This window comes from Ochotona curzoniae, unplaced genomic scaffold, assembly GCF_017591425.1.
Source record: "Ochotona curzoniae isolate NIBS_2020 unplaced genomic scaffold, NIBS_Ocur_1.0 contig_883, whole genome shotgun sequence".
NCBI classification, from domain to species: domain Eukaryota; kingdom Metazoa; phylum Chordata; class Mammalia; order Lagomorpha; family Ochotonidae; genus Ochotona; species Ochotona curzoniae.
Genome location: NW_024466599.1, coordinates 40,425,185 through 40,558,845, shown reverse-complemented (window position 1 = coordinate 40,558,845; position 133,661 = coordinate 40,425,185). Strand labels below are relative to the sequence as shown.

General features: G+C 47.8%; 1 protein-coding gene across 2 annotated transcripts; it reads right to left on the bottom strand.

Moving 5' to 3' along the window:
- Positions 1 to 15,181: 15,181 nt before the first annotated feature.
- Positions 15,182 to 132,625, bottom strand: SPRED2 (sprouty related EVH1 domain containing 2). Of its 2 annotated transcripts, none has more exons than XM_040993312.1 (6): positions 132,054 to 132,625; positions 48,714 to 48,891; positions 40,811 to 40,979; positions 38,343 to 38,407; positions 21,500 to 21,649; positions 15,182 to 18,377 (listed from the first exon to the last, which is right to left on the bottom strand). In XM_040993312.1, exons 1-6 carry the CDS (start codon positions 132,077 to 132,079, stop codon positions 17,712 to 17,714), a joined length of 1,254 nt encoding a protein of 417 aa, XP_040849246.1. In that variant the 5' UTR covers positions 132,080 to 132,625; the 3' UTR covers positions 15,182 to 17,711. The 2 variants fall into 2 exon arrangements, with proteins under 2 accessions (XP_040849246.1, XP_040849247.1); XM_040993313.1 differs by lacking the exon at positions 132,054 to 132,625 and adding an exon at positions 69,444 to 69,504.
- Positions 132,626 to 133,661: the final 1,036 nt, after the last annotated feature.

The window sequence follows — 133,661 nt, the reverse complement described above, 5'->3', positions numbered from 1 at the left end:
AATTGGCCCAGTGACAGGGATAAATGTGTTTGGCTCTGAGCTCAGTCACTGAGGATTTATTTAGCACCTGCAGTAATAAAAAATAACATTGCTGCAGCGTACAAGGACCCGCCCGGGCACGCGGGGACATGAGAGGAGGTGGGCCAGCAGCCGCTTGCCTGCTCTCTAGCGGCTTGCACTCTAGCAGGCAAGAGAAGGTTCTGGATGAACCTGAAGCAAGTTCTGGAAAGCACCCGAGAGGGTAAGTGCTTTGTCTGAGGTCACACAGCCAGTAGAGAACTGAGTGAGAGCCGCAGATTTGGAGACAAGTGAGTTCTCTAACATGTGTGGAAAAACGCAAATTAAAAATGCAACTAAACAGCGCAGGAGGGAAAAAAATCACCCCAAATCTCGTTTGTCAACCTTAGTCACTTTCAGGGAGGATGTGTTGCAGTGTCTCTCTGAGCCTCAGGTGTCTGCGGTGGCTTCGTGTGCTCAGGAACTGCCTGCCTTCTTTAAGACGTGTATCTGTGACTTTATTTTAAAAAGACTTCTTCTAGGGGCCAGCATGATGACTCAACAGGCTAGTCCTCTACCAGTGGTGCTGGCATCCCACCTCGTGTCCCAGCAGCTCCATTTCCGACCCAACGCCCTGCTTATAGACTGGTAAAGCAGTGGAGGATGGTTCAAACCCTTGCTCCCTTGCACCCATGTGGAAGACCTGGAAGAAATTCCTAGTTCCTGGTTTTGGATCAACTCAGCTCTGACCATTGTGGCTGTTTGGGGAATGAATCAATGGATGGAAGATCTGTCTCTTTCTCTTTCTCTCTGACTTTACTTCTTTCTGGAAATTTGTCTTTCAAATAAAAATAAGTAAATCTATAAATAAATAAATAGACTTTTTATTTATTTGAAAGGCAGATCAACCTGAATAGGGATGTCTTCCATCCACTGGTTCACCTTACAAATGACCCAGTGGCCAAGGTTGGGCCAAGCCAAAGCTAGGAACCAGGAACCTGGAACTCTATCCTGCTCTCCAACATGGGTTGCAGGGCCCAAGCAGTTAGGCCATCCTCTACTGCTTTCCCAGGTACATTATAGGAAGATGGATTGGAAGTGGAGGGGCCAGGACTCCAACCAGTGCCCCCATATGGGATGTGGGTATCACAAGAGTGGCTTAATCCACCACGCCATAATACTGACCCTTTTATTCATTTAAAATTTTATTTTATTTTCTAAAGGCAGAGATAGGAAACAAGAGATCTTCCATTTACTGGTCATACTCCAAATACTAGCAATAGTCAGAGCGGGGCCAGATCAAAGCCAGGAGCCTAGCTTAGTATTCCTTCTGGTCTCCCACATGATGGCAGGGCCCAGGTACTTGAGCTATCACCCGCCGAGTCTCAGGGTGCACATTAGCAGGAACCTGGAATCAAGAGAGAAGCCAGGACTTGAACCAGGCACTCCAATATAGGATGTGGAGTGTTGTCTTAACTGCTGCCCCAAATATACACCCTGGCATCAGCAGTTTGACTCCCCTGTGACAGGGACTTTAGGGCCCATGGCATTCACCTGGTAGCACTGAGGGGCAGGGAGAAGGGGGCATTTCCAGGTTGTTTCTCTGTCCTGGAGGCAGCAGAATGCTCTCTAAGCAGGACCTCAGGCTTTTCCCAGGTGAAAGGATGGGAAAGGTGTAGGCAAAAGAAAAGAGACAGGCTGGCAAGATAGATGTGGGAAGCCTTGAGCCAGGGGTTACTGAGGGCAGCCCCTAAGGACGAGTGTGGTGCAGGAGGCTGCAGACTGCAGTAGGAGGGGGGTTTGTGCTCCTCCTGGATTGAAGGAGAGGGTCAGTTCTTGGTTTCCTGTGGAAAGGAAGGGTTCCCCTCCAGGTTCTTTAGGTAATCAGTGGCTGGCAGCTGCCCACATCTGACTCGGCAGGAGCTTCAGCCAGCAAGAACCCACGAAAGTGATGTCTTCTAAACCGTGTTCCCAGAGACCTGAGCCCCACAAAAGTATTCCCCAGGAAATGGGAGGTCTGCAGTGACCCCTCCTGCAGTCACAGCTCACAGCTGCTTCTCTCCCGTGGTGGGAGGGAAGAGAGCCGCTCAGCTTGGGGGTTCCCAGGATGGTTTTCTCAGAGCAGCTCTTGTCATCTACAGGATGTCCCTGTTGCTCCCAGGCATGGTCATGCAGGAGGGTACAACCCAGAGCCATGGAGCTGGGTATCTTCCCTTCTTCCCTCTAGTCAATGCCAAGCCCTAGGCCTCAGAGGTGTCAGGTGCCCACATCCTGTGTATCCAAGTGTGCTCTGAAGGGCAGATGATCCAAAGTCTACTGGGACTCCAACATTCTTTTTCTGTTTTTGAAATTCAAGGCAATTGAGCTTCGTGCAATAGCCTAGTGGCTAAATTCTCACTTTGCATATGCTGGGATCCCAAACAGACACTGGTTCATAACCTGACTGCTCCACTTTGCATCTAGGTCCCTGCTTGTGGCTTGGGAAAGCAGTAGAGGATGGTCTAAAGCTTTGGGTTCCTGCACCCATGTGTGAGAGACCTGGAAGAAGCTCCTGGCTTCTGTTTTCAGATTAGCTCTGGCCGTTGTGGCCACTTGGGTATTGATCCAGCAAATGGAAGATCTTTCTGTCTCTTCTTCCCTCTGTATAGCTGTCTTTCCAATAAATATTTTTTTAAAAAAATTGTCCATTTTTATTTGAAAGACAGAATTGCGGAGAGGAAAGACAGAGAGATCTTCCATCCGCCGTTTCATTCCTCAAATGGTGGCAATAGCCAGAGCTGGGCTGAACTGAGCTGATCTGAAGCCAGGAGCCAGGAGCCAGGAACCAGAAACATCCTGCAGGTTTCCACATGGGCTCCGGGGTCCAAGGACTTGAGCCATCCTCAGCTGACCCCCATTCCCAGGCCATAAGCAGGGAGCTGGATTGCTGGATTGGAAGTAGAGTAGCCAGGACATTAAATGATGCCCATATGGGATGCTAGTGCTGCAGGCACAGGACCAGTTACTATGCTACTGCACCGGCCCCAAAAATTTTTCAAAAATCAATTTTTATATTTATTTGAAAGAAAGACAGAAATATCTTCTATCTACTGGTTCACTTTCTAAATGTTCAGACATGTAGGGATGGGCCAGGCCAGAACTCGGAAGTCAATTGGGTCTTCCACCTGGGTGGTGGAGACCCAGGCAGAGCCATTCCTTGCTGCCTCCCAAGGTACATTTTAACTGGAAGCTGGACTTGGCAGTGGAATTGGGATATGAACACAAGCATTTCAATATGGGATGTAGGTATCCCAAATGATATCTTAACTGCTATGCCAAACAGCTGTCCCAAGGGCTTTTGACCAGAGACATGGGGGAAGTGAGGGACAAGGCCAGGCAGGTGTCTCAGGGAAGGGCTTTCAGATAGTAGAAACAGCATGTGCAAAGGCCCTGGGGCTGGAGTACATTTGCGGTACTATGAGATTTGGCATAAGCGAATGGGAGAGGGGGAGAATATTAGGAGATGAGGTCAGAAAGTTAACAGGGACTAGCCTGATCTTACAGGACATTGTATGAACTTTAGGCTTTATTCAAAGTGAGAGGGGAGGAGGCCTCAGGAGGGATCGAGGAGATTTGTTACATGAGTACAAGTGGGAAATTTCTGCTTTAAAAAAATTGGACCAGCATTGTGGCATTATGAGTTGATAGGCTGCCTGCAAGACTGACATCCATACAGGTGCCGGTTCAAGTCCCAGCTTCTCCATTTCTTTCTTTTTTTTTAAAAAAAAAAAAGATTTATTTTTATTATTTTTTTATTGGAAAGGCGGATATACAGAGAGGAGAGACAGAGAGGAAGATCTTCCGTCTGATGATTCACTCCCCAAGTGAGCGCAACGGCCGATGCTATGCCGATCCGAAGCCAGGAGCCTCTTCCGGGTCTCCCACGCGGGTGCAGGGTCCCAAAGCTTTGGGCCGTCCTCGAAAGCTCCACTGAGCTTTCCAAAGACACAAAATTCTATACTCCCTGACAGCCAGAGCTGTTCCCGATAGCCTTTTTTTCCCTAAAAATCCATTTTATTTTTATTACAAAGTCAGATATACAGAGAGGAGGAGAGTTAGAAAGGAAGATATTCCATTTGATGATTCACACCACAAGTGATCGCCAACAGCCAGAGTTGAGCCAATCTGAAGCCAGGAGCCAGGAACCTCTTCTAGATCTCCCATGCGGTGCATAGTCCCAAAGCATTGGGTCGTCCTCGACTGCTTTCCCAGGCCACAAGCAGGGAGCTGGATGGGCAGTGGAGCTGCCAGGATAGAACCAGCACCCATATGGGATCCCTGCACGTTCAAGGTGAGGACTTTAGCCGCTAGGCCACGCCGCTGGGCCCCATCCCAATATCCTTCCTGTAGTTCCCAGGACTGCAGCTCTGAAGAGCTCCATGTTCCAGGCATCCAATGTTTCAACCACCCACAGGCCGTCAGAGGCTGAGTAAACAAGGAAGGCGCAGTCATCTTCCTTTGAGCCTCTTCTAACTCGTTGTTCAAGTGAACCAGACTTGAGGGTGAAGGAGATGGAGCTCTGTTGTGGTGGTGGGACCTTTGGGGCTTTTTCACTGGTGAGGAATAAATCAAAGTAGGGGACACAACCCCATGTTCAAGATTGCTTTTGAAAGTAACCTGAAACTCCAGATGCTGAGACTCAGCCTGGGGCAGGTGCCGACTGGCGTCTCCTGCCCTCACCTCACCTGTCAGCTAGGGAGGAGGACCCGGGTCAGCACGTCAGGAACAGGAATGCACAGCAACCTGAGCCGAGGAGGCATGCCCTTCTCAGTGTGTAACACTGTCTGGGAGGCGAGCACAACGTCAGCGGGTGGTGCACTGCACTGACGATGCCCAGGCCCTGCCTGGCTGCAAAGGGCACAGTTGGGGACATAATGGCACTGAGAGCCTTTCCCCCGAAGGTTGCTCAGGGGAGCTCTTCCCCCCCGCCCCAGAAGCTCGGAAAGGAGAGGCTGTTCACCCAGCCCTGGAGGTGAGTTCGGGAAGCCATATGGAGAAGCAGACTTCTTCGGGAGGCTTTGGGGACTGTGAATAGCAGACTGCGCAAGCCCAGGAAGAGGCTCCAATGAGCAAGACACTCTTAAGTGATTAAACATTAAGGCCCAAACCAACGCTCACTCTTGAAGCAACGGCCTAAATGATTCCGCTGGCTAGCTGGGTTCTGTGGTCAAATGGACACTTAGCCTTGGGATTTTCCAAAAGCAGCATAATGGGTGCCAAGAACATTTAGTGGGTACCCAGCTCCTCTATGTCATTGCATTCCATTTTCAGAATGAACCAGTAGGGTGGCCAATGTCACTGTCTCTATTTCAGAGATGAAGATCACAAGATCACACAGGGAATGGCAAAGCATGGCTTGAAATCTAGGACTGCCATTCTAAGCCAATGTTTGCCTTGTCTTTTTTTTTTTTTTTTTCCTTATTTGAGAGAGTGGGAGAGAGAGACTCCATAACTGAACTTCTATCTATTGATTCACTTCCTATATTCTTGCAATGGCCAATGGAACCAAGCTGAAGCTAGGGACATTCAACTCATTCCAGACCTACCCTGTGTGTGGCAAGGCAAGCACTTGAGCTATCACCTTCAACCTTCCACAATAACATGGAGTTAAAATCAGCAGCTAAGCTGGGACCCAAACCTGGGTACTCAGATAGGGGAGGCAGGTGGTCCAAACAGCATCTTACCTGCTAAGCCAAATTCCCTCCCCACCCCAAAAAAACTTTCTTTACTTCTCTGAAACAAAACCTAGAGAGAGGACCTGCCATGGTAGCCTAGTGGCTAGGGTCCCTGCCTTGCATGCTCCAGGATCCCAGATGGGTACAAGTTCAAGTCGTGGCTGCTCCATTTCCCTTCCAGATCTCTGTTTATGGCCCGGGAAAGTGGTCTAGGATGGTGCAAAGACTTGGAACCCTGCACCCACGTGGGAGACCCAGAAGAAGCTCCTGGCTCCTGGCTTTGGATTGGCTCAACTCCAGCTGTTACGGCAGACTGGGAAGTGAACCATTGGATGGAAGACCTTCCTCTCTGTCTCTTCTCCTTTCTGTATATCTGACTTCCCAATTTAAAAAAATCTTGAAAAAAAAAAAAACCTAGACAGAAAATGTAGCACATTCACCTATGGCAAAAGGAAGCACAAAAATGTTTACAGTGAAAATTAACTGTCTTACCAGATGGACTGCATTCCAGAGGCAATCATAATTACTGGTTGCTCGTGTTGTCGTTTAGCTATGTGGAATGCATCTTCAGACATACACATGCTTGTGTGGCAATGCAGAATTCATAACATTGGTATAGAATGTTATCCACATTTCCTGCACTTTTCTTTCTTAGCATTTCTTGGAAGGCTTCAGCAAAGCTTCATAGAGAGAGCTTGCCTGATTTTTAAGTGGTCACATAGTGGGTTATAAGATGGCTAGATAGGAGCCTAACCAGTCCATTCTAGGACTTTCTAGCTTTTTGTCATCAGAAACAAGGCTGCAGTGAGCATCCTTGCGCTTCTGATAACAAGAACCACATGCATCTGAGATTGCCACTTGGCCTGTACTAGCCTGAGGGCATCAGGGATAGTGCCAAAGAGACCCTGTGGACCCCACTCTTGGGATATCCCGTACATAGGACTGGACAGGTACTACAATAACAGACCTCAGCATCCTGGTGATGGAGGTATAAGAAAAAACGGGTAGCAAAGGTTCTTCTCTTCAGCTGCCATCTTGTCACAACACCCTTAGGAGTTGGGCAGGTGCAGGAGGCATGGACTGAAGTCCAGAGAGACGAAGTAGCTTGCTCATGGTCATGTAGATTGTAGAGGTAGGATCTTCTGTCTCCTTGTGCTCAGCTCCTTCCACTGCCTGAGCCAGGGGCAGCGCCTTGGCAGAGGTTTGCCTTAGCTGTAGTTGAGAAGGGGGCTGAAGAGGACCCTGAGGCCACTTTGGGGTTAGGGAGTGAATGCAGAACTGGGGGCAGAGAGTGCAGGAACCCCATAAGGAAGAAGCTAGTTTCTATGTCCACTCATGAGACGGACTGAAAAAAAAATATTTCTATTTATCTCGTGAGTGGCGTTTTATTGCCACTATTTTTTTTTTTTTACAAAAAATATTTTTAGTTTTTGTTTGAAAGACAAGAGACACAGATGGAGACATATCTTCTACCTGCAGGTTCACTCCCCAAATATGTGTCATTGCCAGGGCTGAGCTATAATTAAAGCCAAAGGCAGAAGCCTGGAATTCAACATGGGTCTCCCACAGGGATGACAGAGACTCGAGCCCTTGAGCTATTGTTTGTGCACATTAGCTGGAAACTGGACTAGAGAGCAGAGCTGTGACTTGACTGTGGGATGCAGGTTTCCCAAGCAGTGTGTTAACCTCCACACTAAACACCCATGCTGAGGCCGCCACCATCCATGTCTCAGCCAGGAGGGTCTCCATTGGCAACAAACCCAGACTTGCGCTGTCTTCGAGCCAGTACTGATTTGACATCTGCTCCCTCCCTCCAGGCCTCACGGCGTTCCCACTCACCCCATCCTGGCAAACCCACCTCCTTCCTCCCACCCTCACCCTCACCCAGCCTCATGACACTTCCACTCACCCCTTCCCAGCCTCATGGCATCATTCTTGGTTGCCTGTCCTCCCCATAGTGACTCAGCATGCTTTCATTTGGTGGTTTTGAGCTCGATGGGTGGCCACCATGATTGCTCACTGGGGGAGCAGGGCTGGGATGGGGTGGACAGAGAAGTCACAGACTGAGCCTTCTCTGTCCCTAGTGGCCCACTGTCCAGTTAGTCACTGGCCACACCTAACAGTGTAAGAGTGAAGCTGCACGGGGCACCCTGAGCCCTATGTTCATGAGCTACATGACTTAGGTCACAGTCTGTGTGCATTTTGTAGGGACTGATATTAACTTCTCAGTGCTACCCAACTGCTAATTCCTCTACACAGGAACATTTATTTTTCTTACCATCTTATAAAATACAACATTCTTGAAACTGCCTCTTAAGGTGGAAACCAGAACTTAACAGCAGAATTAATTGTTTCTGTTTTATGGATTCAGAACTGTCGTTTGCTAAGCTGGGGAGTCTAGCACAGTTTTGAAAAAGCGAAATTTTGGATTTCAGAGATCTAAAGTGCCACTTTGGAACCACAGGCTCTCATCTCAACAATGAAATGGCAATATCCTGTGAGTAAGGGAGTCAGGAAGGAATGGGGCTGGGGGACTGGGAGGAGAATCACAGGCAGGCCAGCCAGCAGGCTGGAGAAATCACAGCCAGACTTCCCCTGTGCCCCAACTGTGACCACGGTGCCTGGCTCAGGCTATTTCTTGTGGCCCTGGCACTCCTAGGGAACACGTCTGCTCTGAGAGGCCACCATACCCACCGTAAGGCTTTTCCTTAGGCCAAGCTGCGGCCTGGAGGTCAGCCTGACCCCGGGGACTCCCAGCTTTGGGAGGAAGCCCTGTCACCTCTGCCAGGGTATGTGTCAGGCAAAAAGCAGCACACGATGTTTTGGTAACTTGTATAAGGCTGAATCCTAGAAAGACGGCATGTTCTTAGCCATGGGATATCCAGCTTTGGAGATGCTTGCCCCACACCTGGGAGTCCAGGACACCTGCCGGTACATGCCAGGAGACAGCATGCACTAAGGTAGGCTCTCTGTCCATACATATTTCTAGGTTCAAGTCAGCACTGCTCACTCCCTTCTCCACACCCTGATTCCCCCTGCACCCATGGAGTAGCTGACCTAGTTTTGGGAATTAAAAAGCATCTTCACCAGACAGCTGTCAGATGGAGCAGCAAAGGCCACAGCATCCCAGTGAGGCCCAGACATGGGCCTCCTGCTGAGGAAGGGGCAAGGATTTCGGGTCTCCTGCCTCTTATTGCAGCACTCAGTGCAAGCTCCCAAAATATCAGAGGTGGAGCGCTGTCATCAGGCGGGAGGATGAATCATGCCAACACGCAGTTTCTCGGGTCCCAAAATACTGCACACATACTTACACGGAGTGTCATTTTACATGTGCAAGGTATTTTTTTAAAATTCTCTTTTTTTTCCCCCCTAAACCAAAAACACCAGCTGTGAAACCCACTGCTTCCTTCCCCACCGAGTCTGCAGTGGCAGGAGGCGGTGGCGGCAGCAGACAGCGAGGCCCCCGCCGTTCTGAGTCAGGCCTCCCTCTCTGTGGCTTGCTGCCTGCAAAACACACCGGAAAGCCGGTGAGTGGCACTAGGGACCTGTAAGCACGCAGGGAGGCCTACAATATTTGCAGAGATACACACTTTGTTCGCAGAATGAAAAGTCACTATGTCAATATCTGTGTCCGGCTGGGCTGAGCCATTTTCAAAGGGGCTTCTCTGCTGGTTGCAACAAACCAGGGAGGAAGCCGCAGAACTCATTCCAAAACATCACACGGCAGCCACACGACGTTCTCAGCCCCAGAGGGTCGGCTCAAAGGGACCACAGGCCCCAGGGGGACCCCTGTTTCTACCTTCTTGCTTCACCATTGGGGGTGGCATTGTGATGGCCTCTATAGTTAGCTTGCAGGGCTGGGCAGACAGCATCGATTTTCTCTCTTTTGGCAGGGAAAGGGCTTTTTGGAAGACATTCAAAAGGCAACCATAGTTACTGATGGAGCACAGCAAACACGAGCCAGAGGCACTTATTCCCCAGGCTTGACAAAAGGAGAAACATTGTGGGACAGGTTTTGCACCAAAGCCACAAATAGGAATTCCAGAGCTTGCCGGATGAAAGCAGTGGCAGAGGGGACTCACCTGGCCTGCCCTCTCCCCGACTCCCACCCCCACTGTGGCAGCCACCCAGGCTCCTGGGAAGTCTCCCCCTAATATGGAACCTGGCAACAGCCCGCCAGTGAGGCGCAGCTACAAAACCAAATCCATTGGAATTCTCGCTGCCCATAGCGAGCATGGGGATGCATTGAGAACATCCTGGGAGTTTGCACCACTCACATTGCCCTCTCTGAGCCGGAACAGGGCAGAGAGGAAAGGAAGGAAATAACTTTAGTGTTAATTAGACTCTCATATCGGTGAGAGTCTTCCAGCTTCCACGTCCTTCCATAACAACAAAGACCACACTTCACAGCACACAACACAGTGAGGGGGAAGGGGTGGGACGAGGGGGGAGCAGTATGGAGAATAGCTATTCCAGGAAGGGATGGAAACTCCACCAAAAACTCCAGCTTTAGCTGCGATCCCAAGAGCTGAGCACAAGATCCAATTGTAGGCCGTGTCAGCAAGCCCCAGACAGTGCTACCCAGGGGTTCCCTAGGTGTGGCAGGTTTATGTCACAAGGGGAGGCTCCCAGGACACATGTGGAGGTGAGTGACATTGCCTTGACCTTGTCTCTGAGACTGAGCCAGGATAGAGGCTCTCCATGCAATGGAAAAATTCTCACAAGTGGCCAATGAAAAGAGCCTCAAGACTGGGGACAGCAGGTCTCTGCGCTCGGTCGGCTGTTCTATAAGAAGCGGCTGCTCATCTTTGATAACTGCTGTTCGGTGTCTACTGAAAGATGTAAAGCAGGGTCTCCATGCAGCCTGGCCTCAGAAGGAACTAGAAGGGAGGCACAAGAGTCTGAAATAAGACAGGAGATACAGAGGGAGCTGTCTAAAATAAGAAGGTAATACAAAGTAACCAAAAGCAGAAGAGCCCCAGCCCCAGCTGCACTTGAAGGGAGTAGGAGCAGACTTGACCACAAAGCAGCCTGCCGGCCAGCAGGAAAAAACTACACACTTTTTGTTCTCAGGTTCCTTTATACTCCTAAAAATTACTACTGAAGTTCCTCAGGGGCTTCAGTGTGAGTTACAGCTACTGTTATGGCGATGTTGGAAATAAAAACTGAGAAACTTTTAAAAAATGTTTATTAAAAAAAAATCACTTAGGGTCCTGTGTGATGGTCTAGTGACTAAAGTCCTCACCTTGCATGAGCCAGGATCCCATATGGGAACTGGTTTGTATCCTGGCTGCTCCACTTCCCATCCCTGCTTGTGGTTTGGGAAGGCAGTGGGGGACAGACCAAAGCCTTGGGGCCCTGCACCTGTATGGGAGACCCAGAAGAAGCTTCTGCCTCCTGGTTCCAGATTGGTGCAGCTCCAGCTGTTGTGGCCACTTTGGGAGTGAACCAGCAGATGGAAGATCTTCCTCTCTGTCTCTCCTTTTTTCTGTAAATCTGCCTTTCTAATAAAAACAAATAAATATTTCTTAAAAATCATTGAAAATAGGGCCTGGCGCGGTGGCGCAAGTGGTTAAAGGTCCTCGCCTTGCACGCCCAGGATCCCATATGGGCGCCGGTTCTAATCCCAGCAGCCCCGCTTCCCTTCCAGCTCCCTGCCTGTGGCCTGGGAAGGCGGTCGAGGACGGCCCAGGGCTTTGGAACCCTGCACCCGCGTGGGAGACCCGGAGGAGGCTCCTGGCTTCGGATCGGCATAGTATCGGCCCGTTGCGCTCACTTGGGGAGTGAATCATTGGACGGAAGATCTTCCTCTCTGTCTCTCCTCTCTGTATATCCGCCTTTCCAATGAAAAAATAATAAAAATAAATCTTAAAAAAAAAATCATTGAAAATACCATTGGCGTGCTTGTGTAAATAACATTTTGATTTTCAATGACTTATTTATATATGTATTTGAAAGAGTGCTGGAGATAGAAGGGGAGAAAGAGAAAATGAGAGTGAATCTTCTGTTACTGGCTTACTCCCTAAATGCTCTCACCGGCTGAGGCTGGCCTAGGCTGCAGCCAGCAGTCCAGAGCGCCATCCGGGTCTCCCACACGGGTAGCAGGCGACCAAGCACTAAGTCATCTTCTACCACCTTTCCAGGCACATTAACAGGGGGAGTGGGATGCCAGCAGTGCAGGCAGTGGCTCAGCTTCAACACCACATTACTAAACCTGTAAAAAACATTTCCAATGGTAAAAAACAAAAAGCTAGTCTCCAAATAAAAACACTTTAGTGAGAAGAGAGTCACTGGCTTATATTTTACAGATCCCTTTTTTTAAAAAAAGATTTGTTTTGTTTCTTTGTTAAAGATTATTTTTATTGCAAATTCAGAGTTACAGATAGGAGAGAAAGATCTTCTGTATGCTGGTTCACTCCCCAAGTGGCCACAATGGCTGGATCTGAGTCGGTTCAAAGCCAGGCGCTTCTTCCAGGTCTCCCACACGGGTGCAGGGTCCCAAGGATTTGGGTCATCCCCTACTGCTTTCACAGGCCACAAGCAGGAAGCTGGAAGGGAAGTGGAACAGCCAGGACATGAACTGGTGCCCAAATGGGATTCTGGTGAATGCAAGATGAGGACTTTAGCCACTAGGCTGTCATAACAGGCCCATATTTTACAAGTATCTTTAACTAATATGAGGCAGCTGGGTTCTCATATCTGCTTGTGAATTCAATCTGTTGTGATACTTAGTTTTGGTTGATGCAGACGAAGAAACTTTGACTTCCTACATGTTGTTGAAATAGAAATAAGTTCCTTAATTAAAATGAAAAGATCTGGGGTACATTTATTTATTTGAAAGGCAGAGAAACTGAGAAAGGCACCTTTCACCTGCTGGCTAACTTCCCAAATGCCTGCCACACATGGGCCAGATGGAAGCTAGCAGTCAGAAACTCAATCTGGGTCTCCCAGTGATATTCAGGGGCCCAAATATTTGAGTCGTCACTGCTGCCCTCCCCGCCGTGCCTGCTGCCCACAGTAAAGGCTGATGGGAAGCTGACTTGGGAGTATAGCTGGGTACTCTGACATCGGATATGGTGACTTAAATGCCAGGCCAAATGTTTGCTCCGAAAGCCTCATGAGACCCTTGTGGATAGTCTGATACTTGACAAAACTCACAAGTGAGCTTCTTAGTTTCAAGGTGAAATTTGAAACCACATCACTATATCACATTGCAATTTATTGGCCTTGCAGTTTTAAAAATTTTATTAATTTTTGCTGGAAAGGCAGATCTACAAAGAGGAGAGACAGAGAGAAAGACATTCCATCCACTGATCCACTTCCCAAGTGGCCACAGTGCTTGGAGCTGAGTTGATCTGAAGCCTGGAGCCAGGAGCTTCCACTAGCCCTCCCACGTGGATGCAGTGTCCCAGATGCTTGGCCATCCTCGACTGCCTTCCCAGGCCACAGGCAGAGGGCTGGATGGAAAGCAGAGCAGCCGGGACATGAACTAGCACCCATATGTGAGTCTGATGCATGTAAGGTAGGGACTTCAGCCACTAGATTACTACACTGGGCCCACATTTTAACAGCCTCCACTGATCATGTGGGAAATACTGGCCCAACAAATTACATAGATTTAAAAGTTGATTTATTTCATTTCCGTTATATAATATATTTTTTAAAAGATTTATTTATTTTTTGTTTGAAAGTCAGATATATAGAGAGGAGGAGAGACAGAGGAAAACTTTTGTCCGATGATTCACTCCCGGAATGACAGCAATGGCCAGAACTGACATGATCCAAAGCTAAGAGCCAGGAGTATCTTCCAGGTATCCCATCTGGGTGCAGGGTCCCAAGGCTTTGGGCCATCCTCTACTGCTTTCCCAGGCCACAGGCAGGGAGCTGGATGGACATGAACCGGCACCCATATGGGATCCCGGTGCATGCTAGGAGAGGACTTTAGGCACTAGGCTACCACGTCGGACTCTGGTATTTGCTTTCAAGAGTGTACATACCTAACACTGACTAGAGGAGCAGTTGAGTGAGTAGTTCTGTCTTGACTGGTGCCAAGGCTCTGGCAGCATTTTACCCTTCAATGCTTCTGCACCATATCAATGCAGATGTCTACACAATAAAACGAGCAAACAGGAACAGGATAAAGAAGGTGTGGCAATAGTGGTCTCACCTGTGTTCCCCTAGTCCTCGACCCTTCCTACCCCAATCTACTGTGTAAGCATCATTAAGAATAAAATTAAAAAGAGAAAGAAAAGTCTGTTTACAGCCTGTAGATATCCGCACTCGCAAAGCGGCTGTGATGCACTTCAACCTCCTGGGCCTAGGATCCAGTTTGTAGTACTTCCTCAGATCCCCAGAATAAAAGAGGCACGGAGCAAGGGAGTAGTGTTCCCGGGGCGCCTCCTGCCATGCTGTACTGTTCACCGCATGCCGGGGTGCTGTATCACCCACTACTTCTCCAGGGAAACAGAGAGGTGCTGTCACCCGTCCCATGGCTCCAGGCCAGCAATGGCAGAAAGACCCTTTCTCTGAACTTCGTCACGTACAGTGGTAATGACCCTCACCCCGCCAGAGGGTTAGAGATGACAGGTGTAGCAGACCCGGTTCCCCACCTAGTGCACAGGCCTCTGGAGACAGCAGGCTAGTCCTAAGGCAGCCTGGTGGGTAGGAGGCTGAGAGAACAGTATGGACCAGAAGGGCTCCACTGCTCCAGCCTATCGCCACCATGGAGTGAGCCGGGCAGGGCACCGAGGCGAGGCCCCCGCTTGGTCCCCATTTTCTCGGGTCCTCGGGCTGCCAGAGGGAGGTACACACCCTCTTTAATCTTCACTTTCTCGACAGGGTCCTGGGAAGCCCTCTCCATGGTCGCTCTGACTGGTCATACTTGCCAGGGGCTTGGCAAAGCCACCACCTTCCAGCAGAGTGAAAGGCAGACACTGTGTGCTCCATGTCTCTCCAGGGCCTGCTTCCTGAGCTTCTGAGCACCTGCATCAGGCCGTTTGGAAAGAAAAGCGAGCCCAGGGGAGCAGAGCAGGACCATGCTCTTTCCAGCTGTGTTTGGTGAGAAATCATCTCCCACACTCGACATGCACACACTTGTACACGCCATGGCACCCAGTGGGAACCTGTGAAGTACAACGTGGAGGATGCCCAGCTATTCCTTCGGAGGCAGCTGGGTGGGTAAGCCAGGCCTGGGGAGAGGGGGTGTTCCCCAGAGGGCGGCGGCCAGAGGCAACATTCCTTTCACTTGAGGCAGCTGAGCCCAAGATCTCCGGATCCCCCTCCCCTGGGACTATGACATAACCAGGGGCGGGAGGCGCTCCACAAAAACAGACTGGTGTCCAGGCATCCCATCTGCAGAGGAAAGCCCTACCCTTCCCATCCATGTACAACCTGTTGGGTAGGCCCGAGCTCCAGGGTGGCCCAAATCTCCACAAGTCGCTGGCCCGAGACACTCCCAAGACAGTGATGTGATAGGATGTGTTTATATTTACATGGTACATTTTTAAAGCAACGGCTACATTGGTCATACATATTAGAAACCATAAAAAAAAGTTAAGAACTAAAATGTACATCATACACTTGTATATATATTTTTTACACAGAGGTAAAAAGGCTTATTATAAAAAAATCAATACAACAGGGTTTTTAACATACAAGGAAAGAATGGATCATGTCCCAGGCACTTTTAATCTGTTAATGTGAGCAAACAGCTTGAGTAGGGAATGGGGAGATGGTTGAGGGAAGCTTCCGAACAGAAAACCTTTTGGTTAATGTTTTGTTACCACCAATACAAAAATAAAATCTGAGTAATTTTCTCCAATGATTGACACTGGGGTGGCAAAGCTGACCGGAAAAGCACTACACACTGTTAAAACAGCTGCAGGGTGGCGCTTGGAGAGACGTATTTACATTAATGTCCCCATGGCCGTCTTTTGTCTTTGTGCCCTTAACCGCTGCCTTCACGAACCAAAAAGGATTTGCAGAGCTGACATTTGCGGGTGGGAAGGGGTGGTGGGAAGGATCACAACAGAGGTGACAAAGGTCGCTCCCACAGGGGTGTTCTGATTGAAATAAATAGGGGGCCCTTGAACGGAAGTCTAAGGACACACATTAGTGTTGTGCTTTGTAGAGAGGAGACCTTATAGAGACCCCGAGGGAGACCTCAGGTGGGAAGATGGCGTCTCCACAGCGTCCAGGGAAGGCTGCCCAGAGGACTTCACACTCCTTGCTCAGATGCAGACGGACGGCAGACCGGCAAGTCCCACCAGTCACTCCAATGCATGGCAACACTGCCAGCTAACACATAAGCACATTGGGCATGTAAGCCAAAGAGACGGGATGGGCTATGAGCCCAGGTGGGCTGAACGCCTTCCCAGGAGGGTTAAGCATGGCTAGCACTTTCCTTGAAGACGGATGTCCTGTGTGCAATAGAAAACGGAGAGGGGAAGCGAGGAGAGAGGGACAGGACAGGGGCATGCCTTGGGCTGGCAATGACCACAGAATGGCTGTGGCAGGAAGAACAGCCAGCAGTGACAGGCCTGCTGTCCCCCGTGGTCTCCACGAGGTTCTGATTGTACTATGCTAGGTATGGGTAACCACTTTTCACTTTTCCTTGTTCTTCAATAAGAAGATTTGGCTTTTCCTTGCAATATATTAGAAAAATACTCTTTCCCAGCTAATGAGCAGCCTCCTACGTGGCAAGGTCTCAGGTGGATCCGGTTGGTGGACCTAACCACCTGAGCACGCAAAGTGGCAAGTCTGGGTTTGGAGTTGCAGCAGAAAGACACTTAGGTATCAAAGGGTTTTTACATATGGCCTTGTTTTTTCCCAAGTAAAAACGTAGAACTTGGTGACACAAACTCGAGTCCAAAACGAAAATGAGCACGTAAACCCACAAACCAAAATGGGACCCACCACTCTTTAGATTGATCACGCCTAAAATCCAAGCCCCCATCCTGTTAATATAAAATAACCAATGGAGGAGGAAAAGAAGCTCCTACACTTTTATTCACTGAGACCGTCATGCGGCTCAACCGGAACTTTCTTCCAGGGCACTCGTTTGTGTTGGAATAGACTATTTGGCTCGTGAAACAACGAGCAAGATTTATTACTGTAATATTTACTCTTACTTTAATATTGCTAATTAAAGAAGTGGTGGTGACGCAACTATTAAACAAAAGTCCAGCTTTGGGGTTAGTAACCAGGGAGACTCATTGAAACCTGAAACTGCCCTTCTAGTCCTGGTCCAAGAAGATGCAATGCAATGCAGTTTAAGGAATTGTCCTGATTCTTACGAGTTAATCTGAAGTTAAGGCTCAATTCTCATTTTATGGGTGAATGTTTTGCATCAATGAACAATTTCGATAGATTTTTTTTTTTTTGCAGGGTGGGGGGAGGGGGTACACAGGGACAACAGAAAGTGAGGGACGTAAGAGAGAAACTGCAGCGTCGGGAAATTTGGCTTTAAAGAGTTGAAAGCGCTGTGTGGTAGTACACGTTTGTAAACCAGCTCACCTCCTATCCTTATTCACTGACTGCAGGTTACAATACTTCCGGAAGGGTCGCATCATTCAGACATTCGTTTTCCGCAGGAACCTGCTGCCGAGCTGAGAGGAAGATGCAGGTCTGAAAAACCCACCCCGACTCGGCGGTTCCCACCTCAGATGCCTCTTGAACTGGAAGAGGTAGGGAAGACAGGAGATGGAGACGTGGATAATAAGACAACTGGATTACAGAATGTTAAGAATACACCAGAGTCTGGGCCCAAGGTTCCTTTCCTTAGACGACTGTGTGATGGGTGTGTGTGTGTGGGTGGGTGGGTGGCGTCCGGAGCCGCGAGCCCCCCGGGCAGGTTCCCGGGGCTGGAATGGCGCCTCACGGTCCCGGCGGAGAACAAGAGCGCATCGAGAGACAGAGACAGTGACGACGACGATGCCAACGACAGGTTCCCTTGTGGTTGGGTGCGGTGGTGGTGGAGGAGGACGGGAGGGCAGCGCTGGGTCACGCAGCCGCTTTGTGCTTGCCCCCGCAGCACCTGCACAGCACGCCGCAGTGGTAGCAGGCCCGAAGGGGCAGGTAACAGCACATACAGGGGGCCAGGAAAGACAAGGCAATAAGAGCCATCCACCGGAGGCAAAACTTCTCGTCGCTGGTGTCGCACGAGCAGGGGTCTGTGTAGTCCCCCTCGGGGTCCGACATACAGTGATAGAGCATGCTGTCTGCGCACCACATACAGCTCACGCGGCGGATGCAAGTTCTCACGGAGTCGGGTGCGTCCTGACAGTGGCCCCTCCGGTTCTCCTCATGGTTGAACATGTCCCTGCAGTACACGCACCGTGAGCGTTCGCCGTCCTCCTTCCGCCGCCGGGACTTGCCCCGGGAGGGCTGCGTCTTGATCACGCTGCCCCCTCGTCCTTTGGGGTCATCGCCCAGGCCAAAGTCTGAGGAGTCCACGTAAGGGTAGTTGTAGTCGTGCTTTGGGACCTCGCCCTTGGCGAAGCGCACGTAGGAGTCCATGTCCTCCGAGGGGTCCGGGTACTTGGCCCTGACCGGTGCATGCCGGTAGTCTTCGTAGCCCGTCATCCAGATCTTCTCTCGGGGGTTGATGCGCACGATTTCCTCGTCGTCGTCCGGGAAGCTCACCTGGCGGTAGGGCCTCGGCATCGGCTGCGCCCGGGGAAGAAGGAGATCACATTTTACAGGAGTGGCCAACATTAACTGTCTCCCTTCCCAGTCCAAACGCACCTTTCACCGCCACTGAGCAGCTTGTTAGCTTTTTTGTTTTTTTTTTTTTTAAAGGAAACAAACAAACCTCAACAACAAAAAAAGCTTTTATTTATTGGAAAGGTAAACAGACAAATTTCTCATCAGCTGGTTTACTCCCTAAAAGCTGGTCACCCACGGGGTGGGCCAGGTTGAAACCAGGAATTCAGAACTCAGTCTGGTTGTCTCAGTAGAGTGGCAGGCACACCAGCAAGCCCAGTGCTTGAGTCATCTGCTGTCTCCCAGCTGGAGCAGTGAGCAGAATCAAGCACTCTGTGGGTACCTTTCCCTCTTTACCAAATGCTTGGATGCCCCTGCCCCTTCCAGACTCTGCCCAAAGAAACTGACCCATGCTGTAATGACTACACATCCTGTGGGCTTGTCAAAAACATATTTCAAGGTTTGAGTCTGTACCCCATTTACCAGGTTTGGATGTTCATGTAATAGGTTGAGACCAGCATCTCCACCACTCTCAGCAAGCATGCACAGCACCAGGGTCTGGTTAACAGCCAGAACAGGACCTGCCTCCCCAGAATGTTCTCCACTCCTCCAGGTACCTCCCGCTCCCCCAGAGTGCCAGCCATTCCCAACAGTAATACCAGTCACACTTGTCTGTTTTTCTAAGAGGCAGTGAAGGGGGTGGGAGAGGAAAGGGGAGAGGGGGAGAGAGGGATGGAGGGAGAGGAGAGAGAGAGAGAGAGAGGACACACAGAGCAAGCTGGCCCATTCCCCAGATGCCTCCAAGGGTGGGACGGGATGCGCTGGGGTTGCCTCCATGTCTCTATGTGGGTGATGTGGAGGCAATGACTTGAGCCATCCATCACCTGCTGCTGCCTCAGTGTTTGAAGGCACAAGAAGCTGGAGTCAGAAGCCAGAGCTGGAAACTCAACTGCTGAAGTCTGATGCCGGACTGGGGTGCCTGAACCACAAGGTCAAATGCCTGCCAGCTAGCCTGTTTCTGTATGCTATGTGCTCCTTCATGAGACTGGCTTTCTTTGCGTGCCATAAAGGGTAAGTGCTGCTTCATGAAAGTTCTGTGTGTATAGTTTGAGGACACTAGGTCACAATATTAAGGCGTCCTTCTCACTGCTGGTCATGTTCAATAGAACAGTAGAGGGCCGTTCAAGAAAAAAAGAGGGCTTAGTGGCTGGTAACACGGCTCAACAGGCTAATTCTCCACCTTCAAGCACTGGCATCCCCTATGGGTGCCGGTTCATGTCTTGGCTACTCCGTTTCTGATTCAGCTCTCTGCCTGTGGCCTAGGAAAGCAGTGGAGGATGGCCCAAATCCTTGGCATTCTGTATCCATGTGGGAACCAGTAGGAGGCTCCTGGCTCCTGATTGGCTCAACTCTGGCTGATGCAGTTACTAGGGAGTGAACTAGTAGACGGAAGGTCTTTCTTGCTGTCTCTCCTCTCTGTAAATCTATCTTTCAAATAAAATAGATAAAATCTTTTTTAACAAAATGTTCAGTCTGCAATCTGCTGGAGAGATCAGGAGCAAAGATGTGTGAAGGGGAGTAAAGATAAACTCTCCTATCTCCCCTGATCCCTGGGTTGTCATCTCACGCAACAGGAGCAGCCAGTCCCCGAACCACACCTCCTAGCCCTCCAATCCAAGTGGCCTCCTCGCCTGGTCGGATGAATGAGCCTTCTCTGCAGCTGATCAACTGTACCTCATCCAGGGCAGGAGGCACTGAGTAAATATTTACTGGAGAGATATGTGCAACCTTGCTTGCCCAGCGATCCCAGTGGTGGTAGGAAAGCGGTTTTGCTGTCTTGCAAGTCCTTCACAGGTAAGGTCTGTGAGGGGACTAGGAACATGGTTCTGCAGGAACCCGCTGTGGTCAGAAGCAGACTGACCACAGGGGACTGATGAGCAAGTCGCTGAGACCCAGTGGCCCTGGCTACTGAGCTGCATGGGCTCGTGCGAGAATGAAGAGAAGCCAACTGTGCAAGAGTCAGCTCAGAGCTCTAACGGTGTATAGGGAGCACTTGACACCTGCTACCATGGTGGGCATTAGAAGGTTGCCAGAGAACTCACACATGGTGAGAGATTTATCCACCGCCAGCCCATGGGCTCCTGCAGGACAGGGGCCACACTTCTTGCATTATACCCAAATTCTTGTCAGAATCTTCCTATCAGATGTTCCCAGCCTTTGGAACAATCATAGTCCTAGAGAAGTTCCAAACAAAGTGTGGGAGCTGATAATAGACTTTGCTAGTTTTTTTTTTTTTTAACGCTGCCAAGTAAGGAAAGCCAAAAAGTCCATCTCCAATGGTTACTACCATAATGCTATTTTAGAAAGAGAACATTTTGAAGCTAAAATATTAGCACACATAACAAAATACCTTTTAAAACAGAGTCCAAGAAATCTAGCTTTATGTCCAAAACAAACTCAACCCCTCCCCGCTGCCACCATGTCCCTTTGTTCTCATTTCAACAGCAGTCTAGTGACCACACCACCCCACACGGGCACCAGTCCATGTCCTGCAGTTTGGAAACCTGCTCTGCAAAGCAGAGTAAATATTCAGTAAATATTTGTTGAATTACCGAATTCCAAGCTTCCGTTGTATCCCTCTGAGCGAGACAAGGCCTGCAGCCTGTGATGCCAGCAGGTTGGAGTCAAATGCATGGTATTCTTTAGTATGGATCGTGGTGCTGTGATACCACACAAAGCCAGGAGGTCCCTGGGACACACAGGTGCAGTGCCCAGAGTAGTGGGGCACAGACTTGGGTTTCCAACTTGTTTCATCAGGTCCTATTCCATCTCCCCTAAGTCTCTGTTTCCTCACCTACCAGCTGGTGATGCTAGCCACCTGCCCATGTGGAGCCAATTTGTGAGGATCAAACCAGACAGCGGATTTGGCAGGCAGAAAATTCTGGGTAAGGTTGAGGCTACTGCCTTCAGAGTAAGACTGACAAACACAAAGGTATAAAACAAGAGACCTGGGCTCGAGGTGTGTGGCTCCACTCCAGAGACGGGGCCATGTGCCCTGAGCATGACAGGAGTGAGATGCTGCTCACCTGGTCGAGGTGATAATGGTCCGGGGGATACACGTCGTGGAGATGGCCCAGGGTGTAAATCCTCTGGTGTTCGCAGGATGTGGGGGAGGAGATTGTCCGTGTAGGTTGTTCCCTCTTCTGAGAGGAGTTCGAAGAACTGTCCGTAGCTGTCTGTGCAGAGCGGGGAGAGTTTGAGTGTTAATTAAAAAGCAGCAGCCACAACAAAGCCCCCTCGCCCCAACCCTGACACACATTATGCGAATGTTGTGGACTCCCTGGCTGTGGCATCTCAGACTTGTCGAGGCCTCGAGTTTCTGCTGGTCGTGGCAGGAGGGCCTCTGCAGGGCTGGCCTGTCCAAGCACAGCGTGGCCACCAGCCTCCAGCAAGCTGTGTTCAACAAGGGGGATTCCAGGGAGAGTTCCATGGCAAGGAGGGGAGATATGCATCACCAAAAGGAAAATCCAGATATTTAAGTGCATGGCTGCGGAAGTCTTTGAGCAGAGATAAAGATACCTCAGGGCCATAGTACTAGCTTTCCAGGAAGAAGTGTCATCATCTTTCAGGTGAGAGGTGAGTAAGCGTTTGTGGTCACATTAGACCAGCAGCAAGATGGGCAATTGCATGGCACAAAGGTCACCTCCAAGGAAGGGTGGAGCCTCTACTGCCCGTTCTCTTTTTCAGCAGTGAGGGCTGTTTTAATGGGCAGAGCACATGCAAATCCCATGGGCACAGGTGGTCTCCCGCACCGGATGTACCATCTTAGTGCCCCCTGAACCCAGTAAAGCAGGCCACCTTAAAAGTTTTTCTTAAATGTCAATACCAGGGCCCCACAAACAGATGGAAAGGATTGTCATCTTCATGGCTAGGTCTCCCAATTATGGCAAATCCATGGTCATCCCCACTGAACTGCTGTTTCATGTGCCCCCCGCCTCATTTGTGTCTCCATGTTTTACTTTTTTTGGGGGGGGGGAGGGTCATAGTTTCTTCTGGGAGTCAGGCCAAGTTGAAACAAATACACTTATAAAAATTCTGTTTTTACTCTGCTCCCCACTTCTGAAGTAATAATAATAGACTACAGGGATACAGAAGAAAGACAAGACCCTCTGATTTCCATTAGGCAGTACAGTCACTGCTGGTTTTTAAAACTTAGTGGAGCATGCAAACTCCCTCTGGAGACCCAACCCTCCCGGCTTTTCCTTTATTTTCATTATTCCATGCCTGATGCAGGATTTATGTTTGTTTCAGATCCGCCCAATCCACTCAACTAATTCTGACACTGACATAAGGTCTTCACCTGAAGCAGTAGAGAAAGGTCAGCAAAGCTGTTGTCTCCACCCTAAAGTCAAGAGCTAAGGCCTCCGGATGCTCTGGGCTGCCCCAGACCTATGAGCCACGTCTCCCTGGTTTGTCATCTGTGTGCATCTTCTGCTCCCTTGGGATTCCTTCTCTGTGCTAGCAGGCCACCTGAATGCCCGTCCTGCTCATGCCTTACCCTGGCTCACTCAGCCCTTTCCTTGGGAGCCCACCACCCGCCTGACACCATCACTCATACCAGCAGTCATTCTTGTGACTGCTTGGAGGTTGGGGGGGGGGGTCAGTTTCTCCCACACCAACGTGTCCAGTAGTACAGGTCTGTCTAATGTTGGGGTCCTGTCCTAAGAAGCCCACTCTCCTGCAGGTGTAAGCCAGGGCAGGGCTCACCAGTGAAACAGGGTCTCCTGTCACTTTTCTACCCTTTGCTTGGTTCACAAATCAAACAAAGAGCTGCTACTTGTCCCTGGGATCCAAGGAACTGAGAGACCAAGCTGATAACCTGGGCTTGTACTTCCTCTCAAACCAACTGCAAAGCCAAGAACTCCCCACAGCATCCAACTCTGTGAGTGCTCATAGCATTCTGGGATCCTGAGACAGTGCGACCCCTCAGTTCAGCTCTACCAGTCCATGTCACACAGAGACTCCACGCTGTGTGGGCTGCTGTGGTCACTGCTTGAGCTTGGACTGAGATGCAGGTCCTGGCTACAAAGCCGTGTGACATGCTGCCTCTCGAACTTGGGTGATCTCACTTCCTGTCCCAAAGTAACACAATCGTAACTTCTAGTAAGAAGGCACACCCTGCTTTATATGAATGGGGGAGGGTGATAAGAGGATGATGTCTTTACAACATCATCAGGAGGTTGCTAAAGACCTCAATAAATACCTTTTAAATGAGTAGATAAGGGCACTTCAACTGATTCCATTTCAAGGGTTAAATTCTTTTCTAACAACCATGTTACAGCTGACTGTTAGGCTGGGTGCCTGACCTGGTGAGCACTGTCATGGGCTCCCAGCAACCCGGTGAACTCAGCGGCAATGACCCCTGTCAGTCTTCATAGCACCCTAACTTCTGTGACCAAAGTCTGGGTTAACAACGTGTAGGAAGTCAATCCGGTATATGAAACACTCCCTGTTTCCCCATGTTCATCAGCTGAAGCACTGCCCTCTGATGCAGCCATCCTGCTTCTATAGCCTGCAACAGCCTCCTCTGCATGACCCAGGGCAGAGGACCCCAGACATTTGTCTGCAGGGGGGTGCCTGAGAGAAACCTGGCAGCACCTCCCAATCTAACGATAGGTTTGGACAGAGGCTGACTGCGAGACATCTGTCCACAGTGCGTCCCAGTCCAGGCCCCAGCCTGCCAAGTGCCGCTGTCCCGTGTTTGTCTGACTGATGGAAAACAGGTGCCATCACATGTAGAGGCTGGTTTCAGAGCTACACTGTCACCCAAATCCGGCAAAGCAACAAAGGAAAGGAGTGGACTATCAGGGCATCTCCAAGAAAGGCAAGAGGGGAACAAAGAATCCTCTCACCTCTCAGCTGGTTCTCCCTAACTCAGCTGTGGTTTCCATGGAGAGCAGAAGAAAGCAGTCTGCAGAGGCCTGCACACACACATGTGAGCAACCAGGTCTCCTCAGCACCTCTCTGTTGTCTGTGTGTGCAAACTGGTAAAAACGCCCACCTCACCCATCTGACAGCATCAACCTTCAACCACAAGACTCAGCAGTCAGTGTGTTCTCTGGCTCTGTGGTGGGCATCTCGAAACTGTTAGACTTTCAAACTTAATAACAAAAGGAGGGGGGCACTGTGGCACAGTGTGTAAAGCCACTATCTGCAACTCTGGCATACTATATTGGTGCTAGTTCAAGTCCTGGCTGCTGCACTTCTGGTTCAGCTCCCTGCTAAAGAACTTGGGGAAGCAGTGAAAGAGGTCCCCCTGCACTCATGTGGAAGAAGCTCCTGACTCTTGGATTCAGACTAGTCCAGCTCTGGCTGTTGCAGCCATGTGGGGAGTGAGCCAGAGGATGGAAGATGGATCCTTCTGTAAATCTGCCTTCCAAATAAATCAACTTAAACAACACACACAGCCTGTCTAGAGCAGAGGCCTTCTGCAACTTCACTATGCTTAGGACTCCACGTGAGCTCCTGTGAGAGGCAGCTTCAGCCACAGGCCTCATTACCCTAGGAACACGGCCTGAGCAAGCTTTTCTTTACTGTCACCCGGTGTGGGCAGTGAGGTTGTTACTGTCGACTTATAAGTGATGGTCTGCATAGTTCTTGCCACCTACAAAGGCACCTCCACAACCACAGTTTGGCTCTGATTCCATGTTAATGCCCATTATCAAACAGACTTGCAGCTAAAAGTGGAATATGAAGCACTAAACAGTAATGCCTTGGAGGGTAACACTACAAAGAACAGCGTCTTGGCTGAGGCAGATGAGACGTGAGCCCGCCTCTGCTAATTGTTAGGTGTGTGACTTTGGTCAAGTCAATCGCTAATGTGTTTTTACATCTCTAAGATGGAAATAAAAATCTTCCTCAGGAACACTAAAAAAAAAAAAAAAGTAAAATGACTTTGCCCCCCCCGCCCTTTTTTTTGAAAAAGGATTTACTTATTTGAAAGGCATAATGACAGCAAGAAACACAGAGAGCAAGATCTTTTATCCACTGGTTCACAGCCACCACAGCCAGGGCTGGGCCAAGCTGAAGCAGGAGCCCAGAACTCCACTCAGGTCTCTGCTGTGAGTGGCAGGCCTCAAGCAACACATTGGCAGAAGCTGGACTGCAAGTGTGAAGCAGAAGCTTGGACAGGGACATGGGTGTCCCACATGCTGGCTTAACCTGCTGGGGCCACAGTACCTTCCCTCCCATATACATTTCTAAACTGTGACTGTTGATATCTGGGAAAGTTACTGATTCTGTATGTTGATGCTGTATGACTGCATCAACTTCAAATAACTGGTCCAGTGATTCTTTAGATTTTTCTGAGTAAATTATTTCACCCACAAAGATAGCTTGGTCTCCTTTCCAACAGCAATTATTCATTAATTAGGAGACAGAGACAGAGAACTCCCACGTATAGCCTGCAAGGGCTGGGGATGGGCCTGGGCTGAAATGAGGAACCAGAAGTCACATCCAATCCTTCCACACAGGTGGCAGAAACCCAATCACATGAGCCATCACCGCTGGGTCTACATAACACTCACCCTGCTCCGTACCCACAGCTGGCCCTTCCTGTCACATCATGGAGAAGAGCCAGTGCCTTGTTTGTGGAGCCTGGCTTCTCATGACTCTATTACAGCCAACGCTTCCAGATGACCAGTGTGATGATAAAGTTCCACCAGTTGCCTGCTACCCCAGATTGCTAAGGGGTCTGAAAACAAGGTGACAGTTCTTCACCTTAATTAATATATAGATTACACACTTAGCTTTTCCAATAAGCCATCTTTGCATGCCTGGGATATACTCTGCTGGTCTCTTGTTTATTTTTCTTACTAATTTTTAATGTTAATTAACTTCTTACTTAGAAACTTGTCATCTAGATTCCTGAGTGAGTTAGGTCTCTATTTTTCTCTACTTGAGTTACCCTTGCCCTGTTTTGTGTCAGGGTTATGCAAGTCTTGTAAACGAAGTCAGGCAGCTTCCTACTTTTTTTCTATACTTTGGAATAACATTTATAACATGGAAATTACATGTCTTAACAACTCAAGGTGGACTGCATTTTAAGGGGCTTCTCTGAATACATTTCAACTTGTCTATAACAACTCACCTATCTTGAATGACAGGCTAACAAGCCTGCTGCAACCTGGCTTGGAGAAGTCTAACAGGGCAGGGAGCTAAGACTTTGGTAAGAAAGACACAGAAACGGGAGGGGAAGGGCCAGAGGAAGGACCAGGCTCAGAGCTACCAGTGAATATCCGAGAAATATCTTCAGAAAAAAATAAGTTTCCAGTGGCAGCGGCTGGATGCTGCAGCCATACGGGCATGTTGCGCTTGGTGAGTACTCAGATATTTCCTAAAACTCCCTAGGATTTATTTGAAAAGCATAAAGGGGGAAGGGGGAGAGAAATGCTTTCCACCTGCTGGTTCACTTTTCCTCCAGCCAGGGCTGGTCCAGGGTGAAGCTGGGAGCCAGGAACTCTTGAGTTTTGTGATGTGGGTGGCAGGAACCCCTGACCTGCTGCCTTTCCAGGGTGTGTGTTAGTAGGGAGCTGGGATCAGGAGTAGGCCCAGGACTAGGCACTCTGCAATGGAGGTGAGTGTCCTAACCACAGCACCAAATGTCCATCCCGATTCTCCAGAATTTAACAGCACACAAGAGGAAAACCAAGCACTTATGCTGCTATCTACCAACTCCCAGGATGCATTAGTACAGAGTTGGACTGGAAGTGGAGGAGTGAGGACTCAAAGTGACACTTGGATATATGATGGAAGTGTCCCAAGTGGCAGCTTTACTTACGTACTACAAGCCCCCTTGTGTGTGTGTGTGTGTGTGTGTGTGTGTGTGTGTGTGTTTGATCAATCTGCTTCCACTTGGGCTGAGCATGCCTCTCTAAGGTTGTTGGTTCAGCTTATCTGGATGAGCTGCCAAGCCTTTTGGTCAATCCTTTCTTCTTCTCCAGGCAGGAAACGGAGGGGCATTTTGTCAATCGGTTTTTGGGAACAGGTTGCTCTGACATACCTGTCCTACAGGCCTACATTGGCCCCAGCTATCTTCCTCCAGGACTCATCCTCTCTAAGATCAACAGGGCAACTGCATGTGAAATCTGCTCATGAGGAACATTTTCTCATGGAGAAAACAAGGAGGGGTTTGTAAAGGTTCATATTTATACCTTTTGAAGTTAGGTGACATTTGGCTAGAGAAGGTAAGGACTCTAATAATAAAAACTTGGGGCTCGTTTTCAGTGGAAGGACCGAGGGATTGGGAGCAGAAAGACAGGGATTCAGATAACTCTGAGCAGGTATTCCGCAGGGATTAGTAAAACAGAGGAACAGTCATTTACTGTTCACAATGTAAAAAGAGGAAATGACCTACTCGGACGTGTAAATATAGACAAACCCAAGTGGAGGGCAAGGGCCTTCGGCTTACCGGAATTGAGAGCTTCTCAAAGCTTTTATTCAGAACCATAGACATCTAACTGCTGTAATTTAGCCATTGTAGGCATTACAGGCTGAATCAAAAGATCCTCTTCTTACCATGTAATGTGAGCTTGATAATTATGGTCATTCAGAAGATAAAGGAACCCCCTCCATCTTCTGAGACTTTCTCCGTCAGCCCATCCACTGTTGGGTCTCAGCCAACAGCTGTTGTGGGATGCATCGCTCCCTTGTGTCTTAATGCTATGCATCTGCTTCCCTAGCTAAACTTTGCACAAGTAGTTAACATCTTCAAACCATTTTTTACTTCCTCCTCTGCCACATGCAGGCTATCCCTATCTCTTGGTTCCAGAGGAAAAGGCCACAACCAACATTTTCATCAGCTGGTCTTCCAAAGTGAGCCTGGGCTTTGAGGCAGCACAGGGAACATTTACCTAATGGAAGTCGAGCTGCAGAGAGAAGCAGGTGCATTAGCCACAAAGTCCCTGGTTTAGGTGGCTCTTCTGTAATTGATGGAATCCATGTATTGAACATGTAAAATTTCCTGCAATTTACTGCTTCCGTAAAAGGCAGCAAGCAAGTTTGGGGCACTAGTTCCCTTCATCTCTCTCGAGTCATGGTGCCCCCCTCAGCTGGAAAAGCTTCAGGATGTACTGACAGAGTGTTTGTGAGGCCCGAATGCAGTGATGTGTGAAAGTGCCATGATGCTTGGCACATCTGTATTCCGTATCAGAGAGCATGAGTTCCAGTCTCAGCTCCATTCCTGGTTCCAGCTTCCTGTTAACATACAGCCTGGGAGGTGATGGAGATGACTCAAGCAGTTGGCTCTCTGCCATCCACTCTGGGGCATCCAGAATGCATGCCCAGCTCTTGGTTGTGGCCTGCTCCAGCCCTGGCCATGGTGGGCATTTGGGGGAATGGAGCATGCTTTCTCTGTATCTCTCAGGTGAATAAAAAAATTGGAAGTGTGGTGCTAAATGTCAAGGACAAAGATGGCTCCCCCACTTCAGTCTCCTTCCTCTTGTATAACCAGTGAACACAGACTCACAGCAAACATGTTCACAACAAACTAATACCATAACAGAATCAAGTTTAGCATCCAGGTCTTTCCTCAGATTCCACTCTTCAGAGCACTTCTTCCTTTTCCAGGTTCATGCCACCCTTGGATCTTAGGAGACAGCGCTGATGGCTAATAACGGGGTTCCTAGTCCCACCACTCAGGTGGGGAGATTCAGATTGAATTTCTGGCTCTCAGCTTCGAATCTGGCTCAGCCCCAAGCCATCTGAGGCATCCAAGGAGTGAGGCAAAACAAGAAAGAGCTGTTTTCTGTCTCTAAAATAAGTAGATAGGTCTTTCTTGTTGCGTCTCCCTCTCAGATATTTTGCCTTTCAGATAAATTAACAAACAAACAAACATCACTGAATGAACCCTATGCACTGCACATTCAGTAGATTTGCCTTCTGCTTTAATGTCTGTTGGAGTAAGCTGGGGGGTGGGGCGGGGCAACCCTTCAGGGAAAAGAAAGTGCTGGATTATTTTGAATTCTTCCAGTTCTGTAAATGAATCCTTGACAGTTCAACAAATTCGCTGTTTCCACTGAACCAAAACTGAAACTAAGCACAACTTGTAAATACGCAAAAGTCCATCTAGGGAAAAAACAAACGGCTCCTCAGCGCTCTGGATCCAACCACCGGCTCCGGCTGTTTTAGAAACACCTGGAGTGGCTGGGAGCGGTCTGGGAAGCCACTAGGGACAACTGCTCTGAATAGCCAGAGTCATAAAGCTCAGCATGGGATAAACAGGATGTTACGGGTTCAAGCACAGGGCACGAGGAAAGATCAAGCTTTCTAGTCTGGGCAAAACGCAACTGGCTAAGTCTATGTTACTGCTAAAGAAGAGGGCATGTTTGCTGAGTGGAGAAGGAAGCGATGATGAAATGCCAACAGAATCCCAAAACCAGCCCTTGCCAACTGGGTTATGAGAAACTATTAAGTCCCACACAGAATCATGCAAGTGACTCTTCTTGATTCTATAAAGATGGCATACAGCTGGTACCATTCTAAACAAACCGGAGAGAACTGAATACATACAATGGATGCCTGATGACTTAATTACAAATCCTGGTTGAGAAGGGCTGCTCAAGTCCACATACAAAATGCTCTGCTCAGAGAAAAGCCTAGAAGGATAGGAAAATCCTCAAAGCTTTGTCTGTGATAGCATCAGGGCTTTTGGTGTTCTCCAAGGTACAATATAGTGCTGCTATAGGCACCGGGTCTATCAGAAGACGTTTCCATGGGCACCGGACACACATGCATCCTCTTTCCTCGTCTCTTTCCTACAGAATCATATCATGTAACGCTTAGATTTGGAGGTTGTCTGAACAAGAGTAGTTGAGATATCATGAAAGTGATTATTCAATCAAGAAGTTCAGCAGTGGTGAACTGGCAAAGCCGGCAGATGGTGCTGGCTGCTCCCCGACCAGGAACTAGCCAGTGACCTTAGGCAAGACCGACTCTCGGGAGCTGCTTCAGTGACTGCAAAATAAGGCAAATTCTGATCACCCTTGCCAGAAGGAAGGAGGCTACATAAGATGAACTCACAATTCCACCCAATTCCAAGACCTATCATTCTAAAGACTTGGCAAGGCTAATTCCCCCACTTCCTGGCAAGCCAAGCATTGCAGCCAGCTCCTGCCAGCCACCCCAGCCTACTGTGATGCTGTTTTTCTTGTGCATTGTCTGTTTCCTAATGAAAGCCAGAGAAAATAGTGACGGCCACTGAATGGCCCCTAGAGCCTTAGCTCACAGTCTCTGTGCAGTTTGGATGGCTAAGGTGTCCTTCAGCTCCTCCTTCCTTCTTAGCTTACTTTTTCTTTTTTTAAAATGAAAACAATGCAAGTATAAGGGTGCTTCAAGTACTTTGTGGAAAGACTGAAATAAAAGATAAGTTTACGGGTAGGTGTTGCGGTGCAGTGTGTTAAGCCACTGTCTGGGATACCTGCATTCCAAATCAGTGTCTGGTTCAAGTTCCCATTCCTCCACTTTCAATCCAGTTTCCTGCTATTGTGCTTGGGAAGGTTCCAGTGCATGGGTTCCTGCCACTGACGTCAGGGGCCCGGATGGGATTATGGGTTCCAACTTTGGCCTGGCCCAGCCTCAACTATTGCGGACACTTGAAGAATAAATCAGTGGAGAGAAGATCTCTCTCTCCTCTGTGTCACTTTGTTTTTCGAATACATTTGTTAAAATATGAAACATTTTTTTTCACAGAATGATTTTTCTATGAACTTGTTTTTGAATACCCCTCATGTGCTTGCAGTTCAAAGTTTTTTTTGGAACAAAACAAGCTTATCTTTTAATTTACCTCATGTAGTGCTTAAGAAAATCAAAGAGCAGGGCCAGCACCGTGGTGTAACCAGCCAAGTCCTCTGCTGTAGCACCAGCATTCCATATAGGCACCAGTTTGTGTCCTGGCTGTTCCATTTCCCATCCAGCTCCCTGCTTACGGCCTGGGAAGACAGTGCAGCATGGCTCAAGTACTTGGGACCCTGGACTTGCGTGGGAGACTTGGAGGAATCCCCTGGCTCCTAGCCCAGCTCTGGCCATTGTGGCCATTTGGGGAGTGAACCAGCAGATGGAAAATGTCTCTCTCTGTAAATCTGTCTTTCCAATTAAAAAAAAAAAATCTTAAAGAAAGAAAGAAAAAAAATCCAATTTTAGTTCTGAGGCTAATTTCTCCTGATCCTTGTCTCCATTTTAAAATGCATTTCAAAATGCTTTTCAGATTGAGATATTATTTAGAGAGTTACTATTACTTGGCTGCTTCACACCCTCCCAAGAATCTTCCTACGAGGCAAATATTTTTCTAATCCCTGGTCTACAAGCAAGGGCCCAGGCTCTGTGGGCCAGGACAGCTGAAGCAACGGCCACACTTGACCATGGAGTGTGGATTAGCTGCTCAAGAGGTCTGCGTGCACCGCAGCTGCAGTCCCCCAGGACTGCAGTGAGATCAGCCTTGTCTAGCTGCGAAGATGCTAATAGCATTGCAAAATGACTGTGGAATTCCGTAGCAGTCACTATGCCGACAGGCTGCGATGGACCAATCCTTCCAGCAGGAATTTAGAAAATTGCCCATCAAGCATCCCTAAACTGTGGAGCCACTCTGGTTCTCGACAGCTCGCCTGTCTTCTCCACTCCCATGCACTCCACAGCGACACTGCCTCGCCTTGCTGACTCTAACCCTCACCCGCCTTCCCAGCCTCAGAATCCTCTACCACGGAGATGTGGGAGGAAGTCAGTCTTATGTCAGGGAGCAAACCAGCTCAGTTTACCCATGGAACTGCACTGCTCTTAGCAACTGCTGAAAGGACAACAGAGGAGCAGACTTAGTCCCTCAAGAATTCTCCGCTCATGGAGTGGTTGCCTAGTGGCTGAAGTCCTTGCCTTGCACACACGGGGATCCCATCTTAGTGTCGGTTTGTGTCCTGACTGCTCCACTTTCCTTCCAGCTCCCTGCTTGTGGCCTGGGAAAGCAGCTAAGGATGGTCCAAAGCCTTGAGACCCTGCACCCACGTGGGAGACCCGGAAGAAACTCCTGGCTTTGGATCGGCTCAGCTCTGGCAGTTGCAGTTACTTGGGGAGTGAACCAGCAGATGAAGATCTTCCTCTGTGTCTCTCCTCCTCTCTGTGTATCTGACTTTCCAATAAAAATAAATAAATCTTAAACAAAATTCTCTGCTCAGAAGTGAAGGAGAACAATGAGAACAGCCAGAAAGACCGTGATGACCCCTTGGCAATGCCCCCAGACTCCCCTGCTATGAAATGCTGATGCCTTCAGAACTACCCAGCTCTAGATTTCTTGAGAACAAGAAAGGCAGTGAGTAAACTAGGAAAGTGCAGGCACACTGCCTACTATACCCAGGCCACAGATTACCTACTGACTGCGTACCTACCAAGCAAGCCTGCCCCCAGTTTCTTGAGTCTACAATGACAAGTTGCCTGTTTGTAACCCAGTTACAACTTCATGCAGTCAGCAAGTAAGACATGAGAACAAACAACAAAAAAAAGGGTAGGTGTTCAGGTGGCCACTGAGAAATAAAAACGGCTCTAGGATTTTGTTTATTATTTTTCTAAAGATTCATTTGCAGGACTTACAGACAGAAAGGGAAAAATACCAAGGAGAGGAGAACGCTCTTTCACTCGCTTCTCAGATAGCTGCCAGGAAACAGGGCTGAGCCAGACAGGAGCCAGGAGCCAGGAGCCTCTGACAGGTCTCTCATATGGACAGGAGGCGTCCAGACACTTGGGCCATCTTGTGTTGCTTTCCCAGGCCATTAGCAGGGAGCTGGATGAGAAGTGCAGCAGCTGGGATATGAATTGGTGGAGCCCGCATGGGATGCCGGTGCTACACGTTGCAGCCTTCCCTGCTGTGCTACAGAATCGGCCCTAGGATCTTTATTTTGTTAATCATTTGAGAGAGAATGAATGAGAAAAAGAATGTGCTAGTTCCCATCTGCTGATTCATTCTCCAAATGCCCACAAAGGCTGGTACTGAAGCCAGGAGCCAGGAGCTCAATTTGGCTTTTCTGTGCGTGGGGAAGGGGCCCACGTGTGGCAACCATTACTCCTGCCTCCTGGGATCTGCCTTAGCTGCATGCCAGGGCCAGCGCTGAGTTCTGAACTAGGCGCCCTGATATAGAACGTAAGCATCTGAACTACTTTAGGCTAAAGGAGAAAGAGAACAACTTTAAATGGGGAAGGGAGGAAACATAAGAGGAACAAACAGAGCTAAAATCAGAAAGCTGGAGCAGCTTCTGACCCAGGAGCTTCTGGCAGTGGCCTGGGCTGGGTCTGGGAAGTGGGAAGGAAGGCTGCGGAGTGGCACCTGGCATAGGATAGGTATCCAGGTGGAACACTGCCAGGAATGCCACAGGGTGGCGGCACCATTGTCGTCATCATGATCATCTCTTGTCCGAGTACTCGGGAATGACCCCATGGGTGAGTGATTCAAGTGTGAGTACTCCGGGGCGTTGGGCGTGCCCCTTCCTCCTGACTTAATTCCCCAGTGAGTACATTATCTTGTGCATCCAGTTACTGACCACAACATCCTGTCATCCTCTTAGCCCCAAGGAACCTGCTCAAACAGGGAGCAACCTGCAGGACAAACTGAACACATGCGCTCCTGGCCACACTGGCTACAACCACAAAGCTTTCACTTAGCCACGCCAAGCTCCTTAGGGATAGAATTCTGGCTCACCGAGAGTTGTCACAAGGGCCTGCTGCTACTCACACCTCTTCTATGCTAAGTGAGCTTTCGGTTCTCAACATCTGTCCTACCAACGTGGCAGAAGCTTTCAGACACCACAGGATGGGAGAAGTCATAGCTGCCACAAGTTACCGCAGTCACTTCCTCAGCACTTGACGTCTCCCCCTCGCTTTTCCACAGGGTCCGTGGGCTACGCATCTCCTGCTTGATGGCCTGATGACCAGGCTGTTCTTGGGGAAGGGAAGTGCTATTGTTTGTACACAAAGGGAGCACAGGACGGCAACGGATTGTGCACGGCAGTGCCTTGGAGGAATGCAATTCATTTTGTGCAGCGTTTCTTCCAGGAAGTCTCAGACCATCTGGAAGCCGAGGGCTGTTTCTACACCTTCTCCCGGGCAGCCAGAGGAGCCTGTAGATGCCCTGTTGGCTGTGAAGACAGAACCGGGGGGGATTCAGCCTCGGTCAGCCCCCTGTCTCAGCCCTTTCCCGGGTCCTGTAAATCATTCCTGGCAGGTAGCTGGGAAGCAGCTGCAGGGGGCAGCACAGGAAGCCACCTTTTGACCTGCCTGCTGTTTGTCTCCCAAAACGTGACAGAAGAACAGATGTAAGCAACATGCCAACTGCCGAGAGGCTCTGCTCTGAGCCCGCGCCTGTGCGTGGGGAGCCTGTTCCGAGCCCCAGCACAACAGCCGCTCCAAGGAAAGACAAATGAGCAGATGAGCTCCTCAAACTCTTGTACCCTGCTCTGCCTACAGGATGGGAGGTGCAGAGTGCAGGCGGTTTATCCCTCCCAACACCTTTACATCTGCCCTCACTCCAGGGGCTCCCCATTCTTCAGCTGCCCTAGGGTCTGCTCAAGCCTCCCCTCTTGGGGAGGCCCAAACTGACTTCATATTCCTTCCCTATCCCGCGTGGTGCAGAGCGCTTAGCCGGGTCTGGCCTGCTCCTGAAGCCTCTAGTGCATCAAAGCTCATCTCTGCAAATCACTTAGCGCATCCTCAAGGGCTCAAGCCATGTCTCTGCACGACTGCTCAAGGTAAGCAGTGGATGACAACTAGTCTTTTCAAACAGGAAATAGAAACTAGCTCATAAAATACACCATGAAGAGAACTATGGAACTACGACAGAACAGTATGAAATTTCTATTAATTTTATATATGAAATTTATTTAATCTCACTCAAAGGCAGAGTTAGAGAGGGAGAGAAAGCAAGCGAGATCTTGCTCCATCCCAGTCTCCTGTGTGGGTGCAGACACCAAAGGATCTGGATTGGAAGTGGAGCAGCCAAGACTTGAACTACTGTCCATGTGGGATGCTGGCACCACAGGGGGAGGCTTAACTTGCTGGTCCATTATTAATTTTCTTAGGGAAGGTTAACAGTATTATGGCAGCATAGAAAGCCTTATTATTTTTTTAAGAAAAGTTTTATTGGGCCTGGCGGCGTGGCCTAGCGGCTAAAGTCCTCACCTTGAACGTGCAGGGATCCCATATGGGCGCCAGTTCTAATCCCGGCAGCGCCACTTCCCATCCAGCTCCCTGCTTGTGGCCTGGGAAAGCAGTCAAGGACGGCCCAAAGCTTTGGGACCCTGCACCCCTGTGGGATACCCGGAAGAAGTTCCTGGATCCTGGCTTCGGATCAGCATCGCATCGGCAGTTGAGCTCACTTGGGGAGTAGATCATCAGACGGAAGATCTTCCTCTCTGTCTCTCCTCCTCTCTGTATATCTGACTTTCCAACAAATAAATACATCTTAAAAAAAAAAAAAAGCAAAAGTTTTATTAAGTTTTATTTTCTATAGAGTGGGAGGTATTCAAACATCCCACCGATCCATCCCCAAGCTGATTATAACCAATGGAGCCGCACAGATACGTCATCACTACCCACGGGCTCCCGACCCCTCAGAGCTCATGCACGAAAGTACAATGACGTGCACTCATCACTTCAGTACTGCTGAGCAGTTCCACTGCTCCCAGATCCCTCTGTGAGCGCCTCCTTTTTAGGATATATGCATAAAGTATTACAGGAGATGAACTTACAGACAGTTGAGAAAGAGTATGTGTGTATATGCAGACTTCCGAGTGTGTAAGTAACCACATGTGCAGAAGTGAAGCAAAGTGCAAAATGTGACTGTTGCATTTGTTAGGTATCCAGGCAGTCACTGAATTTTCCTGTGTGTGGAAAGTTTTTTGATAAAAAATAAAACAGAGTGGCTGGTGATGTGTGGCCATTTCTTAGTGCTCCACTTCTGATCCATCTCCCTGCTGACGAGCCTGGAAAAGCACATGGTGGTCCTAGTGCTTGGGCACCTGCACCCAAACAAAAGTCCTATCTCCTGGTTTTGTTCTGGCCCAGCACTGGCCATAATAAAGGGAACCAGCAAATGGAAGACTTCTGCCTCTTTCCCCACTACCATGTGACTCTGCCTTTCAAATTAAATTTAAAAAGTATTTTAAAGAAATGGAAAAGGGCCCAGCGCGGTGGCGCAAGTGGTTAAGCTCCTCGCCTTGCACGCCCGGGATCCCATATGGGCGCCGGTTCTATCCCAGCAGCCCCGCTTCCCTTCCAGCTCCCTGCCTGTGGCCCGGGAAGGCAGTCGAGGACGGCCCAAAGCTTTGGGACCCTGCACCCGCGTGGGAGACCCGGAAGAGGCTCCTGGCTTCAGATCGGCATAGCATCGGCCGTTGCACTCACTTGGGGAGTGAATCATCAGACGGAAGATCTTCCTCTCTGTCTCTCCTCTCTGTATATTTGCCTTTCCAATAAAAAAAATAATAATAAAAATAAATCTTAAAAAAAAAAAAAGAAATGGAAAAAAGATCTCAGAACACAGAGCGTTTTTGGTTTCGGGTATCTTGATTTGCGAGTGTCTTGGGTCATAGAGCACAATGGCTCTGACTGTGAATCACAGCCCTGCTCTGGAAAATGCTGCCTGGCGACACTTGCTGCTGTGAGCACACAGCAGGCAGGCAATGAGCTATTTGTTAATTAACTTCTAGAAGCACAGGATTTAAATGGAGAAGCAAACCGAGAAATCATTTTGTCGCCCGTTCCATCCCATTAACTTAGCCTGTGTCAAAACATCTAAGCCCTCTCCGGGCCCAGCACACTTGGGCCTAACCTCAACTGGGCTTCAGGCCTTTCTTATCAGATGTTAAATTACTCACCAGGGAGGGCACACCTCAGGCTTTCCCCATTCCAATGCCAGGATGTGTGTTAACAGGAGAATCCAAGAAGGGTGACCAACTGTCCCGGTGGTTCTGGGATTGAGATGTTTCTCAGGATTAGGGACTGTGGTGTTAAAACTGGGACAGTCCCCAGCAAACGGGGCAGCTGGCCACCCTAAATTTAACAGTGGATTATTGATTTATTTATTTGAGAGGTTGAGAGAGACAGAGAGAATGCCTATCCAATGTTGCACTGTCCAAATCTCTACAGCAGCCAGGGGTCCAGAGCTGGCAGCCAGGGAGCCAACTACACTGAGTCATCATTGCCTCCTTGCAGACTCTGTGTTAGTAGGGCCTGGATTCTAAGCATAGCCAAGCTGCAAACCCAGGGAGGCCCGTGGCGCAGGTGGGTGTCCCGACAGCTGGCCGCAGTACACGCCCCAACAGAAGATTCTGACAGAACGTTTGACGGGTCCAGGACATCGTCGTGCTGCGTGGTGGACATCACCACTGCAATGTGACAAAGACGAGCAAACACAGCACAGCAAAAACAAAGGGCCAGTGTTGTGGGACAGCCAGTTAACTGCCACCTGCAACGCTGGCATCCCATTTGAGTGCCAGTTTGAGTCCTGGCTGTTCCGCTTCTCACCTAGCTCCTGCTTATGTGCCTGGGAAGGCAGTGAAAGATGGCCCAAGGACTTGGGCCTATGCACCCAGGGGGTGACCTTGATGAAGTTCCTGGCTTCTGCCTCGCCCAGCCCAGCCCAGCCCAGCCCAGCTCTCACCACTGTAGCTATTTAGGGAGTGAGTCAGTAAATGGACGATACCTGTTTCTGTCTCTAACTCTTTCAAATAAATGTTTATAACATAAGAAAAGAAAAACTGTGACAAGACAAAGACCTAACTGATGACAAACAGCAGCAGCAGCAGCAAGTGCCAGGTACAAACTCTCCTGCTCTTCAACGCAGCCTGTCTTTGGTTACTTATGAATCCATCTGGAAAGAAAAGCACAAAAGCAACTTACTGTAAAAACATCATCGTCACCAAGCTCGGCTTCGTTATGGATGGTGGAAGATGAAGTCGTGGAGCCTAAGAAGACAAAGATGCAATAAAAAGTGTTTCCAAAGGGGTTAAGTCAAATCCCGTTATTTAAAAATGTGTTTTAATAAAACCACATTCCATTCCTCTCCCATGTGCATCACCAGCAGAAAGAAGTGATTTGGGAAGGCAGTGCTGTTAGCTTAACTTTCTTGAATGGCACTTGCCAGGGTGCTCCTTAAACTGCCTCAGCCTGCTGCTGTGTTCTCTGTCAGTGCCACCAGCTATGACACTGGCCAGCGGGGAAGAGGCACACAGGAGACACCACAGGGAAGGAGAAGCGTGAGCTGGTGCCCTCCTTCGAGGGGCATGTATCATGCCCCGCCTCCACAGAGAAAGCACCGAGCTGGGAAGGCCCACGTTAGAGCTGCCAATGTGTCCCTGTGTGACTGGATTCCCTCCCAGCTGGAGGCTTCCCAGGGGCCAGCATCGAGTTCTGAGGAATTAGCTGTGCAATCAACCCCATTCTGAATTTGGATGCCATGCTCTAAACGCTAGAGTGCAGGAGTGACTTTGTACAAGGATAATTATGAAAGGGACATTCTCTCGCATCACCAGAGCATCAGTAAACTTTCCTTGTTGGAAAATCCAGCAAACTTCATCCTGGAATGAACTGCAAATCGCTTGCTTTCCTCCCTATGAGCATGCCCTAATGTGTCAATCACCCTAACTCTTCAAAACAAAGCCATATTTAAGCTTACATGAGTGAAGGAGATGTGAAAAGTAAAATACATTCCCTCTTCTTTCTCTTTCTTGTGGCCAGGTGTTTTCAAATGTACATTTTGGGCTCCTGCACCACCTGGGGGACCAGGAGGAAGCTCCTGGCTCCCAGCTTCAGACAGGCTCAGCTCCAGCCACTGCAGCCATTTCAGGGGTGAGTCAGTGGACGAAAGATGTCTCTTTGTTCTTTCCCTCTCTCTTTCTGTGCTCTGGCCTTCAAGTTGAATGCATGAGTCTTTAATAATCCCACAAGTCTCTCTGCAAGCCTATTAATGTGCAGGGTTTCCTCTACTTTCTCAATTATTCTAGTCAATCAATGTTCAAGCAAGCTTGAGAAAGAAGTTAGACAACTGTTTACAGAGGAAATCATCAAAAGTAGGACCATCAAATTTTATGTATGACTTTGGTGATTAAGTACATGAACAGCAAATTTTTATCAGCAACACGGGAGTGATTTTATCTAAACATTGAAAAGCTATGTTTAAAAACTATATTTCAGGGTCTAATGCGATGGTTCAGTGGCTAAACTTCGCCTTGCGTGCACCAGGATCCCATATGGGCGTTAGTTCATGCCCTGGCTGCTCCATTTGCCATCTAGCTCCCTACTTATGGCCTGGAAAAACAGTCGAGGACAGCCCAAAAAGCCTTGGGACCCTGAACCCTCATGGGAGACCTAGAAAAGGCTCCAAGCTCTTGGCCTCAGATTGGCTCAGCTCCAGTTGTCGTGGCCACTTGGGGAGTGAAACAGCAGATGGAAGATCTTTCTGTGAATCTGCTTTTCTGATAAATATAAATAAATCATTAAAAAAAAAAAAACCAGAACTTGCCACTGAGGTCTTTTTGGCCATCTCATGGCTATAAATATTCACATTCCAGCTAGACTGGTCTTACTTTTGATGGCTGTTACATGACCCCCCTTTTTTTTTTAATTCCTTTAAGGCCTATTTTTCTCTCTTCTCACAAATGAAGAAAATGACTTCTTAAAATCCAAATTCTGAATTTGGTATTAACGTGTCATGATATTATCGTGTCATGACAATAATTTTTCTCCATCTGGCTCTGGCTACGCCATCTTTAACCTTTTGATCTGACAACTGAGTATGAAGTGAAGACACTGCGGGCTTGTACCTATGGACTCCAGTCACACTTCCCACGAAAACTGACCACCAGCTGGAGCTGCAGGAGTCATAGCCCCTTTCCTGGGCAGTGGCAGGCCATGTGCTGAAAAGCTGAGGGCAGCAGGCGTGCATGCGTGAGTGTGTGTGTGTGTGTGTGTGTGTGTGTGTGTGTGTGTGTGTGTGTGTTGGAACATCCTGGGCTTGCCTGAATTCCTTCTCTGCTTCTGAGCCATGGCAGACTAGACAGCTTTCTAAAAGACAAGATCTTTTAACAGCTGTCGACAGACAGAACAAAGTAAAATTGGTCAAAACTTCATTTGCGAGGGAGCCCCTAATCTTCTCTTTCTTTAAAAAAAAAAACAAGAATCTACCATAAACCCCAGCTCCATTCCCCCATTTTGCTGCTCTAATGACCTCAGATATTTTGCAAGTTTTGGCACCTACTGACCTGATCCCCAAACCCCTGCCTTCAAGTAAGCCATGAGCATAAGCTGGCAGCCAGCTGGGATGTGAAAGAATCTGGGATGCTGTCACAGCCCCAGTAAGAGTCCAGTACCTTCTATAAGGTCTTCGATTGCTTTCCTCACTCCCCTGTCAAAAGCTCGCGCATCAGCAGGGCTCTGGAAAGTGAGTCCAAATTTCCTATTATCGACTTTCCAATGATGAAACGTTGGGTTGGCTTTGGTGTAGACCAAGTCCTTTCTTACATAGCATTCCAGTACCACCTGCAGGATTGAAGCACATAGGTTGGTTACTTGTGGAGCAGCCACAAAGGTGTCTGCGTACAGGAGTCTAATGGGCCCTCACAGATAGCACCTAACAGCACCACCCCCAGCCATGTTTGCTGCCCTCTCATCTGGGAGGGAACCGTCCATCGTGGAACTTTGCCCTTGGCTCTGGGGAGCCCTACAGTGGGGCTGTCCCCCCTCGGGATCCTCCTCTTCATCTCACTCCTTCCTCCTCCTGCCCCTGACTGGGAGTACTGGGCCGAGTCCCAGGGTTTGTCTTTGCCTGTTCCTGTGTTACTGCCTTCCTAAAACCGATGGCTCTCAGTCTGTCCTCTGTGGGATCTCCAATTCAAATAACTGGAAATCTCCTGCCACTGGTTTTCTCTATCTTCCCCGTAGCTAGCCATGCGAACCCCACCATGTCCACGTCCGCTGGCTTGAAATCTTGAAGACATCTTGCCCTCCTCTGTGCTTCCTGGCCCCTACATGATTCATCACCAAGTCCATTCCATTTTTCCTTCAACATCTTTCCTGTCAACTTCATTTCATGTGCAATCACCCTGATCTGATCTGGGCAACCATTAACTTATATTGGAGTGCTAGAGCCATCTTAATTTCTAACAATCCAGTTTCAAAATAAGCTTTTTAGGCTACTGTGTTGTACCTCTAGATGAACACTCCTTTTAAACACTCTTTTGACCAGGATCTTTGATCTTCTTGAGTATGAACATGCCCTGAATTCATGATATTATTAGGGAGTAACACTCATTTCACCATCAGATACTAGTCTTGTATGGCTCAGCTGTCCTTCTTGTCACCTTTCGAACTTAGTCCCTGCTTTCCTATTATTCTCTATTCAAAGTTTCATGCCATTAGTCTCATCTCTCTAACTAGACTATGAAGATTCAGGGAGTATATACCATAACTCTCTCTGTGACTAGCACAGTGCCACTGTTGGTAAAATATCAGGGTTCATTCAATACCACAGAATAAAAGCAGAATTGTAATTGTAACAGTAGCAGCAAACTATACTGTAAATATTCATACAGCTTCATGATTTTGCTAATTACCAAAGATATCACTATGTCCCATCATTCTGTAAATAGGATAGCTATTGAGACAGTGAGTAGTAAGTATACCCTTACGTTAACTGTGATGGCAGTACCATGACACTGTAATATTCATAGAATTGAAAATCAGGGACCTTATGAGTTTAAATTATTTCAATCAAAGAGATAGACAATGAAGTAGAGACAGAAAGCTCCCATCCACTAATTCATCTCTCAAAACTGGGCTGATAATTTAATCCTGGTTTCCCTATATGATGACAGGAACCTAATTATTTTCTGCACTGGCAAGCAGCTAGAATTGGGAACTAGAGCTGGAAATCAAATCCAGGCACCTTGGGCTCAGCAGCTAAAGTCCTTGCCTTGAACATTCCAGGATCCCATATGGGTGCCAGTTCGCATCCTGGCAGCTGCACTTCCTATCCAGCTCCCTGCTTGTGGCCTGGGAAAGCAGTCGAGGACAGCCCAAAGCCTTAGGACCCTGCACCCGTGTGGGAGACCTGGAAGAGTCCTGGCTCCTGGCTTCAGATTGGCTCAACTCTGGCTGTTGCTGTCACTTGGGGAGTGGAATGAGTGGACAGAAGATCTTCCTCTTTGTCTCTCCTCCTCTCTGTATATTTGATTTTGCAATAAAAAAAAAATTTTAAAGACAAATTTCAGGCACCTTGACATGGGATGCTGCTAAACACTGCTCTGATTCTGCTAAGTTCTCATAGCTTTGCTCATACTTCAGCAAAGTTCCGCATTTAATATAATGGTTTCTTGTTGGGTCCGGCATGATGGCCTAGCGGCTAAAGTCCTCGCCTTCAACGCACCAGGATCACATATGGGTGCAGGTTCTAATCCCGGCAGCCCTGCTTTCCATCCAGCTCCCTGTTTGTGACCTGGGAAAGCAGCCTGAAGCCTTGGGACCCTGCACCTGCATGGGAAACCTGGAAGAGGCTCTGGACTCCTGCCTTTGGACTGGCTCAACTCTGGCTGTTTCGGTCACTTGGGGAGTGAATCATCGGATGGAAGATCTTCCTCTCTGTATATTTGACTTTGCAATAAAAATAAATAAACCTTAAACAAACAAACAAAAAGCAATGGTCTCTTGTTGATTTAGACTCAGTAAAGGTTAAGAATAAAGACCTACCTAAATTAGCATGACTTTAAAAAATTTTTTAATTTCTTTTGAAAGTTTATCAGACCTGGTGAGATGGCCCAGTAGCTAAATTGGCGCCTTGCATACGACAGGATCTGACATGGGTGCCGGTACATATCCTGGCTGTTCTACTTCACATCCAGCTCCCTGCTTGTGGCCTGGGAAAGCAGCTGAGGATGGTCCAAAGCCTTGGTGCCCTGCTCCTGGCTTTGGATAGGCTCAGTTCCACCAACTACAGTCACTTGAGGAGTAAACTACTGGATGGAATATCTTTCTCTCTATAGCTCTTCCTTCTCTCTATACATCTGCCTTTCCAATACAAATTAATAAATTTTAAAAGAAAATGACTCCTTTAAGTTGGAAAGGCAACTTTTAAAGAGAGGAAGGCTAGGGAAGGAAGGTCTTCCATCCATTGATTTGCCCCATAAATGGCCACTATGGTTGGGGTTGAGCCAAATGAACTCAGGAGTTTCTTCCAGGTCTCCCACATGGGTGCAGGGACCCATGGACTTGGACCATCCTCCACTGCTTTCCCAGGCCACAAGCAGGGAGCCGGATCTCCAACTGGCATTTATATGGGATGTCAGTGCCATAGGGAGGAGGATTAGCCTACTGCACCATCCCCAAGTTAGTATAAATTTAAATTAGAGAGTATCTTTAGATGGCAATTTCAAGAATATATTAAAGTAAAAAGAAGTTAAATGCTGCCTAATAAATGTTCCCTAACTTAATAAATGACGGCACTATTCAAATTGGTACATGAAATAGCACTACCAAGTAGCTAACTTCATTACACTGTATTGAAATAGGACAACAGCCCCCTCACACAATTCTATTTATGATTAAATTGTTTATTCTGGGCATTTTCCCCTAAGTATAGTGCAATGATTAAATGTTAGCCCAGCCCCATTCCAAATTGGGGAAATCCAAATATCCAAGGCTTTAACTAACAAATGTTATCTATTTTAGAATTTAATAGTCTCAATTCAAAGTCTCAAAATAAACGTTTTGTGAAAACAAAGACTATTAGTTTATTTTTAGGGTAGAACGAAAATTGGGCTTTGCTTCACATTTTCCAACTTTAAAATTATTTCAAAGGTACATTGTCTTTAAAAAGTTTTGTCACCTAAATTAAGCGAGGGGCACGAGCCTCCTCCAGGTCTCCCACTCAGGTGCAGGGTCCGGAAGCTGTCCTCTGCTGCTTTCTCAGACTACAAGCAGGGAGCTGGATGGGGAGTGGAGTAACTGGGACACAAACCAGCGCCCATATGGGACTCTAGCATGTGGAAGGCGAAGATTTAGCCTTTGAGCCACTGGGCTAGGCTCCTGGCAGAGATTTATCAATGAACAAAGTGAACGTGTCATTTCAAGGAAAACGGGTGAAGTATTGTTTGGCAACAATAAAAATAAAATTTTCAAAGGAAAATGAGAATTGTGGACAGCTTCCCCATACTTACAGACTTGCCTAATGAGATCAGAGGTGATAATTTAAAAAAATGTGACTTTTGGGGTTAATGCTGTGGGATGAACGAGCAGGTTAAGCCACTTTCTGCAATGCTGGCATTCTCTATGGGCACCAATTTGAGACTCAGTTATACCACTTCAATGCAGCTCCCTGCTAATCTGCTAATGTGCCTGGGAAAGCAGCAAAACGTGGCCCAAGCCAATGGGCCTCTGCCCCCGTGTGGGAGACCCAGAGGAAGTTCCAGGCTCCTGGTTTTGGATTGGTCTGGCTCTGCCTGTTGCAGGCACTGGGGAATGAACCAATGCATGCAAGAACTCTCTTCCTCTCTTTTTGTAACTCTGCCTTTCAAATAAATAACCTTAAGGAAAAAAAAGAAAGAAGAAGAAGAAATGTGAGTTTTTGACATTGTAGAATGAAATGTGTCAACATTTCTAAGACGTGCTTAACTTGGTAAACCATTATTTTTCAGATGACTAATACATAATGTTATAAAATCAGTCATGAGTGAAAGCTCTACTCAAAGTGAAAGATGAACCAGGAAATTTTAATGTAACAGAGTATGAAGAGTTCACGGTCTGGCTTCAGACTCAACACTTAAGAAACTACTATAGGTTCAGTTCTGTTGTAGGATCAAAGAATTATAATAATGATTTGAAAAGCTATCAATATTTCTCCCTCTTTCAATTATTTATGAGATTATACCTGGCTTTTCCTCATTAACCAGAATAACATTAAAAGCTCAAGTACATTTTCCACATCTATTAGATGTTAGAATCCAGCTGTTTGCTATGAAATAAAACATTTAAATAATTTCCAAAAGCGAGAAGCCAAAACAATTCTTCTCATAAACTATTTTGGTTTTGAAAAAGTCATATGTCTATTTCCATTAAACTGTCATTTATATTAACAGTGCTGTTTTCACTCCCCTTTAATTTCTAATGTAGTAAATATTAATACGTTTTTAAGAGTATATAAGGGGATCCTGAACAGGAAGTATTTAAGAACTGCTGCTATCCATAAATCTTTCTGAACAGAGGTGCTTCACAAAGCTCATAGAAATGGAATTAGAAGACAAGTTAATTTTGGTGCAAAAATTTTTGAGGGGAAGGCATCCCATGCCAGAGAACCTAGTTCAAGTCCCCACACCTCTGCTTCTGATGCGGCTTCCTGCTAACGCGCCTCAGGGGCAGCAGATGAGGCCTCAAGTGCTTACATCCCTGCCACCAATGTGAGAAGATTCTGATGGAGCTCCAGCCACCTAACTTTGGTCTGGCCCATCCTGAGCTGTTGCAGGTAGATGGGGAGTGAACCAGTAGATGCATGCTCCCATTTCCTCCTCTTTTTCTATCACTTTGCCTTTCAAATAAACAAATTCTCAAATAATCCAACGTTACAATGTTATTTAGTTATACATTTTTCCCATGAATTTTATAAACAACCTCTGATATAAATGAATTTCACAGGTCAGTGTTTCTGGATATGAACTGTTAAGTTAAAGGTACAGACATTTAGGGCCCGGCGCGGTGGCGCAAGTGGTTAAGGTCCTTGCCTTGCATGCCCGGGATCCCATATGGGTGCCGGTTCTAATCCCGGCAGCCCCGCTTCCCTTCAGCTCCCTGCCTGTGGCCTGGGAAAGCAGTCGAGGACAGCCCAAAGACTGGGAACCCTGCACCCGCATGGGAGACCCGGAAGAGGCTCCTGGCTTCAGATTGGCATAGCATCGACGGTTGCGCTCACTTGGGGAGTGAATCATTGGACGGAAGATCTTCCTCTCTGTCTCTCCTCTCTGTATATCCGCCTTTCCAATGAAAAAATAATAAAAATAAATCTTTTTTAAAAAAAAAGGTACAGACATTTAAACAGAAAATCCTGCCAAACTGTCCTTCAAAAAGAGTCTTATAATCTCCAAGTCCCACCCAGTGTGATGTGAGAAATCTCACTGTTCTACAGGCAGGCAGGGGCCAAATGACCCGACTGCTGGAGGTGAACCTGCTAGGTGCTGTGCTTAATCTTCCTACGGTGATTCCTCGCAGGATTTCAGGAGTAAGCTCCTAAAATCCACCAAATGTCAAAGTCAACTCAGAACCTTTTGAGTCACACATGATTTCCCAGGCTAGCTTGATAGCCCCCACGTAATCAAAAATTACCTGAATGCCTACTTGTGAGTGCAGTCCACACAAACCATGGCAGCTCACAGGCCTCACATACAATGAAAACATAACAGTCCCAACAAGGTGCCGAATCCCTAAGCTATACCAGAAAAAACACAGGCAACTCTGTGCTGTCAGAGAGGGTTCTTGAAACCCACACTGGAATACTGAGTGCTTCGACCCCTGTCACTCAGTATTTCCTAAAAATCGGTCTTTTCATTTTTTTTGGGGGGGAGGTGAGGTAGATAGAGGAAGAGTGTCTTCCCTCAACATCCTGACTCCTATGTAAGACCTCCCTACAAGCTCATTCCCTTCCATGGGCAGAAGTATTACATTTAGGAGGCCAAAGAGGACTCATCCTATTGCCAAAGGTGTGTGTATGACAGAGTGTGTGCTTATGAGCCAGAGAGAGAAAGACACAGAGAGAGAGAGAGAGAGAAACAAGTGACGAATGGAAAGATGCAGCCGGGTAGACAGAGATGTCCCTGAAGTACTAGTGAGCTCTGATCATATCAATTCAAGAATGAAAACAGGTGCAAGAAAAAAATCCCTCATCCGAGGGCTAAAGCTGACTTGTGCATGTGTGATCCTGCCACACATTTGGGTTCAGACAGTGTCAAATATTGGTTCCAGGCCCCCAAAATGAGTCACCAGGACCAAAGCATCTTTCTGAATCTTAATTTCAATTATAATTCTGAAGGTTACTATAAGTACAGCAGGAATGACATACAGTTAGTACATGGCAAATGCTAGAGAAACAGGTAGTTACTTTACTTTGTATCGGTAATGTGGCTGCAAGGTCTTTATTACAAAAATGTTATAAATGAGAATGTCTTTACTGTTTGACTATGAATGGGAATTTCATGCACAGACATTAAAATTAGCTATTTTCTCCCTCTAAATTTCCAGAAATGACTCAAGTATGAATCAGCATTTCTGCTAATTCTTATGTATCACTCACAAGTTGTACTTAGCTATTTTGTAGCTTTTTAAACTACAATGAATGATTGTGACTACAAGTGTACATGCGACACACTGTGGGTCTCAGAGGCGACACCAACATCTTCTGCCCTTTTGCAATATCTGTGAGCTCCTGTGCAATCCTGCATGTTCTGATCCATCTGGTGGCTTCTGAACGCACACTCAGTGATCTAATAAAGATGGGATAATACTCGACCACATTTGTGGCCACTAATTTCAAACAGCTTTGGACATGAACATTTTCTTTCTTGTATCACAGATTCCCTCATGACAAAGAACCGGGCAAGCCCAGCCCTTGCTGTGATTGTAGGTTATAGACGACCAGCCCTTCTACCCTTGGAGATCATGATTACATCCCAAACAATGTACTCATAAAAATGTGTAATTATTTCTAGAATGACAAACAGCACTACTTTCCATTACTTCCTTTTTCCAGAACATTTTTTTCTCATTATCTTATGAGACAACAGCTACGGGTGTCTTCCAGATAAACATTTATTAATAAATAGCCAAATGTCAGAGGACAGTTTGCCTTTGGATTTTACCATTCATGATCCAAATCTCAATGGTATGCTCCTTGAATAAACCCTACTTTGCGATTCAAAAAATGTGATTCATAATAAAGAGTACAGTTCAGCTGTGAATACCTTCAATGACGGACACTTTGGTCAATGAGAGATAACACAGTCATGGAATACTCATAAGCATTTGAGTTTTCCTGGAAAAGGAGGGCTATGTTTTGCATATTTGGCGCTAGCTCCTGGGTTCCAATTTTTTAAGTTTAAACAAGAGTTTGAAGTAAGGGAAGGAAGGTGGGGGTGGTAGGGGGGACAAAAGAAAACACAGTAGGAGAGAGCTGCAATCTAACATAGGCAAGTCAGTCATCGCTGATGCAATGCTCACGCGCGCTGTGTCTACCATTACCAGCTTGTCTTTCTGTCGTTCACCATGGATGAGAAAGCCGCTTCGTCCACTGCCTTCGGGGTGCATGACTTTACACACCCCGACGCGACTGATCCCGCCTCCTTCCTGTGGGAACCATCCCCCGCTGGAGTCATCTCTGGTCATAACCACAGCCTTGACACGCACAATATAGCTGTCACTAAAACGACAACAACAAGAAGAACGGGGCATGACAATGATCTGGTAGCTGCGCAATACGGTTCACAATGCAAGACCCCCCAGCTAGCACTTTTATGGATGTGTCCAGAGAAAACCTAGGTCAGGCAGCAACCATGGGTGGTACGCCATCTCAAATGTTTAGGGCTTCAACAAAAAAATTTACATTCAATATAAAAGTACAGTTTTTTTTTTAAAAGATAACTAGTAACAAAAATTTTTGAAGATACATAGTACGTTCTTTATACTGGAAGTATTGAAAATGAAATGAGCTGATCCCTATAACTGTGTGTCTGTAAGCTAGAAGACAAATCTTTACAGCATTATAGTTTCAAATTTTAAACTTATAGTGATGACCGAATTTTAATACTTTTTAAAGTTAATAATCTTAACATAGGAATGATTATCTCCTTGCAACTCACAAATTCATCAGGAACTTGTTTTTATAAGGTGAGAAATATTTCAACTCAATAACCTTTTATATAACTGTAGCCCTCTGTTTATGGCTTTTTTTTTCCAAGTCTAAAAACTTGAATTTTGCAATAAGTTCTTTTGTACTTGTGCCAAAAATCCTTTCTTCTCCAGAGACCAAACTTTAGCTTCTTTTCATTCTTCATCACTTTTGAGGGAAATTTATTTGGATTTTCAGCAAGACCATTAAATTCTCACTTGCTGTTTTCTTTCCTGGGATAGGATTTTTTTAACTTAACAGCTATTCACAGCTTGTACGCACCAGGCACTGTGCCAGACCCCAGGGTAACAAAGACACAGAGGAACATGGAATCCCTCTGTCCTTCAGCCCAGCGCCCAGAGCCTGCCCAGTGCAACTGGCCTGGGGTCACGGAGACAAGTCCCTCTGTGCCACATCCCTGTTCACCCTACTTGCTGCTCAACTCCCCTTGTACTGTGACCCTGAATTCAAGGTCCCATTACTTCCCCATTCTCATCTCTAGCCCTTTTATTTGCTGTTTGTTGTTGTTGTTGAGATTTATTAATTTTCTTGAAAGAGAAGGAGAGACATGCTTCTGGTTCATTTCCCAAATGGCCACAACAGCTAGAGTTGGGTTGGTCTAAAGCCAGGAGTCAGAAGCCAGAAGCTTCTTCTGGGTCTCCCACATAGGTTCAGGGAGTCCAGGGACTTCAGGCCGTCCTCCACTGCTTTCCCACACCCACATTAGCATGGAGCTGGGTGGAAGTAGAGCAGCCAGGATTCAACTCAAACTCAGTGCATATGGATACCGGTACTAGCGATGGTGCCTGTAACTGCTATGCAACAGCACCAGCCCTCCTCTATTCCTTTTATTTGTCAACTTTAAACAGAACTAGTAACAAAGAATTATTTACTTGTGAGAGAGAGAGAATATAGCAAGGCATACTGAAGCCATCCATCTGGTGGCATACTTTCCCAATACCCTCCACAGCTGGGCTGGACCAGGCACAGCTGGGAGCCTTTCTTCTGGGTCTCCCATGTGTATGGTTAAGGACCCAAGTACTTGAACTGTATCATGTTGCCTCCTATGCCATGTATTAACAGAAAGCAGGATGGGAAACACAGTGGGGACTTGACTCTAGAAACTCCTGTGCCAAATGCCAACCCCAATTCCCTTTTGTTTGTACAACATACATTAACAAAAATTGCCATTTCTCTTGGGTGACATTAAGTACCTTTACACTGTTACTCAATAACCACCAATATCCATCCCCAGAGCTTTGTGCCATCGTCCCAAATTGATGCACTCATATTCTATGTTCACCTTCCAATTCTTTCCGTATGCCGCCTCAGCCCCTAGCAACCAGCATTCTACTGTCTGTTCCCAGGAATTTCACTGCTCTAGGACCTCACATAATATCCTTTCGTTCCCTTAGCCTAAATGAAAGGTGGCTCTTGGCTGGGCCTCTGTGGCCCCTTTGTCATAGGATGCTTTTTCTCCCATTTTGCTCCCACCAGCTGAGATGTGGATTGGGACACTCGCTGTGGCTGCAGACTACTCATCATCCTTCCAGTTTAAATCCATACACCACTACCATTCCTCAATGTTCTACTAAAGATCTCCAGGTTGTTTCCTCTCTTTGCTTAAACACCTAGGTGACTGGGCTCATTGTCCTCCAAGCTCTGTACCACAGTCTCTGCTGCGATTCTTGCTCATTTCATTACTGGCTTTGAGGATCCTTCCAATTCCTTAGCCACTCAATTTCTGCAACTTTTCCCTTCCAATGCCCTTAACACCTCATCATAGCTACCCATGACTGGATTACCGCTTAATCTAGTCATTACTAACATCTCTACCACGTCCATATCCAATTGTAAGCATCTTGCTCTGTAACCGTCAACTTCTAACTCTGCAAAGCCCTCTCCAGACCCCAGAAATTTACTTCACCCACTGGTGCTCACAACCCTGCTTATCCTGCTCCCTGTAGGCCCTGTGCCCTCACTTGATATTCTATTCCATTTAAATTCCATGGTCTATCATGGCTCTCCTTTGCCTTCTCTTTCCTCACTGTAACTGCCTGGAACAATCCAACCTACTAAATTCTACCATCTGTCTACCTTCTCCACTCAGGATGCTGAACACGTAGAGGTGGAAAAAGTCCAACTCTACTACGTTCCTAGGCCTTCTCTTAAAATTCATAACCACGAATCTCAAGTGAGTCCTTCGGTGCTGCGCGGCATCCTGCTACATTTCCTGCTACAATCGGTTCCCAAGCAGACAATTTCTCCTGGACTCCCACCTTGCTCTTAGATAATGGAATAAGACACAATGCATGAGGATCTTGGATCTGCACACAGCACCATGCCTCTCCTTCGTGCCAGTGCGCTCCCCTTCTCTGCGCCTTCCCTTCATTTACAATCCAAACTAGAGCCAACTCTGTCTTAAACACAAGGTATGTGTGTGTGGTGGGTGGGGCACTTTTAAAAGTTCATGGAAAATGTGTACTATGAAAAAAGAACTTTTTGCACTAAAAACAAACTTTTGAAAAAAGATTTTATTTTATTATTATTTCTTTTTTGGAAAGTCAGATATACAGAGAGGAGGGGAGACAGGGAGGAAGCACTTCCGTCCGATGATTCACTCCCAAGTGACCACAGTGGCTGGAGCTGAGCCGATTTGACGCCAGGTGCCTGGAGTCCCTTCTGGGTCTCCCACACGGATGCAGGGCCCCAAGGCTTTGGGCCATCCTCGACTGCTTTCTCAGGCCACAAGTAGGGAACTGGGTGGGCTGCCGGGATTAGAATTGCTGCCCACCCAGCACATGGAAGGCAAGGACTTTAGCCACTAGGCTACCATGCTGGGCCCCTAAAAACAAACTTTTAAGTCCATTTTTCCAAAGTTCTTGGGAAATGCACAGCCAATCCCACTAAGCTTCTTCCCTGGGGCTCAGTCCACTGGAGACCTCTACTTTGTGATTCTCTGCTTGGATGTCTAATAGGTATCGCAAACCAACATGCACAGGATTGGGGTCCTCTTTCCCAGTCCCTTTCTCACACACCCAGAGTTCGCCTCTGGCCACCTTCACAGACACTGCCTGGATCCTTGCAGTCACCGCCTTCCACGGAGATCATCGCAGTAGCCTTTGGATTGGCCTTCCCTCTTCCATAGTGGCCCACTTGTCCCAGAAACCCGACAGGTGAGATCATGACACTCTCCACCAACGATCCTCCAGGAGTTTTCTGTATTACACTAAGTCAAAGCCACATCCTATTGGCCCACATCCTATGTGGCCCACATCCTATTCTTGTCCTTTGCATTTGTTGTGCTTCGGTCCCCAGGGCCAAAGTTTCACTGCCCTCCACGCTAAGCACCTGCCTTCCTCGGGGCCTGTGCCTTTGGTGGTTTCTTGTCCTTAAAATCCTATTTCTTACCCTTGTCTCCACACACCAACTAGGCTGTTTGCTCATTCCCTTATTTTATCCAGGGGTCTGCCGGGGTCCTTCTCCCAGAGAATACGTCCCATCCCTTCTTTACGCTGCGGCACTCTGCATCTCTTAGAAATCTCACCAGCCGGATTTCCTGGAACTGCATGTTTGCCCTGGAGGATTAAGAACTCCATAAAAGCAGGAAAATGGTGTTTGATGTTCACCATAGTATGTATCCCTAGAGCCTAATATAGTCCTTGACACATAATACAGTGTGAGGGAAATGGTTAAATACACAGCACAACATAAAGGCTTAAAAAATTATTTGTAGCTAATCAAATCCCTGTTTTTATGTTTATTTTTAAAAGTGCTCGATAGTCATTTGCTTCTGAACCACACAGCTTAATTAGGATAGTTGTGAAGGTTCTCTTTTCATTAACAGGAAAATTGAATGAAAACCTCAGCTTGCACAAGCACACCCATCAATAATCCCATCATTACGCTCCCCAGTGCGTGTTCCCTGAACTCCTAGGAGTTAGTCACGAAGATCTGATAGCATTTGTTTAGATTGTTGCATACAAACAATTCCAGAGAACCACCATCCAATTTATTCCAGAAAAACCAAGGGCTTCCAGGATGTGTAATTTTCCAAACTGTGTCCCGGGCAGTCCTCCGGCTCATCTCCACAGGAAATGGCCAAGGTGAGGAGCTTATACCCGAGACACCTCTTGTGAGAACACGCTTTAACTCGCCTCCTGTGCAGCTGTGTGCTCGTCTCCCATCCTTGAGGGGATTAAGTAAACATGAAAAGGGGAAGTTTGCATTACTTAGGTTAGTGCCATAAACTTATTTCCAAAAGCTGCCCCCACCCCTCTCTGTTCACTACGGCCCCTGCTGGCGTTCTGGTCTGCGGCTTCTCCTTCCAGTCTGACTCCTGAGCACACAGGCGCCTCAGCGCTGGGGTGTGTGTGGGGTGGGGGACTCAAGAGAGGAGGAAGGCTGGGAGCACAGAAGCCCCCTCTGGCAGTGACAGCCCCTCCGGCCAGCGCCAACTGCACCGACTGTTACTAGGATGTCCGGGTCGTCCAGCTGCATGGCCCCATGCCAGCTGCTTCCTATCTACACCGTATTTACGTTACTGAGGCATGTCATCCCGCCCAGAACCAAAATGACAATGAACTCTACCAGCAGAAAGGTACAAGGAGCAAAGCTCCCTTCCCACCTTCCCTCCCCCACTTTCTGGAAAGAATCAAACAACATCTGCTTAAAACAGATGCATGGGTGGGGTGAGGCGACGAAGCAGGAAGGGCAGGGCAAGTTCGTTGTTTAAATGTGTACAAGCAAAATGCTGCTGGTATGTCTCAGAAAACAATTCCAAGACATGCTAAACACTGTCAAAAATAACAAACCGGGATCATGTTAAAAAGGCTTCTGAAATCATAAACTGCTGCCCCAGTGGGGAGGCCCTGGTAAAACTCCTGACAAGGACCCACACACCAGTTCCACAGAGCTGCAGGAGCTGAACTGGAGCCGAGCGCGTCCCATCAGTGTCATCACAGTTGGAGTCTGACTACTTGCCATTCCAACAGGACCATATTCTCTAGGCCTGCCATCGGTGAAACTGGCTGGAGTGGGGGAATCTTCCATTTTTAATGAATTTCTTGAAGGAAAAAAAACTGTGTTTTAGAGCCCACTGTGTTCCTGAGACGGCATTATGAACAGATGAGACAGGTAGCAGGCAATGGCCAGACAGGAAGGCAAAAAGAACGATTTCAAAGCAGCAAGCACTTCTAAACAGAAAGTCTAACTCTCAGTTTAAGCTTTCTCTATGTTTCAAGCAGGCTGGGGGTGGGTGTTGACCTAATGATGAACATACTGATTGGGATGTGTCTCCTTCTGGAGTGGGGGGTTCAAGTCTGAGTCCTGGTTCCACGTTCAGCTTTCTGCTGGGCACCACACCCCGGGAGGCAGCAAGGAATGGCTCAAGTGCTTAGGTTTGTTTTGGTTCCGGCCACCCACATGGGAGACTCAAGAATTGAATTCCTGGCTTTGGCCTGGCCCACCCCCAGCTGTTGTGGGGCATCTGGGGCAGTGAACCAATGCAAGGAAGCATTTTCTTTGTCTCTGCCTCTCAGATAAATACATTAAAATGAAGCAAAAGGAAACAGAAAGTAGTTGGCCTCACCTGGGCTGAAAGTAAACAAGGGACTGTAGGAAGCAGTGACAGACAGCACCATGTCACCCGAGGGACAAGTTTCTCAGGCACGGAATTCTGACCTGCTCATTAAAGGAAGAATCATTTTTCTGAGTTTGTTTCTTCCTTTGTAGAATGAAGAAAGAAATGGACCTTGTTCTTTAAAAGCAGTAATGGGGCAGGTGTTTGGCACAGCAGGTAAAACCCACCTGGGTTCCAGTCCTGGCTGGGAGCAGCAGGTGGTGGCTCCAGTGATTCAGTCCCCAAGGTCACCATGCGAGAGACTCCAGAATGAGTTTTGTGCCTTTGCCCTGGCCCAGCCCTAGCTGTTGCAGAATGAACCAGTGGATGTAAAATCTGTCTCTCCAATAATAAATGAAGATAGATAGAGTGATCAATCAATCAAATGCCAAAGTTAGAGAGGTTTGAGCCCTTGTAGCCTCAGACTACAAACACAGGTTCTCTGCACACCAGCTTCCCAGTCTCTGAGGAGTGGGTTTCCAAAACACCTGCCCTTCTCAGCTCCCCAGAATGAAGGGGCAGAGAAAAACTCGCGGGCTCTTGACATCTGAACATCTGAAACAGACCTCTGGTGACTACAGGTGGAAGTCAAGCTTACAAAGGGCAGCTCTGCAGGTACAATGTGCGCCCACACCTGCAGTGGAGAATTCTGCCTGCCATCTGGGAGGAGGTTTCTCCCCTTCCCCTGGGGTGTCTTTTAGGGATGGAGACTGAGACCTTTACATCTGCAATAAATACTTCACCCCCTGCATCTCACTTCCAAGGGCCCTTCTCTGATTTTACAGTTCTTTAATCACTGCATTAGGCTAAACATGGGACTCACTTCCTCCCCTCTTCCCCGCTTTAGCAGACCCAGAGAGGGATCAGGTGAGATTCCAGCTTCTCTAACCCAATTCCCAAACGCCAGTTGAACGAAACACAACACTGCCCTCTTGGAAAGCCAGGCACAGCACCTCGTTCTAATCACATACAGCCTTGCCCGATTTTCCTTGTGCCCATAATTAACACAGCCTCTGTGATTTCATCAAACCTTGTATGCGTGAAATATATGTGAATATGAAATACATTTATAGGCCCGGCGATCATAACAATCAATGAAGATTTCAGCAGTTAAATGTGTATGTAGAGAAAGGCCCAGTGTGGGAGCCTAGTGGCTAAAGTCCTCGCCTTGCACGTGCCCGGGATCCCATATGGGCACCAGTTCTAATCCCGGCAGCCCTGCTTCCCATTCAGCTCCCTGCTTGTGGCCTGGGAAAGCAGTCAAGGACGGCCCAAAGCCTTGGAACCCTGCACCCGTGTGGGAGAGACCTGGAGGAAGTTGCTGGCTCCTGAATTCGGATGAGCTCAGTTCCGACCATTGCGGCCCCTTGTGGAGTGAATCAATAGACGGAAAATCTTCCTCTCTGTCTCTCCTCCTCTCAGTATTTCTGACTTGCCAAAACAAAGAAACAAACAAAAATTCAAACAATGTGTAGTGAAGCTAAAGATGCTAGTTACTTTCTCTTGGATTTGATGGAACTCTTGGGGGTACTTGTTTTAACAATCAAATATTTAAGAATTTTTCAATGCATCGTCCAGGATTTAGGAATGTATTTTGAACTTCTTGGGCAAGATGACTGATCTAATCTGAAGTTTTCAGCCCAGTCCCTAAGAGGCAGAGCATCAGCTCTGCATGCTTAATGCGGCAGGAAAGGTGGCCTCTGCATTGACTACCAAAATGTGCACCACACATGTGGCTGGGCGGGCCGCTACAGAAACCATCTAAGGAAAGCCCACAGGGTCTCCTGCTAGGCTTGACTGCAAAGACACCAGATGTGGAGGCACGAGCTCTCACAGTACTAGGAAGAAAGGTTCCGAGCAGTAAACATTGGCTGCCAAGAAGACTGGTTTGCATGACTTCTGAGTCCGGGAAGTACAAAAGTAGGCTAAGACCCCTTGGGAAAAAGGCTGCCCCGCAGTTGTTTAACATCAGTGAAATCAGCCTTGCCTCCTCCCTGTATATGTTGATTAAACAATCGGTGACCTTGAACAGGTACTGAACTCACCGGTGCCGGGCAAGATGCTGGCAAACAGATTTACCAACAGAAGAAAGCAGGCTCATCAATCTTCATGGAACCCAGCTCGCCTGAGACACCTCACGAGGGTCTCCCCGCTCCCCCAGAGGATCACAACCCAGGGTGGCTATGTTTTAGGTATTTATTTTAATGGTATGGAATGAGTTCAGGAGCGGAACCATGGTGTGATACAACGAAAGCTAAAAGATGTGTGTACATGTTGCGGCAGGGTGGTGTTGGGTCCTTGCTTTACAGTGACTGGTGAGCTTACCCTCATCCGTGAATCATTGAGGCTAAAACCCAAGCATCCTACTCAAACGGTAGCGCCTCAAACCGTGGTTATGGTGGTGGTGGTGGTGGTGGTGTGGTGTGTGTGTGTACAGGTTTTTTTCTTCACGGTGTTTAGCTCAGATGCTATCTATGCACAAAGCCACTAGAAAATGTTTTTGAGATTCCCCATCCCGGTCCCCTGCCACCACCCTGTAGCACTGTACCAGCGGGCTCTGTAAAGCCATTTAATCCCCCATGTCCCAGCTCCAGCCCGAGAGGGGGTGGTGGGGACATGCCCATCCTCACATGCCTCTGATAAGCCAGCATCTTTATTGTTGATGCTACCTAGCTACACAGAAACATATAAATAAATCTACTCACCCACACACTACGCTCTAGTGCACACATCAGAAGGGGCCATTTTCTCTCCTATCATGAAAGACACTACTAGCATATTTAAAATGATTGATTATTAAATGTAGTAACTTACTAATCATTCTTCAGAACCAATCCTAAGAAGTCAAGAGTATTATTAGACATGAGCCTCTAGTATTTTTATTTTCCTGTTCAAATTTTACTACAAAAATATTATGCTTATAGGCTAGTGGTTTCTGATTCAAATTACAGAGCTTGCTTAGCATATAGTTTTGATTCAAAATGCTTTGTATATCTCTTCCATATTTTCCTTTAAATCTCATCTTATTGTACACACATTTCCAATCTCCATACTCAATTCGCATACTCAACATCCCCAAATAACTTATTTGTAATCAGAATTTAAAAAACCATTTGATAACTGCAATGTTAGGTTGATTGTGATACTTCTGGTTGTTGTCTACCTAGACAAGATGAACCACTAATTAATTTTACATGATTTCTTCATGCCTGGGATGTTCTGATGGCTTCACATTTGGGCTCCTCTGATGTGAAGTTAAGAAATGAATTTATGTTTGCTCCATGGTGTCTGTGTGTGTGTGTGTGTGTGTGTGTGTGTGTGTGTGTGTGTGCATATGCACATACTAGCTTAAATGGTTCTCTTTCCAAATCTGGGCCGGGATCAAGAGGTCCTCCAGGGCCTGCCGTTTCCATCTGTAGAACTAATCCCATCCAGGAAGAGTCCCCCGTGCGGGATTAGATTCCCTAGCAAATGCCTCTGCTGACAAACAATGCTCCTCCCCAGATGGCCTGTGACGGCCCACTGATGACTTGCAGGGTGCTGGGGATTCTGTCACCTATAATAATCAACATCTTTTGATTTTACTTAAGATATCAAAAATGTCTCCAGGATGGAGTTATAGGGTGCCTTTTGTGTGTGTGTGTGTGTGTTTTAAATAACAGAACCTTTCCTGCACACATTTAAATTCAGCAACCACAAGCATCTTGAACATGCTTTCCACAACAACGACGGATCACTTAATACCTGGGACACAACAGAGGTAAAGCCAGTAGCCTATGGTGCAAATGTCCAGCCCAAAACCATCACCCCAGGGCTGTTTGTTACACCAGCAATGAAGTGTTCACTGATGTCCATTTTACTTCAGCACCTGAAGGAGCTGTGTCTAAGGCAGATTCCTTCTTCCCCCTTTTCCTAAGTGGCTCTCCGGCTTTTCTGTTACAGATACCTCTTAAGAGGAGTAATGTACCCCAACAGACAGAAAAACCTGGCTGACCACTGCAGCTCAAACCTGGAGAGGTGGAACCTGAAAGGCCTGACAGCTGGCTGGGCAGTGGGGGCAGGGAGTGTGGGGTACCGCCACATTCAGAAAAGTAATCCCTCCTTCCTGCGATCCACTCTTTGCTCTCCTCCCTACCCAGAGCAGACCTTCTTACCCTGAAGGCCAGGGGAACTGGAGACTCCTGGCCATTTGCCTCTGAGATCCATGGGAGGCTTCCTGCTCCTCTCCAGTGTGTGCCTCTCATCAGCCAAATCACCTTAACAGAGGCTCTGGAATGCACTGCCAAGTGTTTCTGAGTTTTGAAATACTGACTCCAGGACATTAAACTTACGCCCTTTCACCGGCAGCCACAACAGCAAATCCTTAGATTTCAAAGTAAATAAGACAGTCTAAACATGGAAAAAATTTATGCCTCCACAGAATTCAAAAGTTTTTAAAAATCAGTTTTTCAGGGAAAGATTTCCCTTTTAAAGGTTTGGCACCAAATGAGCCACTGCAGTGATGCCAGAGCCCACCTGCTATAGATAGCCCCGAAGGAAGAAGCGAGATAAATACAGAGGGGTGTGTGTGCGCCTGTGTGTGTATCTGTTATTATAATATTCAATCTATCACAGCATGACATACAGCATCTCTAAATGTTAACTTGCATATTTCAAATTCAGTGAAAACACTGACAAGACTATAGGAAGAATTGATGGTAACTTTTTTTTAAACATTCAAAAAAGTTGTCTACAGCAGATGGTTCAGAGTTTTTGTCAAAAAAAAAAAAAAAACTTTGACATGAGTGAAAATTACCTTAAAAGCTGAAATTGATTTTACTGAAGCCAAAGAGGAATGAATGCATATCTCCCAGGCTGTTGTGATGTGTTCTGAATGGGCTGGGTCTCAGGGAGATTACGAGGTGCAGAGCGGGCAGAAGGGAGTCCTCAGGGGTGAAGGGCCAAAGTCTGAATCGAGGCTTATGATCTGGCTTTTATGGCCTGTCTGCTCTGCTGGGCCGGAGTTCAGTGGAGTTCATAATTAATCAAGATCAAAGGATTGCCAACTTAAAACAAACAAAAGAACCCACCCCCGAAGAGCCCTTTCTTCTTTTACTTTTCATTCTGAAAGCAATAATTTTCTTTAACTTTCCCTCTGTTTTACACACCCTTCCAAAAATGGTATTTACGATCGACATTTAAACCCCAAAGGCCAGCTAATGGAAATGTGGGATTACTAAACAAAATTAACTCTCACCACATTAAAGCATACATGTAATAGAAAAATTGGTACTTCAAAACACACACGGCAAAGGGAGTTGTTTAAAGTTAATAATCTCCAGTTCAGGGTTTTAAATTGTAGCCTTGAACTTCCGTGCCTGATTTTCTCAGAATATTTTTGCTTGCTTTCTCCTTCTTAGAGAAAACAACATACGAATCCAGAGGCTGGGATGTTTACAGAGAAATGCAGATGGCTTCAACTCTGAAACGCAGTGAAAGAAAAACGCCAACCACCGTGGAGTCCTGGATGGCGACAGCTGGATGGTAAGAGGTGTGTGACACAGCAGTAGCAGCAAGTGGCCCGTCCCTGGGCACGAGGGGTGGGCATGTGAGTCCTTGACCATACCCTCCCTTCAACTTTCATGGCCACTGGAAACTCTCCTTAATGAGAGAGGATTTGGGGTGCTACCTTCCATGCAGCGCTCAGCACCAGATCTCCATGGGGCTGACCGCTCCTGAGGTCCCGCACACAGTACTTGTGCTGTGGCCAACACCTCCACCCCCCCCCAAGAGAGCAAGCTATGGTCAAGAGGTACTCCGCAAACACCAAATTCCAACCTGCAAATGCCTTTGCAAGCAAGTCCTTAGCCAAGTCTATTCTCAAAGGAGGTGCTCACTTCATGGCAGGTGTGGAAGGGGAAGCCATGGGTCACAGGCTAGCCGTTGACCATCCCAGAATCTCACTACTGATATTCCTGAACTCGGATGTCCATTCAGGAAACAAGAGTTCCTTTAGCTCCTTTTGTCTGGAATTCAGCAGGCTAGAAAAGTGACGAGAGGACGAAAGCAGGCAGGCGCACGCAAGCCATTTGTTCTTTTCTTCCCAAGGGGAAGCAGGAACAGAGGTGGACCTGAAGATTTGGCTAAGGTCTTTAATGATGATGGATAGAGTCACAATAACATTCTGTTACTGAACCCAGGAGTCCAGGACTCCATCCAGCTCTCCACAGCAGTGGCAGGAGCCCAAGCACTCGCACCTTCATCACTTGTCTCCCGTGGTTGGATGGGAAGTGGAACAGGCAGGACCTGTTCCCGCCTTGCTTGCTCTAAGTCACTGATGTTGGTGTTTACGATACAGTCTTGGTAACCCACTCTTTTTTTAAGGATCTTGTTGTGGTGACAGAAGTCCCCATAGCTGAGCTAAGTGCTCTGGAGGATCTAAGTCATTCTTATTGGTCTCTGGAATACATTTTCTGGATGAGCAACTGATGACGATAGGAGTTATAGGAAAAAGAAGGTGTTATCACTACTAATGCAGCTGCATACAAATGGTGAAGCTTGGAGCAGGCGTAGTAGCATAGCACACTCAACCTCCACTCTGTGGCACTGGCACCTCCATGGGCACTGGTTCCTGTCACAGCTGCTTCACTTCTGATCCAGCTCCCTGGCTCGAATGGGTCAACTCCTTAGACCCCTGCACCTACCCACCCACATGGGAGACTTGGAATAAGCTTTGCACTCCTGATCTTTGGAGCAGCTCAGCTATAGCAGCCACTTGAGGAGCAAACCAGAGGATAAGGAGATCTTTCTGTCTCGCCCCCTCTCTCTAATTTTTTCAAGTAAATGAGAAAAAAATAATGGTGTGTGTGTGTGGTGGGGGTGAAGCCCTATCCATGTCAGGAATGGGCACCCTAGCATTTACACCAACACACCTCTTGCTGAATCTCATTTTCTTCGCAGGTAAAATGAAGGGCAAGGTGCCACATGATTTTTGAGGTTCCTGTTTAAATGGCCTGAGGTCTTTCTAGCAGTGCCAGAGTGCTCAGCAAACCGAAGCTACTACAATATCCTACAAAAGCAGACCCAAAGACCTCTTTTTATTTTCCGGCCACAAAGGAGTTCAGAAGTATGCAGGCCAACTACCTGGGAAACTTGTCCAGGGTCTTAGTGTATCAATTTAAAAATAGTTTCTCGGGCCCGGCGCGGTGGCACAAGTGGTTAAGGTCCTCGCCTTGCACGCCCGGGATCCCATATGGGCGCCGGTTCTAATCCCGGCAGCCCCGCTTCCCTTCCAGCTCCCTGCCTGTGGCCTGGGAAAGCAGTCGAGGACAGCCCAAAGCTTTGGGAACCTGCACCCACGTGGGAGACCCGGAAGAGGCTCCTGGCTTCGGATCGGCATAGAATCGGCCCGTTGCGCTCACTTGGGGAGTGAATCATTGGACGGAAGATCTTCCTCTCTGTCTCTCCTCTCTGTATATCCGCCTTTCCAATGAAAAAAATAATAAAAATAAATCTTTAAAAAAAAAAATAGTTTCTCATTTGTAGCCCAACATGCTTGATTTAAAAAGACCTTCAGGTAAAGATCAAGGCTTAGGGAAACACTAGAAGCCTTTTTTCCAAGTCTTGTCATCTTTTTTTTTTTAAGATTTATTTTTATTGTAAAGTCAGTTATACAGAGAGCAGAGACAGAGAGGAAGAGCCTCATCCAATGAGTCACTCCCCAAGTGGCTACAATGGCTGAAGCTCTTCCAAAACCAGCAGCCCGAAGCCTCTTCTGAGTCTCCTACATGGGTAAAGGGTCCCAAGGCTTTGGGCCATCCTTGACTGCTTTCCCAGGCCACAGGCAGGGAGCTGGATGGGAAGTGAGGCCGCCGGGGTTAGAACCAGCATCCATACGGGATCCTGGAGCATTCAAGACAAGGAGTTCAACTGACAGGCTACTGCACTGGGCCCAAGTCTTGTAATCTTAACAATTAGTGGGACCCTGGCTTTGCACTACCTGGGCATCAGCAGCACACAGGCCTCAACCAAGCATGAGCAAATGTTAAGTCACACAGCCACTGGTAGCATCCAGAAGGCTACTTTGGAAGCAGGACAGCAAGAGGCCGTCTCGACTTCTCCAGGGGAGATGGAGACTGATGGGCTGCAGTTTGGGCAGCCAGATGCAATCACACTATCACCATGGAGCCAGACCTTGACAGCCTCATCACTGCAGAGGAACAACCTCCGGTTCACTCTTGTGCCACCTCCCAACCCCTGGTGGCACCCGGCATCTGCTGCCCTGCACCCAGCCATCTCTGGTTCTAACTCGGTATATGGAAGCTCTGGGTAAACAGAAAAGCCAAGATAAAATTCAAGTGAAACATCCTGAATGAAGATGCTGCTCCTTGTGTGTTCGGACACAGAATTTCTCTCAAAGTCCAATGCCAGTCAATGGCTAAAAGGCAAATCACTTCACTCCCATTCTGACTATAGATTATTCACAATGAGCTAAGAGTGGGAAGAATCTAAATATATTCATGCACAATGGAATCTTAGGTAAGCTTCAGAAAGGATGTCCCGCTGCCTTTATGGCATGCAAGGAGCTGGAGGACAGGGTGCTAAGAAGTCATTCACACACAAGCACTGCATGCCTCATTCCACTGATGTATTTAAAAGTGACTTGGTGGGGGTCAAGAGAACAGAAAGCAGAATTGTGGCCGCCAGGGGTAGGAGGAGGGGCAAGGGAGAGTTACTGCTGAGTGGGGAGAGTTTCAGTTATACAAGATGAAAAGCAGCTAATGATCTGTTGCACAACCACATGCTCGGAATTCACTCTAAGAGTTAAGACAAATTGTGTTATACATTTTTTTACAACAAAGACGCTCTGAGAAACAATGGGCCACTTGAATTAGGTATACTAAGGGACCATATATCCAGGTATTTTAAGTTTAGCTAAGAAACATTTCTTAAGAAGAACAACCCTTTCCCTTGATTTTAAAAATAACATTATATTCACTGGGAAAATCACATACATCAGATTTATCCCGTAAGAAATATTATTCTAGGGGCCAGTGCTATGGCATAGTAAATAAAGCCGCTGGCCACGCTGGCATCCCATTATGGGTACTGGTTCATATCCCAGCTACTCTGCTTCCTAACCAGCTTCCTGCAAATGAGCCAGGGAAAGCAGAAGGTGACCCCTGCACCCAAAGTGGGGGATTTGGAAGAAGTTCCTGGCTTTGGCCTGTCTCTTCTCCTCTCTCTGTCACTCTTGATTATGAAAAAAGTCAATCTTTTTCTAAGAAAGGAACTATTGCTGTATACTATGAAACAATGAACAAATCTGTTAAGACTATCTTAAGATGAAAGAGAAGGACTGTGCAATTCCAACATGATTTTATTTATCTTGTTTATCTGTTTATTTTATTTGAAAGGCAGAGAAACAGAGGAAGATTTGCCACTCAATGGGTTCACTCCCCAAATGGCCAAAATGGCCAAGGCTGGGCGGTAAAGTCAGGCACTTAGAACTCAATCCAGGTTTCCCATGGGAGTGGCAGGGGTCCAATACTTTAACCACCACCTGCTGTCTCCTAGTGTGAGCTTTAGCAGAAAGCTGGGAGTACAAGTTCAGCCAGGACTTAAAGCCCCAGGGTTGGGGGCTACCCGAAAACAAAGTCCTAAATGCTACATTGAATACCACTCTCCCCAAATACAAAGGTTGCCTTTACTTTGTTCCACGGGACACAACACAAATCACAAATATAAAACACCTGAGCTTCATTTGATATTAGGTTTGAGATAAAAATGGCCTTTCTTACTAAATCATTTCGAAACCAGAAGAGAAGAAAGCTAAGCAGAAGAGATTCCTTGTTAATGCTAATAAATTCCCCTAACCCTAGGGCAGTTTCACTCTAGTGATTACCATGTTTACGATACAAGTGACAATTCCTGAAAAACAGTGCATTTCTTCTGTTCTAACCCCTGAGTTTTACTGTTGCTTTACCCACCCGCCTCCCCGCCCCAGAGAGATTGAGAGAGAGAGACTTTTTTTTTTTTTTTGGAAAGATTCACAGAGAGATGGAGAAAGATCTTCCACGTGCTAGCTCACACCCCAAATGGTTGTTTTTTAATGTCTGCATTAAAAACAGAGGCTGAAGTTGCAGGAACCTGGTTAGTTGGCCATCACCACTCCTTCCTAGGGGCTATATTAGCCAGAAGTGGAGTCAGTCGCTGCAGACAGGACCTGAACCCGGGTACTCTGCAAATGCTGGCCGGAAGGCCCTGTCCGCAGTTTAATACACACCCAGATGCATACCACCACAAGGATTTTCTAACAATTCCACTTCTTCTACACGGGGAGTTAGTAGGGTTTTTATTGTTGTTTTTGGTTAAGACATTATTCAAAGCAGAAAAAGGGGTTGCATTTGGGAGAAATTCCTACGAGATTTTGCACGCTGTAGTTCTCCAGTGGTGTAATCAAAACACATGCCCACCCATGGAAACGAATTTCGCCCTCACCCTTCCCAACTAGCGTGTGTGATGCATTTTGTCTAGTCAGAATGCAAGGGTGGGTCCCTTGAGGGCCAGAGTGAGGCAAGGCGGCCCAGCCTCCCAGAGGATGATTCCAGGAAGATGGTTCAAAGGAAAACCACACACACACACATCAAACCCAATGTGGATATCCCCGGCCTGAAAAGGTATTACAACTGCACAAGCTAAAAATGAAATTCTGAAGTCCTCAGTGGGACTGAGACCTGGAAAGAAATCTCCCTGCAAGGGTTCCTCATATACTCAACTCTAGGCCAGTGATGCGGGTCGTCCCGGAGCTGCCACCAGCATGTGTCACAAAGGTCCCACCCTGCCTCCGAAACATTCGCCTTCTCTGTGGTGATTGTTAGTCATAAGGAAATGGTGGTGATTAAGAATCCAACTGGGAACGCACATGGCTTCCATAATTGTTCTACACACAGCCCTGAAGACCATATGGGCAGTCAGTGCAACAAGCTGTCTGCAAACTTAAACCTGGAAGGATGCATGGGCTGATAAAAGGTTTGTTAAGAGGATGGTCATCCATTTGTTCATGTCGCCTTAGAGGTGGGTGTGTATTTGCTCAGAAAGCTTTTTGACACCTGTCTCTTGGCTTTTGAGAGCCATATTGGAAAGTTATCATTTTCATATAATAAGATTTACTTTTGAGTATTATTAATCCCACCTACTATGTAGGCAGAACTCCAATTCCATCCTATGGGAGTGACAGTCATGGCCATTACTCATTGGCTCAACAAACGTGGGGTTGGCACTGGTTAAAGTCCCTCCCGGCTGCTCCATTTTTGATCCAGCTCCCTACTGATGCATCTGGGAAAATCAGCATAAAATGGCTCATGTCTTGGGCCCCTGCCACACACAAAGGAGACCTGGACAAAGTGTTGGGTCCTGGCTTCCATCTGATCCAGCCCTGGCCACTGAGACCATTTAAGGAAAATCAGTGAATGGAAGATTTCTCTTGGTCTCTCTCTCTCTCTCTAATTCTGCCTTCCCCAAAAATTCATCTTTTAAACTAAAAAAAAAAAAAATCTTTTAAAAAAGCAAATTCATTAGGTAGATCACCTCATTCATTTACATTCACAGCTCAACTATCAGTAAACTTGGAGACAGCTATTCCACTACGGGAAGGCTCCACAATCACTGGACTTCATCACCTGACTCATAAACCATCTATGTGTCCAGTGAGAGAGGACAATAGATTCCATAAACTAGTGTCTCTGCATGTAAATAAACATCTTCCAATGTTGACAGATCACCAAGTGTGACTCAATTAACCTCTTTTTTATGAAGTCATTTCTAATTCACAAATGGCTTTTGAATTATGAGGATACAATTTTAATGGATGCTAAAGTGGGGAGAGGTCTCCAAGTCTGTGAAGATTAGGAAAAACTACCTGCTCCACTAAAACACCTTGGACTCAATCCTCTTGCAGTTTTCCCCACGAGAAAGACAACAAGAAACATCTTTTGTCTGAGGTTGTCACTCAACTTGGCTCAGAAAACATGGCCACCAGAAACTATCCCATGGAACCCTGAATAAGGCAGTTCTTTCTGGATTCCCATCCAAGCGTAGTCAAAAGGAAACTGCTCAAGCACTGCTTATCACATAGCAATTAGTGGCTGTGTGTGACACCTTCTCATAAATCGATGAATGAAGAAAGCCCAGAGAGAAACCTCTCAGCAGCAGCAAGGAACCCCAGCTGCAGCGAGGACACAGGGCTGGCCGGATCACAGGAAAATACTGCCCAGCACTCTGCTCTGACACAGGCAGTGTCTCACTCAATATCCATCGATTGCTTGCAAGCTGAATGACAGCAGACCTTGGGTACTGGCCATGGCTTCCTCACATGCCTTTTCCTTCAAAAGCGAAAGAAGGAACCCAAACATCACATGATTACCCTGGACTAATGGCTGCTAATGCAGACCAGGAGAGGGACCTGGCCTGGAGGCAGAGGCAGAGGCAGGTCCAGCTCAGCGTGGCTATCATTGCCCATCTGTGACCCATGCTGCCTGTGGGTGATGCAATCAGAGCCCTGGGCTGCTCTAGAGAAGGACTAGGATAGGGCCCAGACTGTTCTCAAATACACAGACAAGAAAAACAAAACAGCTTAACAGGAAACACTCACAAATCAAGAACTTCACAAAAATGTTTGTGTGCTTCTGTCTACAATCACTTTCTTCAGGTCTGAGCAAGAAAAAAAAAAAAAAAAAGCAAAACGTCTCAATGAAATAAAAGAAAAGAGTTGTTCTGCTTTCAAGATAAAATAGAATTCACATTGTTTCTCTCGGGACTTTTGGCACAGTGAATCTCAAGTGGAGCGTGGCAGCCACTGGATGGGTGAGAGAACCCCTTTTCCTCCACACTGCAAAATAGCACTTTGTTTAAGTAAACACTTATAAAGTCGTCTTTCTTCCACAGCTTACAAATTATCCTGAGAAGGAACAAAAAAAAAAAGTGCTTTTGCTTTGAATTTGAAGTATTTATTTCATCTCACCAAATGCTGCTGTTAAATATGTACCATATATGCCTATATGCACATACACATATAAAAATAAGTACTACAGATGTGGGCAGGAAAATTCTTAGCAAAACCCCCACATGTTTCAAATAGTGTTCTTCCTCATTATTGTCCTCTACCATAATTAGCATGTTACAGCATAACAGGTGGCTTTCATTTATAGAATGCAAAATTAATGAAATTTGGAGATTGCCCTGTCTCCAAAAACAAATTGGCTATTCTAAAAAGAGTGCACCACTTAATTTACAAAACAAACAGAAACAAGCCCAACAAACTCTTCTCACAACTGGCTCTGGAAATTACAAGAATTTCTGAAAGTGTTTGGATAAATAATTTGAATGCATTTACTGGCCACTTAAATTCCATACCATCCCAAGGAAAATAGGTCATTCCTGTGGACTTCATGGAAGAGGGGAAGAGGAACAGAGACAGCCCATTTTTCTTTTCAGCCTGGAAACCCCAGATCTGTTTAGTGCTCTCTGACTGATACTGGGATTTACCACCCTGGGCTGAGCCGCTCCGCAAATGCGAACTATTGCGCTCATTTGTGGGCAGTTGTGTTACAGGCCCTGGCCCAGCCCTTCTGGACAGACGCACCAGGGGAGAATAAATAGTACTGCTATAAACTAACTACAGCATCTGTGCCTAGCAAGCGGGACTTGGAAAGTATTTTTCAAAAATATGAGGAGACACGGGGAATAGACTGTCAACACACACAGGAATGTTTAATATACTCAAATAAACAAGATATGCGCCTTAGCTGGTCGGGCATTGTTTAAATTTAGGGAGTAAAGGAAGACAAAGGGTCAGACAGGCAAAGCCTCTTCATTCTGCAGAACTATCTTCCAGATCATGTGAAAGCTATAATTAAATGTTGATACCAAAGCTCCACTATCCTTTCTCCCCGCCTAGGAAAAAGTCAATGCATACATTTAACATGAGCAAACTGTGATTTGCAAAATAATTAAATAAACATGAAAGTGCTAAATAGAGTCAATCATAGTCACTTAATAGAGCATGGGGCTTGCGTGCCTTGAAGTTAGGCATGGGGGGCGGTGTAGGGAAAAAAAGAACAAGCCTGTTATCACACACCACCTTCCTCCTGCTCACCTCTGCTTACTCATTTGTTCTTAATAAAGCTCTGAGCTACCCACCCAAAAAGCATACCACCTTTGTTGGTTGTTTCCTAGGTAGCATCATTTTTTTGGACTTCATAAAAAGGGTGGGTTAAAACCATTTCTTTTCAGTCAGGAGGATGGGTGGAGAGGAACACAGGTACATGCCGACAGGTCACGTCTGTCCCAGCACGTGGGTGCACGCATTGGGATAAATACCCGTTTTATTTGTCTCCCTTCAGAACACGGTAAAAGCAAACACCGGAGAGCATAGACAGAAGCCAAGAAGGAAAAAATAAAGCTCACATAAATGGTGAGCACGTACCTGCTGGGCGATGCCATTTCCTCTACATCGTGGAGTCCGAGGGCTGGGTATTAGCATTATTGCTACTCTAGAGCTTCCGATAAAAATGGACCGTCTCTTGCTGCCCTGAGAACCAGCTGGCTGCCTGAGAAGTGGTTTCCCCCATACACGATTCAGTCTCCTTGACAAATATACTGCATTGTACTGGATGACTCATCCGAGGGTTAGTCCGCATTTTATAGGCCTGTTGTGTCATTACTCACATTCAACATCCTGCTTCTCAAAAGTGGAAACTGGAAGCCTGACAGCTGACAGGCGCTTTTTCCAATTAAAATGTTGTTAAAAAAAATTTCCTGTAACTGATGATTATCAATCATGGATGGGAATAGGAGCTGCCCAGGAAGCCAGTGGCACTGCTCAATACTTGATGCTGGGGTTTACAGAACCACAAGCACAAATCGTGCTTCCACCCCCATCCTCCCACTGAGTAACGAACTGTTCGGGGTTGAGAGCAAGGACCCCTCTTCTGAAGCAGTAAAGCTGGCAGAGGAATGGGTCACATTGCTTCTTGTGTCACAAGGTTACCCGGTGGCAGGAGCTATTTAAAAAATACATCAAAATTTTGGTCCCTGCATTAATTTTGCTAATTTACATTAGCACTTTATTAATTTTGTTAATTACTGCATTTACAAAACGGCTAACCTTGTAGGGGTGGGGAACCCTCTGCCAAAGGCTGCTGGGATATTTATGACTTCATCAATAGGCCATAAAAAATTCTCAAAGACAGCCTGCTCTAGGTTTATTCAATCTCTATCCTCCCTGTGCCTGCAATGGGAGGGCCCATCAGATCATTTTGTGGGCTCTTGGTCGGTTGTTTGCACTTGCTTTAGAGTCAGCCTGAAACAGGTTAGGGGTGAACACAGTATCTGGCATTTGTCACGTATATTTCTGCCAAAAATCAGATAAAGGGAGAGGGTAATAAAATATAACAAACCCTTATAAATTGCTCCATCTGAATGCTGAGCATATACAAGGTAGACCATATCTCTTTTTTTGAGTATCTTTGACAAAATGTTTGTTTTTAAAAATTAAACAAAATTTCCCACAAGCAAATCACTTTGCTAGCTAGGTATGAAGCTGCCACACACGTGAGTGGTGGTGGAGGTGGGCTGCCATCCGCACAGAGCAACAAGGCAATCCCGTGAGGGGGTGGGAGCTGCACTTGACGTTGTAGCCTTCCAGCTGAAAGGTATGAGACACGTGTCCTGAGGTTACTGTGAGAGCTTGCAGCAAGTACCTGAGCAGATGCCTGCTCTACTCTCCCAGTTCAGTCCCCAGGCTTTCACCGAGGACACGGGCCCGCCTCCTGCTCCGTGTACACATTAAGGAGGACGGACTGCCTCCAGCTTCCTTTGATGGCTTTGGAAAGGTTCCACGAGGGGTTATGTAAGTCACAGCCCTAGTCCCTCGTACCAACAAATCCCTTTGTAAGGTGGCACAGTGTTTGCTTGACTCAATGCTCCAAATGAGCGCCAGTCCAATCGGGTGGAAGAGAAACAGGGCTCTGACTGGATGGCTGAGGAAATAATCCAGATGCAGCCACTCCAAGGTATATTAAATAATGCCACTGTTGCAACTTGGTCATCCCCAAAACTACCCATGTTGATGAGGTATGAAGGCACAGAGTCATCTCAGAAAACTAAACACAGAGGTCAAACCCAGGCGGCCCCTTTAGCCAACAGCCAACTCTCTTTCTCAGAGGACACCAACAGGTCACTAACAGGCTGGCTGGAAGTGGTTGGGACAAGCCCCTTACAACATCAGAGTACAACCTCCCTAACCCAGACGGATTAATGAAGCCCGCGTGTGGTCCTGAACCAGAGGCCTCTCTGGCTTTAAAAAATTCTTTCCTCATCAAGACAGCAAGTTTACAGGGCATCTCAAAACATTCCGTTATAATCCCATAATCTTTTACACACTTGCAAAATATAATTTACCTTAAAACAGCAAGCAAAAACGGAGGAAATTCATGAACTTTCACCATAATTGGAGTTTTTATAAGTATTTCAAGAAGGAAACCATAGTTCATCTTAAGAATTTCATAATTCAGGCTTCACTAATTAAAAAAACACCAAAGTAACAGCAATAATAATAATGATTGTATATACACAGAGATGGAAAATAAGGCAACTATGGTAAAATATTAACAAGTGAGGCAATGAGTGCAGAAAAATCCTTTGTTAGAAAGAAACAATTCAAAATAAACACATACTCTCAAATACAACATATACAAACCCGGACAGCTATACACACACACACACACACACACACACACACACACACACACACACACGGATTTAATAACCACCATAGCTGCTGCTATTGACGTGCCTGTCCATTAAAAAAATCTTGAACCATAAAGAAATTTGCCAAAATGTTAAGACTAGGAAATGTCTCTGGGTTAGGGATTCTCAAAGGGTGCTCTTACAATCTTATAAAAGGCTCTAGATACACACACACCCAAGACACAGACTTCAGGAAAACAACACACTATATGGTTGAGAGTACTGTTTAAGTTTGTTTAGTTTGGGGTTTCCCAGATAAGCGTGACCACAGAGTCTCCATTCCCACCACCTTTCATGTCCCTGCTGGAACTGATCAAAGAACAATGGCAAACACTGCTTGTAGGTGATGACAAAGTGGATAGTTTTTTGGGTCTTTAACTGTTCATTGTCTTTGGAAGATGCTTATGACAACAAAAGCCATCTAAAGTTAGTTTCTGTCACTATGAAGGGCCATTTCCATTTGGTTGACCTCAGGGCTTATTACCATTACTAGTCAATCCGGTCTTCTCTGAATGGCAGCCAAAGAGCCTGCATACCTGCGTGGGCAATAGCTAGACAGCTAGTGTTTCTGGTTCTGGGCAGGCCATCTCTGACCCCGCTGAACCTGGCCATTCTTGGGGCACGGGGTCTTGGAACCTGGAAACCAGTTTGGCTGTCTTCTGTCTCTGATCTCAGGCTTTCACTCATTTTCTAGCACTGGCTCTTGGGAAGGAAGAGGCAAAACGGGGCAGGAGAAGCTCGATAAAAGATGGCTCCTGGTTTCTATGGCTTTATTTTTTAAAGTCTTGTCATGTATTTGCAATAGTTTTTTCTTTTTCTTTTAAAGCAAGTATCTGGGTTCTTTGGGAGGAGAAAGCTGCTTTCTCCCCTGCCCCCAATCCTAGCAACATCAAACTCTGACAGCAGGCAGGTTAATGATGTACAGGCTATAATGTGTAGGGGTCCTGAGTGTCAGCTTGTTATGCCTTGGTGATGTCAGAGATATCTTTAAGACTGTTTCCTGATCTGTAAAAGGGGTGTATTAATACCATCAAAGACCTGCTTTGCATGGGATGTGATCATTCCCCATAAGTACAGCTAGGCGGCACTTAACAGTGTTTCTGTCAACACCAAGACAAGACTATGCTGTTGTAAGATTCACCCACTGAGAGTCTAAGTGCATCCCATAGCATGTGTGTATCCATGACACTGTGTCTTAGGTGGTGTCCCCACCCTTAAGAGACACACTGTAATTACAGCACGGGGCCTGGCCACAGATACAGCACACATCCGTTTATGCAAACAACAGTGATGAAAATGTCTCTAAGTCTCCAGATTGCAGACTCTCAGGGAAGGATGGGCAGACTGGGGCCAACACCATGCTCATCTGTTTAGATGTTGACTTTGCTTCAGAGTTTTAGCAGAGCTGAGCAGTTGTGACAGAAACCATATGGTCCCCCAAACTGAAACTAGTTTCTAGCTTAGACCTGGACAAAAAAAGCATGCCGAACCCTAATGACCAACACTTGGGCAGTTGAAGCACCAGGTCTTAGTCCTTTGGAAGTTTCGGTTGTTGGTCCCATATCTGCTAAGTGTCCTGAATCAGACCTGTGTTGTGTACGATGATTTGGTTGGAGAGCTCATGCTTTCTGCAAGACACAAATTCCTCAGCTCTTTGTTCCAAGGGAGACAGGGAGGCTGCCGGCTGGTCTTTCCGCCACCTACCCTCTCTCCTGACCTTCCCCCTTAGAAGGGCTCCTTCTTTCAGAGTCCAGTGATCCCAATTGGAGTGTGAGTCCACAGCCAGACCGCCCTTCCCCTAAGTCACATCTGTGCATGATGGAGAAACCACACATGTCCCCAGAGCAGGAAGCAGGAGGTGAAAGACGATCTCAAAGTGGCATTCAGGAAACCGAACGCACAGAGATGAAGGATGCTTCCCCACGGCTGGCTGGCTACAGGCAGGATTAATCAAGTGGCCCAGGACCTTCAGAGCTTCGCAGTGAGGCTGTGCGGTCACCACTGACAAGAGCCCAGTTAGGAGGAGACTAGGGGTCAAGTTAGAAAAATGAAGGACACAGCCCTGCATCCAGTCGTGCTCACATTTTCTTTGGCAGCAAAGCTTGTTTATTTGGGGAAATGAATCCACAGCATTAATGAAAAATGCAGGTGATGGGACTCCCGGGACAGGGCCCTGGGAGGGAAAATCTGAACAAAAGAAACTATTCTAACAGCCTTCCAGTTACGTTCTCCTGAAGGAAAAAAAAAAAAAAAACCTTAGCTAGTTGTTTGGGTTGAGATTAAAATTGGGGGTATACTTTTTAGTATCTTTCTGGGGCTCATTTGTTCCCTTCTTGGAACATATCAGCTCTTTTGAGAAGTCAATCCGGTAAGAAATGTCTGCTAAAGATTCATGTCAATGAGCAAGGGCTGGTGAAGGAAGGGAGAGAGCGAGGCAGGGGAATCCTGCTGTTCCTTACATGGAGTGGGTCTGGGGGTGATTTCAGAGCCCTTGTGTTCAGAGACAAACGTTGCTTCTCAGTCCTGCTTCTTACAATGCACTTGGTTGGCATGAGGGAGTAAGCCAAGGAACACTGCAAAGCTCCTGGTTAATTTGGGGATGTTCAGCTTGGCCAGAGCCAGAGGACCTGCACTGATGGAATACATGTGGGCCGTGATGCTAAGCAGATGTGTCTTCGTTTTTAAAATAAGAGGCCCAGGGGTGTGAGGAGGGCCTTTCTCTGCATTTGGTTCAGGTTTACTTAGGAAAAGGCTGAAAAGAACTCTTCACCTGTGTGGGGTGCTCTATACGGTGGTATCATTGCACCCACAAATTTTGTGCCTGGCCTGTGCGGAAGAAAAGCACAGAGGGGCTGAACTAATAGGCAGGACCTGAATGTCTGCAGCATAGCCTGTTATACAAGCAGGACAGGCCTGATGAGAGGAAGAAGGAATATATTAGGACTATGAGAAAGTGACTGTGGGAGGTGATGGGAAGAGCCAAGGGCTTAATGAGCAAGCAAAAGGGAACGATCAGAGCGTCCAGAGTGCTGGCTCCATGGCCAAGTGTCTAAGACAGCTTTCCCCTTGGAGCATGCAGAAGGAGCATTGCCAATCAGGGCAAGGCTTGGCTTCCCCAGGGCCCTGGCCTGGGAAGAGAAACCAAACCTCAATCTGGAATCTTAAATTCAAGGGATTGGCTCCAAACTCAAGGGCTGACCATTTAATAATTTAAGCATCCGCTAGGTGGAATACTGAGATATGTCCTTGAAATCTGCTCAAGGTTGGATGGTTTACTCCTTACAGTACACTTGTATCAAAATGGTGATTGCACATATTGGACGTGCTGGACCCCAATCCGCTACCTCAGCCCTCTCTGATGTCTTCTCTCCCTCCAAGCCACATTTAGGCCTGGTGCTGTTGAGAGGTTCTAATTCCAGGAATGGCCTTCAGGAAACTGGCCACACAACACAATGCTTGCCACAAAGACTTAGGGAAGACAATGGTGGCCACAGGGAAGCCATCTCTGGACACCAGATAGCTACGGAGAGTCAGCGACAGCCGTGGAAAACTCTTTCCAGAGCTCCCAGCAACACTCTTCAGTCATTCACAGAATCAGAAATCCTGCAGCTTCATTCTGTGCAGAGGCAGCAAAATCATCACCTGTGCCTGCTTCTCTCTGTGCAGCTCCGCAGGGGGCAAATACTAAATTTATGCTTTTCACACTTACAGACCTTAGATATTAGCCAAACAGTCAGAAAAATACCTTATGATTATAAAACAGACCTTACACAGGCGGTTCTAGTCCAACCTCACTTAGCAGACGAGGCAGCTCAAGTAAGTGATCAAGAGTAGGAGCCAGAACTGGGCCCCAAAAACCAAATCCATGGTTCCTCACCAAGAACAAGCGCCCTGGCTACGACAAGAATCACCCCTAAATTTGTCTCAATATTAACATTTGTTTTCCACAAGCCATCAGAGATGATTCCAGAACAAGAAAAGGAGATGACTAGATCTGGGCTATTTACCTGGACTAGAATTTGCAGGCACCAGGTTAAAGCAATCCTCAGGAGGGAAAGTTACTCAATACTTTGTAAGTTCTTTTTGGCTTTGCCATAAACGTTTTAGCTCTATCAGAATTTTTTTTTTCTTTTAAATAGGACAATGAACTGGAGAAGAACTCGCTGGTCAACAGATTGGGAAACTATCAGATAAAGCTGACAGATCACCGATTTCAGCGCCAGCTTGCCCCATGTCTGCTTGGCACTTTCATTAGGAAGGATGTGCCTGGAGAACATCCACCTGGTTTCAAGACTCCCTTCCTCTCAGGAATCCCCAGAAGTGGGCACAGTAACACTTGCTGGGAGAGGGGCTGGATCCAGTGAAGACACTGATTCTGTGTGGCTGTTCTGACAAGTGCCTTCAGGGCACTTTGGTTAACTGTGTGGTTAACGTTCCAGATTCAACAGTACAGACTCAGAAAGGCAACAGAGACCAGAGCCTACAGAGAGCAGAGGCCCTTCCTCTGAATGATCACATACTCGGGAGTCGGCTGAGATTGGGGGAGCCCTGTCCATGTGTCCCCTGGCACCTGAATCTTGCAATCCCTGATGTGACATCAGCATCTGCTGTCGCAGTACCCCTTCCAAGGGGCCGCTAAACGCTGGCCAAGGACTTTACCTGGTGCCCCAGTACAGACACTTGGGGAAAACGAGGCGAAGATCAGACAGGTTTCATGTGGCTACAGCCATGTGGGACTTTTACTTTGCCTCCAGCTCTATTCCAAACAAGGGTAGAGGCCGGTCCCGGAACAAACCCCTTATGAGCAGAACCCAGCCCAGCACAGTACTCGCTGCAGCACTGATGGAGCGTAGGAAAGGGCAGAAGGAGGCAGGCCTCTCTTCACTTCACTGCCACTTTGAAAGACAGCTCTTAAGTCCCATTAAGTAAGTATCAGATGGCTAAGAAGGAACAGTAGTGGGGATGGACAATGAATGTGGGCTCCACCTACTTTCTGGACTCAAAACCAAATGCTAAGGCACAAACTGGAACCAAATAGAAAGGGTGCATTTGTGGCAGAGCCAAGAATAGATCCAGAATGTCCTTGAATTTCATCTTGCAGAAAGGAGGCTTTTAGGCAAGGTTTCCTCCCACATGTCCTTTGTTTCAAGCCTCCCTAGAGATCCCTTCTACCCCCTCTTTCTCCACTCAGAAGGGATGAAAGAGCTGCATGGTTTCATTTGTTTGTTTCCTGTGCACCCTGGAGGAGCTGTCCCTGATGTTAAGAATGGGCTGTGTGTGAAGAGCAAGTCCCAACATCTGAGCATTCCAAAGCTACCAGGGTGGGACCACAGCAGCTCAAAGGGATTTTGCTACCACTCAGGAGAAGCTGGAAGGAAACACACACACACACACACACACCCTATAGCATGGAGGAGCACAGTGGAGAAGCCAAAGAAAGATTGTGAGGAGATGAGTGGGAAAGGCAATTACATGCCAGCCCAGGCTGCCACCCTGCCTTTCCCATGCCCTGCATTCAGCTTCAGCTCTTTCGGCATGTAAAAAGGGAAAAGCTTGTGGACTCCAGAACACAACCAAATGTGTATCGTTGCTGCTGATGCCACAAAGCGTCATGGGAGGAACAGGGCATATGTTTCATGGGCTGCTCCTAGGCTCAATGGTCCATTTCAGAGCAGAGAGCAGACTCTGGGATGCTTAAGTACAAAGCAGCAGTGGACAGAAGCTCAGAAAATAATCTGGGACATATTACAGCCAGCAATTTATGGCCTGCTATAAGGGCAGGTGTGATTTCTTTAATGTCCAGGCTGCCCCACTTCCCATCCAGCTCCCTGATTGTGGCCTGGGAAAGCAGTCGAGGACAGTCCAAATCCTTGGGACCCTGTACCCATGTGAGAGACCCAGGGGACATTCCTGGGTCCTGGCTGAGGATAGGCTCAGCTCCAGCTGTTGCAGCCACTTGAGGACTGAATCAGTGGATGGAAGATCTTTGTTTCTGTCTTTCCTCCTCTCTATAAATCTGCCTTTCCAATGAAAAAAAAAAAGTCTTTTTAAAAATCAGTTATTTGTCCTATGCAGGAACACAGTCAATTCATGAAGGGAAATGGTCAACCGTTGGTATCCACAGATTCTGCACCCACACATTAACCAACCACAGATCAAAAATACTTACAAAAAAGAAAGAAAAAGTGTGTCTGTATTGAACATGTTCTTCTGCTTATTCTTATTTCCTGACACTGTAAAACTATTTACGCAGGAGCTCCACTGTGTGGGGTATCATGTGTCAACTAGAGAGGACTAAAGGCACACTGAAGGCTGTGTACAGGTTGTAAGCAAACACTGCACCATCTTATACAAAGGATGAGAACATCCATGGATGGTGTCATCTGAGGGCGTGTCCTGGAACCAGCCCCGCCCCCTTCGGTCCTGGGGAACAACTGCCCCCTTACCATGTCACGTCTGTCCCTTCCTTCTCTTACCCAACAAAACCACAATAGCCATCTTTATTTTATGTCTCCTCCCAGGGGTTTCCTACTCCTCAGCAAAGGCAGCATACAGTTGTGCGTCCTGGACCAAGCTTTTAATCTCTGGGGGATCTGCAATCTCTCCATACAGGAACACAATCAACTCATTCCTTTCCTTACCTACACACAGCAGTGCACTCTAAGAATACAACAGTTTCTCACTAATGAGCCTCACTAGATTTTCTCTAGACTTTTGCTAGCAAAACTCTGGCAATGAGCCATCTTACATATTATTTTTTAAAAGTGGCTTTTATTTATTTGAAAGGTAGATTGATAGAGAGAGAGAGAGAGAGGAGAGAGAACATATCTTGTGTTTGCTTATTTACTCCCCAAATGGCCACAATGGCTGGAGTTGGGTTAGGACAAAGGCAGAATCCTGAACTCTGCCCAGATCACTCTCATGGCTGGGAGGCAGGAACCTGAGCACTCAGGTCATCTGCTGCTGCTTTCCTGAAATCATTAGGAAGGAGCTAGATTGGTAGCAGAGAAGATGGGATTTCAATATGGGATGTTACATCACAAGCAGCAACTTAATCATAGTATCTGAACAGAATCATCTTAAAATACCAGATTTTTGGAGCTTAACATATTAAGATGTGTTTCCTGTTCTTTAGCCTCTTGACTTCCATAAGTAGAAGCCAACAATTTTACAGGTACAAATGAAAACAAAACTCTTTTAAACCATATCTATCTTTATGGAAAAATGAAACCATTTGCTTTGTAGGGTTAGTAAAATGAATGCTGCCTATGTAGCGGGTACTCAGCAGACAACTGTGGAAGGAAGAAGAGCTTAAATATTTAGGATCCTGTTCTCCATCTTTACCCTCTTTCTGCTAGTTTCCTCTCCTGCAAAGCCTAACCATCCATTGAACATGGAGCCATGTAGGCATCTTCCCCTTTAAGCCACCCTACCAGCATTGTGTCTCACAGATGAGGGGATAGTATGCCAAAGCACTGACTGCTGGGTGAGGCGGCTGGTACTATTCCAGAAGGCTGAAAAGAACCCTTCCTTCTTTGGTTAGCATTGGGTAGTGCATCCTACACTCCAACCGGAGGTAAAGCCACACCTGTAAGAGAGCAGGGCTGAGCTGCCATTGGCTGGGACTCCTGTCACAGCACAAGTCTAGGTGATTATCAAAGCAGGACCGCTCCTCAGAGCCCAGCACGCAGTCCCAGCTCTTCTCAGAGCCACAGCCTCCAGCAAGAGCAGGAAACTCTAAGGCAGCAGAGGGAGCTGACTCACACTCTTGCCACTTGCATGCTGAGGGTTCTGTTCTAGTACAGAAGGGAACATGCCTTCAGGCGGAAGCAAGGCGCACAAGTAGCTGTGGCTGGGGCTTCAGTTAGCATTTCCTCTGCAGCTTGCGGAGGCCCTGCCAGAGGGACTTGGGCAGGTAAGCAGACAGACCATTACCTGTGTGTGTACATAATGGCTGTTTGACTACTCTGAGGTCAAAGTCAAACTATTAAAAATGAACTGCACTTATTTTTCCCCTAATTGTGATAGACCAAATGCAATAAGGATATGTTTGAAACCAACTGGAGAACATGGAGCATGGAGTTAATATTAGAGGAGACTAAAGTATTATCGTTCATTTTCTTAGAGGTAATAATTAGTATCGTGGTTATTGTTTAAAAAGAAATCATTGGGGCCAAATTGAGATACTGCCTGTGAAGCTGGCATCCCATACAGGCACCAGTTCAAGTTCCAGTTGCTCCATTTCTGATCTGGCTCTCTGCTGGTGTGCTTAGCAAAGTAGCAGAAGATTGAATCCCTGCAATCCATGTGGGAGACCTGGATGGAGCTCTGGGATCCTGGGCTTCTGCCTGGACCAGTTTCAGCCACTTCAGCCATGTAGGAAGTGAATCAGCAGATGGAGACACTCCTGCTATAACTCTGTATTTCAAATAAATTAATCTTAAAAGATAAATAAACAGGGGGCCTGTGTGGTTGGTGGTGGCCTGTGATGGTGGCATTCAATATGGGTACCAATTTGTTTCCAGGCTGCTCTACTTCGGACCCAACTCTCTGCTTATGGCTTAGGAAAACGGTGAAGGACTACCCAAGTTCTTGGAGACTGGAAGAGGCTCCTGGCTCCCAGCCTTGGATCAGCTCAACTCCGGCTTTTCCAGCTATTTGGGGAGTGAACCAGCAGATGCAAGACCTTCTCTCTATCTCTTCTTCACTTTCTGTAAAATCTGCATTTCAAATAAAAACAAACATTTGATTTACTTAAGTACTTATCTCTGAGAGACACACCTTGAAGAATTTGGGATAAAATATAGGATTTGCCCCTGAAAATCTCGCCAGTGTTGCAAGCCAGTGTCCCTCCTCCCAAAAAAATGTATGTGTGGTGTGATGAGAGAGACCTGGAGACAGCTGGGCATGAGTACAGGAAGGGCATCACATTGTTCTCCTTCAGTGGATGTTTAAACATTCACAAACGCCCCATGCTTCTTCATTAGTCCCCCCCATCAAATGGATGGTCATTATAGGCCAAATGAAAAGAGATTTAAAAAGTAAAAACATTTACAACAGCAAGAGACACAGGCGGTTACCATGGCTCTGTGTCACTACGGTCCCTTAGGCGTGATCCTGGAGGGTCTGTAGGTGACAAGGTCAGTGATCCAACAAGTACTACACCAGGAGCATTTGCGTCCCACTAACCAAGAAGCTGGCTGTTAAACTTAGTTGCACACTACATCACCTGGTATCAGATTTCATTGTTTCAAAGCTCCCTGGATGATTCCGATGTACAGAAAAGTTTGCGCATCGGTGCTAGAAGGTGATGGGATGATACAAAAGGAGTCAGAGCTAAGTAAGTGTGAAGGGACAGTGGTGGCATGATGCTCGCTGCCAGAGTCTACCTGGAACCCTCCTGGCCCAGTCATGTCTCTCCTGGTCCCTGGGCCAAGCTTCTGTGAACTGCCAGCACAATGAAGGACTGGAGTAAAGACCAAATATCTCTTAGGCTGCTACCCGCTCTCATACCAGAGCATAAACCTCTTAAATACATCTTACCAAAACCTGCCCATGCAGGCAACAGAAAAACACCTTGAAAGAGGCTGAAGGGTCTTGAGAAGTGCACTTAAACAAAACAAAACAAAATAAAACAAAACAAAAAACCTACAATACCAACAAACTAGCTGCTTATTGGTGGGACCCTAACAGCTGGCCCCAATCAAGTACACATGGCCCAGCACAATGGCCTAGCGGCTAAAGTCCTTGCCTTGAATACACCTGGATCCCATATGGGCGCCAGTTCAAATTCCGGCAGCCCTGTTCCCATCCAGCTCCCTGCTTGTGGCCTGGGAAAGCAGTGGAGGACGGCCCAAGGCCTTGGGATCCTGCACCCACATGAGAGACCTGGAGGAAGTTCCTGGCTCCTGGCTTTGGACCAGCCATTGCGGTCACTTGGGGAGTGAATCATCTGATGGAAGATTTTCCTCTCTGTTTATCTGACTTTGCAATGAAAAATAAATAAATCTTTAAAAAAAAAAATCAAGCACACAGGAACTGGCACTTCTCTTTTAGTAGGAGTGCAAGCTTTGCCTCCCATAGGGATCATGGAGATGCTCCTGTAGCAGGTGCACAACAATACAATTTTTTTTTTTTTGTGGGAATGGGGTTAATCCAGTTGTGATTCTCAAAAGGGCTTATATATGTTGAGGCCCCTCTGACATGGAACTCCTCTCACTTTCTGCCTATCAAGCCTGAAGTATAATCCTGTTTCCTTCTGGCAGGTGAGAAATAAGGCTCAGGGCTGGTATTATGGCATAGTCATTTAAGCCACCAGCTTGCGACACTGGAATCCCATATCAGAGTGCCAGTTCCAGTGCCAGTTAGCCTGCTTCTGAGCCAGCTTCCTGCTCACACACCTGGGAAGGCAGCAGATGACAGCCTGGGGTTTGGACCCCTGCCACCCCGGGGGGAGAATGAGATAAGTTCCTGACTTTGGTCTAGACCAAATCTGGTTGCTGCAGCCTTTTGGAGAAGGAACCAGTTGATGGAAGTACAATCTTTCTGTCTTTTAAAAAAAAGAAAGAGAAATGAGGCCAATGTAAACTTCTAATGACTGAGTCAATTGTGTTATGCCAGAGAACTGAGCTGGAATTTGACCTGGGCAAATGACAAAGCTCCATGTCCTTCCACAGTCGTGCCCTCCCACGCAGGCTTTAGGACAGAGTGAACCAGGCACTTCCGATTTTCCCCATAAGGCACTGTACTCCAAACAGTGCCTGGCACCCTGCCCTCCTGGATGTACACATTAGTCACTGTGAACCCGAAGACACAAAGCCCTTGACCTTTCTTTGTCATTTCCCATGGGGACAGACACTCTTCCTCCAGCCCAGGTGAGCCCCAGCGAGGTGGCGCTTTCCATCTGCTTAGTCCGAGACACACCACAGGAACGGGGATGACTGCTTCTCACACCCACTCAGTCCTTGCTGAGGACATGACCTGTGAGCCCTTCCCTCAACACACATCCCTTCAGATTTGAATTCCATAAAGTATAAGGCAAGTCAACTCAGGTCAAATGTCAGGTTTGGCCTGTTTGTTCTCCCTGGATGCGAGTGACCTTCTCTCACTGGCCCCATTTGTATCTACACAATCCCCAAATGCAAGGGCAGCTCAGCTTTTGCAGCTACTTTAGAGTAAAGGTCTATGGATGCTGACATTCCATGTGGGCTACAGTTCAAGTCACAGCTGTTCCACTTCTGATCAAACTCCCTGCTAACATACATCTGGAAAAGCAGCAGATGATGGCTCAAGCCCTTAAACCTTCTGCCGTCCACAGGGAGATCCAGATGGATTTCCAGGCTCCTAGTTTCAGCTTGGCCTGGCCCTGGCTGTCACAGCCACCTGGGAAGTGTACTGGTGGATAGAAGATCTCTATGTGTACGTATCTTTGTCTTTCTAACTCTGCCTTTCAAACCATCTCTTTTCAAAAAATCCATTTTCATATGACACTTGCCAAGAATGGACCCCACCATCTCTTTCTCGTCTCTCTTTTTTTCCCCCTTGAAAATAATTGAAAAAGAAATCTGAACATGCTTCAAGCAAACGGTTTTGAGATCAAGATGAATGTGGGAACCTCCCAAGGTGAGGTCACTGGCTTAGAAAGACACAACATTTAAAGCCAAAGGCACATGCTTCGACACCTTTGCCTTAGTGCAAAAACTTCAAATTACATGATTGTATCTCCTGTCATATTTCATATCGGATTGCAACCTATCGTGAAGCAACAAATGACATCAGTAATGATCACAGTGAAACACTAGCCGGTATTTACTCCATGTGTTAAGTCTGCCCTCTCTAATTTTCAAAGCAGTTCTCTGAGGCAGGTACTCCAAGTATGCCCAAGTATGGGGAAAGAGAATGAAGACCTGTCCAATGAAGCCATCAAGAAGTGGACCCAAACATCAGGCCAAATGCAGAGTCTCCTTAGGCCAGCCAGTGGGGGAGATGCCTCTGCACCAAGGTGTAGCTTGCAGGTGCCCCGGAGACGAGCCATGTCCATTCTCTTTCCGGACAGCGCTGGACACCTCAAGGAACACCAGGTTCCCATGGAGAAAAGCTTCTGCAGCACACACCAGACAACAAGCCATGCAAGAGTCCTCCCAGCCAAGGTGAGACGCACTCGGTGCTCCTCCCTCCTACCTGGGCTGGTCCAGCAACCCCAAACACAGCCCTCAGTGGTGTTGTATCTGTGCCTGTCCAGGTAGATGTGTGAACCACGCAAACACAGGAACGGTCTGCATGCCATAGAGACCTTAATGGTGACACGCTTGTCTCACAACAGTTACAGCCCAAGCTGTGCTTCCCACCGTGGGTTTCCAGCTGTGAATTCTCTTTCTAAACGGCAGTTTGTCCAGCTGCAAAATGGGGAGACAGGAGCACCAGGTAGCTCAGAATTTGCTACGCTGGTTAACCATGTTGTGAAGAGGCCTGAGTAGCATGTCAGTAAGCACTGAGCACTCGGTAAATGTTGACTCCCCAAGTCAAGGACGCCAGAGGAAGTTTAGGATCTGATGGGCAAGGTGGGCAAAGTGAGGGTGGGGCCGACACAGTGGCTGGCTGCAGGACCCCTGACACGGGCACCCACCTGCAGAGGTTTCATTGACAGCCCTGAGCAGATGAGAATCACACGGCCCAGGAAGCTGCTTCCCACACCTCTGAAATCACTCACAGACGGAATTCTCTGGGGCTTTCAGACACCAGGGGACATCAGCAAAATTTCCCCCCTCCTTTTCCTGAAATGCCAGTCCAATGGTAAGTGGCTGGTTGTGGGTCTGGGGATTTCTAAGCTTCACATCCACCTTGTGTTTTCCCAACATGTCCATGAAACTCCAGGGGAGGAGGGAAGGGAAGTGGTCAGAAACAGTGGGTTTTTGCAGTTCCTCAGATGGCGTCTGGAAAAAGGGCTGAATTGGGTGGGGGTTAGGGGTGTACAGCCTTCCAGGAAGGGGCCCTGGGAGGCAATGCAGGTGAAGAAAAAAAAAATGTATGAGGTGGGGGAGGGGAAGGAAGCCAGCAGGGATGCTTTGGGAAAGGGTTTTTAGAAATTTCTGGGGCCCAGTATGACAGCCTAGTGGCTAAATCTTCACCTTGCATCCACTGGGATGCCATATGGGTGCCGGTTCTTGTCCTGGCTGCTCTACTTCTTTCCATCTCCCTGCTGTGGCTTAGGAAAGCAGTAAAGGATGGCCCAAAGCATTGGGACCCTGCACCCGCATGGGAGACCGGAGGAGGCTCCTGGCTTTGGATTGGCTCAGCTCCGGCCGTTGTAGCCACTTGGGGAGTAAACCCAGCAGACAGATCTTCTTCCCTGGCTCTCCTTTACTCTGTATATCTGCCTTTCCAACATAATTGATTAATTAATTAAAATAAACTTCTGCCACTTAGTAATGGATTCACTGTCTGTCTAGAAGACCATCCCACCCATGGCCCTGGTCAGTCCTGGACTGAGCCTCGGGGACAGGGGCCTCAGGGAACACTGGTGGCCTACACCAAACAGATGAACTACAACCACACAGTTGACACAATCCCATATCTAAGCTATTTTTCAACAGCTGAAAAGACAGTCATTATGGATGAGATTCTTCTGATTCTTTTTCTTGGTAATAAGGCTTCCCATTCTGGCATGTAGTTTGTACTGGCAGCACAGCTCGGTTCCCACTAGCAGCCAAGGGAAGAGCTAGGAGCTATGGTACAGAGTAGCACAGGGTCAGAGGTCACAGGCTGGTGGACCAATTCCCAAAGGAGTCACCTTGGTCTCTCTGGAGCAGGTACCTCAGGGTGGCACTGTCTGAAAAACGTGGCATCCCAGCCCCACCCAGAAGGCGTCAGGGAGAGGCAGCTGCTGGCCTCCCTCCAAGTTCCGCTGCGGCACAAGCCGCCACCCACGCAGCCAGTCACCCCAGCCTTTCTGCCAGAGCCCTACGAGAGGGCGTACGTTTTAAAAATACCCACCAGCGCGTTGACTTGGGATTTGTAAGCACAAATAGTAGGAGAGCAAGGCAGGCTCCCAGAGGCAGGTGGACCGTGGCTGATGAGTAAACCACCCGCCTCCACAAACAAACCTTGGTCTATGTCTATATGTCAATCGGGCATGATCTTGGCAAAAGGCTCAACAGACACTGGCCTGTTAAGTGAGGCTCTGGGCTCTTCAAAGGAGCATGCTCCCTCTCCTGTCCCACAGGACATTTGAAATGTAGGCACATCAGGCCCTGGGCAGTATGGGACTCTGGCCGTCAGCTGGGAGGAGGTGGGCCCAAAGTGTCCCTCAACCTCTGCTGACTGCCACTGCACTGCCCAGGCTTCGTGTGTGCATGTGCAGGTTTGCCAGGCTTGCTGGTGTGCCCCATGAAAGCTCTCAATCGAGTCTGTCCCACGGGGGTGGAAAAGTTCTCTTATCATCTGCAGAAAAATAATTTCAGGCTGGGTAGATAAACATGTACAGGAAATAGTTCTATAGAGGTCTTGATCCTCTGAAGATTAATAACCCACGGAACTGGAGACCAGCCCCAAACTCAGAGGAAATAGGCAAGTTATAAAAACAGGAAGAACGGGAAGTTTATTTTTGGATGAATATTTGTTCTAGGGAAGCTCTCAGTGCTGACAGAAACCTTGATCTGCAGGTCACTCGCTGCAGCCGGGCAGCTGCGGCGACTGTTTCCACAAGCTGTCCCCTCCGCGGATTTCCGGGTCTCTGGGGAGAGGGCCTCGCCCACTCCTGCAAAACATCTGGCACCTGGACTCCTGTCTCTGCATTCCTGCAGGGGTCCAGCCCCTTGGGTCCATCTCAAAAGCTCTGCCACAGCCCTGGTGGCCCTGGTCCCCAGAGCTTGAGGCTCGTTCGATTCCACCAGCCATGAGCACTTGAGGCCTTGCCTCTGATGTTAGCTGCCTCCAGGACTCCTTCTCCCACCCTAGTCACCCTACCACCTTCCAGGGCTCCCCAATGCTTCCAGTGTAAAGCCAAAGGTTCTCAAGTTTCACAGAAAAACGCTCTTGGTCATCTGCACCAACCCACCGTTCCAGTCTGCTTAGGCAGGAGCAGCTGCGTGCCGCGCAGGACCTGGTGCAAAATGAAAAATGCTGCGGCCACCCTGTGTCCAGACATTAACAATGGTAAGCCTGCGCCCGGTGCAATAGCATAGTAGTTAAAATCCTCGCCTTGCACGCACTGGAATCCCATATTGTCGCCGGTACTAATCCCGGCAGCACTACCTCCCACCCAGCTCCCTGACTGTGGCCTGGGAAAGCAGTCAAGGATGGCCCAAAGCCTTGGGGCCCTGCACACACAGGAGACCTGGAAGAAGCTCCAGGCTCCTGGCTTTGGATTGGCTCAGCTCCAGCTGTTGCAGCCACTTGGGGAGTGAACCATCGGACAGAAGATCTACCTCTCAGTGTATCCTCCTCTCTGTATATCTTACTTTGCAATAAAAATAAATAAATCCTTAAAAAAAAAAAAAGCCACGCCCGGGGCTAGTACAACAGCTCAATTGGCTAAATCTCTGCCAGCACCAGCATCCACGTGTGTCTCAGTTTGTGTCCCGGCTACTCCATTTCCCATATAGCTCCCTGCTTTTGGCCTGGGAAAGCAGTCGAGGATGGCCCAAAGCCTTGGGACCCTGCACCCGTGTGGGAGACCAGGAGGAAACTCCTGGCTCCTGATTGGCTCAGCTCCAACTACTGTGGCCATTTGGGAAGTGAACCAGTGGTAGAAAATCTGTCTCTCCTTCTCTCTGTAAATCTGATCAAGAAAAAAGAAGAAGTCGTCACATCAGCAATGGCAGTATAATCAGTCAAGTATATGGCCTGGCGTAACAGCATAGATTGCATGTGCCTGATGCCATCCCTACCTGCCACCCCCTGCCCCCAAGGAGAAAAGTCCTCTGCCAATTCTCTTCAAGGAAGACTTTGAGACTAGCCAGTCTCTACCTTTTCAGGTAAGCCGTTCAGACACTCCTTCCCTAGTGCCCTCTCCCCAGCTTAGCGGATTATTTATTTACTTGCCTCTCCTTCGCATTTCAGGCAAACCTACAATTCCAGGGCCCTTTGCTCTTTGTTTAGTATTTTCCTGTGCTCCCCTTTCTCCATAACAAAATCAGACACCCAGTAGGACCTGTTAAGTTCCTATAGAATGTTCATCAGGGACCTCCAAAGCTGCCTGGGACCCTGCCAAGCAACAGGTTAAAGGAAAAGAAATCCCTGAGACTTCCCTTTCGTAAGAGAATACACACACACACACACACACACACACACACACACACACACACACACCCCTGTTTCCTCTGGAGGGTCTGAGGGCTTCTGAACAAGACCTGGCAAGCATTCCACAGTGCAATCTGCTGCCCAGACACAATTCTGCTACCAACTTCCCAGGCAAGAGAGACACGGCCATGAGGATCACAGGAGTGGCAGGACCCATCCTTGGCTTCCTGTCCTCTGACCTGGGAGGGGAGAATCTGGAGAGGAGGGTGACCTAGCCAGGCCCACTGCAAAGGAGGCTGCGGACAAAATCCAGGAAACTATAGGGAGCTCTCGTTTCCCAGGCAATGATGAGTTCTTCAGGGAGAACGGTTCGGACGTAGGGGCCATAACTCTCCTTCCAAGCCAGGGAACAGACTGGGGCAGGTGGCAGAAGAGAAAGAGGATGACCACCGCCTTCTTCAATGCAGAACTGCTTTATTATTTTTCAAGAGGAAACAAAATAAAACAAAACAAAAAACCCACTGAGGATCCCAAATCACTTCCTACACATTTAGGCAATGTTGTTTTTTCCAGCAATTGTCCACTGATCATTCCTGTGGGAGATGGATGCGCCAGCAGAGGGAGAGGAGTGGTGGGGCATTAAAAAGAGCAGAGCCCTAGGTCTCTCCCATGTCCTCTAAGCCCAGCCAGTGTTCACCAGTTCTAACATGTCCAGAGGCCCTGCCTGAACCCTCAGGGCAACAGTAGTGGTGGCAGCTCATGTTTCAGAAGCAACACGTTTGCTGCGGGAGGGCAGGGTTGCCGAGACTCAACTTGGTCTCCCATTGCTGTGACAGAACCTGTTCTCCGGTTCCCATGCTTTGTCCCTCATGCCCCTCCCCTTGATGAAGAGTGTGAGGTTACCTCAGATTTCCTCAGACCCAGAAGAGAGCTGCAAGCACTCAATGCCACTGTGCATTTGTCAACAGTGTCAACTTCATGTCCCCATCTCAGATGGGGCAAACGATCCGACACACTCAGGCCATCCATCCAACGGAGCCTGGATCAGGACTGTGCTCTGCAGCTGCAGTCATTCCTCAAGTCCCAGGCGAAGAAGCACCTTCCAGATGTGGCTTTCCCTACCACCCTTCACGTGGTAATCACAATCGTGAAGTTGTCACAAACGGCTCTTGAAGAGCCACTTTTTCCTTAACATTGAAACCAGTTTCAATGCTCCAGAGAGGCACTTTCTGGTATCAGAAAGCCCCTGAGTGAATACGCTGAACATCTAGGCATCTCCCGCCCAGACACACACCAGGAGGCGTCTGAGGGCCCTCCTGTTGGCATGAGGGAGTGTCTGTGTGGGTTACGTGCTAGGCGCTCAAGAATGCTGGTCTCGCCAGCTGAAGTCAACAGGACACTGGAGCCATGACTGTCTCCCGGGTCTGCAGGGCGTCTTCCTGTGCTTTCTCGTTAAGGAATAGTCATTGTTCTCCGAGGACAAAAGGACCACCACAAAAGCAGCAGTGGGATCTCCCTCCACCTGGGGCCTCCAACTTGACCTATCATCTGTGACTTGTACCAGCGAGTTTTCAAGTTCTCACACAAAATGAAGGTTGGTCTACCCAGTGCTTGGTTTACATAATAGAGTAATAGTCGGACAGATTTCACTTTAGTACCAATAAATAGAAGACAGTATACAAATTTCAAAACAAACCATGGGGCCAGTGAGGTGACTGCTCCACCTGCAAGCATCCCATATGGGTGCCAGTATGTGCCCCAGCTGCTCCACTTCCCTTCCAGTTTCCTGCTTGTGAACTGCAAAGGTAGTGAGGGAGCCCCACATCCATGGGCTCCTGAACCCATGTGAGAGACTCAGAAGAAGCTCTTGGCTTTGGAAGACCTGAGCTCTGGCTGTTTGGGGCCATTTGGCACATGAACCAACGAATATAAGATCTTTCTTTCTGTCAACCCGCCTTTCAAATAAAAATAAATAAGTCTAAGCCAAAAACAAACAAACAACCCAAACTATCAAAGCTTCAACAAGTATCCCAAAGTTAAAAGGATCTATGTTGGAAGGTTAGGAATCTGAGCACTTGAACTCCAGACTAGATGACACTCTAGCACTTGATTAAAAGGAACCTGGACGTTGGAAATACAGATATTTGCAATCATAAACAAGGACTATAAAACTAAACATGCAAGTTTGCCACAAACATACCTTGTGTAGAGAGGGGACTTCCAAACATGGGAAAAAAAAAAACAGATTCTATCCAAAAGGCAGTGTGATTTGCCAGTGAGGCGTGTGTCTGCAGGTTAAGTGCGTGCCACAGCTGAGCCAACAGCAAGCTTAGTGCCTCACCCACCAGGCTGCGCTCGGGCACTTGTTTTCACACAACCCGTCTGCAGGAGAACTGAGTTCAGCCTGCGCGAACCCAGAGCTTATGAAACAGAATCCAAGCCCTCAAGGTAAGGATCGCGTGTCTCCCATTAGGGGCAGGGCCAAAGACATTATCAGTGCCCAACAAATGAAGGTGAGGTCATGCCAGCCCTGGGCAGCATGTGCGCAGGGCTGCCCCACCCGTCCTGGGCCCAGCTCCAGCTCCAGCTCCACTCTCTGCTCGTACTCCAACCGAGGCCTTGCAACTCCCTTTCTGGGGACTGCTTGAGCCTGCAGGAGAGTGGCAAGGACCCTTAGGAATAGCTTTTCCCTGGACGGGAAGGGGTCACAGTATTCTTAGGGATTGTCAACAATGGCCGCCCTCTCTGATGATGACCAGTGTGGATAAGGGACCAACGCCAAGAGGCCAAGAAAGTGAAAAAGCACTATTCCCAACTCACTCTCCAGCCCCTCACCATAGTGTTCCTTTACATTTCCTAGGTACCCAAAACAAAACTCAAACCCTGAGCACAGGGTCCATTATAAAGGCCGGTTTTTTTAATTAAACAGCCTCCACCTCACCCCCGACCCCATTCTCCTTAGCTTAGGGGAAAAAACTGCTATTATCCTGGCCAGCACACAGTTCAACCAATATCCACAGGGAAAACAATCCAACCTCAGGATTTATCAGGTTCCATCAGCAGGGGCGAGGGCAAAATCCTGCCTTGTGAGTAACTCTGCAGGGACGCTGGCGCTGGGGAGAAGTTCCGGGGTCCTGACTAGCACTCTTTCCTTTGGAGGATGAAAGGATTTTCATGTGTCCATTCTGCCCCAGTGCCCACACTCCACCAGGCCAGGTCTGACAAACCACTTCTCCCCTGTCCTCATCCCAGAAGCAGCAAAGCTAACATATGTTCTTCTTTTTGTTTTTATTTTTAAGAAAACCTTTTTCCGTGAGAATCACAATCTTTCTCTTAGACACTAAGCATTTTAAGGATACCTCATTTTAACATTTAAGCAAGAATTTAATTTACTTGGGGGCCAGTGCTGTGGCATAATGTGTAAAGTCATCACCAGGGATGCTAGTAATCCATATGGGCACCGGTTCAGGTCCTGGCTGCTCCACTTCCCATCCAGCTCCCTGCTAACGCACCTGAGAAAGCAGTGGAGGATGGCAAGGATCCTGCACCCACATGGGAGATCCAGAAGAAACTCCAGAGTCCTAGCTTGGCCCACTCCTGCCACTGTGGTCATTTGGGGAGTGAACCAACAGATGGAAGACCTCTTTTGCTCTCTCTCTCTAACCCTGCCTTTCACATAAATAAAACATATTTTTTAAAAAATCCACTTTCATCTCCCCATCAGAAAGTATTAGGCCCGGCGGCGTGGTAGCCTAGAAGCTAAAGTCCTCGCCTTGAACAGGCCGGGATCCCATATGGGCACCAGTTCTAATCCCAGCAGCTCCACTTCCCATCCAGCTCCCTGCTTGTGGCCTAGAAAAGCAGTCAAGGACGGCCCAGAGCCTTGGGACCCTGCACCCGTGTGGGAGACCTGGAGGAAGTTGCTGGCTTCAGATCGGCGCAGCAACGACTGTTGCAGTCACTTAGGGAGAGAATCACTGGATAGAAGATCTTCCTCTCTGTCTCTCCTCCTCTCTGTATATCTGACTTTGCAATAAAAATAAATCTTTTAAAAAAAAGTGTGTTGAAGTGAGAGGAGAGGAACAAATCCATGTGAAAGCCACACCAGTTTCTTCATAGCATACATACTGAAAATTAAACATTGTTTTAGCTGAAACATCATAATCCCCCCCAAATTAAAAAAAAAAAAAAACTTAATGCCTCCATCTCATGGGTAAAGAATGCCAGAGCCTTTTTGTTGTTCAATGGCAAAATGGCAAATGAACAATTATCCTGAACTTCTGGCAGAGTCATCAGGATGTACAAGTTCAGACAAGAGTTCAAGGTGATTCTTGACAGGGACAAGGAGTTGCTCTAACGGATGACGGTTAGGAAGCCTTTTCCCAGGCATACAGTTTGAAGGTGTTGAAAACATCACAGTAAGAGCAAATACGTATTTAAAATTTTTTAAAAGTGGTTCTTTTTTTTAAACCTGGAAAATGAGGTGTAGGTTGTGGCACAGCAAAAATTAAGCCACTGGCCTCCTAGCAAGGCCTCATATGGGAGACTCTGGTTTCAGTCCTGGCTGCTCTGCTTCTGATCCAGCTTGCTGCAAATGCACCTGCGAAGGCAGCAAAAAAGGGCCCCACTGCTTGGACTTATGCCACCCACATGGGAGAACCAGATAGAATTCCTGGCTCTCGGCTGCATCGTGGCCCAGTGCTGGTCCATGTGGCTGTCTGGGCAATGGATCAGCAGCTAGAAGATATGCCCCCCAACCCTGTCTCTCTGCCTTTCAAATGTACAAAGAGATAAACACACTCTCCAAAAGGGACAAGCACCATGTGGTATAGCACACTGTGCCTCCACATTGGATGTTGGCATAGCGTGTGGGTGCTAGTTTGAGTCCTGGCTGCTCTACATCCAATTCAGCTTTCTGCTAACATGTGGGAAAGCAGCAGAGGATCGCACAAGGTATTGGGCCCTGTACCTGTATGGGAAACAAGGAAGCTCCTGGGTTCAGATTGGCTCAGATCTTTAGCAACTGCTTCGGGAGTGAAGCAGTGGAAGAAAGATGTCTCTCTCTCTCTTACAAGTGAAACATATACATTTTTTTTTCAAAGTCTTTAAAAAATTAACCTGGGGGCCCAGCACAACGGCAGAGTGGCTAAATCCTCTCCTTACAAGTACCAGGATCCCACATGGGTGCCAGTTCATGTCTCAGCTGCTCTACTTCCCATCCAGCTCCCTGCTGGTGGCCTCGCAAAGCAACTGAGGATGGCCCAAAGCCTTGAGACCCTGCACCCACATGGGTGATCCAGAAGAAGCTCCTGGTTCTGTATTTGCTTGCTTTGGTCATTGTGAAGACTTGGGGAGTAAGCCAGTGGATGGAAGATCACTTTATCTCTTTTTCTCTCTTGAAATCTGTCTTTCCAATAAAAAAAGATAAATCTTAATAATAATAACAATAACAACAACCTGGGAATGAAGTAAGTTTATTGAACAAACAATTAAAACAGGTAAGCAAAAACTATAAACACTGGGGCTGGCACATGGTACAGTGGATCAAGTTGTTGCCTGTGATGCAGGCATCGCATATTGGAAAGTCATTGGGAGCCTATGAGCTATTTGGGAAGTAAACCAGTAAATGGAATTTCTCTGTAATTCTGCCTTGCAATCAAAATTAACCTATTTAAAAACAACCATAACAACAACAACAAAAACACAAAACAATTGAAGAAAACAGGGCCCAGCATAGCAGCCTAGTGGCTAAATCCGTGGCCTTACATCTGCCAAGATCCCACATGGGTGCTGATGCATGTCCCAGCAGCTCCACTTCCCTTCCAGTACCCTGTCTACGGCCTGGGAAAGTAGTAGAGAATGGCCCAAAGCCTTGGAAACCTGCAACCACATGGGGGACCCAGAAGAAGCTCCTGGCTACTGGCTTCGGATCAGCTCAGCTCTGGCCACTGTGGTTACTTAGGGAATAAACCAGCAGACAAAGATCTTTCTCTCTCTCCTTCTGTCTGGATTTCTGCCCTTCCAAAATAAATAAATAAATAAATAAATAAATCTTAAAAAGAAAGAAAGAAACAGAATAAATACTGTCACTCTTTTCCACCCAGGAAAAAGTAATGGGTGGCTTGGCTGAACACCACTGCTCAGCTCCTGCCCACATGTGGGCTCTGCCTGAAATCTGCCGAGTGCAGAACGCTTGCGGATGATCCCACACCTGCAGAGATGTCCGATGGTCTGGGTGGAGAAGCCCAGAATCACCTTCGAGAGGAAGATGACTAATGAGCCAGACTTGACAAAACAAAGGAGAAGGAGAAGTATTTCCAGAAATAAACGAGGCTGCACCTGGACCCAGCCCAGGGCCACACGACCATGTGCCAAACAGAAAGAGCTTTCTCGCCAGAAGCTCTGCTCTGGAAATCCCCACCCCAGGCGCGCTACAACGGTGGTGGGGGTGGCGGAATGATGTTTCCTCCATGTGAGGCCAAAGGCGCTTCTGGCCCTGGCGGGGCTGTGAAGAACAGGAAGCCAAACCTGGCCAGTTCGATAACATGGCACGGCTCTGAACAGCACTACTGCCTGAAGTGGGGGCAGCCAAGGAGGGGAGAGTATGGGCCCCCGTGTGGAGATGTAGGCGGTGGCTAGCAGCCCAGCCTCTGCGACTCTGGCAAGAGCTGTGTGATCCAGTGACTCCCTCCACCCCCTCTGCCTGATGGTCTGCAGCACATAGATCCTGCATCCTGGAGTTGTGATGATCTCACACTGTGTGCCCTTGTATGCCTATGTTATGTTATGGCTTATACTACTACCTGTTCATTTTTTCCTTTTTATTTTATTTTATTTTTTTTTTAAGTTGGAAAGTCAGATATATATAGAGGAGGAGAGACAAAGAGGAAGATCTTGCCTATTGATTCACTCCCCAGGCAGCTGAAACAGCTGGATCTGAGCTAATCCAAAACCAGCAGCCAGGAGCTTCTTCCGGGTCTCCCATGTGGGTGCAGAGTTACAAGGTGTGGGCCATCCTTGACTGCTTTCCCAGGCCATAACAGGGAGCTGGATGGGAAGTGGGGCCAGTGGGATTAGAACTGGCGCCCATATGGGATCCTGGCACGTGCAAGGCAAGGACTTTAGCCACAAAACTACCACGCTGGGCCCCATTTTTTCATTTTCATATTCATCAAAAACTGATTGTCTGGATACCAACCATACAGGCCCATCCTGTCACCTCCATCAGCTTGATCTTCCCTGTCCAGCAGCATAACCTCACCTCAATACATAAGCCTATCACGTTCACGTACATATTCAGGGACTTCAAAACATTTCTGGGAAGCTGGATTCAAATGGTAACGCAGAAGCTGTTAGAAGCCCCTTTGTATGTGCAGAAATACTAGAGTGACCAGCCATCCAGAGAGGGGCTTCCAAGGATTAAACCATGCAGTATCGGGCAAACCCAAAGTTGGTCACTTTACCATGCACAGGAAACAGTAAAGCCTCAAAGCAAGTCACGTTTGGAATGTCACAGCCCAGAAGTGACGACGGCCAGCAAGATCATTCCACTGCGATTCCTGCCACACTTCCTGATCGTCAGTACCGGGGGTCGTTGGGAGCTCAGTGGAGAGGGTGAGAGATGGAAGCAGGGGCAGTGCAAAATGAAAAGGGGAGAGTGGATGGTTCAACAGAGCCCCCCAACATGAGACGCCCCGAGCCACAGGCAGACAGGAATAAATTTAGGAGCCCCAAGGAGCCTGCTGAGAGTTGCTAATGTCTCCCTGTGTCTCCTTTCCAAAGGCAAAAAGATCACGGAGCTAGCTAATATTGCTACAGCGGCAGAAACAAGGCAGCATGTTTTTGAAAATAATCCTAAACACAGCAGTCAACTACCTTTGGATACCTGCACACAGATGAAAACTACAGACGAGAAAGTGGCATTCTTCCCTCTCCAGGCCCCTCCGCCTGATGTCGGAGCTCTGCAGCCCAGGCTCAGCTCTGCTGCTGACCAGCTAGGGATTCTGAGCAAGCTGAGGCACCTTCTGAATCCTCAGTCCTCATCCCTCGAAGGCATGACCACTGCAGGTGGCCAGGGCTGGGAAGGCCACTAAAAAGTCTGCAGGGCACTTCAACAGGAACACTGTGAAACTTCAAGTGACCAGCTGCTACCTGGGTAAAAGCCTTCCCTTTGCTGCATGCACAGGAGGGGGACATACCTCCCACTCAAGTACTTAAAAAAAAAAAAAGGACATATTTATTTTTATTGGAAAGTCAGGTTGACAGAGAGAAGGAGAGAGAAGGAAATATTCCATCTGCTGGTTCACTCCCTAAGTGGTCACAAAGGTCGGAGCTGAGCCAGTCTGAAGCTGGGAGCTAGGAGTTTCCACCGGCTTTCCCACGCAGGTGCAGGGTCCCAAGATTTGGGGTCATCCTCCACTGCTTTCCCAGGCCACAGAAAGGGAGCTGGAAGGGAAGGAGAGGTATCCAGGACACGAATTGGCGCCCATAGGGGATTCCAGTGCATGCAAAATGAGGACTTTAGCCACCAGGCTATTGCACCGGGCACTTGCTTATCATTTCTATTTCCTGATGTTAAGCTCAGTTCTGAGACTCACATTCAAGTACTAGCTAATAGGCTTTTTCCTTCATTAAAGAGAGAGAGAGAGAGAGAGAGAGAGAGAGAGAAGAAAACAAAACCTTCGGGGTAGAAAGGAGCAGGTTTTCAGAGCAGTGATAAGCCATAGATAGAGTACCAGCATATAGGAGTGCCTGGTTCTGGTCATTTTTCCATTCCCCATTCTAGCTTCCTACTAATGCACACAGTGGCAGGTGATGGCCCAAGCACTTGAGTCCCTGCAACCTACATGGGAGATCCACGCTCAGTTCTAGGCTTCTGCTTTCGGCATGGCCAGGCCTCAGCATTTGACAAGTAGCTGGGGAATAAAACAGCAAGTTGTGGATCTGCTTCTGTCTGTTTCTCTGCCTTTCAAATAAACAAATGTTAAAAACCACTACACTGGTACTAGCATGGTGGTGTAGCAGGCATCCCATGTGGGCGCCAGTTCATGACCCAGCTGTTCCACTTCCCATCCATCTCCCTGCTGATGGCCTGAGAAAGTAGCAGAGGATGGTCCAAGTCCTTGGGACTCTGTACCAGGACACTGGAAGAAGCTCCTGGCACCCAACTTCAGACCAGCCCAGTTTCTGGCCATTTGAGGAACGAAACCAGAGGACGGAAAATCTGTCTTCTCCTTTTTTGGGAACTCGCACAAGCAAAAACAAATATCTTTAAAATAAATAAATAAGTAAAAGACTCTGGCATGGTAGCCTAGCGGCTAAAGTCCTTGCCTTGCATGTGCTGGGATCCCATATGGGCACCGGTTCTAATCCCGTCTGCTCCACTTTCCTTCCAGCTCCCTGCTTGTGGCCTGAGAAAGCAGCAGAGGACGGCCCAGAGCCTTGGGACCCTGCACCGGTGTGGGAGACCTGGCAGAGGCTCCTAGCTCCCGGCTTTAGATCTGCTCAGCCACCAGCCGTTGCAGTCACTTGGAGAGTGACTCATCAGACGAAAGATCTTCCTCTCTGTCTATCCTCCTCTCTGTATATTTTACTTTCCAATAAACATTAATAAAATCTTTTAAAAAAATTCCTACATCATCATTATGCTACTCTTAGGCAAAGTTATGCTAAATGTACTGATCTGTATTTATTTTCTGAATGATGAATATAGGAGTCCCTCTCAGTTTAGGGTAGACTCTAGAAGAAAAAAGTAAAGAACACCCAGGGACCAAGGTCGGCTGCATCTTGTAACTCCACTCAATCACCCAGCTCCTCCTGGGGTCTCCAGCCATCCATGTGTCCCACTTCCACCTGGCTTCAGGGCTGTGTTGATTTCCCAGCATTTCTCTGACATGGCCCAAGGTCACCAGCCACCACACACACTTCATACACCCTCCTGAATCCGCCACAATTTCTATTATTGCCAAATCCAGCCGTGACACCTGCCTTCACCCAATCTGTGGACAGAATGTCCCAATCTGACTCTTCAGGTCTGTCTGCAGGTTTAGAGAGGAAGACGACTCCTCCCCTTTCCCCTGACATTCGGGGGGGTTCTCCGCAGTACCAACAGTGTATACCACTGACATTAGAATCAGCCCCTTCAGCTGTACCCCAACTCTCCCTCATCTATGCCTTGGTTTTCTCTCCTCCCTGCATCACTGCCATCTTGCCCAGATTCCTACAGTGGCCTGATTTGCGTCTCTGCCTCCAGCCGCCAGTTCATCTTGCACATCAATACTTCATTCAAGTCATCTGATCACACTAAACTTAAGCCTGGTCTCCTTCCCAGGAAAGGGAGGCATCCACAGAACCTATCTCACAAACCTGTGGCGAGGATTAAAGGAGGCGAGGGGTGTCGGACACCTGGGATAAATGCCTGGCACCAAATGACCAACTCAAATGTTTTTGCAGTTCCAGTTGGAAGCCCTGCTGTGGCCGTGTCACACTCCAGTGAAAGCCTTCAAGGGCTCCCAGCTGCTTACCACCTAATCCGCTGGAGAGTCCTCTCTCCCAGCTGCCCCAACCACTTTTTTCGAAGTTTAACCCCTTTAAACTCCTCCTGTCAAATATCTTTTTTGCTCTAGCTGTAGTCTGCCTGGCTTAGAGGTAATAAACTTGAGATCTGGACCAGGACTTGAATGCCCATCTCCACTCTTATCACTCAAGCCCATGGTTGGTCAAGGTATTGCAACGCTCCAGGCCTCAGGGCTCTCAACAGGAGAACAGCTGGTGGGAGGGCTCCACGCTACCTTGGCCAAAGCCTCGGCTAAGCACCCACAGCCGGCGTGAACTCAGTACATGCTGACTGCCGTTTCTTCCTGTTCTCTAGCCTTGCCCTTGCTTTCTAGCTCCTGTGCTACAGCCTCGGCCCAGAACATCCCACTCTGTCGCAGCTAAACCTGTCCTCCAAGACGCAATTCAAACGTCACCATCTCCAAGAGGGTTCGCCAGAAACCCACACACCTGTCCAACCAGCCTTCCCAACTAAATGACTACTGAGCACACCTGGCCACCTACCCTTGGGCACTTAGAAAAAGCACCATATGCTGGCCCCGGGGCCTGTCCTGTTATGACAACACTTGTGGCCAGGTTCCCCAACTCCCACCTCCTGTCTGATTCCTCTTTGTGTTCTTCGAATGGTCACACAGATGGGCAGAAACTTGGTAAATATTTGCTAAGTTTAAGAACAAATTTTTGGAAGGAAGACAAGACGGAGTTCCAAGCTTTGAAGACTAAGGAACCAGCAATGCAGTGTGAACCCAGCCAGAGGACAGAGACGGATCTGTGCTGGGACGTACTGGAGAAGCAAAGACATTTTGATTCCAAAGAAGCTCTGCAGCCAAACTACACAGAGGAAAATGAAGTCAGAATCCTGCTGTCTGCTCCCGGCGAGGCACAGCCTCTCCACAGCCAAGGGTGGCCGCCATTTTCAACAAATAAGTCACGCTGCTTCTGGCTCAAATGGCCCTCAACGCTTCAGTCCTGAGGGAGGGAGTCTTGTAGGCGATGCACTCGAAAAATTAGATCTTTGATCCCAAGAGGCTATTCCAAACTTCCATCCAGGCCTGACTGCTTAGCAGTTCACTCCTTAAAGGCATGTGTTGGTAGCAAGTACAGCTGCATTCTTAATCACTTACACCCCACAACCAACTAAAGATAGCTTGGGGAGGTCTGCCATATGCCAAATTCTTCTTTTAAATAAGAATACAAGAACCGTTCATGCAAGAAAAATTCGGTCATGGCTATCAGAATCAGGAAAGGGAAAAAGACCGGCCTTTTTTCTCTTTGTTTTGAATGAAATGCTGTAAGAACAAAATGCTGATGGAGAAATAGGTGCACGTCACATCTGGGTCCCGGACTTCAATGATCAACATGGCTGGACCTCTGAGATCCCCATGCCAGCACAGACTCACCAACATCGTAAAAAAACAACCAGGACCTGTCAGAAATCTGTCAGCAGAGTGCAAAGTCAGAAACCCAGCTCCCACGGCCACCACCATCTTGAAAAAATGATCACCGTTAACATTTCTCCACAGCCACCAGAGTGATCCCTTCTCTTCACAGGACCCCTGCGAATTTCTCAAGGCAGGGTGCAATTCCCTTAGATGTTCTCAAACACCTTAAATTCAGATCATCTCCCCTCTTCCAGCACTAAATCCCTACAATCTGCTTCGAAGGTCCCCTCATTTCCAACCTCCACACACACACTTTCTGGGGTTTCTCTATTCACACACAGAAAGAACACAGATTTTTACTGAATTCACAGACCTGGGCCTTGCTGAAGATGAAGCCTCATCTTAGCCCGACCTATGAAGACCCTTCACCTCCCCCAAAGCCAGCAGGTGCTATTCTCAGCATCTCAGCATGTGACACTGGCTCTCTCTGCAGTGGCTCCAGTGGTACTCAAATTCTTTTTTTTTTTTTTTAAGATTTATTTGTTTATTGGAAAGTCAGATATAGGAAGATTAGGAAGATCTCTATGTCTCTTACTTTCAGCTCTTATTACTATTGGGAATTTTTAATCATAATAAATATAATCACAGCAATTTTTTAAAAAGGATTTATTTATTTACTTTTTGGAAAGTCAGATAAACAGAGAGGAGGAGAGACAGAGAGGCGATGACTTTAGCCACTAGGCCACACACCGGTCCGGTGCTCAAATTCTTCTGATGTCCCAGTCAACCCTTCCATACTGGTTATTTGACGGTTTAGCTCTCCTACAGACTTCTCACTCCTGCTGACTATATGGCATCATGTATTAAATGGAGACTTAGTGAGCAACTGCTATGGTTATATAAATATTTAGAGTTGACATCAGAGTACTCTGTGTTGATCTTTCTTATAACTTTATATTTTACTCCCACATTTATGCCTTTTTGTTTGCTTGCTTTTTACATGAGCTATGATTTTATCCATAAACTAGGCAAGAGGTTTTTTTAAAAAAATTCTGTCAATAGATCTAAGCATCCCTTCTAGCATGTTCTGTGGACCATTCCACGCAGGGCAGCCACTCTCGGGACCCACATTCACTCTGTTCCACCTGGGACCCTAGTCCTTGACTCTAATAGTGCCCCTCTTTGTCTCTCTTTGTCTTCTCATCTTGCAAAAGTTGGCTGACCCCTCTCTGGAAGGTTTTGGGGTTCAGACTGTGCTCCTTACTGTCACGGAGAGGAAGTAGATACGCATGCTTATTCAGTGCACTCTGTTTAACCCGGAGTCAAGCACTGAAGTTTATCAACAAAACTACAAGATCAGCAGCCATGACCTTATGGCACGTGTTTTCCTGCCAGCACCAAATACAAAGACTTACAAGTATTGAGGGTTTACAAAGTGCTTGCCAGTTGTGATTGGGTCAACATTCCACATTACTACATGCACTCACCAGGGATGGATGGTAAACTTGTTTGAACATCAGGACGTATACATATATGTAATTTTGCTTAGATAATTCTAGAGGCTTGCAGGTTTCTCGGGAACTAGGAACCTGCCCACATGCTCTGGAAGTTTCTTTTTTACAACATGGTACAACAAAACAGTCTCTAGGCATAGCACATTTTATTTCATTGTATTAACTTTTTCTGCCCAAATGGTACAGAACAAGCAAAACTGCTAGCAGAGGCCTAAAGTTCTTTACATCCCAGATAGTCATTCATATATTCAACAAAGAAGCGAGGGATCTCCTTGCCTCTAGGATGTACGAAGGGGGTTCCTGCTTGGCCCAAGGGAGCCAGACTGCATGCACATAAACAGCAGAGCACAGTCTCACTCAGATTTCAAGCCCCATGACCTAAGAAGGGGCAACAAGGGCTAGGGAAGCTGTCCCAGGGAGCTGACTTGGCTTAAACTGCTGATGCGATTAACAAGAATTGTTGCAGCCACAGCAGGTGGAGCATAAATCAGACAACATAAAGACCCCGAGATAAGAAACAGCATGCCCAACTCATAGCAAGATAGTATGAGACGCGCACATGGCGGGCCGAGAGGGTGCGGGGTGGGAGCGGTGACTGGCAAACCAGGTCAGGAGTTAACACCCGCAAGAATTGCTAGTAATTGTTACAAAGCAAGAAGAGACGGGCAAAGTAGCTTCTATGAAGATCATATGGCTACCTGAGGGGAAATGATTTCTGCAGGGCAGAGTCAGGACCTGGGACACTGAATGCTGTCTTCCAGCAGTGGGAAGGTTGGCTGGCTGGCTGGGCCGGTGGCCCATGTCAGGGGGTGAGGAGTTCTCGCTTAAGAGTTCAGATGTTTATATGAAGAGTCAGATACAATCTGGAGTTCTAAGGAGAGCCAAGACAGAGAAACCTCCCTGGGACACATAGTCACCAAGATTAGATGTTCTCCAGCAAGGCCTGATGGAGAGGGGAGACGGGAACAGGTGCAGCCCCTGAGGTGCTCCAGTGCCTGGAGGAGACTGTGCACTGAAGGAGTGACCATCTCCAGGCAATCCTTGCTGGATTCATAGCACCTTGAAACAAGCTACAGGTAGAATTCACACCTGCCTAAATGACATGAATGCTAATCCCACAAGCAGCTGCATTGGAAACACCTCTGACAACCCAGAAATGATTAACATCAAGTGGCATGGCACAGACACCCCAAGAACTGTAACAAAGGTTTTCTGTTTTGCAACACTCCATAGGAGTGGCTTAAGAAATCAAAAGAAGGTCATACAATGACAAGCACACTAGGCTGAACTGAAGAATATAAATCATCTACCATGTGTGAGGCATCGCCCACTACTGCCGAAGAACTTGTTGGCAAAACCTACTCTCAGCCAACACTGAACCTTAATGTTTGACTTGCATCCAAATCAAAATACATTCCTAAAAGCCAAACAGAGAGCTCTGGGTCTCACTCAAGGTCTTCAGTGATCCCGAAAGGGCCAAACTCTCAAGCAGTGCCCTATTAACCACAGGCAAACACACAGCAGCCCTCTACAGGTGGCAGCCACAGCCATCCTCCCACATCCTGGGAACCGGACCCCCATGGATACCCAAACCCAAAAATGTTAAGTCTGTTGTATGAAACGAGATAGCATTTGCAAATAACCCACACACAGTCTCCTATAAATCTTAAATCACCTACAGGCTAAACAGAAAATCTAATACAATGTAAACACTGTATAAATAGCAGCTATAGTGTATTGTTTCGGGAATAATGACAAGGAAGAAAAGTCTGTTTAAAAAAAAAGTGCTTTTTTTCCCCTGGATTTGTCTACCTACAGTTGGCTGAATCCATGAACATAGAATGTCTGTGGATATAGAGCTGTTCTTTCCAGAAGGGATTAAGCATAGAAAAATCAACATGTAGAATAAGATACAATAGGGCCCGGTGTGGTAACCTAACAGCTGGGGCTCTCACCTTGAATGCCCCGGGATCCCATATGGGCACTGGTTCTGGTCCCTGCAGCTCCACTTCCCATCCAGCTCCCTGCCTGTGGCCTGGGAAAGCAGTCGAGGATGGTCCAAAGCCTTGGGACCCTGCACTCATGATAAACAAAACGGAGCTAATGTTGTGGCATAGCAAGCGAAACTTCCACCTGCACCAAGAGTTCCAGAGTCCTGGCCACTCCACTTTCAATCCAGCTCCCTTCTAATGCGCCCAGGGAACGCAGCAGCAGATGACCCCAACAGATGCGGTAAGCTAACCTTGCACCTGCTGTGCAGCACCCCATAGGGGTGGCCTGCCTGAGTCTGGCTGCTGCAGTTCCTGATCCAGCTCTCTGTTAATGGCTTGGGAAAACAGCAGAGGATGGCCCCACGAACTCCTACACCCACTCGGGGGAATGGCTCCTGGCTTTGGATCAGCTCAGCTCCAGCTGTTGTAGCCAGCAGCAGGAAGAATCTTATCTCTATAACTCAAGTTAAACAAGAGGAAAAAGAAGGAAATATTACTGAACTACCTACTATCCAGGTGTATCACAAGCATATCCAAGGCTACATAAAACAGGTTTTTTTTTCCTCAATTAAAAAGCAGGTTCAGATGGGCCCGGCGCAGAAGCCTAGCAGTTAAAGCCCTCATCTTGAACGCACCAGGATCCCATATGGGCACTGGTTTGTGTCCCTGCTTGTGGCCTGGGAAAGCAGTTGAGGACGGCCCAACGCCTTGGGACACTACAGCCATATGGGAGACCCGGAAGAGCTCCTGGCTTCTGACTTCAGACTGGCTCAGCTCTGGCCATTGCAGTCACTTGGGGAATGAATCATCAGATGGAAAATCTTCCGCTCTGTCTTTCCTCATCTCTCTATATATCTGACTTTGCAACAAAAATAAATAAATCTTTAAAAAAAAAAAAAACAGATTTACAGAGAGACAGAGGATCTTCTATCTGCTGGTTCACTCCCCAAATGATTAATGCCAGAGCTAAGCCAATTTGAAACCAGGAGCCAGGAGCCTCCTCCAGGTCTCCTACGTGCATGCTTTCCCAGATCCAAGCAGGGAGCTGAATCAGAAGTGAAGCAGTCTGGACATGAATTGGTGCCCCTGAGTAGCTGGCACTGCAAGGCAAAGGAGTGGCCAGTTAAGCCGCCACACAGACCAAAACTAACATCTTAATTCTATTTTCCATTAACAGTTTGAAGCTTCCTTGTACTCCTTAGGATCAATCCAAACTATTTTATTTCTCAAGCAGCACATGTAATTCAGCAGATATTCCATACTCCATCTTATTCATTCAGCAGATAAGTCTTGAGACCCTGTCATGCCAGGCACTAAGCATGGCATGAACCAAACATCAGAGCCTGCGCTTAAGCTACTGGCAGCGTGGCATTGGGAGTCTTCCAAGTCTAGAATAACCCACCTAACAGACAAGTGACACAGGATGCAGATCTACCATACCCATGGACCCTTCTCTTACAAACCAGAACCCAGCATCGGCCGTTGTGACCATTTGGGGAGTGAATCAGCGGACAGAAGATCTTTATATTTATAAATAAATAAATCTTCAAAAAATTTTTCAAAAAAGGAACAGTAATAATGTAGATGATGGTGGCAGGCAATGATTTAATTATCCCATCCAGCTGCAGAGGCAACAGTCCACTTTTCACAAAGCAAAATGAAGGCTTTGAGTTTATATGAACTGGTCCTAGGTCCCAGGATCAATAAATGGCAGAATCAGAGAATCAGGACTCAAATTGCCTCACAGTGTTCTCCAGCTTGGTGGAGACAAATAGAGAAGACATAAAAATACTGAGGGCAGGAAGCTGTTTTCCAGAGTTACTGAAAGCGGGCTTTCCTTGCTGTCATCCAAACATTAGTTATGGGGGGAGGCGGACAGGCTGCCAGTAGGAATGCATCCTCAGTTTCCCCTCCTGCTGAGGCCCTAGTATTCTGCGGACTTCCCTTACTGCCCCCAGTGGGAAGGTTCCAAGCCATTCTTCTCCAAGCAAAGCAGCTGTGAATGACTGTAGGAACAGGATGAAAACTCCCCCAATTAAGTCCATTACACACACCTGAACTTAATGGGGCTCCACACCCCCAGCACATTAATCAGCACCGTGGGGCTCCGGGGAACAGAGGCCATTCTGTGGGAGTGACAATCTTCTTTTCTGTGATCACACCTCGTTTTATAACAATGTGCAGACATTTGGCTGGAGCAAGTATAGTAATTACATTTCTCACGCTGAACTAATTTAAGCAGCTACAGCTGAGCTCCTCCATGAGTCCTCGGGCTTGGCCGCCTTGCTCCTCCCACTCAGAGCACTCCGGTCCAGAAGGCCCAGGGCCTCGCTGCCATGTGACTGGTGCCCTGTCCCTCAGGCACTCTGATACTCTGAACGAATTCTCCACATAGTCTGTCCTGCACTAAGCAGTAGGCCCGACCCCTTCTTTAAGGCATTCCCCTGGCTGAATCCTGAGGACCCAACAGGATGCACCACCCCCCAGAGCTACGGCCCGGCTTCTGTCCTCTGCGTGGCTGGGGGACACTCCTTCGAGCTGATTAGAGGAGCAAACCTCGCCCAGGCAGGAGGTGCTCTAGGAGCACAGAGGCTGCCCCTGAAACAGAAAAACCAGGCAGCCTCCAAGCCTGGAAAGGCACTGAGGAAGCCAGCATTCCCTAAAATGGGCCACCCAGACCTGTCCAATCTTACAGCTCCTTTCTGATCATTCATTCTTTACAGCAGAGAATAATGTACTAAAATGTTTTTAGAAAAACAGAAAGCAGCATTGGCTCCCCTGCCCTCTCCAAAGCCAACAGCTTGGTCTTGCTGGTGGGGCCCACTTCCCATCCTTTATCCATATGAGTTTGTGCCCTCCAAGTCTGTGTCCAAACCGCAAGCAGCGTTTAGACAGTGCCATAAGGAGCCTATCTGCATGTGGAAGCTCAGGCAGCTATTAAACTCTTTTTTATGCATCACATCCAAGATGTCCTGACTTTGGCTCAGAGGAAAGTTGGGGGTAGGTGGCCACACACACTGCACCTTCCTTCCGCTGGGCAAATCTGCTCACCTCACAGCACCTGAAAGGCTCAGGAGCGTGAACATCAAGTTTTCCTTCTGAGCTGGGCGCTAACCTGTTCCAGCAGAACGGCCTGATAAAGGCAGCCTCGCTTCCTCAGAGATAAGATTCACCTTTCCTGCTTGCTCAGACTCGGGAGGGAGGCAGAGCCGACACCCGGCAGCCTGCCCGGGAGGCTGCCAAGAGTTACTGGTACAAGTCACTGGACGCTACTTGGGGCAGTGGAAAGTTTAGTCTCTCAAATGGGGCATTTCAGCTTTTATTGTGGGATATAATAATAATAATAATAATAATAATAATAATAATAATAAAATCCCACGACAGAAAGTCTCTCTGATCTCATAGTTAATTGAACTGACTGTGAAAAGACTCCAGAGTCAGTAACTTTTTTTTTATTTATTTATTTTTTTAAGATTTATTTTTATCATTTTCTTATTGGAAAGGCGGATATACAGAGAGGAAGATCTTCCGTCCGATGATTCACTCCCCAAGTGAGCCACAACGGCCCATACTATGCCGATCCGAAGCCAGGAGCCTCTTCCGGGTCTCCCACGCAGGTGCAGGGTCCCAAAGCTTTGGGCCGTCCTCGACTGCTTTCCCAGGCCACAGGCAGGGAGCTGGAAGGGAAGCGGGGCTGCCAGGATTAGAACCGGCGCCCATATGGGATCCCGGGCGTGCAAGGCGAGGACTTAACCACTTGCGCCACCGCGCCGGGCCCGTCAGTAACTTTTTGATTGGGAATTTGAGATGAGTGGTTATTCCCCGTCCCCTGCATGATGGCGGGGAAAGAAAGGAGAGGAGAGGGGAGTAATGCTGAACTCCTATGCCTTCCTATGTCTGAATTCACGGAAGATGGCGTGCAGTGAACATCCTTCAGTAGACAACATTTAGGGCGCTGTAAACTCTTCGCCAGGTACAGATGCAGTGGGGTGCTGTGCGGTCACAGATGCATGAGAGCTGGAAGTCAATCAAAGGTAGATGTGGGGCGCGCAAGTTAGTTTATGCCGAGTCTTGTCTCTGGTAACTCTCTCTCTCTCTCTCTCTCTCTCTCTCTCATGCACACGCACGCACGCACAGAGTCTGTCTCTCACGTGCTTTGTAAAGCTGGATGTTGGTATCTGCTCTGTGGAAATCAAAAGATCAACTGTGCTTCTTCTCTGGCTGGACCACCTGTGCAGCACGGGGTGCACTCACGCTTCCCCTTGTGCAACCACAGGGGACAGAAAAAACCAAGCTGCCTCTCCCCCTTGGGCTCTTGGGAGCATCCTAACGTATGAATACTACTAATATAAGAGTGCAATGCTTGGGTTATATGGTCCGGAACAAAGAGTAACAACACGATCTTAAAAGCTGAGCCAGGAAGCCAGAGGTTTAGAGAGGCAGGAAAAAAAGTCATGGCCCACATATAAGGAATGACCTGCCCATAGGCCACCAACCCATGCCATGTCCCCTTTCCTTTTCTTGTTCTGCTGCAGGCCTAGTGCCCCTTGAGACACTTAACAGGTGGGTGTCTTTAGGTCTTCCATGTCTGAGCCTGGGCAGTATTTATCCATTTTCAGCTGAGAGTCAACCCCTTATTAAACCAGTTTTGGGGGCTCCTTTTCTTTCTTTCTGGTTCCATCTGTTTAGGTGCTAACTAGAAGATCCTTCCCTTCTGTGGAGACCTTGGACCCTTGCAACACGTTTTCCCAGGCAGCAGCAGCAGCTTCCAGTGGGTGCTGTGCCTGAGTTAACCTCTCAACGCTCCTTAGCAGTCTCATCGGACAGAACAGCCAAGCGTGTGATGTCAGTCACAGTTCTACATCAGCCCCACCCCTCCTCTGAAGCAGAAGCTGCTCTTGCCTTTTTTGGGGGAGGGGGGCCTTTCTTCATTCTTTTTTTATTCATCTACTTGCAAGGCAGAGTAGACAGGAGAGGGAGCTCTAAACTACCAGCTTACCCCTTAAAGGTTGCCAATCGCTGGGAATGGGCTGGGAGCCAGGAACCCAGGTGCCTGAGACATCACTGCTGCCTTATAGGGTGCACATCACCAGGAGGCTGGGGTCAGGAGTGAAACTGGGTACTGACCCTAAGTTTGCCATCTTGGGACATTCTAGCCACCAGGATAACCCTGGACTCCCATAGGAGGCCCGTAGGGGCCTCTTCACTGCACTGACCAGAATCTGAGATCTCCTTTCCAACCTGTGTATGCAAACCCCAGTTCCCAGCCCAGGAACTGGCCAGCAGGGGGTTGGAGGAAAAGCTCCTCTTTTTTTTTTTAAGATTTATTTTTATTGGAAAGTCAGATATACGGAGAAGAGAGGAGACAGAGAGGAAGATCTTCTGTCCACTGGTTCACTCCCTAAGTGGCCACAATGGTCAGTGCTGAGTTAATCCAAAGCCAAGAGCCAGGAGCTTCTTCCGGGTCTCCCACATGGGTGCAGGATCCCAAGGTTTGGGGCCGTCATCGACTGCTTTCCCAGACCACAAGCAGGGAGCTGGATGGGAGGTGGAGCTGCAGGGGCACAAACCAGTGTCCATATAGGATCCCAGTGCGTGCAAGGCGAGGACTTCAGCCATTAGGCTTCCACACTGGGCCCATGAGTCCCTCTGAATCCCATAAATGCTGCCTTACTATATTGGCTTTCATCACCATCCCTACCCTTTCCACCTCACTTGGTGTGGGAGCACAATTCACAGAAGACAGCCTGAAGATCACAGCTGACCCACAGATTTTTCAATCAACTTAATCCAAAGCAGCCTAAAAGAGCAGGGATTACAGCCTCCTTTTACATTTAAGGACACTGGGGCTCTCAAAGCTTTGGGTGACTGACCCCTGCTCACATGGCCACCAGGCAGCAAAGGGAAGCTTGTACCCATGTCTGCTGTCATCCAGAGGTGCTTGGTCCCACAGAGGAAGTCACCTGCCCGGTGCCATTTCTCGGCACAGGCAAACGAATATGTGCTACAAAGGCCAACCACATACTGCATCTTGGTGTGGAACCAAGAGAAGACTACGCCAGCCACCACTGAAAAATACTGATTAGCCGTTGCAATAACAAGTTACTAGATAACAGCATACTAGACTATAATCGATGTTACCCGTCTCTAGTTATTTTTCTTCACACCACTACCAAAACAGTTCAAAGTTGCATAATTGACCTGAGAGTTGTATCTCTATCAGAGGATAGTGACCTGAATCCTAGGGTTTTTACTCCAAGGAATCCTGCTGTTCTCCTTTTGTAACAGAGTAGGCAGCAGTTTACACCTAATGCACAATTTTAAAAAGAATAAAACCATCTTGTTTAAAAAAAATTTTTTTAAAGGATTTGTTTACTTTTATTGGAAAGACAGATTAGATTTACAGAGAAAAGGAGAGTCAGAAAAAAGATCTTCCACCCATTGGTTCACTCCTTAAACAGCTGCAACAGCCAGAAAGCTGATCTGAAGCCATGAGCCAAGAGCTTCTCACGTGGTCTCCCACGCGGGTGCAGGGGCCCACGGCTTTAGGCCATCTTCTACCGCTTTCCCAAGCCATAAGCCAAGAGCTGGATAGCAAGTGGAGCAGCCGGGACATAAACCGGCACCCATATGGGATCCTGGTGGTTGTAAGGTGAGGATTTAGCCATTGAGCCACTGTGCTGGGCCTGAATAAAACCATCTTGATAACAAGAACTCTGTTTCCTGGTAAAATGTGAATACTTTTAGGGGTCACTGTCGGGGAGTAGTGAGTTACGCCGCTCCTTGGGATGCCCACTTGGAGTGCTAGTTCAAATTCCAGCTACTCCGTTTCCAATCCACCTATCTGTTAATGGGAGCACAGACACAGCTCAAGTGCTTGAATTCCCACCCTCCAACAGTCCCATCAGCTAGCTGGCTGTTCCCAGTTCCTGGCTTCAGTTCCTGACCCAGTCCTGGCTGTCGCAGCCATCTGGGGAGCAAAGCAACACATGAAAGTGCTGTCACTCTGATTTCAAATAAATATTTTTTAAAACTATGTTAAACACAGGAAAAGGAGTGTTCATATCGCTTGATGAAGTAGCCTGTGTGAACCATCAACCATCCCACCGCCCTTGTCCATGCTGGGATCTTCAGCATCATTATCACAACCCTCTTGCACACCTCTCAAGCTGACTCTGCTACCTAGGGTGGGTACTGGGTGCAGCCATCAAGACACTGCCTGATCGGAAAGCATGCATTCAAGTTTTCAGTTGGCCTCCAATTCCAGCTTCCTGCTAATGTGTACCTTGGAGGCAGCAGGTAATGCTTCAAACACTTGACTCGCCACCACCATGTGGGAGATGCAGATGGGAGTTCCCGGACCCTGGCTTCAGCCTGATCCAGCCCTAGCTATTGCAGGCATTGGGCAGTGAACCAGGAAATGGAAGATCACCTCCTCTCTCTCAAACATGTAAAAATAAAAAGAAATTTTGTCTATAGAACTGTGTCATGGAATAATAAAATAATAAGAAGAAGAATTTTCAAAATACTACTTGTGCACACCACCCCAGTTCTCCATCTTATTCATTCTTTTTTAAAAAGATTTATTTATTTTTATTGGAAAGTCAGATTGACAGGGAGGAGACAGAGTAGCATCTTCCATCCTCTGGTTCACTCCCCAAGCAGCCACAACAGCCGGAGCTGAGCTGATCCAAAGCCAGGAGCCAGGAGCTTCTTCCATGTCTCCCTCACAGTATAGGATCCCCAGACAGACCAACCTCGACTGCTTTCCCAGGCCACAAGCAGGCAGCTGGAAGGGAAGTGGAGTACCCAGGAACACAAACAACTGCCCCTACGAATCCCAGCACATACAAGGTGAGAACTTAGCCACTAGGCTACCGTGCTGGGCCCCCAGTTCTCAATCTTGCTAGATAAAAATGGATCCCAAATTAAGAGAAGCTAGCTTTCTTCAAAGGATAAGGCTTTCATGGCTAAGAAACCAGGGAGAAAGATGGAAGGCAGAGGGTCTACAGCGAAAGGAGAAGGAGCCCACGGCAAGTCCCTACCTTTCCTTTGAGAGGTCTGGCTGGGGGCCCCATCTGCACAGACAGGAGTTCCTTAGGCTGTCTGTTCTGGGTGCCTGTGTCAAATCCGTCGGAGGACGTTCTTCACTTCTTGCCAACCACTAACTCTACAGGGTTGCTTCTCCTTCAGGTTTTCAACTTTTATATTAAAATCATCATCAACTACTTAAAAATAAATCAAAGACTTGCTTTCCATACAGCATGCACTGTGCAGAGCCTGCAGCAATCCTTGGAGGACCTGCTCCCTAACAGCCACGCTGGGATGGGGATGTGAGAGGCGGACTGGGTCTCCCTCTTTTCCTTCCTAGCACTCCCAGGGGAGCCCTCAGCTCCCAGCAGGGAGAGCTATTTGATCAGCTGCACAAGTGCTAACATAGCATCACTTCATAGTGACTTCAACTGCATGCTTTTAAACGGCACTCCTACGTGAAGACCTGAGCCAGCACCGTAAGCTGCAACAGGCCACACGGGCACGGGCTACCGGCTTGAAGAGACTTGTAAAAGCAAGCTACAACAGGGGACAAGAGGGGGGGGACGGAATGTTGATCCGAACAGCTCACTTCCTTGCCTTAATTGGCTTCTATCTCGGTGTTAACTGACTTTAAGTACCTTTCATACAAATCTAAGAAAGCTGACCCTTGGGTAAATGCGTCTTTATGGACTTCATAAAATACACATACTCAGGAACTATTAAAAGCATTGGGTCTGGGGTAAGGCACAAAGGTGGCCTTTAAGATCCCTGGAGACTCAGTAGTTAGGCATTGAAGAAGCAACATCGAGGAGGCAATTCTAATTTAGGATGTGGATCTGACTTACAGCCAGAGGGATCACATGGGGAATCATTTACCCCCACCATCCAAAATGCAGATTCCCTGGCCCATACTCAAGAGAGGCAGGTTCAGGAAGTCTGGGTGAGCAGCAGACATCTGTATTTCCAGAAGCCCTTCTGCATCCTGCCGCTGAGTAGGTGGCCAAGAGGCAAGCTTTAACGCAGCTCCTTCACTTCTCCCTGCGGCATCCCCGCAAAGGGCAGAGTCCTTCAGCTGCAAAGGCAGAGATCCTTGGCGTGAGAGGAAACTCCCTTCCCAGCCCTGCCTCAACCCAGGATAAGCCCGATTAGCTGCAGAGGCACCAACTGGGCCTTCTCAAGGGGAGAGATGTCTCCTCTTCAGGGTACACAGAAGCCAGTGGTGAGTGACACACGCATGCATTTGCCACGCAAACAGCCTGATGCCTCTCCTCTTCGCACAGCCTCAAAGCGACCCCAGACTGCATAAAGGGAACAAACATCTGTTAACATCTACGGGACCACACTTCTGGAAAAGCATTCAGCACTATCAAGAGATACGGCTGCACTTGACCACTGGCAGGAAGACCAGGACTGTGGTTCCACAGAGCTTGCTGACAATTGCAGCTGCATACCCAAGCTCCCGTGAACACAAGAGACAGGAACTCCTTCCTGAGGATGCACCCAAGCTGAAACCAAAGCGCTACGCGATCAGGTAGAACAAGACTATAAGTCCCAGCTCCCTCATATTTCTGCATGAGGGATTTCTCTCCTAAGGAGTAGGGGCCGTGTGCGTCCTTCACATATGACCTAACCCTAACGTAGATGCTTCATTCCAACATGTTTTCTCCACTGGATAGACAGATGCATGGCAGGAACCTCCCCGGAGATGCCCATACACCAAAGTTCATCAGCCTTAACATTTGTGAAGGAAGCTTTGCTAGAAATCCGCACGTAAGGATGAAACAGCAGACAAAGCCTGACGTCATCAGGAAGCACAGGTCAGGATTCCGCAGCTGCGCAGGGACGTGTTCCTTGGGATCCCACCAGGTCATCATTCCACTCTGTCCCACTTAAAATTTTTAGGGAGCAAGCCTGTTGCAGTAGCCTAGTAGCTAAAGTCCTGGCCTTGAACACGCTGGGATCCCATATGGGTGCCGGTCCTAATCCTGGTGGCCCTGCTTCCCATTCAGCTCCCTGCTTGTGGCCTGGGAAAGCAGTCAAAACCTTGGGACCCTGCACCCACATGGGAGACCCAGAGGAGGCACCTGGTTCCTGGATTCAGTTCAGCTTCAGCAGTTGCAGCTGCTTGGGGAGTGGATTATCAGACGGCAGATCTTCTTCTCTGTCTCTCCTCCTCTCTGTATATCTGACTTTCCAATAAAAATAAAATAAATCCTTTTTTAGAAAGTTTAGGGAGCAGACATTTTGACCTGGTGGCCAAGACTCATGCATCCCACGCAGGAGTGCTGAGGTCTGACCCCTGTGGCTGGCTCCTCACTCCAGCTTCCTGCACACCCTGGGAGGCACTGGTGATGGCTCAGGGGCAAGTTCCTGGCATCTATGAACAATATCTCAATTGCACCCCCAGCAACTGGCTTTGGCTCCAAGGGCAGTTGAGGCACATTTGGGAAGTGACTCAGTGAATAGCAACTCTGTCTTACAGATAAAATAATAATAATAAAAAGTTTTAAAATATCAATAGCAAAACTTGCCATTTGAACCACTTTAAAGTGTACATTTGTGTGACATTAAGTCGTCCACACTGCAGTGTGAGACTGTCCCATTTTTAAATGTAAGCTTAATGTTTTTGGCTGAGATATTAAAGCTAGTTTTGGGCCTTCCCCTCATTTGCATTAAGTGTCACACTGATGACTGACAAGCTACAAATATTTCTATTTCTGTAAAGTAACTGGTACCACCATGCCCAAATAAGAAACTACTAGAAAAAAATGTAAGGACAAAAAATTTAAAAACCCTACACTTACTACTTAACCACAAAAATAGTGAACTTTATATACTAGAGTCATCTGCATTACATCACCAAAGAAAACTTCTGAAAAAAAATTAATAGGCCTTTTAAAGTTTCAGCCAAGCCTTTTTTTTTTTTAATACAAAACAGTTGTAATTTTGGACAGCTGTAGGTGATTTTTTTGTGCGCTTTCGAATATTTTTCTTACTATAAAAAGACATTTAGGATCAACAATTCAAACTTATTTGTCAGTGTCTCTTACAATCTCACTTCACTTGGAACAACAATCTGGAATATTCTCCCCAGGAAGTTAGTATCTAACTTGAAATGCGGAAGAGCAAAGGACAAGAGTGAGGGAAGGAGAGGGATTCTACCGATTTCTCACACTCAACAAGACAGGGAGAGGTCTCCTTCTGAAGACCCACCTGTGCAGTTACCCAGGGGCAGCTACTGGGCCACGGCGAGAACAGCCCCCTAGGTGTCTCCTGAATCTTGGAATAATCCTAGGCATATTAGAATCTCCTGAGTCTTTTCAATCCGGAATCAGGAATGGGAGAATGGGAGGGTGCTGTTGTATATCCAGATCTATTCTATGACCACAGGCCTCCAGCTCTTTTGATAAACTGGCTCTGTGAAAGCAGCTGGGGGTGGGGTGGAGCTTTGTCTTGGGCTGCAAGTGGGTCACACAGCACTACCAGGGGAAGGGGTAGAGAGAGCACCACTGGTATCTAACCCTCCTGGCCATTGCTGTACTGATCCTGAGTCTGCAGGCGCACTGCAAATTCTCAAACCATCCCCTTAACAATCAGGTTCAAAAGGGACCATTCCTGATAAGAATGCCCAGCTAGTAAGGATTAATGGGGGAGGGAGAGGAGAGGAAGAAGGGGATGGCCACAAAGTTAATGCCAAAACCTAAGACTATTTTTTTTTAAAGTTCATCTAGCAGTTTTTACAGAGGAGAGACAGAGAAAGATCTTCCATCCACTGGTTCACCCCCACTCCGCTCCCATGACTGCAATGGCCAGAGCAGTCATCCCAGAGGCAGGAGCTTCTTCCGGGTCTCCCACATGGTGCAGGGCCCAAAAGCGTTGGCAATTCTCTACTGCTTTTCTAGGACACAAGTAGGAAGTTGGATGGGAAGTGGAACATCTGGGAAATGAATCAGCGCCTGTACGGGCTCTTGGTGCTTAGAGGTGGAGGATTGACCAGTTGAGCCATCATACCAGGCCCAGAACATTTTTTTTCTGTTTTAATGGCAGTTTCCTGGGGCCAGACTAGGAGGTTCCGCCTCCACCGGCATCATCAGAATTCCATATGGGCACTGACTGGGGTCCTGGCTGTTCCAATTTTAATCCAGCTCACTGCTAATGTGTCTGGGAAAGTAGCAGAAGATGGCCCAAGTGCTTGGACCCTAGGAGCCTCTTCCAGGTCTCTGAAACAGGTGCAAGATCCCAAGGCTTTGGACCATCCTTGACTGCTTTCCCAGGCTACAAGCAGGGAGCTGGATGAGAAACAGCACCGTATGGGACCCAGCACATGCAAGGTGAGGACTTTAGTCACTAGACTACCACGCAGGGCTTGAAGTGGGGTGTCTGCTGAACCATAGGTCTAAAGGAAGTATGCCGTGGTAAGTGAACTCTTGATTCTTCTTCAAGCCTAGCTTTTTACTTATTCTTGGCTGTTAACACTGTGATTCAGTGCAGAGGATGACCTGATTTCAGCTGAGGTAAACCTGTGGGAGGTAAGAGTCTTACAAAAACTCAAAAGTAAAAAGACATCATAAAAAAATGCTGATTCTATGACCACCTGGCCAGCTCCACCTGTCATCTCTTCGCTATAACAGCACCTGCTGCCTTATTAACCACAGGTAGTTCTCACAATCGTGTCAAAACTGCCACCCTTCCAATCCTGGCATCTCCATCTCCACCACCCCAGCAAACCTGTGTATCAAATATTACTTCCTGCTTTCTATGACCACATTGCCTTGGCAATTAACATCAAAAGCAAAGACACAGGGAAGGTGAATGTAATGGAGCCAGGGGAGAAGAATAAGCATAGTTAATATTTCAAACTTTTTTCTCTGCTATTCAGGTGCAAAAACCCAGGAACTTCTTACATGTTTCCGCTGCTCTAAGGGCTCATCTTTGCTCTCCCTAGATGGGGAATCGGAGGTCCTTCTTTTTCTTCACTCCCAATTCTCTGATCCCTGATCATGTGGAAGCCAGGTCTGATCCCTGAATTGATCCCTGATCATGTGGAAGCCATGTCTCAGGACTCCTACCTGCCATCTGCAAGGGGGTGCCACAGGAATGCCATTTGGAAAGCTCACCCATCTCAACCTCTTACAAGATGTGACCAAGGCTAGCAATCTGTTCAGTGCTAATGGTTCAAACATTTACATGGGCCATAATTAGCACAACTGAGTAAATTTTTACCATCGTGGGTCTGGTGCAGTGACCTAGTGGCTAAAGTCCTCACCTTGAGTGTGCCAGGATCTCATATGGGCGCTGGTTCTAATCCCAGCAGCTCCACTTCCCATCCAGCTACCTGACTGTGGCCTGGAAAAGCAGTCAAGAACGGCCCAAAGCCATGGGACCCTGCACCCATGTGACAGATCTGGAAGAAGCTCCTGGCTCCTGGCTTTGGAATGGCACAGTTCCAGCCTTTATGGTTACTTGGGGAGTGAATCAACAGATGGAAGATCTTCCTCTCTCTTCTTCTTTGTATATCTGACTTTCCAATAAAAATAAATAAATCTTTAAAAAAAATTTTTTTTCTACCATCTTTTCCCTGTCTCCTGAAGGTCTGACACTCACAGAGAAGCAACTGCCATGCACAGTATCCAGACATAACTGGAACTAAAGGCAGATGACAGCTCACCAAAACAGCCCAAGCCTCCAGTGACTGATACAACCTTAAGGTTGTCATTCAACCTCTTTAGATTAAGATTTACACACAAAAGAAGGGACTTGCAATGTCCTCTCCACTTGTAGGATTTTACGGTCAGGTTGTAGCATCTTACTCTGGTTGGAAAGAGCAGTGCATTCACCATTTTACAGGGCCAACTTCAAACAAACGGAACCCAAAACAGCCTTGCAGATGATTTCTACACAGTTTGTCTCATCTACAAAGTAAGTTGTTTAATTTAGTGCTGCATTTCACAGCTCACTTGATCGTGTTCCAACAGACATAATAACCTCTTTGGAACACATGTAGGCCCATTTCATCTAACTGAAAGCACAGAGCAAAGTAAAGTCTTACCCAATCAGAGGCACCATTCTTGCTGGCCTCCCCAGATCCAAACCCAGCCTGTACCTTCTAACTAGTTTGCTTTACCAGCACGCCACTTCATCATCTCTTTACATCCAAGTCTTCAGCAGTCCCACTCTACCCAAAGGGCAAAAGTCCAAATTACCTACTTATCAACATGGCATTCATTATTCCCTTTGGTTAAGCCTCAGCTAACTCAGCAGCTTTCTCTGACCTCCCTTGGCAAACCTCAAATACACAGGACACATGCCAATTGGGCCTATGTTCTTTACCATTTGATATTTGTTAAAGAGCTTTTAGCAATTAGTATATCCTCATTTCCTTAATAAAGAGTGGTGCACTGCATATAACAAGTGTTTAGATAAATGCTGACTGAATGGAGAGGAAGGCAGAACCATAAGCAGAAGACATTCTCCTCAATGTTCGTTTCTTCATCAGAGAAACCAACTGTACACCCATCCTCTACAGAAGATGTACAGACTCATTCGCAACTTCACCCCTCCGCCTCCAATTAAACTTGATCTCTGCTTTCCTTCGGGTCTTGTACGCAGTCTGCCCTAGAGCGCCCTCTGCTTTTAATCAACGCCCACAGAGAATGACTCAGGCTCCTGGTGATTCCCAATCTCCACTGCCTGAGAACGCCAAAGAGGCAGGGAAAAGCAGAGACCAGTCTGCATCCCAGGGGTTGGAGCTGTACCTCTTTCTCTGTTTAAGGTTTTTTAAACTTTACTTACTTGAAAGATAGAAAAACAGAGAAAAGAGAAATAGAAGAGGCCTCCTATCCAGAACTCAACCTGGGCAATCCACATGGGTGGCAGAGGCCCATCTACCTGAACCACCACCTGCTACCTCCCAGAAGGGCCTCGGCAGGAAGCTGGAATGGACGATAGAGCCAGGACTCAACTCCAGCCACTAGGAATATGGGATATGTAGGCATTCCAAGTATGTGTTATAATCACTGTGCCAAAGGCCCACCATTATAGCTGTATTTCTTACTAAGTATGAAAAACTATGAATTCAGCCATATTTGAATAAAGCTGCATTATTATATAAATGTAGTTTTCTATGTTGAAAGACATGGCTGACATCCATATTTAGGTCACAAACAGCACAGGGGGTGCTGTAGGTTCTCAGCCACTCATCTGGGAAACACCGAATGGCACTGTCAGCTCAAAGCTTGCAGATAAGGTTATCTAAATGCTGGGGAGGGATCTTAAGTCTTATTCAGCTTCCTTTGGGAAAAAACACAGGTTCATGAAGAAACAAGCTGAGGACCTACAGTTGGCTCATCTCCGACCTCCCCATGCACCCACCTCCATATTGCAGTTATTAGAATTACGGGCTTTTGTATTCCAGTACTTCTACTTGAAGGTTACAAAGAGTTTCTCACTTATTCCGTGATTCATCCAGCTACTCTTGGCTTTCCCAGCAATGCTACCTCAAGTAGAACATTCTATTCCGATTCATATTCCAGTCTCTTCCCCAGTTCTCACCAGGAATTATCTCTGAAGAGGAAGCACTGACAAGTGATGGATCATTTGCATTTAACCCTATTCAAATTTGGGTAAATGGTTTAATATGCATGCTAATATTCCATCATTATTCCAATTAAGGAAACTATTATGTTAAAGTGTTTAATCAGGAGAATTAGGGAGAACTCCAGACACCTAAAATTAACCTCTAATAGTCTTGACATTCATTCCATTTAAGTGCAATTTGCCAAGCTATAAGCAACTCTCGCTTACTTAAGACTTCTGCTCAGGCACGTGGGGATTCCTGATAAGACCTAAAAGCAATTTATTTCCTAACTAGATTGCTGTCTAAAAGAATAAACTACAAGGACTCCAATTTAAATACAATCAAATCCACAAGCAGTCACATTCCAAGAGATTTAAACATCATCATCTTGATCCCCAGTAACAACAATGCTATTCGCATCAGAAACAACACAACCACTTCCTCTTTCTCTGACCTTTTCTGTTTAATTACTTCCTGTGATTTCTTCTAGGGCTGAGTGTACATGCTTCTCAGGGTGGCAGGCTTTCCGTCCGTGACTGGCCCGTCTGGAAGGTGCAGAACGCCAGCACAACAACACGTGCTGCCTGCAGTTTGGCGATTTCTAGTTTCTTGGTATGTGACAGACCTCTTCGGGCTCCTGGCACTCATCAGGAACTTTGTTTTTTAAACTTTAAGGAAAAATCCCTCCTGCACAATCCCATCTGAAATCCAGCTGCACCTCGAAGGGAAAGGGGAAGGCAGGTGGCTCAGCCATTATCTCCCGGTGTATAAGCATTACTTCTTGCCCACCGAGCTTCAACTGGCAGATTTCTAATGCCAAGTACACGAAGTCACCTCTTACTAAGTTCTTATCTTCACAATGAAGCCACAAGCCATCATCACAACCATGGATAAAGGTCAGGGACTATGAGCTTGGTTAAAAATGCAGAATCTCAGAGCCAGAACTGTGGGGAAGATGGCCCGAGAACTTGGGCACCCAACATCCATGTGAGACCCCCCCAGATGGAGCTCTTGACTTCAGCCTCGCCCAGCCCTGGCTGTCGTGGCCATCTGGGGGAGTAAATCAGTGGATGGAACATCTCTCCCTCTCTCTCTATGCAACTCAAATAAATCAATCATTGAAAGCCAGACTTCCCTGGTCAATCCCTAGAAGTACAAGTTTGATAAGTACTACTTCAGGAGCCTCTTCTAAAAGCAGTTATCAGAATACTGGAGTTCTGTAAAGTTTTGACACCTAATGTCATTCCACAGATGTAAGGTCTGAAGTCCAAGTACCACGGTCAAAATAACAGTTCCTGCTTTGTGACCTGAGCCATGGAGCATCAGGTCTCAGATTCTTTTCCTGGCTTGTAGCTGTGGACACTCAGATGCTGCAAAATAAAGTATGTATCTCTCCTCACCCCCCACCTTCTCTGTCTCCCCAAATCTCAGAAGCCCAAGAACTGTGTTTCCAACCTGCAGCTCCAGGAGGCGCCCAGGAGGAAGAAAGAGAAACCATTCTAGTGAGCAATCAAGACAAGGCTGTCAGCTGACTACGCAGAGGCTTCCCCCTGGAAAGCAAGCTCTCTAAGAGCAGAGACTTCTTGGATCACACTCTGAATTTGTGGAGCAGATCAGGTGCTCTGTACTTGCAACTAGTGAATGCTAGGTATGCACTTATAGCTATGCACTCCCCTTTCCTCTGGCTGCAACCACATTGGGAGGTCTTTTACCCAATAATTGACCCAGTTTTGCAACTGCAACCCAGGTATATTCTAAATTCAGGTTCTTTAGATTCAAGGTCTACCATGTTCCACCTGGCACCTGTAATCTAGTATCCTCCAATCTTTTCCCTAGTGCAAAGAATATCTAAGAGAGGCCAGAACCAGGACCCAATAGGATAACCCTCCACCCTTCAAGAGCTGGGATCCCATACAGATGCCAATTTGTGTCCCAGCTGCTCCATTTCCAATCTAGCTCTTTGCTTATGGCCTGGGAAAGCCACAGATTGCTGCCCAATTTCTTGGAACTCTGCATCCATGTGGAGGTCCAGAAGAAGCTCCAGGTTCCTGGCTTCACATTGCAGCCATTTGGGCAGTGAACCAGTAGATGGAAGATCTTCCTGTCTCTCCTTTTCTCTGTTCATCTTTCTAATAAAAATAAAAAAATAAATTTTTAAAAAACATCTAAGAATGGACTGGAATGGAATAAGCCCTGTAGCACAGTGGGCTAACCTGTCACAATACCAATATCCCATATTGTACTGCCTGGTTTTAAACCCAACTCTACTGCTTCCAATCCAGCTTTCTGATGATACACTGGGTAGGAGACAGATGACAGCCCAAGGACTTGGGTCCCTGTAGCTCATCCGGGAAGCCCAGATGGAGTTCCTTGCTCCTTCCTGGTTTTGACCTGTAATGAAAATCTGGGGAGTAAACCATCTGGTGAGCGGAAGCTCTCATTCTCTCTATTACTTTGTCTTTGAAATAAATAAATCTTAAAATCAAACAAACAAGAATGGACAGGAAGTACTGGTTTACAAACAGCAGAACCCTGTTCCACAAAGGAAACCATTAGAACCTCAAGTGAGATGCTGAGCCCAAAGCCTAAAGCCCTAGGCAAGGCGTATTTGCTCTGGAATTTTGAGCCTGAGGAAAAAGAATCAGACTTGACTAAAAAGATTTAGCAAAGGAGATAAATTTAATAACCATATTAAGACTATTCACACTTATACAGTTTTAAAAGGTCTATAAAAACAAGCAAAATTGCTAGGCTGACGATGATTAAATGAAGCCTCAGGTCCAGCAGCACATCTGCACGCCTCCTCCCTCGCGTACTTTGCACGCTGGCCAGAGACACGGAATGAAGCCTCCTCATGGCACGTTGGTAGACAAAACATGTCACAAGCCAAGTGACTCCCTCAAGAGCCTTCAGCCCTGCTCATCTCCACCGAGGTTGGTGACTTCTGGCTTAGAAGCAAAGTCAGTAATAAGATTCAGAACAGATCAGGAAAGGGATAAGGGCAGGAAGGGAGACAAGGATGCTACTAGATGGAAGGGACAAGGACAGCAAGACAGCAAACTAGAAATGTCACCATGTCAAAAAGCATATCCAGCCAGGATCCCCGAGTCGGTCAGGCAGGACTGATATCACAGAACAAAGAACGAGGGGCTGTTCTAGAGAGTTGGTGGCTTGGTACTGCAAAGCCAAACCACAGCCCACACTACGCCTAACGCCTAGGCTCTCATGCTCTTCCCACACGCTCCCTGAGCAGCCTTGAGCAAGTCGCTTCCACTCTCAGGTATAAGATGAGGATCTTAGTTCTTGCCTCTGAACGTGGCTGGTCTGAGGCTGGAACAGGTCATGGGTATTCCATGCCTTGTAAGCCAGAAACAGAACAAATAGCTTGTTCCAGCACAGGAGGCACAGCAGAAGTACATGGGGTCCCCATCATGTGCTGAGCTAAAAACCGTCACCATTTCCACTTTTACAGCCTTACATTATATAGACAGATTAACCCAGAGCTACTAGCTAAGGACACTTAACCAAGTCCCTAAGTCCATATTTTTCTGCTGGCATTACATTGCTTCTTTGGTAGTCTTAACACAGTATTAGAGGCCAAGGCAATGGTAATGTAGGCTAAGCCTCTGCCTATGGCACAAACATACCACATGGGTGCTGGTTCATGTTCTGGCTGCTCCACTTCCCATCCAGCTCCCTGCTCACGGCTTGAAGAGAGCAGAGGATGACCCTATCCTTAGACTCTTGTACCCATGAGTGAGACATGGGGGAAGACCACCATTGCACTGTGGTCACTTGGGAAGTGAACCAGCAGGTGGAAGATCTTTGTAACCCTGCCTTTCCAATAAAAAAATATAACAAGAAAAGTAAAGAAAAAAAGCAACCTCAAGGTTTTTCTTGGATACAGGTACAAAATGAATTATCATTGTATTTTTATATCATATGAAACTACATTTTTGGGACCCGGTGTGATAGCCTCATGGCTAAATCCTCGCCTTGCATGTGCCAGAATCCCATATGGGTGCTGGTTCATGTCCTGGCTGCTCCACTTCCCATCCAGCTCCCTGCCTGTGGCCTGGGAAAGCAGTCAAGGACGGCCCAAAGCTTTGGGACCCTGCACCTGTGTGGGAGACCCGGAAGAGGTTCCTGGTTCCCGGCTTCGGATCGGCGCAGTACCGGCCGTGGTGGCTCACTTGGGAAGTGAATCATCGGACAGAAGATCTTCCTCTCTGTCTCTCCTCCTCTCTGTATACCTGACTTTCCAATAAATAACTAAATAAATCTTTTTTAAAAAAACTACTTTTTTTAACCAAATGCTTCAATCAACTTTTAAAGAGCTTGCAGAAAGCCAACTCTGTTGATCACACTCTACCAGGCCCCAGGGGAGAAGGGTAAGGAACCTAGTTTTGTTGTTTTAGTTGGAAAGGCACGCATACAGAGAGAAGCAGACACAGAAAGGTAGTATTTTCCACCCACTGGCTCACTCCCCATGTCGCCATAACAGCTGGAGATAAGCCAATCAGAAGCCAGGAGCCAGGAACTTCCACTGGGTCTTCCTCATGGGTGCAGGGTCCCAAAGCCTTCATCCTCTATTGCTTTCCCGGGGCACAAGGAGAGAGCTGATGGGAAGTGAAGTAGCCAACATACGAACCAGCACCCATAAGAGATTCTAGTGCTAGCAAGGTGAGGGTTTAGCCACTAGGCTATTGTACCAGGCCTGGTGAGTAAGCTGTTCTCAAACCTTCAAGAGCAATTGAGGCCAAGCATCTCTGGGTTTTCCCAGTGATGACCGGACACAAAAGACAAAACAGCGCTTACCTGAAAAATCAGCGCTGGAGGCCAGAGCCGGAGCAATCGGTGGGAAAAAGAAATGGACAGAATCCATCATAAAAATGAACAGACCCACGCATCTCATTGTCAGATGAACTAAGCAAAGTGATTAAAAACTTAACCTGGTAATTAAGCTGTAAGCATTCATGACAAAACAACTAGAAATATATCTAAGAACAAACAAAACAACCAGATTAAAAGAAATCATTATTTCAGTACACAGAGAAGCCAAAGACAGAAACTGTCTGTGTTTGTTCTAATCTCATCAATCCCTCATGCTAAATGTGAGGATGAAGTCAAAATTGATGTCTAACCCTTCAACTGCAAGGAAATAAAGAAATTTCGCTTATTAACAGTCAGCTACCCTGAGAGTAGCTGCACAGCAGCACAGTGAGGGCTTGTGGAGAGAGCCACTCGTGAATGTATGCTTCATAAAGATTCCTGAGAAAGGAGAGTAAATAGTGAGGTGAGAGTGGTGGCCAAAGCTAGCAAACTCCATGCTGGTCAGCGTCAAGTACCTTACCAATGGCGGCAAGACTTCCTTACCAGAACAGGGACACATGTTAGGCTATGGAAATAACACATCCTGCCTCTGCAGGACAAGTATACAGAAAACACACTTCACGTCACAGAGCTCCATGTGCCCCGGTGCAAAAAGAGTCTTTTTGTTTGCAAGTAACGAAAAGCCCCAGAACATGCCTTTAGCCATCAGTACCCTAGCCTCAAGTATTTGCGGGAGAAAAAAAAATGCTACTGCAAAGAATGATCAAAGCTTATCATCGATGCAAGTGGGTCTTCAACAAAAAGAAACCGGCCAAGCTCCTTTAGCAGAAAAACAAGTAAAAACAAACCACACCTCTCTCCCCCAAATCTTCCTGTTCTGCTTCTATTACCACCTTGCTCAGTTTCCAGGATTTTGCCATTAAATTGTTGGTGTTCAGGTGGTGACACAGGAAGTGGGCCGATACGGGAGTTCATGCGCACAGCTGTTTCCAGCCTCAAGTGTTAAGACTCCAGTGGAACTGCTGCTGCAAATAAGTAAGGTTGTGATTCTTGCACAGATTCCTCCAGGGGGCGGGGACGTGGGCCCCGTGTTCTGGGGCTCTTCTGTAATCTGTTGTGAGGCACTTTTCGGGGCTGCAGCCAACTGTTTTGAACTGCCAGTAACAGATCATAAAACGAAAGAGTTCTGTACCCCAGTTTCGACAAAACACATCCATGGCTTCATGTGAACATAGTGAGTTTCTCAGAGAGAGACCTATATCCACCACCTTAACCAAACGCAACAAGCACAATCACTGCGTTAGAGGGTGCAGGTAAAATAGAATACTAAGCAATAGCCATTCTTGAATAAAGCAAATGGATCTAAGTAATATCAATGTGTTCAATGGCATTGACTCAGTAACTGGAAAATTAAGTATCAGAGATAGCCCTGACTCCAGAAAGCTGCTATGGTGCAGAATCTACGAACTTCACTCTGGAGGGTAGTAGCCACTACACAGTGCAGGGCAGAACTGATAAAAGGACACCAACTTTGAGTCAGAGAGTGGAAGTAGGAAAAAAAATCAAGATGTACCTCCCCCCAAAATGAGTTAGGAGAATGAGCATAATCTCATTTTTAGATGAGGGAAGGAAGAGAGAATTCTAAGATAAAGAGAATAAGTAAGCAAGATTAATTTGTCTTTTTTTAAAAGTCATGTGAAAGGCAGTAGCAGGAAAGAGAAAAAAAATAGGGGTAGAGAGATCTATTTGTAGGTTCACTCCCCAGGTTCTTTCATCAACCAGTGCTGGGCCAAGCCAAAGCCCAGAGCCCAGAACTCCATCCAGGCCTCCCATGTGGATGTCAGAGACCCAAGGACCTAAGCCACCTACTTGCTGCCTAAGGTACACATTGGAAGGAAGCTGAATGAGAAGCAGATGAGCAAGACTCAAACCAGTCACTCAGCAGGCATGCAGACAGCCCAAGCAGGATAAGCTACATGAAATACCTGCTGAGAGTAAGCAAGATAGTTTGGTATTGGTATTCCTACTGATTTAATTGTTATAGACGTACAGGTCAAAGGAACAGGAAAGCAGAGGGGACCAGCCACATTCACGATGATGTTGTTAGCTTCTGCTAACATCCTCAGGAAAACAAACCTGTATCCCCACCTGCAGACCAGGTAATCTGCCTCAAGAGCCCTGCAGCCTTGCAATGGACACTTAGCTTTATACAATGACAAGTCTAGCTACAAGCCCCCTAATGTCCACAACGTTTTGCTTTGTCTTGCTTCCAAAATTCTCTAGTGAATGGGCCCAGGTTTCAGTTCTACAAAGTCAACCTCAGTTTTTCCACCTCCTCATTTTAAGATTCACATAAAGAAAATACAGATCAGTAATTACACAGGCTTTAATGTCCATTTTCAAAATACCCCTTTCAGTTAGCAGAGCTCAAGCATTTCAGCAATAATCAATTTTGAATCTTCCTGCAACCCTCTACCCCTGCCATGATCCTAAAGGCATCATAGAATTTCCCACGCCCAGAGTATCTGCTTTCACTCACATTCGCTCTGCCTCTCACGCCTCACAGCATTTTCCAGGAAGACAAGTGAGGTACGAGAAACGAGGGTACCAACAGACCATCACCAGTTCAGAAGAATTACATCAGGACTCAAAGAATAGAATGAACTCTGAAGTCACAAGACTTCAGCCTGGACGCTCCCTCCCCTTCTCAGTGATCAGTTTAACACCACAGAGTTCCTGCTGGACCAGGCTGCGGGCAAGCCCAGCTCCCAGCTCCCTCTGTCACTAATGGCATAACCTCAGGCACACTACCAACCTCTGTGCCTTAGTTTCCCCAACAATAAATCAGTGTAATAACACCATCTGCCTCACAGGACTACTGAAAAAACACTACATGGGTGAAACGCAATCCAAGCAAACTTTGCCGTCTTGGGCCGTAACTTGACTTAAGCTTTCTCACCAGGTAAATGGGGCAACACCTCCTTTTGCAGGGTTATTTGACAATACGAAGGCTAAGAAGCCTGCCTCAGCGCCCTGCAGGAATGCCACACAGGACATCTGTCGGATGCATGGTCCTGGACTTTCAGCTCTACATACTCATCTCACGGAAATCTTCACAACAGCACTGCTAAATAAATACAAGTCACTCTAACTCTTCACACAGACAAAAGCAAAGCTCTGAGTCTTGAGAAGAGGTTACCAACGCATTTGTCTCATCCCTAATCTTTGCCCCCGGCCAGAAGAACCAGACACTTAACAGACAAGCCAGGCTGAGTGTTAAACACATCAGGAAATTATTCTCAATTTTGTAACTTATGATCATACTGTCACGTTTCACTGCAAAGCATTCTTTTGAGAAGTCTGACTATTGAGATGTAAGAGCTCCAGTGTTGGTAATGTCTTTGACAAGATTCAAAAATATGTAAGCCCCTTTTCCAAATTGTGGGGGATTTTCAACAGCCAAAAAAAAACCACTCCCAGCAAGAAGTAAGTTACTGAGTAGGGTTCATCAGTGAAAAAAACCAGAAAGCTGATTTTGCTGCCATGTCTTCTGACCTTAAGCTTGCTTCAAGAATCTAATGTTTTCTGCAAATTTCCAAACCGTTTATAGCCATGATCAAAAGCCTTAAAGATACCATCAAAAGTATATATGGTTTTAAAGCCTTTATTTTATTTTATTGAAAAGTGAGATTCACAGAGAATCATCCATCCATGTTGGTCCACTCCTCAAGTGGCTACAACGGCCGGAGCTGAGGTGGTCCCAAGTCAGGGCCCAGGAGCTTCTTCTCAGTCTCCCATGCAGTTGCAGGGTCCCAAGGCTTTAGGTCCCAGGCCATCCTTGACTGCTTTCCTAGGTCACAAGCAGGGAGCTGGATGGGAAGTGGAGCAGCAAGGACACAAACTGACGCCCACATGGGATCCTGGTGGCTGCAAGGTAAAGATTTAATCACTAGGTTTTTGCACTGGGCTCATGCAACAGCAGGGTAAGCTGCGGCAGCATCCCACATGGGCACTGACTCCCTGTAGGAGACTAGGAAGAACCTCAAAGTTCCTAGCTTTGGCTGATCCAACTCTGGCCACTGAAGCCATCTGAGGAGTGAAGCAGCGGACTGAGAATCTCTCTCTCTCTCTCTGCCTTCTTTCCTAGATCACAAGCAGGGAACTAGATGGAAAGCAGAGCAGCCAGGATATAAACCAGTGCCATATGGCATTCTTGCATCTGTGAGGGAAGGATTAGCCAATTAAACCATTGCACTGGGCCCCAGTGTATTTTTTTTTATAGAAAATATTTTGAGAAACCACCTTTCCTAAATTACCATATATTTAAGCGAAGTACTTTTTAAAAGATTTACTATTTTTATTGGAAGCCAGATAAACAGAGAGGAGGAGAGACAGAAAGATTTTCTGTTTGACAATTCACTCTCCAAGTGGCTGCGACAGCCAGAGCTGAGCCAATCCAAAGCCAGGATCCAGGAGTTTCTTCCAGGTCTCCCATGTGGGTGCCGGGTCCCAAGGCTTTGGGCCTTCTTCACCTTTTTTTCCAGGCCACAAGCAGGGAGCTGGATGGGAAGGGGGGCTGCCGGGATTAGAGCTAGCACCCATATGGGATCCTGGCACATGCAAGGTGAAGACTTTAGCCACTAGGCTACAACACTGGGCCCTAAGAGAAGTGTTTTGGTTTTTAGGCTAATTTTTATTGGAAAAGCAAATTTACAAAGAAATAGGAGAAACAGAGATCTTCCATTCATTGGTTTACTCCTCAAATGGTCTCAATGGCCATTTGAGCCAAATGAGCCGAACTGAAGCCAAGAGGGGCTTCTTCTGAGCCTCCCACATGGTTGCAGGGTTCTGAGGCTGAAGACCATCCTCCACTACTTTCCCAGGTCACAAGCAGGGAGCTGGATGGGAAATGGAGCAACCGACACAGGTACTGACCTCTACATGGGATGATGGAGCCAAAGGCAGAAGCTTAACCTACCTCATCACAGCACCAGCCCTGAGTTTCAGATTGACATGAAAAGTACACTAGAAGAAAAAGATCTTTGCTAAAATTAAGCACAATTTTAATGGCTGAAAGATTCTGATGTACTGCACTGATATTAAATACAGCAACTATTTAAATATCTGGGCTATGTAAATAAAACTAAGAGGAGCAGCACTGTGGTGCAGCAAGTTAAACCCCTGACATCCATGTGGGCATCTAATTTAGCCCTGGCTGCTCCACTTCTGATCCAGCTCCCCGTTAATGGAAAGCAGTGAAAATATGGCCCAGCTGCTTGGACCCCTACTCTCAGGTGGGAGACAGGGAAAAGCTCGGGCTCCTAACTTCAGACTGGCCCATCTGTGGCCATTACTATGTAGGGAGTGAATCGGCGATGCAAGGTCTCTCTGGGTCCCTCCCTCCCTCTGTACAACTCTGCCTTTCCAACAGAAATAGGACAAATCTTTAAAAAGAAAATCTTAACTATGTGGAGCCCACTTAAAAATTTTCTTTTATCTAAGGCTCAAATATGTGAATTTTCTCTGGAACTCCAGTTTAATATCACCAATTCCCTTGGTAAGCAACAGACCCTGCCTAGTTCTAAAACATATCTGAGAGTCGTCAACCATCAAACCGTTGGAAGACCACAATCCAGAGGAAGGATAGACAAATGTGAGGGACAATCCAGGCTAGTATGGCTTCCATAACCGAGCAAGACTATTAAGCTCGGAGCTTCCACTGTGGCAGTGACACAAAACCAACAACAACAAAAGGCAATCACAGCAAGCTGTGTAACTCCAGAGAAACCTTCTTCCTGGCTGAAAAGGGCTTTTTCAGATGAGCCATTACATAAGAACATGGAACAATGTAAGAGAAGGTCTCAGTGAAAGCAGCCGATGGCCCCAGGGCTACTTTCCCCTCAGGCTTTCCACACCGAGCCCAAATCCCAACAAAGGTAGCCCCTCTCCCCACCTGCCCCGGCTCCTGGCCCAAGGCGTTAGGATTCTCTGAATGAAAGCAGAACCTGGGGCCCCGGGCATCCATCAGCTGGCTTTCTGACAGGCAGGTTACAGAGCTGACTCTACACCGGTCTTGCTGTGAATCTGGTGCTCCTACCCTACAACGCTGGCTTTGGCAAGCAGATGGGGTGGCAGGAGAGGTGAAGAAGCTGTCGGGAATCCGGAAAGACGAGGCCTGTGTGTCCCAGGGACGGAGCCAACGACTGGGAGGTAGAACAGTCAAACCAAGAATCCGCGGGGATCAGAGCAGGACAGCTGTCCCTCATGGCCACTGCCGGTGCTGCTGTGTGCAAGGACGCTCGAGGGCCTGTCGGTACCTGCCTCGCAGGCAGCACAGCCCTTCCCCTGCATGAACCAGCACCAGGAGCCCAACACTCCCACCGCAACCCCACCTTCCCCCGCCACACACACACACACACACACACACACACACACACACACACACACTTTGCCATTTCACGATGCAGTCTATGAAGAATATCTAAAACACAGAGACCAGCGGACGCCGCGGGAACTGGGCCTGACGATCAGGGTTACTGCAGTAGTAGCTCCCTGGGGACCCACAGGAAGGACACCCCCTCTCTCGGAACACCAACCCTAGTCCTGCCCACAGGATCAAGGTGTACTTGCGAGGGGGAGGGGGAAAGATGAGTAGATTATTTTTTAGAGTAGCACACACAGCATTGTCACCTGCTTGAAAAGACCTTCAAGCCCCCTGTTGCCCAGCCCTGAGTCATTCCCCCTCCCAGCAATGTTGAGTGGCCAGGCTTGCAGGCAGAGGTGGGGCAATGGGGGGGAGGGGTAATTGCTCCCACCCCCCCTGACGTGGACCCGAGCGGGGCTTCCCTACGGGGCTCCTGCCCGCGGCTGGCGACGCCTCAGTGCGCCCTAGCCGGCCGCCGCTGCTACCTTGGCTAATGGCAGCACTGAATGAAAGGAGCCGAGGCAGGCTCCGGATTTATGAATGTACAGGGGAGGAGGGATATCATGTGACAATAAAGGAGAGTGTCTTATTCACAAAAAAAAAAAAAAAAAAAAAGCGGCTGGTGGCGGCGGGCACAGCTACAGAGCAGTGGCTGCAGCCGCGACCGCTCAGACCCCAGGCCAAAGCGCAGACGCTCCCGGGCCAGGGGCCCGCCGCGGTGGCACCCGCTGACTGGAAACCGCCTGAGGAGGAGGGGGTGTAAAGGCCCAGCCAGCCCGCGCCCCGGCCAGGCCGGAGGGAGCTGCACCTCGGCCGGAGGACGCCCACAGGCACGGGTCCCGCGCGCGGGCCGGCCGGGCGGCCCAGGAGCCCCCTCGGGCGGAGCGCCCCGGAGCATTGTTTCACATGGGCCCGCGGGCCGCGCACAGGCCCGGGCACGCGCGCACGCGAGCGCGCACACGCTCACATCCACTCCTCCCGCCACCCGCGCGCGGCGCGCAGCCCCGCACGCTCCCGCCCGCCCCCGCCGCACACGCCGCGGACCCGCCCCCCCCAGCTGCCCCATCCAGGGGGTGCGTGTGCCGGCCCACAAGCGCGCGCGCACACGCACACACACACACACACACACACACACACACTCGCTCTCCTTCACACTCGTAACGCGCAGGGGGCCACGGGCGGATCCGACCCGCGCGGGACCCAGGCGCGCCAGACCCCCGCGCCGCCCGCACCCTGTCTCGCCTCCCTCCGCCGTGTTTTTATGAATGAAAATGTGGTATGCAAATGAGAGCGATTCAAGAAAAACGAAATGGCGGAGCCTGGGCCGCGCTGGGCTCCGGAGGGGACCGCTGAGCCCGAGTCACAAAGTCACCGCGCAAAAGACCACCGACCCCGGGAAGCCCGAATAGGGGTGTCAGTTTTCCGCTCCCGCCGCAAGGATCTCGGGGTAGGATGGGTGGTGAGAGGCAGTGGGGACCGCCCCGAGGTCACCCGCTCGCCCTTGGCCCCCACGGCGGCCACCAGCCCTCCGACCCCAGGCGTGCCTCTGCCAGCCCGCGGCGATTCTCGCCCCCTCCTCAATTCCGTAGAAAATCTCGCGTCCCGACCCCGACGGATGAGCGAGTCGCGGCACCCCACTTGCCAAGTTCACCCAACAGCGTCCCCGCCCGCGTCCTGAGCCCCGGCCCCCACGCCGCCCCCGCGGGGCAACCCGCGTCCCACCCCGCGGCCAAACTTACTCGTCCGGGTGTGTTTCTTCGGTCATTTTCCTGTTCACCTAGACGCCTGTCCCGCAGCGGGCAGCTTTGCTCCCTTCATCTTCCTGTCCGCTCACCCCCCTTTTTTCACATCTCCAGAGATGGCCTGATTGGGGGTGGGGGGCCAGCGGCCGTAGACGAAGGGGGCGCCGCAAGCAGGAGGGGGAAGCAGGGCAGCCGGGGCGCGGGGTAAGGTGCGGGGCAGCGGCGCCGAGGCAAGCTGCAAGAGGAGGCAGCGGCCGCGGGCGAGGCGGGCGAGGCGGGCGAGGCGGGCGGGGGCTCCTGGGCGCGCGAGGGGCGGCGGGGCGAGATTGGGGCAGGGGACGGCGGCGGGCAGAGCTGGAGAAAAACAAGCGCGCCTCGGAGCGGCAGGACTCGCTGAGAGGAGGAGGAGCGGGCCGGCCGCCGGTGGGGGCAGGGTCCGGGGTCGCCCCCGGGGGTGGGGGGCGGACCAATCACGGTTCCGGGGAGCGGTCGGCGGCCGGGGGAGGTGCGCCTGGGAGGCGGTGCAGGGCGCCCCTTCCGAGCCCCATCTCTCCACTCCACCGATTTACTCCATATTGGATTCTCACAGCCGCCAACAGGAGGAGGAAGTAGGGCGGAAGCGATGACGTCTTCCCAGCGGCCAGAGGTGGTGGAGTGCAAAAAGCTTCCTACTTGCGAACGAGAAAAAAAAAAAAAAAAGGAGGAGAGAGAGAAAAAAAAACTTTGTCCCGCCTACTGAGCATGCCCGGCTTCCTTCCCCCTCCCTCCTGGCCTCCACTCCGGGAGGAGCGGCGGAGCGGAGTTTGCTCGGCCGACCGACTGGCTCCGAATCCTCGCTGGGCAAGGACTCCGGGTTTTAGAAAGCCCGCGAGGAGGGAGGAGGCGGGCGCGGGGGTTGGGGGTGACTCTCTCACATCTGGCTCCCGTTTTGTCCCTTTCCCTCCTTTCCAACGCCAGGATTAAAACTAGAGGGCGGGGAGGGAGATAGATGGTGCGGAGTTCCAGGGAGAGGACACCCGGGCTGACGAAGCCACGACTGCCCCCCGCCCGGGGTAACGGGCTGGGCGGCGCAGGTGGCAGCGCCTGGCCTCCGCACCCAGCCAACCAGAAACGGAGGGGAGGGGCGGGGTGCGCCTTTGCCAAGGTTCTGAATGGCAGAGGCTGTTCGGTTGCACGTGAACCTTGTGATCTTTTTTGTCTCGGCAGAGGAACGGGCGTTTCATAAATAGTGATTTTTTTTTCGTACGCAGAAAATGTTTTAAAGAGTGAACCCAAGACGCCCAAGGAACATTTCGCGGTAAAAGGCGATATATACTAAAATTCTCCAGTCACCCTTGTCTAGTTGATAGACGATTAGGCGATGGCTCTTAGGCCTCCAGAAGGCTGTGTAGTTTTGGGACCAGAGGCTGCTGCCCTGTGGGCTTTGACACAGGTAGATGGGATGCCCCTCACGGCCTTCCTCCCGTTTCCAGCCCCCACACCGCCTGCACAACTGTCTTAAAGGTCTCAGCAGCTGAGGCCAGCTGCAGGTTTTATCCGCAGGCAGCCCAGTCTGGGCAATGGGCGGGGCTGGCGTCCTGGGCATACAAACTGCAGTTGCAAAGT

Bases quoted from the DNA above. Each gene is read 5' to 3' on its own strand.
- SPRED2 (XM_040993312.1), bottom strand. From the start codon at position 132,079: ATGACCGAAGAAACACACCCGGACGA. The intron at 38,408-40,810 runs GTACTGGACTCT...TTGTCTTCTTAG, and splicing joins AATCGAAGACCTTATAGAAG to GCTCCACGACTTCATCTTCC. The intron at 21,650-38,342 runs GTAAGTTGCTTT...CGCTCTGCACAG, and splicing joins GTGACGATGATGTTTTTACA to ACAGCTACGGACAGTTCTTC.